Source organism: Abramis brama (genome assembly GCF_963993115.1).
Source record: "Abramis brama genome assembly, chromosome: 15".
NCBI lineage: Eukaryota > Metazoa > Chordata > Actinopteri > Cypriniformes > Leuciscidae > Abramis > Abramis brama.
Genome location: NC_139977.1, coordinates 6,216,313 through 6,322,163, shown reverse-complemented (window position 1 = coordinate 6,322,163; position 105,851 = coordinate 6,216,313). Strand labels below are relative to the sequence as shown.

Genomic DNA, 105,851 nt, shown 5'->3' with positions numbered 1-105,851 from the left:
GGTTCTTATTATTATCAATGTTGGGAAAAACTTATTATTTGTGGAAATTGTAAGGCATTTTTTTTTTTTAGGATTCTTTGATGAACAGAGTTCAAAATACATGAAAATTTGAAATAAAAATATTTTGTAACATTATAAATGTCTTTACTATCACTTTTAATGTGTTCATGCTGAATAAAATTATTATTATTATGTAGGCCTACTCATTTATTTTTAATCTTATATCCTTAATATTAAAAAGAAGGGTAGATAATTTAGGAATTTATGAACTGGATTGTTCATATTAATAAAAATATAGAGAATGTGTTTTTTTCACTTAGCTCAATTACTAAACACAATTATTACATAACTGAAGACTTTACACTGTTGTTGGATAGATTAAATTAAAATAGCATGCTTTTTAATACATCTGATGGTGTTGACATGAGTTAAACTATGGAGTGAATAAATGTACGTTTTTAGAAAAAAACATTTTCAGAAAAACCTGTTCCCTTAAATTTAGGATTATTTTGGTAACACTTTACAATAAGGCTCATTAGTTAACATTAGTTAATGTATTAACTAACATGAACTAAACATGAGCAATACATTTATTATTTGTTCATCTTTGTTAATTTAGTTGCTAAAAATACAGCCGTTCATTGTTTGTTAATGTTAATGGTTTGTTCATGTTCACTAATGTAGTTAACCAATGAACCTTATTGTAAAGTGTTACCATTATTTGAAATACATGCTCTATACTTGGAAAATACATGTAATTTAACCTGTCCTCAGAAAGAGGTCACAATGTAAAATTGCCAAACAATGTGTTTAAAATTGCAGAAAATTCACAAATTGAGAGGCATCTGTAATATATCCAAATATTTTATATTTTCCATAAAAAAAGAGCTGATTCAAAGAGAGCTGATAGAGACAGAAACAGAACCAAAAATACTATATATATTAGGCACCTAAATATACAGTGCATCTGGAAAGTATTCACAGCGCTTCACTTTTTCCACATTTTATGTTACAGCCTTATTCCAAAATTGATTAAATTCATTATTTTCCTCAAAATTCTACAAACAATACTTCATAATGACAACGTGAAAGAAGTTTGTTTGAAATCTTTGCAAATTTATTAAAAAATAAACAAAAAAAATATCACATGTACTTAAGTATTCACAGCCTTTGCTATGACACTCAAAATTGAGCTCAGGTGCATCCTGTTTCCACTGATCATCCCTGAGATGTTCATACAACTTGATTGGAGTCCACCTGTGGTAAATTCAGTTGATTGGACATGATTTGGAAAGGCACACACCTGTCTATATAAGGTCCCACAGTTAACAGTGCATGTCAGAATTGATCTTACACTTGTTTCACATTTACTTGCGGGTGTATGCTTATGGGATGTATTTAGAGAAATGACTATAGGAAGTGATCATTACCTTATAGTGGTGGAAGTTAATTCAAGTCTAGAAGAATGTAATACAGGAGGAGTGGACAAATGGTTTTTTAGAAAATTCTGATTGAGAGACTTTTAGGTATATTAGTGAGCAAGAAATGCAAAAATTTATATTGAAGAAGGTGTTGTTAATGTTAATAATGTAAGGAGAATCATTAAAAATACAAAGAAGGATTTTTGGAGGAAATTTTGTAACAGTGGGAAAGGGAAACAGAAATTGGTCAAATATGGGGAATGATAAAAAGAATGAATGGGACAAAAAGAGAATTTGGGTATCCAATATTAAGGGATGGAGAAACAACAGCTGTAAGAGATGAGGAGAAAGCAGAAATGTTGGTGAAAAATTTTGTTAAAATTCATAACACAAACAATATTAGTGAAGAGGGAAAATGAGGAAGGGAAAGTATGTTAGAGAAGTATAAAGAGCTAATACAGAATGAGGAATAATGACCAATTAAACATGCCATTTACGAAGAAAAATATTTTTCCAAATATCAGAGTGGTTTTAGGAGAGGGAGAAATACCATGGTGTGTCTAGCTGTGTGTCTAGAATACGAAATAAGAAAAGCACAAATAAATAGAGAGTGTCGTGGCAGTTTTCTTTGATATAGAGAAAGCATACGACATGATGTGGAGAGAAGCGCTGTTAATCAAATTAGGCAAGTTAGGTATTAAAGGTCAAATGCATAGATGGATCAAGGATTTTTTATTAGGGAGAGCAATAAAAGTTAGAATAGGAAACAGTTATTCAGAGAAAAGTTTATGATCGAAAATGGAACTCCACTCCACATATTTAATTGGCCATTAGTGTATTCCTCATTCTGTATTAGCTCTTTATACTTCTCTAACATACTTTCCCTTCCTCTTTTTCCACAAGCCCCTCCTTGAACTGTCACCTTACCGTGGTGGAGGGATTTGAGTACCTGAATGATCCTAGGAGCTATGTTGTCTGGGGCTATGCCCCTGGTAGGGTCTCCCAAGGCAAACAGGTCCTAGGTGACGGGTCAGACTAAGAGCGGTTCAGAAACCCCTTATGATGCCGATAAATTCAAGGACCGTGACATCGCCCGGCATGGAGCCAGGCTTGGGGTTGGGGCTTGTGTGCGAGCGTCTGGTGGCCGGGCCTCCCCCATGGGGTCTGGCCGGGCTCAGCCCGAAGGAGCGACGTGGGGCCGCCCTCCCGTGGACTCACTACCTACAGGAGGGGCCGTAAGGGGCAGGTGCGTAGTGGATCGGGCGGCAGTCGAAGGCGGGGGCCTCGACAACCCGATCCCTGGACACGAGAACTAGCTCTAGGGACGTGGAATGTCACCTCTCTGGCGGGGAAGGAGCCTGAGATTGTGCGTGAGGTTCAGAGGTTCCGACTAGAGATAGTCGGGATCACCTCCACGCACGGCTGTAATACACCATTTTTGCTCCTTGAGAGAGGATGGACTCTTTACCACTCTGGAGTTGCCCATGGTGAGAGGTGGCGGGCTGGTGTGGGTTTTCTTATAGCCCCCCAGCTCAGCTGCCATGTGTTGGAGTTCACCCCGGTGAAGGAGAGGGTCGCTTCCCTGCGCCTTCGGGTTGGGGATAGGTCTCTCACTGTCGTGTGTGCCTACGGGCCAAACGGCAGTGTAGGGTACCCGGCCTTCTTGGGGTCTCTGGGAGGGGTGCTGGAAAGTGCTCCGACTTTCCGGTTTGCAGCCGAGTGTGAAGCAGTTAGGATGAGAATCAGCGTCTCCAAATCCGAGACCATGGTTCTCAGTCGGAAAAGGGTGGCTTGCCCACTTCAGGTTGGTGGAGAGTTCCTGCCTCAAGTGGAGGAGTTCAAGTATATTGGGGTCTTGTTCACGAGTGAGGGAAGGATGGAACAGGAGATTGACAGACGGATCGGTGCAGCTTCTGCAGTAATGCAGTCGATGTACCATTCTGTCATGGTGAAGAAAGAGCTGAGCCGCAAGGCGAAGCTCTCGATTTACCGGTCAACGTTCCTACTCTCACCTATGGTCATGAGCTGTGGGTCATGACCGAAAGGACAAGATCCCGGATACAGGCGGCCGAAATGAGCTTTCTCCGCAGGGTGGCTGGGCGATCCCTTAGAGATAGGGTGAGAAGCTCGGTCACTCGAGAGGAGCTCAGAGTAAAGCCGCTGCTCCTCCACATCGAGAGGGGCCAGCTGAGGTGGCTCGGGCATCTTTTCCGGATGCCTCCTGGACACCTTCCCGGGAAGGTGTTCCGGGCATGTCCCACCGGGAGGAGGCCCCGGGGAAGAGCTAGGACACGCTGGAGGGACTATGTCTCCCGGCTGGCCTGGGAACGCCTCGGTGTCCCCCCGGAAGAGCTGGAGGAAGTGTCTAGGGAGAGCGAATTCTGGGCATCCCTGCCTAGACTGCTGCCCCCGCAACCTGGCTCCAGATAAGCGGAAGATGGATGGATGGAACTCCACAAGGAAGTATAGTGAGTCCTTTATTATTTTCTAAAATGATAAATGTATTTGAGGATTTGGAGAATGGGCTGGGGTTTTCACTTTTTGCTGATGATGGGGCAAATCTGGAAAAGGGGAAGGAACATTGATTTTATTGTTAAAAAATTACAGGAGGCTATTACAATAGTTTAAGAATGGTCATATTGATGGGGTTTTAAATTCTCAGTTGACAAGAAAAAAGATAATCTTTTTTTACAAGGAAAAAAATTGGAGGCAAGGTAAATCTAAAATTATATTATCAAGAACTGGAAAGAGTGAAACATTTTAAGTTTTTAGGGTTGTGGTTTGATGAAAGAAATGTAAGCTTAGCGTTAAGTTCTGCCAGGAAGACTCAATCAGCGCGTCATGTATTAACTCGCTTCTAACCAATCATGTGTTAACACTCTCAGTATAAAATAATGGTACTTACATTCATCTGAGTTCGCAGATACTGATGGCGCCAATTACCTCCATCCTCCCCAACCACCTCCAAGATGGTCCTTTCCCTCCATCCTCCCCACCACCACCAGGATGGTCCCTTCCTTTACCTCCAGGGGGTCGGCTGCGCCCGTCTTCATCTTCAGGCGGGATTTGCAGATTCCGTTACCCTCGCATTGCTTGCTAAGGACGGGGCCTACGCCAAAGACTAAAATTATGCTTGCTGAGCTATTAATAAATTTACACTTGTTATATCATTTTATCTCCCGAGTCTTTCTGGTAGAATTACATGGACGATACATATACCAAGAAAATATTGGACAAATGTAAGAAAGTGATAAATATAATGAGGTGTATGTAATGTTTAGTAGGAAGTGAATGGGGGGCAGATAGGATGGCATTAAAAGGCCATATATAGTGGGCTGATTAGATCTGTATTAGATTATGGTTGTGTGGTGTATGGATCAGCAGCAGATATGTCTCTTAGACAGTATACAGAATCAGGTATTGAAACTATGTACAGGAGCTATAAAAACTACACCAATTATAGCACTACAGGTAGAAATGGGGGAAATGTCATTAGAAATGTGAAGGATACAGTTATCACTGAATTATTGGGCTAATTTACAAGGCCATAGTCAAGAGCACCCAACACAAGACACTTTAAAGCCCTGTTGGGAAAAAGAGAGGAGGAAAACAAAAAGCTTCGGATGGACAGTAATACAGAAAGCAACAGAACTTAAAGTTAATCAGTTAAAAGTTAGTCCAACTATACCGCTACCAGTAATAAAACCTTGGTTACTTTCAGACGCCACAGTAGATTTTACATTGTTAGAAAAGAAAAACAAGGATAAGGAATGTAATTCATGTAATGTGCAGATATATATTAATGAGTACCACAGCTATGTTCAGATCAACACGGGCGCATCAAAGAGTATAGACAATAAGATAGGAGTTGCTTTTACTGTTCCAGAGTTTCAGTTATCAATAAGGAAAAGGATCAGTGATGAGTTATCCGTTTATACAGGGGAAATGATTGCACTATTATTAGCAACACAGTGGATAGAGGAGATAAGACCTTTGAAATCAGTTGTTTGTTCAGACTCAAGTTCATCATTCGCTAGCTTACAATAGAGTCATTCGGAAAGTAGACCAGACATTTTAATAGAAATACAGCAAACCGCCAATATAATCTCAAAGAAGAAGAAGAGTGCATGTCAGAGCACAAACCAAGATCGGGGGAGAAGGGCCTTAGTCAGGGAGGTGACCAAGAACCCGATGGTCAGTCTGACAAATCTCCAACTTTTCTCTGTGGAGAGAGAACCACCTTCCACATGGTTCCCACACCTCGGTTAACTCCAAATTCAAGTACCTTTCAAGGACTTTCCAGGTCCATTACCCTCAAATTCAAGGACTTAATGTGGGGACACGTTTGTTGTGTCCAATAACAAACATTGAGGTACCATTGTAATAGTTTTGTGCACTTGAACGTCATGGCAATGTACAACACAAAGTACCTCAAGCGGGAAGCACTTAACGTAACGCGTAAATGTGCGTAACTAATGCAAATCGAGCAAGCTAGAATGCATAGGCCACGAAGTGTTGGCGAAATAATACATAAGCGGACTGGAGGGAATATGGAATTTTGCACAAAATAAATTCAAGCACTTTCAAGGGCCTGTTTTATCTATGTATGTTTATTTTCAAAAACTTTCCAGGGCCTTGATTTCAAGGACCCGTGGGAACCCTGCTTCCAGAAGAACAACCATCTCTGCAGTAATCCACCAATCAGGCCTGTATGGTAGAGTGGCCAGACGGAAGCCACTCCTCAGTAAAAGGCACATGACAGCCCGCCTGGAGTTTGACAAAAGACACCTGAAGGACTCTCAGACTGTGAAAAATAAAATTCTCTGGTCTGATGAAACAAAGATTGACCTCTTTGGCCTGAATGGCAAGTGTCATGTCTGGAGGAAACCAGGCACCGCTCATCACCTGGCCAATACCATCCCTACAGTAAAGCATGGTGGTGGCAGCATCATTCAGAGGCAGGAAATGGGAGACTAGTCAGGATCGAGGGAAAGATGAATGCAGCAATGTACAGAGACATCCTTGATGAAAACCTGCTCCAGAGTGCTCTGGACCTCAGACTGGGACGACGGTTCATCTACCAACAGGACAACAACCCTAAGCACACAGCCAAGATAACAAAGGAGTGGCTACGGGACAACTCTGTGAATGTCCTTGAGTGACACTTTGAGCCCAGCCAGAGCCCAGATTTGAACCCGATTGGACATCTCTGGAGAGATCTGAAAATGGCTGTGCACCGACGCTCCCCATCCAACCTGATGAAGTTTGAGAGATTCTGCAAAGCAGAATTGGAGAAACTGCCAAAAAATAGGTGTGCCAAGCTTGTAGCATCACACTCAAAGCCTTGAGGCTGTAATTGGTGCCAAAGGTAAATTTACAAAGATTTCAAACATACTTTTCACGTTGTCATTATAGGGTATTGTTTGTAGAATTTTGAGGAAAATAATGAATTGAATCCATTTTGGAATAAGGCTGTAACATAACAAAATGTGGAAAAAGTGAAGCGCTGTGAATACTTTCCGGATGCACTGTATATTGATTATTACAAATTTTAATGTTAGGTGCAATTACTCGTGATTAATTACAGAAGCCTTAACTATTTTTTTTAAAACCAATCGACAGCCCTAATCCAAATATGTTTAATGCCACCATTACAGATAATGACGTGAGGTCACAAATAATTAGATCATGATTCAGAAATTAGAACAAGAAAAGATTTTTTTAATATTTCAGAAAAAAGGCAACTAAATGTACAAACTAATATTTGTAAAGTTGAATCACATTGTGCCTTTAATGAAACAGAACAAATTTGTGTGTAAATTTTACGCAAAACCATTCTTATATAAAATGTTAAGTTGAAACATTTTTACATAAATTCAATTTAACTCGAAAATTAATGCAAGTATGTTTTTGTGGACAATTTTGCTAGGTGCTTAGATTTGGCCAAGATTTGGTACATAGAGACTGAGTTTAGATCATGCTTATCAACGGTCTAATACATTAAACTTTGATTCTATATAGACTAACAGTCTTTCTTCTCTCATCTGATCTGAGGCATCAGTGCAGGTAGGAGTTGAGTGTGTTGATACTGCACTTTGTGATTTCTGAGCACTGGTCCTGGTTCTTCCTGATCCTGTAGAAATGCTCCACATAGTTGGATCGTCCCAGGAGCTCGACAAAATCCTCGTCGTGAGTGATAATAAGCAGCTGGAAGTTACGTTGGCGAGAACGACTCTTGATTATCCTGCAAAGAAACCAATGGCACATCTTTTAGTTAGTGAAAGTGTCAAATGGCAAATAGAAGTTCTTGTTTTGTCATTTTGCTCTTGCTGTAAATAAATTGTGTTTTCTGTTTAAAGACTGGCTGTATTTATGTAAAAAAAAAAAAAAAGACTCACTCCACCAGTGCATGTGCCAAGGACTCTATATTCTCTCTGTCTAAATTGGTGGTGGGCTCATCCAGCGCCAGAATCCCACAGTTCAGACAGAACGTCTCAGCCAGAGCCAATCGTATTATGAGGGAGGCGAGAACCTACAGACAAACATGCAGTAAACATTTAAATGGGAACCTTGGGTGATTCTAAGAGAGATTTTTTTCACTGGAGTGATTGAGATACACAAGATATACGGTAGCTGCTTTTTGACCTTTTGTCCAGCACTGCAACGTCCCCGCATGTCCAAAGCCGTGTCTCCTTTGACCATTACCACTCTATAGTTGTAAGTCCTTCTTTTCAGGCCGGCAGAGGCGTTCTCATCCACATCAGAGCGAATCTCTACGTACTCAATGTCTGTGGGAGATCAGGAGACATACTCATGGTAAAAGGTCACTATATACTGTATATATAAGTATCAGACAATCAAACAAGGATTTGACACCTTATCAAGCAGGACAAAAGATTCATGAAAACAAAGCCATAATTGCAGACAAACATTTGTGTGTAAAGGCAGACCTTGTCCCCTGTATGTGCTCCGCCATAAATCTCTGATGATTTTATTAATCTCCTCCATCTTCATGCTGTGAAACTTCATTATTGTTCTGTAATAAAAAATAGCTTCATGAATATTCATATATACTAAGGATGCACAATATATCTGTACCATATCTTCTTTTTTATTGGTATCCGCCGATATTGGTTATTTAATTGTGCATGCTAGCTTTGCTGCAGTATTCTGTTACAGGTGTTACTCAGTGTTACGCTAATATTAGTCTCTCTGTTTATCCCGAGGTTTACCACAGTCCCCCGGATCCAAGCCGTATCCGGATCTGATGAAGGACCTGCTCCTGGACACAACGATAACGCAGTCCTGAAGTCTCAACTAGTCTCTCCCCTGTGAAGGCCTCTTTCCCTTCCCTTTACCTCTGTACAGATAAAACGCTGTCGGGATGATTCCAGTTCACGTGGCTACGCGGAAGCAATACATTTTTTAAAAATAATTTTTCAAGGCTTGCACCTTGAAACCTATTTCATGGTTTGTGTTCTCGAGCAACCCGGCACTGTTTTGTGCAAATGGGTGTCCGGATCACATTAAGGGTTTTCTGTTAGAACGGTGTCGTGTTAGCGACCCCTAAGTTAATAACTAATGATCGTTGTGACGGAAGTGAATCAATCAAAACTAACTTTAGCTGAAACTTTATTGTAGAGCTGCTGTTAAGCCAAAACAATCTCTGATACTTTAATTTCCTATTATCACTGTAAAGCTGCTTTGAAACAATTTATATTGTTAAAAGCTATATAAATTAAGTTTACTTGACTTGGCTTGACTTGAGGATTTGGTGCGCAACAGATCCTAAGTGTCATTGACAAATATCTTGTAAAATGTGCTGCCGCTCCCTATACACAGAGTACGTGTGATTGTGAATTCGAAATGAAAAGCTACACACTCCATCGATCAGGGTTAGAAGAACTGTTCCCAAACATATAACTAGATATATGCTAGATAATGATCACTGCAATAATGATTAATGACCAAGTCATAGGCTTTTTATTTTCCTATTTAAATTCAAACACCAACTTTTTTTCAGGCCGGGCAGTAATGTAATGTAATGTAAACACACACAACTATAACAACTGTTCATTTTTGTGGGAAGCAAAGCCATTCTACAATATTCTCCTTTATTCCAAAGCATTAAGTGACATTTTACTGTGAAGTAGCTCACCAATACCAGCAGCTAAAAAGGCTCGCCACAAAACGAAACCTCTTCACTCATTGCTTCACTGTGGTAGAGATGCATTTATTATTATATTTTTCACCAGATTTTTGAAGACACCACTCTGGATTTTACAAAATGTGAGAAAATACAGTAATTTTGACCATTAGGTTTTTTCGGTAACACTTTACAATAAGGTTCCTTTATTAAACATTAGTAAATGTATTAACTAACATGAACTAACAATGAGCAATACATTTACTACTGTTTTTGTTAATCTTTGTTAATGTTAGTTAATGAAAATAAAGCTGTTCATTGTTTGTTCATGTTAGTTCACAGTGCATTACCTAATGTTAACAAGATTTTAATAAAAAGTATTAGTAAATGTTGAAATTAACATTAACAAAGATGAACAAATGCTGTATAAGTGCAGTTCATTATTAGTTAATGTTAACTAATGTAGTTAACTAATGAACCTTATTGTAAAGTGCTACCGTTTTTTCTCACCCATTTATTAGAATTGATATTAGGCGAAATCTTGCATCTCAACATATCAGATTACCACACTTCCTCTACTCTTCTGCACAGTCAGCAATGATGATATCATGGTGAGAAGAACAGGTCAGCTGGTTTGATGTGTGGCTCAATATTTCATTAGAAGAAAACTGCTTTACCAGCCTACACCCAATCAACGGCCTAGAAAGCAGAATACTATGGACAGCTGTCTGTGTAAAGTTTCCATTTGATCAGCTATAGAGAATATAAGTGACGTCACATGCATAAAACCCAATTCTCAGCCTTGGCAAGTCTTCTCAATCTACTGAAGTACTTGGCAGTTATAAAGACTTATAGCAGTTAGGTTTGGTTTTTCGTACCAGTGGTCGACCAACATGGGTTTTCCAATGACCACTGGTATGAAAGAATGGTTCTAGAATATTCAGTAGATATCTATAAGATATTTTGGATTGCTGGAATCCTCAAAATGTAAACCCCAGCTATATATTTCAGAAGGAAAGAATGTTTTCTGTGTGTTTGCCTCCTAATGCAAGGGTCAGTGCCACTAGGAGGCCTGCGGGGACCAGGCCCTTCATCAAATTAGTTTCCCTCACTCCTAAATCCTCATGTGATGTACAACATACTTATGCTGAAATACATTTTTTTTTATAGTATTTGAACTAATAAAATGAATTATGGAAAATAAATAAATAGAACCTTTTATTCTTTTCGGTGTGGCAATGTGCAATTTACCCTATACGTCACATCATGTAACATCACATGATTTATTTAATCGGCAGTTGGTCAGTTAGCTAGATTCTAACTCTTATAATGCAAAGCCTACTTTCATAGGCTTAGTATTTTAATTAAGTTGGCTTGAGAGAGCCAACTTAGTGATATTGTACTTAAACTTATTATTATTAAGTTGGCTTGAGAGAGCCAACATATTGAAATCCTATTTAAACTTATTATTAAGTTGGCTTGAGAAAGCCAACATATTGAAATCCTATTTAAACTTATTAAGTTGGCTTGAGAGAGCCAACATATTGAAATCCTATTTAAACTTATTATTAAGTTGGCTTGAGAAAGCCAACATATTGAAATCCTATTTAAACTTATTATTATTAAGTTGGCTTGAGAAAGCCAACATATTGAAATCCTATTTAAACTTATTAAGTTGGCTTGAGAAAGCCAACATATTGAAATCCTATTTAAACTTATTATTAAGTTGGCTTGAGAGAGCCAACATATTGAAATCCTATTTAAACTTATTATTAAGTTGGCTTGAGAGAGCCAACATATTGAAATCCTATTTAAACTTATTAAGTTGGCTTGAGAAAGCCAACATATTGAAATCCTATTTAAACTTATTATTATTAAGTTGGCTTGAGAGAGCCAACATATTGAAATCCTATTTAAACTTATTATTATTATTATTATTCTTCTGACCCTAAAAATTTCTGTATCAAACTCCTCCTAGAGCTTTAACTCTACATACTCCAAACTCGGCTCAGACACTCAAACTGATCTGACTCGAGTTGCTATATCTTTTCAGACTGATCGGACTTACGGTTTTCCTAAAAATGACGATCAAAACTCGAAAAAACTCATTCAAAAACTCCCATTGACTTACATTGGGAGTTCTAAAAAATTCAAACCGACGAAAATTCAAATCAAAATACCTTGAAGACTAAACCAAACTGCCGTTCTATATACTATATTAGCCAATGAGACTCATTTAAACTAATGAACTCTAAACTCAAAACGTGTGTGTGTGTGTGTGTGTGAGAGAGAGAGAGCGTGTGTGTCTATGTGTGAGTGTGTGTGTGTGTGTGTGTGTGTGTGTGTAAACTCAAATACTCGTACACACTCATTTAAACTTATAAACTCTTAACTCAAAAACTTGTACACTTATAAACTCTAAACTCATATAAACTCTGAGTGTGTGTGTGTGTGTGAGAGAGAGAGTGAGTGTGTGTCTGTGTGCGTGAGTGTGTGTGTGTGTGTGTGTGTTAATGAGCTTGTCTGTGTGAGTGTGTGTGTGAGAGAGATAGTGTGTGTGTGTGAGAGAGAGTGTTTGTGCGTGCGTGCTTGTGTGTGTGTGTATGTCGAAAATTTAAATCTAAACACCTTGAAGACTAAACCAAACTGCCGTTCTATATACTATATGAGCCATTGAGACTCATTTAAACTAATGAACTCTAAACTCATACACTTATAATTAGAATAAGTGTATGAGATTAACTAATTAACTTATAAACTCATGAATTCATAGACTTATAAACTATTAAACTCATAAATTAATAAACTCTGAACTCTTAAACTCATTTAAACTTATAAACTCTAAACTCATTTAAACTTATAAACTCAAAACTCAAAAACTCATACACTTATAAACTCTAAACTCATAAACTCTTGTGTGCGTGTGTGTGTGTGTGTCTGAGTGAGTGTGTGAGCGAGTTAGTGTGTGTGTGTGTGTGTGTGTGTGTTTATCTATCTATTAACTTATCTATCTATCTGTCATAAACTTCAAACTACTGTAAACTACTTTAAACTTCAAACCACTTTAAACTTCTTACGTTTAAAGCTCCCAGCTCCCAAGCAACTCCATAGCAACCAAACTTGAGTACCCTAGCAACCGTTTTGCAAGACCTATATCTCTGTATCAGAACATCGTATAGAGATTAGGTTTGGCTCTTTTGACTCATGCTAGCAAACAGCACTTCCAACATGCTACACATGCTAGCAGTGAATAGCTACATGCTAATAGCGATTAGTTAAGTGCTAAATCATGCCAAGATCATGCAAACAACTATATCAAAACTCCATAGTAACCATCTGTGACAACTACCAACCACCTAGCAACACCATAGTAACCACCCAGAACACCCTAGCAACCGCCTAGCAACCACCCAGAATACCTTAGCAACACCATAGCAACCACCCAGAACACCCTAGCAACCGCCTAACAACACCCTAGCAACCACCCAGAATACCTTAGCAACCGCCTAGCAACACCATAGCAACTACCCAGAACACCCTAGCAACCACCCATAATACCTTAGCAACACCATAGCAACCACCCAGAACACCCTAGCAACCGCCTAACAACACCCTAGCAACCACCCAGAATACCTTAGCAACCGCCTAGCAACACCATAGCAACTACCCAGAAAACCCTAGCAACCGCCTAGCAACACCCTAGCAACCGCCTAGCAACCACCCAGAACACCCTAGCAACCGCCTAGCAACACCATAACAACCACCCAGAACACCCTAGCAACCGCCTAGCAACACCATAGCAACCACCCAGAATACCCTAGCAACCACCCAGAATACCTTAGCAACCGCCTAGCAACACCATAGCAACCACCCAGAACACCCTAGCAACCGCCTAACAACACCCTAGCAACCGCCTAGCAACCAACCAGAACACCCTAGCAACCGCCTAGCAACCACCCAGAACACCCTAGCAACCACCCAAAATACCCTAGCAACCGCCTAGCAACCACCCAAAAGACCCTAGCAACCACCAGAAATATCCTAGCAACCGCCTAGCAACCACTCAGAATACCCTAGCAACCGCCTAGCAAAAAACTTTCTGGTCCAAACTTTCTCAAGCCAACTTAAAGTTTGTCTCGACGAACTTTCGCATCTAGTTATTATTATTATTCCGAGACTAAAATTTCTATATGAAACTCCTCCTAGAGCTTTAACTCTACATACTCCAAACTCGGCTCAGACACTCAAACTGATCTGACTCGCGTTGCTATATCTTTTCAGACTGATCGGACTTACGGTTTTCCTAAAAATGACGATCAAAACTCGGAAAAACTCCCATTGACTTACATTGGGGAGTTCTAAAAACATTTGAATCCAAACTGCCGTTTTCACACACACAGACTCCAAAGGGCCTGACAGCCCTGCGTCTCTCCCTCTCTCTCTCCCTCAGAGGATTTATATTATCAAGCAACCAATAAGTAATGGCCTAAAATCTTCATAGCCACACCATAGCAACCAGTTTCAGCACCCTAGCAACCACTAAGAGCTCCCTAGCAACCACCCTAAACCAAAAAAAATTTTTTTTTACATTTTTTTGTATTTTTTAACGCAATATTACACTCGTGGCCTTGCGATATTGCTCCATGCTTGTGCCTATTCGGCCATAGGCACGAGGCCGCAGGCCGAGTGCCGTACTGAAGGCACTCGTTATTAAAGATTTTAAGAACTCTATAAAAACTCCATAGTAACCATCTTTGACAACTACCAACCACCTAGTAACACCATAGCAACTACCAAAAATACCTTAGCAACCATCTTGAACACCCTAGCAACATCTAGAAATGCTCTAGTAACCACCAAATATACCCTAGCAACCACCCAGAACACCCTAGCAACTGCCTAGCAACCCCCCAGAACACCTAGCAACTGCCTAGCAACCACCCAGAACACCTAGCAAACAGCCAGAACACCCTAGCAACTGCCTAGCAACCACCCAGAACACCTAGCAACTGCCTAGCAACAACCCAGAACACCCTAGCAACCGCCTAGCAACACCATAGCAACCACCCAGAACACCCTAGCAACCGCCTAGCAACCACCCAGAATACCTTAGCAACCGCCTAGCAACACCATAGCAACCACCCAGAACACCCTAGCAACCGCCTAGCAACCACCCAGAATACCTTAGCAACCGCCTAGCAACACCATAGCAACCACTCAGAACACCCTAGCAACTGCCTAACAACCACCCAGAACACCCTAGCAACCACCCAAAATATCCTAGCAACCGCCTAGCAACCACCCAGAACACCCTACAACCACCCAGAACACCCTAGCAACCACCCAAAATACCCTAGCAACCGCCTAGCAACCACCCAAAAGACCCTAGCAACCACCGAAAATATCTTAGAAACCGCCTAGCAACTACCCAAAAGACCCTAGCAACCACCCAAAATGCCCTAGCAACCGCCTAGCAACCACCCAGAATACCCTATCAACCACCTAAAATACCCTAGCAACCACCTAAAATACCCTAGCAACCGCCTATCAACCACCCAAAAGACCCTAGCAACCACCCAAAATATCCTAGCAACCGCCTAGCAACCACCCAGAACACCCTAGTAACCACCCAGAACACCCTAGCAACCGCCTAGCAACCACCCAGAACACCCTAGCAACCACCCAAAATACCCTAGCAACCGCCTAGCAACCACCCAAAAGACCCTAGCAACCACCGAAAATATCTTAGAAACCGCCTAGCAACTACCCAAAAGACCCTAGCAACCACCTAAAATACCCTAGCAACCGCCTATAAACCACCCAAAAGACCCTAGCAACCACCCAAAATATCCTAGCAACCGCCTAGCAACCACCCAGAACACCCTAGTAACCACCCAGAACACCCTAGCAACCGCCTAGCAACCACCCAGAACACCCTAGCAACCACCCAAAACACCCTAGCAACCGCCTAGCAACCACCCAAAAGACCCTAGCAACCACCAGAAATATCCTAGCAACCGCCTAGCAAAAAACTTTCTGGTCCAAACTTTCTCAAGCCAACTTAAAGTTTGTCTCGACGAACTTTCGCATCTAGTTATTATTATTATTATTATTATTATTATTATTCCGAGACTAAAATTTCTATATGAAACTCCTCCTAGAGCTTTAACTCTACATACTCCAAACTCGGCTCAGACACTCAAACTGATCTGACTCGCGTTGCTATATCTTTTCAGACTGATCGGACTTACGGTTTTCCTAAAAATGACGATCAAAACTCGGAAAAACTCCCATTGACTTACATTGGGGAGTTCTAAAAACATTTGAATCCAAACTGCCGTTTTCACACACACAGACTCCAAAGGGCCTGACAGCCCTGCGTCTCTCCCTCTCTCTCTCCCTCAGAGGATTTATATTATCAAGCAACCAATAAGTAATGGCCTAAAATCTTCATAGCCACACCATAGCAACCAGTTTCAGCACCCTAGCAACCACTAAGAGCTCCCTAGCAACCACCCTAAACCAAAAAATTTTTTTTTTTACATTTTTTTGTATTTTTTAACGCAATATTACACTCGTGGCCTTGCGATATTGCTCCATGCTTGTGCCTATTCAGCCATAGGCACGAGGCCGCAGGCCGAGTGCCGTACTGAAGGCACTCGTTATTAAAGATTTTAAGAACTCTATAAAAACTCCATAGTAACCATCTTTGACAACTACCAACCACCTAGTAACACCATAGCAACTACCAAAAATACCTTAGCAACCATCTTGAACACCCTAGCAACATCTAGAAATGCTCTAGTAACCACCAAATATACCCTAGCAACCACCCAGAACACCCTAGCAACTGCCTAGCAACCCCCCAGAACACCTAGCAACTGCCTAGCAACCACCCAGAACACCTAGCAAACAGCCAGAACACCCTAGCAACTGCCTAGCAACCACCCAGAACACCTAGCAACTGCCTAGCAACAACCCAGAACACCCTAGCAACCGCCTAGCAACACCATAGCAACCACCCAGAACACCCTAGCAACCGCCTAGCAACCACCCAGAATACCTTAGCAACCGCCTAGCAACACCATAGCAACCACCCAGAACACCCTAGCAACCGCCTAGCAACCACCCAAAATACCCTAGCAACCGCCTAGCAACACCATAGCAACCACCCAGAACACCCTAGCAACCGCCTAGCAACCACCCAAAATACCCTAGCAACCGCCTAGCAACACCATAGCAACCACCCAGAACACCCTAGCAACCGCCTAGCAACTACCCAAAAGACCCTAGCAACCACCCAAAATGCCCTAGCAACCGCCTAGCAACCACCCAGAATACCCTATCAACCACCTAAAATACCCTAGCAACCACCTAAAATACCCTAGCAACCGCCTATCAACCACCCAAAAGACCCTAGCAACCACCCAAAATATCCTAGCAACCGCCTAGCAACCACCCAGAACACCCTAGTAACCACCCAGAACACCCTAGCAACCGCCTAGCAACCGCCCAGAACACCCTAGCAACCACCCAAAATACCCTAGCAACCGCCTAGCAACCACCCAAAATATCCTAGCAACCGCCTAGCAACCACCCAGAACACCCTAGTAACCACCCAGAACACCCTAGCAACCGCCTAGCAACCACCCAGAACACCTTAGCAACCACCCAAAATACCCTAGCAACCGCCTAGCAACCACCCAGAACACCCTAGCAACCGCCTAGCAACACCATAGCAACCACCCAGAACACCCTAGCAACCGCCTAGCAACCACCCAGAATACCCTATCAACCACCTAAAATACCCTAGCAACCATCTTGAACACCCTAGCAACATCTAGAAATGCTCTAGTAACCACCAAATATACCCTAGCAACCACCCAGAACACCCTAGCAACTGCCTAGCAACCCCCCAGAACACCTAGCAACTGCCTAGCAACCACCCAGAACACCTAGCAAACAGCCAGAACACCCTAGCAACTGCCTAGCAACCACCCAGAACACCTAGCAACTGCCTAGCAACAACCCAGAACACCCTAGCAACCGCCTAGCAACACCATAGCAACCACCCAGAACACCCTAGCAACCGCCTAGCAACCACCCAGAATACCTTAGCAACCGCCTAGCAACACCATAGCAACCACCCAGAACACCCTAGCAACCGCCTAACAACCACCCAAAATACCCTAGCAACCGCCTAGCAACACCATAGCAACCACCCAGAACACCCTAGCAACCGCCTAGCAACCACCCAGAATACCCTATCAACCACCTAAAATACCCTAGCAACCACCTAAAATACCCTAGCAACCGCCTATCAACCACCCAAAAGACCCTAGCAACCACCCAAAATATCCTAGCAACCGCCTAGCAACCACCGAGAACACCCTAGTAACCACCCAGAACACCCTACAACCGCCTAGCAACCACCCAGAACACCCTAGCAACCACCCAAAATACCCTAGCAACCGCCTAGCAACCACCCAAAAGACCCTAGCAACCACCGAAAATATCTTAGAAACCACCTAGCAACTACCCAAAAGACCCTAGCAACCACCCAAAATGCCCTAGCAACCGCCTAGCAACCACCCAGAATACCCTATCAACCACCTAAAATACCCTAGCAACCACCTAAAATACCCTAGCAACCGCCTATCAACCACCCAAAAGACCCTAGCAACCACCCAAAATATCCTAGCAACCGCCTAGCAACCACCCAGAACACCCTAGTAACCACCCAGAACACCCTAGCAACCGCCTAGCAACCACCCAGAACACCCTAGCAACCACCCAAAACACCCTAGCAACCGCCTAGCAACCACCCAAAAGACCCTAGCAACCACCAGAAATATCCTAGCAACCGCCTAGCAACCACTCAGAATACCCTAGCAACCGCCTAGCAAAAAACTTTCTGGTCCAAACTTTCTCAAGCCAACTTAAAGTTTGTCTCGACGAACTTTCGCATCTAGTTATTATTATTCTTCTGACCCTAAAAAAATCTATATCAAACTCCTCCTAGAGCTTTAACTCTACATACTCCAAACTCGGCTCAGACACTCAAACTGATCTGACTCGAGTTGCTATATCTTTTCAGACTGATCGGACTTACGGTTTTCCTAAAAATGACGATCAAAACTCGAAAAAACTCATTCAAAAACTCCCATTGACTTACATTGGGAGTTCTAAAAAATTCAAACCGACGAAAATTCAAATCAAAATACCTTGAAGACTAAACCAAACTGCCGTTCTATATACTATATTAGCCAATGAGACTCATTTAAACTAATAAACTATAAACTATAAACACTTATAAACTAATTAACTTATAAACTCATGAATTCATAAACTTATGAACTCTTAAACTCATAAATTAATAAACTCTGAACTCTTAATCTCATTTAAACTTATAAACTCTAAACTGATTTAAACTTATAAACTCAAAACTCAAGAACTCATACACTTATTAACTCATCAATTTATACACTTATAAACTCTAAACTCAGACACACACACTGAGTTTATGAGTGAGTGTGTGAGCGAGTTAGTGGGTGTGTGTGTGTGTGTGTGTGTGTCTGTGTGTTTGTGTGTTTGTTTGTGTGTGTGTGTGTGTGTGTGTCTAACTTATTTATCTATCTCTCAAACTTCAAACTACTGTAAACTACTGTAAACTTAAAACCACTATAAACTTCTTAAGTTTAAATCTTCCAGCTCCCAAGCAACTCCATAGCAACCAAACTCGAGTACCCTAGCAACCGTTTTGTAAGACCTATATCTCTGTATCAGAACATCGTATAGAGATGAGGTTTGGCTCTTTTGACTCGTGCTAGCAAACAGCACTTCCAACATGCTACATATGCTAGCAGTGAATAGCTACATGCTAATAGCGATTAGTTAAGTGTTAAATCATGCCAAGATCATGCTAAGAACTCTATAAAAACTCCATAGTAACCATCTGTGACAACTACCAACCACCTAGTAACACCATATCAACCGCCCTGAATACCATAGCAACCCCCCAGAACACCCTAGCAACCGCCTAGCAACCACCCAAAAGACCCTAGCAACCACCCAGAACACCGTAGCAACCACCCAAAATACCCTAGCAACCACCCAAAACACCCTAGCAACCGCCTAGCAACCACCCAAAAGACCCTAGCAACCGCCTAGCAACCACCCAAAAGACCCTAGCAACCACCCAAAATATCCTAGCAACCGCCTAGCAACCACCCAAAAGACCCTAGCAACCACCAGAAATATCCTAGCAACCGCCTAGCAACCACCCAGAATATCCTAGCAACCACCCAAAACAGCCTAGCAACAACCCAGAACACCCTAGCAACCGCCTAGCAACCACCCAAAAGACCCTAGCAACCGCCTAGCAACCACCCAGAACACCCTAGCAACCACCCAAAAGACCCTAGCAACCACCCAAAATACCCTAGCAACCGCCTAGCAACCACCCAAAAGACCCTAGCAACATCCAAAAGACCCTAGCAACCGCCTAGCAACCACCCAAAATATCCTAGCAACCACCCAAAACACCCTAGCAACCGCCTAGCAACCACCCAAAAGACCCTAGCAACCACCCAAAACAGCCTAGCAACCACCCAGAACACCCTAGCCACCACCTAGCAACCACCCAGAATACCTTAGCAACGCCTAGCAACACCATAGCAACCACCCATAACACCGTTGCAACTGCCTAGCAACCACCCAGAACACCCTAGCAACCACCCAAAATACCTTAGCAACCGCCTAGCAACACCATAGCAACCACCCATAACACCCTAGCAACCGCCTAGCAACCACCCAAAAGACTCTAGCAACCACCCAAAATATCCTAGCAACCACCCAAAACACCCTAGCAACCGCCTAGCAACCACCCAAAAGACCCTAGCAACCGCCTAGCAACCACCCAAAAGACCCTAGCAACCACCTAAAATATCCTAGCAACCACCCAGAACACCCTAGCAACCACCTAGCAACCGCCTAGCAACCACACAAAAGACCCTAGCAACCACCCAAAACACCCTAGCAACCACCCAAAACACCCTAGCAACCGCCTAGCAACCACCCAGAATACCTTAGCAACCGCCTAGCAACACCATAGCGACCACCCATAACATCATAACAACCGCCTAGCAAAAAACTTTCCGGTCCAAACTTTCTCAAGCCAACTTAAAGTTTGTCTCGACGAACTTTCGCATCTAGTTATTATTATTATTCCGAGACTAAAATTTCTATATGAAACTCCTCCTAGAGCTTTAACTCTACATACTCCAAACTCGGCTCAGACACTCAAACTGATCTGACTCGCGTTGCTATATCTTTTCAGACTGATCGGACTTACGGTTTTCCTAAAAATGACGATCAAAACTCGGAAAAACTCCCATTGACTTACATTGGGGAGTTCTAAAAACATTTGAATCCAAACTGCCGTTTTCACACACACAGACTCCAAAGGGCCTGACAGCCCTGCGTCTCTCCCTCTCTCTCTCCCTCAGAGGATTTATATTATCAAGCAACCAATAAGTAATGGCCTAAAATCTTCATAGCCACACCATAGCAACCACTAAGAGCTCCCTAGCAACCACCCTAAACCAAAACAATTTTTTTTTTACATTTTTTTGTATTTTTTAACGCAATATTACACTCGTGGCCTTGCGATATTGCTCCATGCTTGTGCCTATTCGGCCATAGGCACGAGGCCGCAGGCCGAGTGCCGTACTGAAGGCACTCGTTATTAAAGATTTTAAGAACTCTATAAAAACTCCATAGTAACCATCTTTGACAACTACCAACCACCTAGTAACACCATAGCAACTACCAAAAATACCTTAGCAACCATCTTGAACACCCTAGCAACATCTAGAAATGCTCTAGTAACCACCAAATATACCCTAGCAACCACCCAGAACACCCTAGCAACTGCCTAGCAACCCCCCAGAACACCTAGCAACTGCCTAGCAACCACCCAGAACACCTAGCAAACAGCCAGAACACCCTAGCAACTGCCTAGCAACCACCCAGAACACCTAGCAACTGCCTAGCAACAACCCAGAACACCCTAGCAACCGCCTAGCAACCACCCAGAATACCTTAGCAACCGCCTAGCAACACCATAGCAACCACCCAGAACACCCTAGCAACCGCCTAGCAACCACCCAAAATACCATAGCAACCGCCTAGCAACACCATAGCAACCACCCAGAACACCCTAGCAACCGCCTAGCAACCACCCAGAATACCTTAGCAACCGCCTAGCAACACCATAGCAACCACTGAGAACACCCTAGCAACTGCCTAACAACCACCCAGAACACCCTAGCAACCACCCAAAATATCCTAGCAACCGCCTAGCAACCACCCAGAACACCCTACAACCGCCTAGCAACCACCCAGAACACCCTAGCAACCACCCAAAATACCCTAGCAACCGCCTAGCAACCACCCAAAAGACCCTAGCAACCACCGAAAATATCTTAGAAACCGCCTAGCAACTACCCAAAAGACCCTAGCAACCACCCAAAATGCCCTAGCAACCGCCTAGCAACCACCCAGAATACCCTATCAACCACCTAAAATACCCTATCAACCACCTAAAATACCCTAGCAACCGCCTATCAACCACCCAAAAGACCCTAGCAACCACCCAAAATATCCTAGCAACCGCCTAGCAACCACCCAGAACACCCTAGTAACCACCCAGAACACCCTAGCAACCGCCTAGCAACCACACAAAATACCCTAGCAACCGCCTAGCAACCACCCAAAAGACCCTAGCAACCACCGAAAATATCTTAGAAACCGCCTAGCAACTACCCAAAAGACCCTAGCAACCACCCAAAATACCCTAGCAACCGCCTAGCAACCACCCAGAATACCCTAACAACCACCTAAAATACCCTAGCAACCACCTAAAATACCCTAGCAACCGCCTATAAACCATCCAAAAGACCCTAGCAACCACCCAAAATATCCTAGCAACCGCCTAGCAACCACCCAGAACACCCTAGTAACCACCCAGAACACCCTAGCAACCGCCTAGCAACCACCCAGAACACCCTAGCAACCACCCAAAACACCCTAGCAACCGCCTAGCAACCACCCAAAAGACCCTAGCAACCACCAGAAATATCCTAGCAACCGCCTAGCAACCACTCAGAATACCCTAGCAACCGCCTAGCAAAAAACTTTCTGGTCCAAACTTTCTCAAGCCAACTTAAAGTTTGTCTCGACGAACTTTCGCATCTAGTTATTATTATTATTCTTCTTACTAAAAATTTATCCCCTATCTCCTCCTAGAGCTTTAACTCTACATACTCCAAACTCGGCTCAGACCTTCAGACTATTCTGACTTGAGTTGCTATATCTTTTCAGACTGATCGGACTTACGGTTTTCCTAATATTGCCGATCAAAACTCGGAAAAACTCCCATTGACTTACATTGGGGAGTTCTAAAAAATTCAAATCTAGATTCAAACTGGCCAACCGACGAAAATTCAAATCAAAATACCTTGAAGACTAATTCAAACTGCCATTCTATATAATATATAAGCCATTGAGACTCAATTAAACTAATCAACTCATCTATCTATCTACTTCAAACTATTTTAAACTTTAAACTACTTTAAACTTCAAACTAAATTAAACTTCAAACTAATATAAACTTTAAACTTCTTTAAACTTCAAACTTAAGCTTTAACTCATTTAAACTTATAAACTGTAAACTCATTTAAACTTATAAACTCAAAACTCATTTAAACTTACAAACCAAATTCAAAAACGTGTACACTTATAAACTCATCCATTTATACACTTATAAACTCTAAACTCATAAACTCTGAGTGTGTGTGTGTGTGTGTGTGTGTGAACCCACATACACACACACTCTCTAAACTCATTTAAACTTAAACTCTAAACTCATTTAAACTTATAAACTCAAAACTCAAAAACTCGTAAACTAATTTAAACTTCAAACCACTTTAAACTTCGTACGTATAAAGCTCCCAGCTCCCAAGCAACTCCATAGCAACCAAACTTGAGTACCCTAGCAACCATTTTGCAAGACCTATATCTCTGTATCAGAACATTGTATAGAGATGAGGTTTGGCTCTTTTGACTCATGCTAGCAAACAGCACTTCCAACATGCTACACATGCTAGCAGTGAATAGCTACATGCTAATAGCGATTAGTTAAGTGCTAAATCATACCAAGATCATGCTAAGAACTATACAAACTCCATAGTAACCATCTGTGACAACTACCAACCACCAAGTAACACCATAGCAACCACCCAGAACACCCTAGCAACACCCTAGCAACCACCCAGAATACCCTAGCAACACCATAGCAACTACCAAAACACCCTAGCAACCACCTAGCAACATCATAGCAACCACCCAGAACACCCTAGCAACCACCTAGCAACACCATAGCAACCACCAAAACACCCTAGCAACCACCTAGCAACATCCTAGCAACCACCTGGAATACCCTAGCAACACCATAGCAACCACCCATAATACCCTAGCAACCGCCTAGCAACACCATAGCAACCACCAAAACACCCTAGTAACCGCCTAGCAACCACCCAGAATACCCTAGCAACCGCCTAGCAACACCCTAGCAACCACCCAGAACACCCTAGCAACCGCCTAGCAACACCATAGCAACCGCTAAAACACCCTAGCAACCGCCTAGCAACCACCCAGAACACCCTAGTAACCGCCTAGCAACCACCCAAAATACCTTAGCAACCGCCTAGCAACACCCTAGCAACCACCCAAAATACCCTAGCAACCGCTTAGCAACACCCTAGCAACCACCCAGAACACCCTAGCAACCACCTAGCAACCACCCAGAACACCCTAGCAACCAAACAGAATACCCTAGCAACAACCTAGCAACACCATAGCAACCACCCAGAACACCCTAGCAACCACCAAAAACACCCTAGCAACCGCCTAGCAACCACCCAGAACACCCTAGCAACTGCCTAGCAACCACCCAGAACACCTTAGCAACCCACTAGAAAACCCCCAACAACTTTTTAACTTTAAAATACTTTAAACTTTAAACTAATTTAAACATTAAACTTATTTAAACTTTAAACTAATTTAAACTTCAAACTAATTTAAACTTTAGACTAATTTAAACTTTAAACTAATTTTAACTTTAAACTATTTTAAACTTCTAACTAATTTAAACTTTAAACTAATTTAAACTTGAAACTACTTTAAACTCCAAACTACTTTTAACTTCTTCAAACTTTCTGGTCCAGCTTTCTCAAGCCAACTTAAAGTTTGTCTCGACGAACTTTTTAATCTAGTTATTATTATTATTATTCTTACTAAAAATTTATCCCCTATCTCCTCCTAGAGCTTTAACTCTACATACTCCAAACTCGGCTCAGACCTTCAGACTATTCTGACTTGAGTTGCTATATCTTTTCAGACTGATCGGACTTACGGTTTTCCTAATATTGCCGATCAAAACTCGGAAAAACTCCCATTGACTTACATTGGGGAGTTCTAAAAAATTCAAATCTAGATTCAAACTGGCCAACCGACGAAAATTCAAATCAAAATACCTTGAAGACTAATTCAAACTGCCATTCTATATAATATATAAGCCATTGAGACTCAATTAAACTAATCAACTCATCTATCTATCTACTTCAAACTATTTTAAACTTTAAACTACTTTAAACTTCAAACTAAATTAAACTTCAAACTAATATAAACTTTAAACTTCTTTAAACTTCAAACTTAAGCTTTAAAGGCAGGGTAGGTAGGAATGGTCTAAAAAACTTCTTTTTCAAATTTGTTTAAAATTTATGTACATATCAATACATAATTAAAATGTAAGTACTCTGAAAAAGAAAGTATAAAAATCGAGTGTCTGTAGACCTCTCAGGACTGTTTTAAAGACAGTTCATTATTTCCATTCACTCCCACCCCCTCCCTTCTGGGCTCCTTCCAAAGCCACGCCCCCAAAACACATGAACGCGCGACTCCAACCGCTGAGCTGAAGACGCATTATTTACCTGAGACAAGCAGAGAGGAAGGAGCACAGTGCATGTAGTGACATCATGTCAGAATCACATGTAATAAAAAAATCTAACGCTAATTGCTTATGAATATAAACAAATAAGATGTATTTTAGTACTCACTATCAAGCTAGCATATTGATATTGGTAAATTTAAAATATATATTTTTTGATTCGCTAACGAGCTAGTTATATAAGCTAAAAACAGGTTGCATTGATACACTTTTTTACATTACCATCAGTTATATTGTGATGAAGATGAATTTCGTGTAAGATTCATAACATATATGGTGTTCTGCATGTAGGGGTGGGAGATATTGACAAAAATGAATATCTCGATATTTTTTTCCAATATCTAGATATAGATATTCAGGCGATATTTTTGCCATCCTTCAAAGAAATGTGAGCAAACTGGCAAAGAAGGTCCAGTTGGTCTTTTGACTTGCTGCATTTGACCTATATTATTCTAGGCTATAGAAAAAACAATAAAGGAGCTAACTAAACAGAATCTGTGGCACCCCCTACTTTTTCCACTTACAAAAAAAAAAAAAAAAAAAAAAAAACTTAACTAGGCACTTCTTGCAACAGTGATTATTAAATCAAACAACAATATTGTTGATGATCAATTCAAAGTAAAAAAAAATTAACATTTTCAAAACGGTATAAATCCATTCATTTTTCCCCCAAAACGCTATAAATCCATCTTTTTTTTTTTTTTTCTAAATTTATGGTTTGTCTTTTTAAAAAAGTTTTTGTCTTTTATTTTTCGTGTTTGCATTTATGAGGAAAAAACAATATTACTTGACAGTTCTCCATTATGGACGCGAGCGCTCTGAAAGCTGCACTGAGACTTTCAAACTTTAACAGAGACCTCAAAACAGAAAGCACAAAGCCTTTCTTTAAAACGAATTTCGTTTTGTATTAATTGTATCTTAATTTTAATATATTTTTTTTTCATTAATTCATTAATATTTTCATTCCTGCATTAAATACATAAAGTAAATATAGGCTATCAATCACAACATAAGGTGCTTGAACTGGAGATTATATCATCGTGAACCGAACCGTAGCCTCGCCTCACAGGCCTAAAAAATGTGGAATATATTTACAGAAATCTGGTTCTAAACAAAACCATCCAAAACAAAATAAAACTATGTAGCCTAAATGTGCATTTCTCCGGTGCATGCGTTCACTAGCCTACTGCGAAGATCGCGAGTCAAATATCGTCAACTTCATCTTTGCAGCCGACACAGAAATTAATAAACAATTAAAATGTCTTATTGCAATATTTTACACATTCATAATCATTACTTTTGCTGGTTCTTTGAGGCAGCTTTTTAGGTTTATGGCGTTTTGGAAAAGAGCTCTTCACGTACAAACACCGTTTCACCAAGGCACAGCAGCCCTTCAGCACATAAGAACAAAAAGAGAAAAAGCACGGACTTACTAATTACGAAACTTTGATGTGGTTGAACAGCTGAAACAGTCACAAATTCCTCTGCAACTCAAACATTCGAAGGAAGAGAACAGCATTACAGTTTTCAGCGCGTCCTCCTTTGATTGCTGTGTTGTGACTGGAAAAGTGCATGCAGGAGCACATGCGCAAAATGTAGGTTTGTAAAATGTCCTTTTGTAAAATAAAAATAATTTTAGGGCGAAGCAGAGGAGGTCGTGCAAGAGGCCGTGGCGTGCAACTAGGGTCCGAGGAAGTAGAGGCTGAGGACGGGGTGGTCGCTGGAAAGCTACGCCGATATTGACACGCGTTTTATTTCTTTGTTTATCCAAAGACTTTTTGTTCATTACCTTTTCTTGTACTGTCTTCTTTTTTTTGCCTTGTTTGCCTTCACTAACTGCATGCCGGTAATGTGAATTTTGATTGCTCTTTCTCTGCCATTGTTTTGCTATTCCTAGGTTCAGTGCCTCTCGAATTCCTCAAATCAAACGTGCGCGCGTCCGCGCGCAAGTGGGCAGATCCCGTGGCAAAAGGGTTGTTGCCATGGTTGCGAGAGAGAGTGACAGTCGCCTAAGCCAATCCTTTGATTCGTCCCGAATCGAAATAATGAGCTGTGTTTAATACAGATTAAACGGTCTAGAGTCACTTGATTTTTATACTCTTTTTTTCAGAGTACTTACATTTTAATTATGTATTGATATATATAGAAAGTTTTAACAAATTTGGATCTTTTTTTTTTTTTATAGTCCTACCTACCCTGCCTTTAACTCATTTAAACTTATAAACTGTAAACTCATTTAAACTTATAAACTCAAAACTCATTTAAACTTACAAACCAAATTCAAAAACGTGTACACTTATAAACTCATCCATTTATACACTTATAAACTCTAAACTCATAAACTCTGAGTGTGTGTGTGTGTGTGTGTGTGAACCCACATACACACACACACTCTCTAAACTCATTTAAACTTAAACTCTAAACTCATTTAAACTTATAAACTCAAAACTCAAAAACTCGTAAACTAATTTAAACTTCAAACCACTTTAAACTTCGTACGTATAAAGCTCCCAGCTCCCAAGCAACTCCATAGCAACCAAACTTGAGTACCCTAGCAACCATTTTGCAAGACCTATATCTCTGTATCAGAACATTGTATAGAGATGAGGTTTGGCTCTTTTGACTCATGCTAGCAAACAGCACTTCCAACATGCTACACATGCTAGCAGTGAATAGCTACATGCTAATAGCGATTAGTTAAGTGCTAAATCATACCAAGATCATGCTAAGAACTATACAAACTCCATAGTAACCATCTGTGACAACTACCAACCACCAAGTAACACCATAGCAACCACCCAGAACACCCTAGCAACCACCCAGAATACCCTAGCAACACCATAGCAACTACCAAAACACCCTAGCAACCACCTAGCAACATCATAGCAACCACCCAGAACACCCTAGCAACCACCTAGCAACACCATAGCAACCACCAAAACACCCTAGCAACCACCTAGCAACATCCTAGCAACCACCTGGAATACCCTAGCAACACCATAGCAACCACCCATAATACCCTAGCAACCGCCTAGCAACACCATAGCAACCACCAAAACACCCTAGTAACCGCCTAGCAACCACCCAGAATACCCTAGCAACCGCCTAGCAACACCCTAGCAACCACCCAGAACACCCTAGCAACCGCCTAGCAACACCATAGCAACCGCTAAAACACCCTAGCAACCGCCTAGCAACCACCCAGAACACCCTAGTAACCGCCTAGCAACCACCCAAAATACCTTAGCAACCGCCTAGCAACACCCTAGCAACCACCCAAAATACCCTAGCAACCGCTTAGCAACACCCTAGCAACCACCCAGAACACCCTAGCAACCACCTAGCAACCACCCAGAACACCCTAGCAACCAAACAGAATACCCTAGCAACAACCTAGCAACACCATAGCAACCACCCAGAACACCCTAGCAACCACCAAAAACACCCTAGCAACCGCCTAGCAACCACCCAGAACACCCTAGCAACTGCCTAGCAACCACCCAGAACACCTTAGCAACCCACTAGAAAACCCCCAACAACTTTTTAACTTTAAAATACTTTAAACTTTAAACTAATTTAAACATTAAACTAATTTAAACTTTAAACTAATTTAAACTTCAAACTAATTTAAACTTTAGACTAATTTAAACTTTAAACTAATTTAAGCTTCAAACTAATTTAAACTTTAGACTAATTTAAACTTTAAACTAATTTAAGCTTCAAACTAATTTTAACTTTAAACTATTTTAAACTTCTAACTAATTTAAACTTTAAACTAATTTAAACTTGAAACTACTTTAAACTCCAAACTACTTTTAACTTCTTCAAACTTTCTGGTCCAGCTTTCTCAAGCCAACTTAAAGTTTGTCTCGACGAACTTTTTAATCTAGTTATTATTATTAGTGGTGCTTGCTGAAAGCAAGGCATCACTATTGTTATTGCTCATACTTATTCCACACAAAGTTTGGCGCGTAACTCGCCCCGCACCGTTTGTCACAGACCCATGAATGAGGTGTCAAATCGACCGGCTCATTGAGGAGAGGTGTGCTATGACTTTTCTAAGCGATCGGGTGTACGATGTTCGCACAGCGGACGAAAAAGCGGCCAAAAAAGTCCCATTGACTTTACATTGGGAGTTCTAAAAATATTTGAATCCCAACCGACGTTTTCACACACACACCACTCCAAAGGGCCTGACACCCCTGCATCTCTCCCTCTCTCTCTCCCTCAGAGGATTTATATTATCAAGCAGCCAATAAGTTATGGCCTAAAATCTTCATAGCCACACCCTAGCAACCAGTTTCAGCACCCTAGCAACCACTAAGAGCTCCCTAGCAACCACCCTAAACCAAAAAAAAACATTTTTTAATTTTTTTTATATTTTTTAAAGCAATTTTACTCTCGTGGCCTTGCGATATCGCTCCATGCTTGTGCCTATTCGTACAGAAGGCACTCGTTATTAAAGATTTTAAGAACTCTATAAAAACTCCATAGTAACCATATTTGACAACTACCAACCACCTAGTAACACCATAGCAACTAACAAAAACACCTTAGCAACCACCCTGAACACCCTAGCAACGTCTAGAAATGCTCTAGTAACCACAAAAAACTCTAGCAAGCACCCAGAACACCCTAGCAACTGCCTAGCAACCACCTAGAACACCTAGCAACTGCCTAGCAACCACCCAGAACACCTAGCAACCAACCAGAACACCCTAGCAACTGTCTAGCAATGCCCTAGTATCCACCCAGAATACCATAGCAACTGCCTAGCAACACCATAGCAACCACCCAGAACACCTTAGCAACCACCTAGCAACGCCCTAGCAACCACCAAGAATACCCTAGCAACTGCCTAGCAACCACCCAGAACACCTTAGCAACTGTCTAGCAACACCATAGCAACCACCCAGAACACCCTAGCAACCACCTGGCAACATCATCTTGCTAAAAACATGCTGGCAACATGCTAATCAAGCTAACATCATGCTAGCAACATGCTAATCAAGCTAGCATCATGTTAGCAACATGCTAATCATGCTAGCAAACATGCTAATCAAGCTAGCATCATGCTAATCATGCTAACATTATGCTACCAACATGCTAATAAAGATAACATCATGCTAACAACATGCTAATCAAGCTAGCATCATGCTAGCAACATGCTAATCATGCTAACATTATGCTAGCAACATGCTAATAAAGCTAGCATCATGCTAACAACATGCTAATCAAGCTAGCATAATGCTAGCATCATGCTAATCAAGCTAGCATCATGCTAGCAACATGCTAATCATGCTAACATTAGGCTAGCAACATGCTAATCAAGCTAGCATCATGCTAGCAACATGCTAATCATGCTAGCATTATGCTAGCAACATGCTAATCAAGCTAGCATCATGCTAGCAACATGCTAACCATGCTAGCAACATGCTAATCATGCTAGCAACATGCTAATCATGCTAGCAACATGCTAATCATGTTAGCATCTAGCTAAAAACATGCTAGCAACATGCTAATCATGCTAGCATCTTGTTAAAAGCATGCTAGCAACATGCTAATCATGCTAGCATCTTGTTAAAAGCATGCTAGCAACATGCTAATCATGCTAGCATCATCCAACCAACATGCTAATCCTGCTAGCATCATTCTAACAACATGTTAATCATAGTAAATCATGCTGGAATATGTTAAATCGTAATAAATCATCTTAGAAACATGGTAAATCGTGGTAAATAATGCTAAAACGTGGTATATCATGGTATCACAACATGTTAATTGTGTTAACATCTGCCCAGTGGCGAATTTTGCCACTGCAAGCACCACTTCACATTTTCTTCAGGAAATGTACATTCTAGTTAAGTTGGCTTGAGAGAGCCAACATATTGAAATCCTATTTAAACTTATTAAGTTGGCTTGAGAGAGCCAACATATTGAAATCCAATTTAAACTTATTATTCTTATTATTATTCTTCTGTTAAAAACTGTTGACTCAAACTCGTCCTAGAGCTTTAACTCTACATACTCCAAACTCGGCTCAGACACTCAAACTGATCTGAAGTTAGTTGCTATATCTTTTCAGACTGATCGGACTTACGGTTTTCCTAAAAATGACGATCAAAACTCGGAAAAACTCCCAACTCCCAATTCAAATCCAGATTCAAACTCACCAACCGACGAAAATTCAAATCTAAATACCTTGAAGACTAAACCAAACTGCCGTTCTATATACTATATTAGCCAATGAGACTCATTTAAACTAATAAACTCTAAACTATAAACACTTATAAACTAATTAACTTATAAACTCATGAATTCATAAACTTATGAACTCTTAAACTCATAAATTAATAAACTCTGAACTCTTAATCTCATTTAAACTTATAAACTCTAAACTGATTTAAACTTATAAACTCAAAACTCAAGAACTCATACACTTATAAACTCATCAATGTATACACTTATAAACTCTAAACTCAGACACACACACTGAGTTTATGAGTGAGTGTGTGAGCGAGTTAGTGTGTGTGTGTGTGTGTGTTTGTGTGTGTGTGTGTGTGTGTGTGTGTGTGTCTATCTAACTTATTTATCTATCTGTCAAACTTCAAACTACTGTAAACTTCAAACCACTATAAACTTCTTAAGTTTAAATCTTCCAGCTCCCAAGCAACTCCATAGCAACCAAACTTGAGTACCCTAGCAACCGTTTTGCAAGACCTATATCTCTGTATCAGAACATCGTATAGAGATGAGTTTTGGCTCTTTTGACTCATGCTAGCAAACAGCACTTCCAACATGCTACACATGCTAGCAATGAATAGCTAAATGCTAATAGCAATTAGTTAAGTGTTAAATCATGCCAAGATCATGCTAAGAACTCTATAAAAACTCCATAGTAACCATCTGTGACAACTACCAACCACCTAGTAACACCATATCAACCGCCCTGAATACCATAGCAACCACCCAGAACACCCTAGCAACCGCCTAGCAACCACCCAGAACACCCTAGCAACCACCCAAAATATCCTAGCAACCACCCAAAATATCCTAGCAACCACCCAAAACACCCTAGCAACCGCCTAGCAACCACCCAAAAGACCCTAGCAACCACCTAGCAACCACCCAAAATATCCTAGCAACCACCCAAAACACCCTAGCAACCGCTTAGCAACCACCCAAAAGACCCTAGCAACCACCCAAAATATCCTAGCAACCACCCAAAACACCCTAGCAACCGCCTAGCAACCACCCAAAAGACCCTAGCAACCACCCAGAACACCCTAGCAACCACCCAAAAGACCCTAGCAACCACCCAGAACACCCTAGCAACCAACCAAAACACCCTAGCAACCACCCAAAACACCCTAGCAACCGCCTAGCAACCACCCAAAATACCCTAGCAACCACCCAAAAGACCCTAGCAACCACCCAAAACACCCTAGCAACCGCCTAGCAACCACCCAAAAGACCCTAGCAACCACCCAAAATATCCTAGCAACCACCCAAAACACCCTAGCAACCACCCAAAACATCCTAGCAACCACCCAAAACACCCTAGCAACCGCCTAGCAACCACCCAAAACACCCTAGCAACCACCTAAAATATCCTAGCAACCGCCTAGCAACCACCCAAAAGACCCTAGCAACCACCCAAAATATCCTAGCAACTGCCTAGCAACCACCCAAAAGACCCTAGCAACCATCAGAAATATCCTAGCAACCGCCTAGCAACCACCCAGAATACCCTAGCAACCACCCAAAACAGCCTAGCAACCACCCAGAAAACCCTAGCAACCGCCTAGCAACCACCCAGAATACCCTAGCAACCACCTAGAACACCCTAGCAACCACCCAAAAGACCTTAGCAACCACCCAGGACACCCTAGCAAAAACCTAGCAACCACCCAGAACACCCTAGCAACCGCCCAAAATACCCTAGCAACACCATAGCAACCACCTATAACATCCTAGCAACCGCCTAGCAAAAAAACGTTCTGCTCCAAACTTTCTCAAGCCAACTTAAAGTTTGTCTCGACGAACTTTCGCATCTAGTTATTATTATTCTTCTGACCCTAAAAAAATCTATATCAAACTCCTCCTAGAGCTTTAACTCTACATACTCCAAACTCGGCTCAGACACTCAAACTGATCTGACTCGAGTTGCTATATCTTTTCAGACTGATTGGACTTACGGTTTTCCTAAAAATGACGATCAAAACTCGAAAAAACTCATTCAAAAACTCCCATTGACTTACATTGGGAGTTCTAAAAAATTCAAACCGACAAAAATTCAAATCAAAATACCTTGAAGACTAAACCAAACTGCCGTTCTATATACTATATTAGCCAATGAGACTCATTTAAACTAATGAACTCTAAACTCAAAACGTGTGTGTGTGTGAGAGAGAGAGAGAGAGAGCGTGGGTGTCTATGTGTGAGTGTGTGTGTGTGTGTGTGTGTGTGTAAACTCAAATACTCGTACACACTCATTTAAACTTATAAACTCTTAACTCAAAAACTTGTACACTTATAAACTCTAAACTCATATAAACTCTGAGTGTGTGTGAGAGAGAGAGTGTGTGTCTATGTGCGTGAGTGTGTGTGTGTGTGTGTGTGTGTTAATGAGCTTGTCTGTGTGTGTGTGAGTGAGTTAGTGAGTGTGTGTGTGAGAGAGATAGTGTGTGTGTGAGAGAGAGAGTGAGAGTCTGTGCGTGCGTGCTTGTGTGTGTGTATGTGTATGTCGAAAATTTAAATCTAAACACCTTGAAGACTAAACCAAACTGCCGTTCTATATACTATATGAGCCATTGAGACTCATTTAAACTAATAAACTCTAAACTCATACACTTATAATTAGAATAAGTGTATGAGATTAACTAATTAACTTATAAACTCATGAATTCATAGACTTATAAACTATTAAACTCATAAATTAATAAACTCTGAACTCTTAAACTCATTTAAACTTATAAACTCAAAACTCAAAAACTCATACAGTGTGTGTGTGTCTGAGTGAGTGTGTGAGCGAGTTAGTGTGTGTGTGTGTGTGTGTGTGTGTGCGTGTGTGTGTGTATGTGTGTGTGTGTGTTTATCTATCTATTAACTTATCTATCTACCTGCCATAAACTTCAAACTACTGTAAACTACTTTAAACTTCAAACCACTTTAAACTTCTTACGTTTAAAGCTCCCAGCTCCCAAGCAACTCCATAGCAACCAAACTTGAGTACCCTAGCAACCGTTTTGCAAGACCTATATCTCTGTATCAGAACATCGTATAGAGATTAGGTTTGGCTCTTTTGACTCATGCTAGCAAACAGCACTTCTAACATGCTATACATGCTAGCAGTGAATAGCTACATGCTAATAGCGATTAGTTAAGTGCTAAATCATACCAAGATCATGCAAACAACTATATCAAAACTCCATAGTAACCATCTGTGACAACTACCAACCACCTAGCAACACCATAGCAACCACCCAGAACACCCTAGCAACCGCCTAGCAACACCAGAACACCCTAGCAACTGCCTAGCAACCACCCAGAATACCCTAGCAACCGCCTAGCAACACCATAGCAACCACCCAGAACACCCTAGCAACCGCCTAGCAACACCATAGCAACCACCCAGAACACCCTAGCAACTGCCTAGCAACCACCCAGAATACCCTAGCAACCGCCTAGCAACACCATAGTAACCACCCAGAACACCCTAGCAACCGCCTAGCAACCACCCAGAATACCCTAGCAACTGCCTAGCAACCGCCTAGCTACCACCCAGAATACCTTAGCAACACCATAGCAACCACCCAGAACACCCTAGCAACCGCCTAACAACACCCTAGCAACCGCCTAGCAACCACCCAGAACACCCTAGCAACCGCCTAGCAACACCATAGCAACCACCCAGAACACCCTAGCAACCGCCTAGCAACCACCCAGAACATCCTAGCAACCGCCTAGCAACACCATAGCAACCACCCAGAATACCCTAGCAACCACCTAGCAACCGCCTAGCAACCACTCAGAATACCTTAACAACCGCCTAGCAACACCATAGCAACCACCCAGAACACCCTAGCAACCGCCTAGCAACCAACCAGAACACCCTAGCAACCGCCTAGCAACCACCCAGAACACCCTAGCAACCGCCTAGCAACACCAGAACACCCTAGCAACTGCCTAGCAACCACCCAGAATACCCTAGCAACCGCCTAGCAACACCATAGCAACCACCCAGAACACCCTAGCAACCGCCTAGCAACACCATAGCAACCACCCAGAACACCCTAGCAACTGCCTAGCAACCACCCAGAATACCCTAGCAACCGCCTAGCAACACCATAGTAACCACCCAGAACACCCTAGCAACCGCCTAGCAACCACCCAGAATACCCTAGCAACTGCCTAGCAACCGCCTAGCAACCACCCAGAATACCTTAACAACCGCCTAGCAACACCATAGCAACCACCCAGAACACCCTAGCAACCGCCTAGCAACCAACCAGAACACCCTAGCAACCACCTAGCAACACCATAGCAACCACCCAGAACACCCTAGCAATCGCCTAGCAACCACCCAGAATACCCTAGCAACCGCCTAGCAACCACCCAGAACACCCTAGCAACCACCCAAAACACCCTAGCAACCGCCTAGCAACCACCCAAAAGACCCTAGCAACCACCAGAAATATCCTAGCAACCGCCTAGCAACCACTCAGAATACCCTAGCAACCGCCTAGCAAAAAACTTTCTGGTCCAAACTTTCTCAAGCCAACTTAAAGTTTGTCTCGACGAACTTTCGCATCTAGTTATTATTATTCTTCTGACCCTAAAAAAATCTATATCAAACTCCTCCTAGAGCTTTAACTCTACATACTCCAAACTCGGCTCGGACACTCAGACTGATCTGACTCGGTATGCTATATCTTTTCAGACTGATCGGACTTACGGTTTTCCTAAAAATGACGATCAAAACTCGAAAAAACTCATTCAAAAACTCCATTGACTTACATTGGGGAGTTCTAAAAAATTCAAACCGACAAAAATTTAAATCTAAACACCTTGAAGACTAAACCAAACTGCCGTTCTATATACTATATGAGCCATTGAGACTAATTTAAACTAAAAAACTCTAAACTATAAACACTTATAAACTAATTAACTTATAAACTCATGAATTCATAAACTTATGAACTCAAACTCATAAAATTAATAAACTCTGAACTCTTAATCTCATTTAAACTTATAAACTCTAAACTGATTTAAACTTATAAACTCAAAACTCAAGAACTCATACACTTATAAACTCATCAATTTATACACTTATAAACTCTAAACTCAGACACACACACTTGAGTTTATGAGTGAGTGTGTGAGCGAGTTAGAGTGTGTGTGTGTGTGTGTGTGTGTGTGTCTATCTAACTTATTTATCTATCTGTCAAACTTCAAACTACTGTAAACTACTGTAAACTTCAAACCAATATAAACTTCTTAAGTTTAAATCTTCCAGCTCCCAAGCAACTCCATAGCAACCAAACTCAAGTACCCTAGCAACCGTTTTGTAAGACCTATATCTCTGTATCAGAACATCGTATAGAGATGAGGTTTGGCTCTTTTGACTCATGCTAGCAAACAGCACTTCCAACATACTACACATGCTAGCAGTGAATAGCTACATGCTAGTAGTGATTAGTTAAGTGTTAAATCATGCCAAGATCATGCTAAGAACTCTATAAAAACTCCATAGTAACCATCTGTGACAACTACCAGCCACCTAGTAACACCATATCAACCGCCCTGAATACCTTAGCAACCGCCTAGCAACCACCCAGAACAGCCTAGCAACCACCCATAACACCCTAGCAACCACCTAGCAACCACCCTAGCAACCACCCAAAAGACCCTAGCAACCGCCTAGCAACCACCCAAAAGACCCTAGCAACCACCCAAAATACCCTAGCAACCGCCTAGCAACCACCCAAAAGACCCTAGCAACCACCGAAATATCCTAGCAACTGCCTAGCAACCATCCAAAAGACCCTAGCAACTACCCAAAATATCCTAGCAACTGCCTAGCAACTACCCAAAAGACCCTAGCAACCACCCAGAACACCCTAGCAACCACCCAGAACACCCTAGCAACCACCCAAAAGACCCTAGCAACCACCCAAAACACCCTAGCAACGCCTAGCAACCACCCAAAAGACCCTAGCAACCACCGAGAACACCCTAGCAACCACCCAAAATACCCTAGCAACCACCCAAAAGACCCTAGCAACCACCCAAAACACCCTAGCAACCGCCTAGCAACCACCCAAAAGACCCTAGCAACCACCCAAAATATCCTAGCAACCACCCAAACCACCCTAGAAACCGCCTAGCAACCACCCAAAAGACCCTAGCAACCACCCAAAACATCCTAGCAACCACCTAGCAACCACCCAAAAGACCCTAGCAACCACCTAGCAACCACCCAAAAGACCCTAGCAACCACCTAAAATATCCTAGCAACCGCCTAGCAACCACCCAAAAGACCCTAGCAACCATCAGAAATATCCTAGCAACCGCCTAGCAACCACCCAGAATACCCTAGCAACCACCCAAAACAGCCTAGCAACCACCCAGAAAACCCTAGCAACCGCCTAGCAACCACCCAGAATACCCTAGCAACCACCCAAAATACCCTAGCAACCACCCAGAACACCCTAGCAACCGCCCAAAATACCATAGCAACACCATAGCAACCACCCATAACATCCTAGCAACTGCCTAGCAAAAAACGTTCTGCTCCAAACTTTTCTCAAGCCAACTTAAAGTTTGTCTCGACGAACTTTCGCATCTAGTTAAGTTGGCTTGAGAAAGCCAACATATTGAAATCCTATTTAAACTTATTATTATTATTCTTCTGACCCTAAAAAAATCTATATCAAACTCCTCCTAGAGCTTTAACTCTACATACTCCAAACTCGGCTCGGACACTCAGACTGATCTGACTCGGTATGCTATATCTTTTCAGACTGATCGGACTTACGGTTTTCCTAAAAATGACGATCAAAACTCGAAAAAACTCATTCAAAAACTCCATTGACTTACATTGGGGAGTTCTAAAAAATTCAAACCGACAAAAATTTAAATCTAAACACCTTGAAGACTAAACCAAACTGCCGTTCTATATACTATATGAGCCATTGAGACTAATTTAAACTAAAAAACTCTAAACTATAAACACTTATAAACTAATTAACTTATAAACTCATGAATTCATAAACTTATGAACTCAAACTCATAAAATTAATAAACTCTGAACTCTTAATCTCATTTAAACTTATAAACTCTAAACTGATTTAAACTTATAAACTCAAAACTCAAGAACTCATACACTTATAAACTCATCAATTTATACACTTATAAACTCTAAACTCAGACACACACACTGAGTTTATGAGTGAGTGTGTGAGCGAGTTAGAGTGTGTGTGTGTGTGTGTGTGTGTGTGTGTGTGTTTATCTAACTTATTTATCTATCTGTCAAACTTCAAACTACTGTAAACTACTGTAAACTTCAAACCACTATAAACTTCTTAAGTTTAAATCTTCCAGCTCCCAAGCAACTCCATAGCAACCAAACTCGAGTACCCTAGCAACCGTTTTGTAAGACCTATATCTCTGTATCAGAACATCGTATAGAGATGAGGTTTGGCTCTTTTGACTCATGCTAGCAAACAGCACTTCCAACATACTACACATGCTAGCAGTGAATAGCTACATGCTAGTAGTGATTAGTTAAGTGTTAAATAATGCCAAGATCATGCTAAGAACTCTATAAAAACTCCATAGTAACCATCTGTGACAACTACCAGCCACCTAGTAACACCATATCAACCGCCCTGAATACCTTAGCAACCGCCTAGCAACCACCCAGAACAGCCTAGCAACCACCCATAACACCCTAGCAACCACCTAGCAACCACCCTAGCAACCACCCAAAAGACCCTAGCAACCGCCTAGCAACCACCCAAAAGACCCTAGCAACCACCCAAAATACCCTAGCAACCGCCTAGCAACCACCCAAAAGACCCTAGCAACCACCGAAATATCCTAGCAACTGCCTAGCAACCATCCAAAAGACCCTAGCAACTACCCAAAATATCCTAGCAACTGCCTAGCAACTACCCAAAAGACCCTAGCAACCACCCAGAACACCCTAGCAACCACCCAGAACACCCTAGCAACCACCCAAAAGACCCTAGCAACCACCCAAAACACCCTAGCAACGCCTAGCAACCACCCAAAAGACCCTAGCAACCACCGAGAACACCCTAGCAACCACCCAAAATACCCTAGCAACCACCCAAAAGACCCTAGCAACCACCCAAAACACCTAGCAACCACCCAAAAGACCCTAGCAACCACCCAAAATATCCTAGCAACCACCCAAACCACCCTAGCAACCGCCTAGCAACCACCCAAAAGACCCTAGCAACCACCCAAAACATCCTAGCAACCACCTAGCAACCACCCAAAAGACCCTAGCAACCACCTAGCAACCACCCAAAAGACCCTAGCAACCACCTAAAATATCCTAGCAACCGCCTAGCAACCACCCAAAAGACCCTAGCAACCATCAGAAATATCCTAGCAACCGCCTAGCAACCACCCAGAATACCCTAGCAACCACCCAAAACAGCCTAGCAACCAACCAGAAAACCCTAGCAACCGCCTAGCAACCACCCAGAATACCCTAGCAACCACCCAAAATACCCTAGCAACCACCCAGAACACCCTAGAAACCGCCCAAAATACCATAGCAACACCATAGCAACCACCCATAACATCCTAGCAACTGCCTAGCAAAAAACGTTCTGCTCCAAACTTTTCTCAAGCCAACTTAAAGTTTGTCTCGACGAACTTTCGCATCTAGTTATTATTATTATTCCGAGACTAAAATTTCTATATGAAACTCCTCCTAGAGCTTTAACTCTACATACTCCAAACTCGGCTCAGACACTCAAACTGATCTGACTCGCGTTGCTATATCTTTTCAGACTGATCGGACTTACGGTTTTCCTAAAAAGGACGATCAAAACTCGGAAAAACTCCCATTGACTTACATTGGGGAGTTCTAAAAACATTTGAATCCAAACTGCCGTTTTCACACACACAGACTCCAAAGGGCCTGACACCCCTGCGTCTCTCCCTCTCTCTCTCCCTCAGAGGATTTATATTATCAAGCAACCAATAAGTAATGGCCTAAAATCTTCATAGCCACACCCTAGCAACCAGTTACAGCACCCTAGCAACCACTAAGAGCTCCCTAGCAACCACCCTAAACCCCAAAAAAACCTTTTTTTATTTATTTTTTATTTTTTAAAGCAATATTACATTCGTGGCCTTGCGATATTGCTCCATGCTTGTGCCTATTCGGCCGAGTAACGTATTGAAGGCACTCGTTATTAACTCCATATAAACCATCTTTGACAACTACCAACCACCTAGTAACACCATAGCAACTACCAAAAATACCTTAGCAACCATCTTGAACACCCTAGCAACCACCCAGAACACCCTAGCAACTGCCTAGCAACCCCCCAGAACACCTAGCAACTGCCTAGCAACCACCCAGAACACCTAGCAAACAGCCAGAACACCCTAGCAACTGCCTAGCAACCACCCAGAACACCTAGCAACTGCCTAGCAACAACCCAGAACACCCTAACAACTGCCTAGCAACACCATAGCAACCACCCAGAACACCCTAGCAACCGCCTAGCAAACACCCTGAACACCCTAGCAACCGCCTAGCAACCACCCAGAATACCTTAGCAACCGCCTAGCAACACCATAGCAACCACCCAGAACACCCTAGCAACCGCCTAGCAACCACCCAAAACACCCTAGCAACCGCCTAGCAACACCATAGCAACCACCCAGAATACCCTAGCAACCGCCTAGCAACCACCCAGAATACCTTAGCAACCACCTAGCAACACCATAGCAACCACTCAGAACACCCTAGCAACTGCCTAACAACCACCCAGAACACCCTAGCAACCACCCAAAATATCCTAGCAACCGCCTAGCAACCACCCAGAACACCCTAGCAACCACCCAGAACACCCTAGCAACCACCCAAAATACCCTAGCAACCGCCTAGCAACCACCCAAAAGACCCTAGCAACCACCGAAAATATCTTAGAAACCGCCTAGCAACTACCCAAAAGACCCTAGCAACCACCCAAAATACCCTAGCAACCGCCTAGCAACCTCCCAGAATACCCTATCAACCACCTAAAATATCCTAGCAACCACCTAAAATACCCTAGCAACCGCCTATCAACCACCCAAAAGACCCTAGCAACCACCCAAAATATCCTAGCAACCGCCTAGCAACCACCCAGAACACCCTAGTAACCACCCAGAACACCCTAGCAACCGCCTAGCAACCACCCAGAACACCCTAGCAACCACCCAAAATACCCTAGCAACCGCCTAGCAACCACCCAAAAGACCCTAGCAACCACCAGAAATATCCTAGCAACCGCCTAGCAACCACTCAGAATACCCTAGCAACCGCCTAGCAAAAAAACGTTCTGCTCCAAACTTTCTCAAGCCAACTTAAAGTTTGTCTCGACGAACTTTCGCATCTAGTTATTATTATTATTATTATTATTCCGAGACTAAAATTTCTATATGAAACTCCTCCTAGAGCTTTAACTCTACATACTCCAAACTCGGCTCAGACACTCAAACTGATCTGACTCGCGTTGCTATATCTTTTCAGACTGATCGGACTTACGGTTTTCCTAAAAATGACGATCAAAACTCGGAAAAACTCCCATTGACTTACATTGGGGAGTTCTAAAAATATTTGAATCCAAACTGCCGTTTTCACACACACAGACTCCAAAGGGCCTGACAGCCCTGCGTCTCTCCCTCTCTCTCTCCCTCAGAGGATTTATATTATCAAGCAACCAATAAGTAATGGCCTAAAATCTTCATAGCCACACCATAGCAACCAGTTTCAGCACCCTAGCAACCACTAAGAGCTCCCTAGCAACCACCCTAAACCAAAAAAAAATTGTTTTTACATTTTTTTGTATTTTTTAACGCAATATTACACTCGTGGCCTTGCGATATTGCTCCATGCTTGTGCCTATTCGGCCGAGTGCTATACTGAAGGCACTCGTTATTAACTCCATATAAACCATCTTTGACAACTACCAACCACCTAGTAACACCATAGCAACTACCAAAAATACCTTAGCAACCATCTTGAACACCCTAGCAACATCTAGAAATGCTCTAGTAACCACCAAATATACCCTAGCAACCACCCAGAACACCCTAGCAACTGCCTAGCAACCCCCCAGAACACCTAGCAACTGCCTAGCAACCACCCAGAACACCTAGCAAACAGCCAGAACACCCTAGCAACTGCCTAGCAACCACCCAGAACACCTAGCAACTGCCTAGCAACAACCCAGAACACCCTAACAACTGCCTAGCAACACCATAGCAACCACCCAGAACACCCTAGCAACCGCCTAGCAAACACCCCGAACACCCTAGCAACCGCCTAGCAACACCATAGCAACCACCCAGAACACCCTAGCAACCGCCTAGCAACCACCCAGAATACCTTAGCAACCGCCTAGCAACACCATAGCAACCACCCAGAACACCCTAGCAACCGCCTAGCAACCACCCAAAACACCCTAGCAACCGCCTAGCAACACCATAGCAACCACCCAGAACACCCTAGCAACCGCCTAGCAACCACCCAGAATACCTTAGCAACCGCCTAGCAACACCATAGCAACCACTCAGAACACCCTAGCAACTGCCTAACAACCACCCAGAACACCCTAGCAACCACCCAAAATATCCTAGCAACTGCCTAGCAACCACCCAGAACACCCTAGCAACCACCCAAAATATCCTAGCAACCGCCTAGCAACCACCCAGAACACCCTAGCAACCGCCTAGCAACCACCCAGAACACCCTAGCAACCACCCAAAATACCCTAGCAACCGCCTAGCAACCACCCAAAAGACCCTAGCAACCACCGAAAATATCTTAGAAACCGCCTAGCAACTACCCAAAAGACCCTAGCAACCACCCAAAATGCCCTAGCAACCGCCTAGCAACCACCCAGAATACCCTATCAACCACCTAAAATACCCTAGCAACCACCTAAAATACCCTAGCAACCGCCTATCAACCACCCAAAAGACCCTAGCAACCACCCAAAATATCCTAGCAACCGCCTAGCAACCACCCAGAACACCCTAGTAACCACCCAGAACACCCTAGCAACCGCCTAGCAACCACCCAGAACACCCTAGCAACCACCCAAAATACCCTAGCAACCGCCTAGCAACCACCCAAAAGACCCTAGCAACCACCAGAAATATCCTAGCAACCGCCTAGCAACCACTCAGAATACCCTAGCAACCGCCTAGCAAAAAACTTTATGGTCCAAACTTTCTCAAGCCAACTTAAAGTTTGTCTCGACGAACTTTCGCATCTAGTTATTATTATTCTTCTGACCCTAAAAAAATCTATATCAAACTCCTCCTAGAGCTTTAACTCTACATACTCCAAACTCGGCTCGGACACTCAGACTGATCTGACTCGGTATGCTATATCTTTTCAGACTGATCGGACTTACGGTTTTCCTAAAAATGACGATCAAAACTCGAAAAAACTCATTCAAAAACTCCATTGACTTACATTGGGGAGTTCTAAAAAATTCAAACCGACAAAAATTTAAATCTAAACACCTTGAAGACTAAACCAAACTGCCGTTCTATATACTATATGAGCCATTGAGACTAATTTAAACTAAAAAACTCTAAACTATAAACACTTATAAACTAATTAACTTATAAACTCATGAATTCATAAACTTATGAACTCAAACTCATAAAATTAATAAACTCTGAACTCTTAATCTCATTTAAACTTATAAACTCTAAACTGATTTAAACTTATAAACTCAAAACTCAAGAACTCATACACTTATAAACTCATCAATTTATACACTTATAAACTCTAAACTCAGACACACACACTGAGTTTATGAGTGAGTGTGTGAGCGAGTTAGAGTGTGTGTGTGTGTGTGTGTGTGTGTGTGTGTGTGTGTGTTTATCTAACTTATTTATCTATCTGTCAAACTTCAAACTACTGTAAACTACTGTAAACTTCAAACCACTATAAACTTCTTAAGTTTAAATCTTCCAGCTCCCAAGCAACTCCATAGCAACCAAACTTGAGTACCCTAGCAACCGTTTTGCAAGACCTATATCTCTGTATCAGAACATCGTATAGAGATGAGGTTTGGCTCTTTTGACTCATGCTAGCAAACAGCACTTCCAACATGCTACACATGCTAGCAGTGAATAGCTACATGCTAATATCAATTAGTTAAGTGCTAAATCATACCAAGATCATGCTAAGGACTCTATAAAAACTCCATAGTAACCATCTGTGACAACTACCAACCACCTAGCAACACCATAGCAACCACCCAGAACACCCTAGCAACTGCCTAGCAACCGCCCAGAATACCTTAGCAACCGCCTAGCAACATCATAGCAACCACCCAGAACACCCTAGCAACCGCCTAGCAACACCATAGCAACCACCCAGAATACCCTAGCAACCGCCTAGCAACACCATAGCAACCACCCAGAACACCCTAGCAACCGCCTAGCAACCACCCAGAACACCTTAGCAACAGCATAGCAACCACTCAGAACACCCTAGCAACCACCCAGAATACCTTAGCAACCGCCTAGCAACACCATAGCAACCACCCAGAACACCCTAGCAACCGCCTAGCAATACCATAGCAACCACCCAGAATAACCTAGCAACCACCTAGCAACCGCCTAGCAACCACCCAGAATACCTTAACAACCGCCTAGCAACACCATAGCAACCACCCAGAACACCCTAGCAACCAACCAGAACACCCTAGCAACCGCCTAGCAACACCATAGCAACCACCCAGAACACCCTAGCAACCGCCTAGCAACCACCCAGAACATCCTAGCAACCGCCTAGCAACACCATAGCAACCACCCAGAATACCCTAGCAACCACCTAGCAACCGCCTAGCAACCACCCAGAATACCTTAACAACCGCCTAGCAACACCATAGCAACCACCCAGAACACCCTAGCAACCGCCTAGCAACCAACCAGAACACCCTAGCAACCGCCTAGCAACACCATAGCAACCACCCAGAACACCCTAGCAATCGCCTAGCAACCACCCAGAATACCCTAGCAACCGCCTAGCAACCAACCAGAACACCATAGCAACCACCCAAAATACCCTAGCAACCGCCTAGCAACCACCCAAAAGACCCTAGCAACCACCAGAAATATCCTAGCAACCGCCTAGCAACCACTCAGAATACCCTAGCAACCGCCTAGCAAAAAACTTTCTGGTCCAAACTTTCTCAAGCCAACTTAAAGTTTGTCTCGACGAACTTTCGCATCTAGTTATTATTATTATTATTATTCTTCTGACCGTAAAAATTTACAACTCAAACTCCTCCTAGAGCTTTAACTCCACATACTCCAAATTCGGCTCAGACGCTCAAACTGATCTGACTCGGTGTGCTATATCTTTTCAGACTGATCGGACTTACGGTTTTCCTAAAAATGACGATCAAAACTCGAAAAAACTCATTCAAAAACTCCCATTGACTTACATTGGGGAGTTCTAAAAAATTCAAACTGACAAAATTTAAATCTAAACACCTTGAAGACTAAACCAAACTGCCGTTCTATATACTATATGAGCCATTGAGACTCATTTAAACTAATGCACTCTAAACTCATACACTTATAAACTAATTAACTTATAAACTCATGAATTCATAGACTTATGAACTCTTAAACTCATAAATTAATAAACTCTGAACTCTTAAACTCATTTAAACTTATAAACTCTAAACTCATTAAAACTTATAAACTCTAAACTCATTTAAAACTTATAAACTCTAAACTCAAAAACTCTTATACTTATAAACTCATCAATTTATACACTTATAAACTCTAAACTCATAAACTCATAAACTCTGAGTGTGTGTGTGTGTGTGTGTGTGTGTGTGTGAACACACACACACACACACACACACACACTCTAAACTCATTTAAACTTATAAACTCAAAAACTCGTAAACTACTTTAAACTTCAAACCACTTTAAACTTCTTAAGTTTAAAGCTCCCAGCTCCCAAGCTACTCCATAGCAACCAAACTTGAGTACCCTAGCAACCGTTTTGCAAGACCTATATCTCTGTATCAGAACATCGTATAGAGATGAGGTTTGGCTCTTTTGACTCATGCTAGCAAACAGCACTTCCAACATGCTACACATGCTAGCAGTGAATAGCTACATGCTAATAGCGATTAGTTAAGTGCTATATCATGCCAAGATCATGCTATGAACTCTATAAATACTCCATAGTAACCATCTGTGACAACTACCAACCACCTAGCAACACCATAGCAACCGCCCAGAACACCCTAGCAACTGCCTAGCAACCACCCAGAATACCTTAGCAACCGCCTAGCAACTCCATAGCAACCACCCAGAAAACCCTAGCAACCGCCTAGCAACCACTCAGAATACCCTATCAACGGCCTAGCAACACCATAGCAACCACCCAGAATACCCTAGCAACCGCCTAGCATCACCATAGCAACCACCCAGAACACCCTAGCAACCGCCTAGCAACAGCATAGCAACCACCCAGAATACCCTAGCAACCGCCTAGCAATACCATAGCAACCACCCAGAACACCCTAGCAACCAACCAGAATACCCTAGCAACCACCTAGCAACACCATAGCAACCACCCAGAACACCCTAGCAACCGCCTAGCAACACCATAGCAACCACCCAAAACACCCTAGCAACCGCCTAGCAACCACCCAGAATACCCTAGCAACCGCCTAGCAACAGCATAGCAACCACCCAGAATACCCTAGCAACCGCCTAGCAACAGCATAGCAACCACCCAGAACACCCTAGCAACCGCCTAGCAACACCATAGCAACCACCCAAACACCCTAGCAACCGCCTAGCAACCACTCAGAATACCCTAGTAACCGCCTAGCAACAGCATAGCAACCACCCAGAACACCCTAGCAACCACCTAGCAACCACCCAAAACACCCTAGCAACCGCCTAGCAACACCATAGCAACCACCCAAAATACCCTAGCAACCACTTAGCAACACCCTAGCAACCGCCTAGCAACCAACCAGAATACCCTAGCAACCACCTAGCAACAGCATAGCAACCACACAGAACACCCTAGAAACCGCCTAGTAACACCCTAGCAACCACCCAAAATACCTTAGCAACCACCTAACAACACCCTAGCAACCACCCAGAACACCCTAGCAACCGCCTAGCAACCAACCAGAATACCCTAGCAACCACCTAGCAACACCATAGCAACCACCCAGAACACCCTAGCAACTGCCTAGCAACACCCTAGCAACCACCCAAAATACCTTAGCAACCACCTAGCAAAACCATAGCAACCACCCAGAACACCTTAGCAACAGCATAGCAACCACTCAGAACACCCTAGCAACCACCCAGAATACCTTAGCAACCGCCTAGCAACACCATAGCAACCACCCAGAACACCCTAGCAACCGCCTAGCAATACCATAGCAACCACCCAGAATAACCTAGCAACCACCTAGCAACCGCCTAGCAACCACCCAGAATACCTTAACAACCGCCTAGCAACACCATAGCAACCACCCAGAACACCCTAGCAACCAACCAGAACACCCTAGCAACCGCCTAGCAACACCATAGCAACCACCCAGAACACCCTAGCAACCGCCTAGCAACCACCCAGAACATCCTAGCAACCGCCTAGCAACACCATAGCAACCACCCAGAATACCCTAGCAACCACCTAGCAACCGCCTAGCAACCACCCAGAATACCTTAACAACCGCCTAGCAACACCATAGCAACCACCCAGAACACCCTAGCAACCGCCTAGCAACCAACCAGAACACCCTAGCAACCGCCTAGCAACACCATAGCAACCACCCAGAACACCCTAGCAATCGCCTAGCAACCACCCAGAATACCCTAGCAACCGCCTAGCAACCAACCAGAACACCATAGCAACCACCCAAAATACCCTAGCAACCGCCTAGCAACCACCCAAAAGACCCTAGCAACCACCAGAAATATCCTAGCAACCGCCTAGCAACCACTCAGAATACCCTAGCAACCGCCTAGCAAAAAACTTTCTGGTCCAAACTTTCTCAAGCCAACTTAAAGTTTGTCTCGACGAACTTTCGCATCTAGTTATTATTATTATTCTTCTTACTAAAAATTTATCCCCTATCTCCTCCTAGAGCTTTAACTCTACATACTCCAAACTCGGCTCAGACCTTCAGACTATTCTGACTCGAGTTGCTTTATCTTTTCAGACTGATCGGACTTACGGTTTTCCTAAAAATGCCGATCAAAACTCGGAAAAACTCCCATTGACTTGCATTGGGGAGTTCTAAAAAATTCAAATCTAGATTCAAACTGACCAACCGACAAAAATTTAAATCTAAACACCTTGAAGACTTATTCAAACTGCCGTTCTATATACTATATAAGCCATTGAGACTCAATTAAACTAATAAACTCATCTATCTATCTACTTCAAACTATTTTAAACTTTAAACTACTTTAAACTTCAAACTAAATTAAACTTCAAACTAATATAAACTTTAAACTACTTTAAACTTCAAACTTAAGCTTTAACTCATTTAAACTTATAAACTGTAAACTCATTTAAACTTATAAACTGTAAACTAATTTAAACTTATAAACTCAAAACTCATTTAAACTTATAAACTAAACTCAAAAACTTGTACACTTATAAACTCTAAACTCATAAACTCTGAGTGTGTGTGTGTGTGTGTGTAAACACACACACACACACTCTAAACTCATTTAAACAAACTCTAAACTCATTTAAACTTATAAACGCAAAACTCAAAAACTCGTAAACTACTTTAAACTTCAAACCACTTTAAACTTCTTAAGTTTAAAGCTCCCAGCTCCCAAGCAACTCCATAGCAACCAAACTTGAGTACCCTAGCAACCGTTTTACAAGACCTATATCTCTGCATCAGAATATCGTATAGAGATGAGGTTTGGCTCTTTTGACTCATGCTAGCAAACAGCACTTCCAACATGCTACACATGCTAGCAGTGAATAGCTACATGCTAATAGCAATTAGTTAAGTGCTAAATCATGCCAAGATCATGCTAAGAACTCTATAAAAACTCCATAGTAACCATCTGTAACAACTACCAACCACCTAGTAACACCATAGCAACCGCCCAGAATACCTTAGTAACCGCCTAGCAACACCATAACAACCACCCAGAACACCCTAGCAACCACCCAGAATACCCTAGCAACTGCCTAGCAACACCATAGCAACAACCCAAAACACCCTAGCAACCCACTAGAAAACCCCCAACAACTTTTTAACTGTAAACTACATTAAACTTCAAACTGATTTAAACTTTAAACTAATTTAAACGTTAGACTAATTTAAACTTCAAACTAATTTAAACTTCAAACTAATTTAAACTTCAAACTAATTTAAACTTTAAAGTAATTTAAAATTTAAACTACTTTAAACTTGAAACTAATTTAAACTTTAAACTAATTTAAACTTTAGACTAATTTAAACTTTAAACTAATTTAAGCTTCAAACTAATTTAGACTTTAAACTATTTTAAACTTCTAACTAATTTGAACTTTAAATTAATTTAAACTTCAAACTACTTTAAACTCCAAACTGCTTTAAACTTCTTCAAACTTTCTGGTCCAGCTTTCTCAAGCCAACTTAAAGTTTGTCTCGACGAACTTTTTAATCTAGTTAACGTTACTTCAGGTTATTAATTAGTGACTCAATTTTATCCCAGTGGTGGACAGTAAATATTTTTACTTCGTTACTGTACTTAAATACATTTTTCAAGTATCTGTACTGTATCAGAGTATTTTTATTTTGGGAAACTTTTACTTTTACTTCACTACATTTCAAAGCATAATATTGTACTTTTTATTCCACTACATTTCATAAAAACATTTGCTCCAGTTGAATTGTGCTTGTATTGCGCATTGCACCACTGATCTATATAAGTGGTGCAACCATAAAGCTGCCTCTCAATCAGCTCGCGAGTACCACATGTACTTCTTTTTCGTGGCTTTTTGTGCTTAAATGGCCAAATACATACAAAATTGTCAAAATGCCCATCTTGCTATTCAGGTAAATACGGTCAGTCTTGGAACCCAAATAGGTGAGAGAAAACGCATGTTGTGTAACAGTATATTGGATCTGTGCATAAGCCCTTAAGTGTCAGCAGCCTAATAAACCTGCTGCTGTCATGTTAATCATGCATTTAATTTTTACAATGGAAACTATCCAGTGTTATTTTACATACAATTACTTACATTTTTGTAGTATTTCTTACCAGAATGCTACAGTTAGACCCACCTGAAAAACTTAAATCCATGTTTATTTCATTTGTCTTTTTATTCTATTGTACTTATTTGTGCTATCATTTGCAATTTGTTTATTTATTCTTATTTTATTACTGACTGTTTACTTGTCTTTTTTTGTAAATGCAGTTCAACAATTCAAATAAAGCCTCCCTGTGCTGTGTGTAAGCTATTACACAAAACTACCCCAATTATCAAAATATAGCTGCAAGCAGCAATTATCGGGGCCAAGCACAATCAGATGACAAGACATGCCAACATTGCTGAAAGTGTCAGACCAACTGCAGCAATGAGCAATTAAAGACATTAAAAAGAATTTTAGGCAAAATGCCTGAAAAATCATAGAAACAGTAAATAAAAATATGATTTAATGGATTACCACTTTCGACCAATAGGTGGCGCAGTTACAAAACTGATGAGATGTGGTCAGAGTAAATTGACAATGACAAATATAAAGTTTGGTGTCAATATATCAAGGCATTGCAGAGATAAAGCCTGAAAAGTGCTTTTAGCATCATGCCTCAACTTTGCTGCTGCGCTATACGAAAACGGTTTCGTCAATCGACACGAAATCCATAACTTTTAGTCGGCACGGTCTGGAGATGTTACGATTTGATTTTGGTGAAAATCGGACAAACGGTGTAGGAGGAGTTCTAAAAAGTATGTTTTGAATGAAAATCAAGATGGCGGACAGGAAGTTTGGCCAAATAAGGAAAACTTGGCATCTATGTTCTCGGCTTGACCCAAGGAATCTATTCATACCAGTGGCATTTCAAAAGCCAGATTTATTCAAAAGTTATTAGCATTTTTAGAAATTTTGTTATAACTTTTGACCAAAAGGTGGCGCTGTCTCGAAATATGTTGGGTACTTTCAGGGGATGGTGTTGATGGCACATTCTTTTTTTTAATTAAATTAGACCAATGCATTTGTTTAGTATAGAATTTTATTTCACAAAACTGTATTGAAGTCAATGGGAATTTCATGTTTTGTTTTATTATAGTGCCACCAAGAGGCTCAGTCCCACCATTTTTTGTATGTGTCCTCAGAGTGAGCCCATACATATGTGTGTCAATTTTGGTGAAAATATCTCAATTCACTTCGGAGTTATAGACATTTATATGGAAAAACATGACTGACACATGACTTTGATTGGATTTTACTACCCCTTACTATCAATATTTTCACATTTTGGCATTGACGTATAGCTATCGACCTATGTTTCCAAACTTCTGACAGTGGTTTCGTCTCGATCGGACTAGCGGTTTCGAAGATATAGCCAAATGTTTTTTAAGCGCTAAATCACAACGCTACACAAACCGTAAGGCAAAACCTAGCATATTTGGTATCGTTGGACTCGGCAACGATTCAGGAGTCCAATGATATGAGTCTCGTGAAAATAAGTCGACCACACCCAAAGTTATAAGCATTTGAAGAAAAAAATTCACCACTAGGTAGCGCTGTTTCGAAACTTCTCAGGCTCTTTCAGGACATTGTGCTGATGACCCATACCAAGTTTCGTAACAATCCATTCATGCGTTCTTAAAATACAGCATTTTAGCACAAAATTCTAAATGGCCGACAGTCAAAATGGCCGATATGGTAAAATTGGATATCAGTCGACTCGGCATGATGCCCTGAATCTAACAAGAGCAATTTTATGATTTTTGGACAAACTGTTCAGAAGTTATAAACAAAAATAGCCATTTTTCATATCTCCGGACCAGTAGGTGACGCTGCGCCGAAACGCAGCATGTTGCCTCAGGTCATGCTTGTGATGACATGTACCAAGTTTGGTCTGAATACGATAAAGCGTTGCGGAGATACAGCCTTACGACTGTTTTTGCAAGCGCTACGTAAAATTTGTTCGAGCGTTTATCAAAAATGGTTTGACGAATCAACTTGAATTCAATAACTTTTTGTCACCACTGCCTGAAGATGATCTGGTTCAATTTTCGTGCAAATCGGACAAACCGTCTAGGACGAGTTTGAAAAAGTAGCTTTTTAGGAAAATTCATTGAATTTTCAGAATTTAATTTGAAGAATTTTGTTGATTGGCCTTACGGTTCAAAATTTATTAGCAAAATATGAGTGAAACTTTGGACAGGTGGTGGCGCTAGAGGGAATGACTTAGAAACACCAAAATTGGTGTATTTAATGTTGGGACTGTCCTCTATCAGAATGTCAAACCAAAACAACTTTCCCGCAATCGGTTCTATGGGCTGCCATAGACTCCCAGTCGGAAGAAGGAAGAATAATAATAAGAACCGGAACAAACACAATAGGTGCCTCCGCACCTTCGGTGCTTGGCCCCTAATAATAAGAACGGGAACTGATACAATAGGTGCCTACGCACCTTCGGTGCTTGGCCCCTAATAATTATGAGAACAAATTATCTGTGGTGGTGGTATATGGCAGTTTTCCCTGTAGTATCAAAAATGGTATAGAATATTTTTCAAGGTATTGTATCGAATTCCAGGACCATGACACATTACTATATGGCATATTTTGTTATTGATTAATCAGCAATTATCAGTAGTATTATCAATCAGTAATCAGTCAGTAATTATCAATGTATTACAAGTTCAGGTAATAAAATAAAAAGTTTTCTTACTTGCAGATCAATACATATTAAAGGTGCTCTAAGCGATGTTGGGTGACATCACTTCTTGTTGACGTTGACGTGAAGTATTGTCAAACAAAATGGAGGCTAGCTCGACACTACCATCCCTCCTCATTCCATGATGGAATTTAAAACAAGGACTGTGACATCGCCCGGCACGGCGCAGCCGGGGCCCCAACCTGGAGCCAGGCCCAGGTTTTGGGATCGTATGTGAGCGCCTGGTGGCCAGACCTCCCCCCATGGGGCCCGGCCGGGCTCAGCCCGAAGGAGTGACGTGGGGCCGCCCTCCCGTGGGCTCACCACCTGCAGGAAGGACCGTAAGGGGCCAGTGCAAAGTGACTCGGGCGGCAGTCGAAGGTGGGGGCCTCGACAACCCGATCCCTGGACACGGAAACTAGCTCTAGGGACATGGAACGTCACCTTGCTGGCTGGGAAGGAGCCTGAGATTGTGCGTGAGGTTGAGAGGTACCGACTAGAGATAGTCGGGATCACCTCCATGCACAGCTTGGGCTCTGGAACCACACTCCTTGAGAAAGGACTCTTTACCACTCTGGAGTTGCCCATTGTGAGAGGCGGCGGGCTGGTGTGGGTTTGCTTATAGCCCCACAGCTCAGCCGCCATGTGTTGGAGTTCACCCCGGTGAAGGAGAGGGTCGCTTCCCTGTGCCTTCGGGTCGGGGATAGGTCTCTCACTGTCGTGTGTGCCTACGGGCCAAACAGCAGTGCAGAGTACCCGGCCCTCTTGGAGTCTCTGGGAGGGGTGCTGGAAAGTGCTCCGACTGGGGACTCCATTGTTCTACTGGGGGACTTCAACGCCCACGTGGGCAGCGACAGTGTCACCTGGAGGGGCGTGATTGGGAGGAACAGCCCCCCTGATCTGAGCCAGAGCGGTATTCTGTTATTGGACTTCTGTGCTAGTTACAGCTAGTCCATAACGAACACCATGTTCAAGCATAAGGGTTTACATCAGTGCACGTGGCACCAGGACACCCTAGGCCGGAGGCTTTGTGGTCGTTTCATCGTTTCATCCGACCTCCGGCCGTATGTCTTGGACACTCGGGTGAAGAGAGGGGTGGAGCTGTCAACTGATCACCACCTAGTGGTGAGTTGGATCCGATGGCGGGGGAGGAAGCTGGACAGACCCGGCAGACCCAAACGTACTGTGAGGGTCTGTTGGGAATGTTTGGCTGAGTCCCCTGTTAGAGAGATTTTCAATTTCCACCTCCGGTGGAGCTTCGACCGGATCCCAAGGGAGTCTGGAGATACTGAGTCCGAGTGGACCATGTTCTCCACCTCCATTGTCGACGTGGCCGCTCAGAGCTGTGGCCGTAAGGTCTCCGGTGCCTGTCGAGGCAGCAATCCCCGAACCCGGTGGTGGACACCGGAAGTAAGGGATGCCGTCAAGCTGAAGGAGCAGTCCTATCGGGCAGCTGATGGGTACCGGCAGGCCAAGCGGACTGCAGCCTGGCTGGTTGTGGAGGCAAAAAATCGGGCCTGGGAGGAGTTCAGTGAGGCCATGGAGAAGGACTACCGGTTGGCCTCGAAGAGATTCTGGCAAACCATCCGGCTGGGATGAGAATTAGCACCTTCAAATCCGAGGCCATGGTTCTCAGTCGGAAAAGGGTGGCTTGTCCACTTCAGGTTGGTGGAGAGTTCCGGCCTCAAGTGGAGGAGTTCAAGTATCTTGGGGTCTTGTTCACAAGTGAGGGAAGGATGGAACGGGAGATTGACAGACAGATGGTGCAGCTTCTACAGTAATGCGGTCGATGTACCGGTCTGTCGTGGTGAAGAAAGAGCTCTCTATTTACCGATCAATCTACATTCCTACTCTCACCTATGGTCATGAGCTATGGGTCATGACCGAAAGGACAAGATTCAGGATACAGGCGGCCAAAATGAGCTTTCTCCACAGGGTGGCTGGGCGATCCCTTAGAGATAGGGTGAGGAGCTCAGTCACTCGAGAGGAGCTCAGAGTAAAGCCGCTGCTCCTCCACATCGAGAGGGACCAGCTGAGGTGGCTCGGGCATCTGTTCCGGATGCCTCCTGGATGCCTTCCCAGGAAGGTGTTCCGGGCGCGTCCCACCAGGAGAAGACCCCGGGGAAGACCTAGGACACGTTGGAGGGATTATGTCTTCCGCCTCGGTGTCCCCCCCGGAAGAGCTGGAGGAAGTGTCTGGGGAGAGGGAAGTCTGGGCATCTCTGCTTTGACTGCTGCCCCCGCGACCCAGCCCCGGATAAGCAGAAGATGATGATGACTTTACAATAAGGTTTCATTAGTTAACAACACTAACTAATGAACTGCACTTCTACAGCATTTGTTAATCTTTGTTAATGTTAATTTCAACATTTACGAATACTATTAAAATCCAAAGTTGTATTTGTTAACATTAGTTGATGCACTGTAAGGTAACATTAATAAACAACGCACAGCTGTATTTTATATTTACAAATATTGTAACAAATGTATTGCTCATGGTTAGTTCATGTTAGTTAATAGATTAACTAATGTTAACAAATTAAACCTTATTGTAAAGTGTTACAAATTTATCTTCTTTGTTAGTGTGCATAAAACATCAAAAGTAGTCGACAAACAAAATGGGGATAAAATCTCTTATTTTATGCAATATTAACTGAAATATCCAAATTCACTGAAGTTATTTTATTTTATTCAATGATAAGCCATATCCGGTGTTTGCTAGAAGCAATGTGACAAACCCTGAAACTTTGAAATAATCTGTTGTGGTTTTAAGAGAGTTGCACAATTTGGCCAAACAACTGCTATTTCTGGTGCAAACTGAATACAGTCTAAAATAGAGATTATGCAATAAATGCTGTTGATTTATTAATTTATTCACAATGGAGCAGTAATGAGTGACTAATAGACCACTATAGTTACTGTGTCTCAAGTACTGATTATTCAATATTTGGAGTGAAATGACTATACTGACAACTGTGATCTTTTATAAAGTAAAGAAAAGTCATTGACAATTTAAACTCGATATCTTAAAGAATAAGAATAAGAAACTGAAGATTAACGGCTGGATAACGCCTCTGCACTGTAGATAGGCTGATGACGGCAGAACGATTCAGACAACCACAGGCCTGCTGATGTAACTTCTGTGAAGACACAGGATGATACCGATCTAAACCAACGATAATGATTTGTGACTTCCTCTGTATATTCCTCAACAGAAACCAGCAACATCATTTTGACCACCATTTTTAATAATAATGCTCAATGCTTTATCATTATTGCTAAAATTGTAAATTTGTGTAGAACAGAGACCAATGAAAATGAGCTCAAATTTGGACGAGGCAAATTAATGTAAATTGTACACAGATCTCGTAAACTATAACTGAGTGGTCAGTGCTTGTGCATCGAACCACTTAGCCAGGATCTTCATGCAGGAGAGAATCAACATTAAAATATTATCTGAACAGTATAGTTCCACAAGGACCTGAGTTTAGTGTTAGTACTAGTCCCACAATTGTGTGGAAAAATAAAAATTTGATTTCTCAAAAAATTTGATTTTTGATTTCAATTTTTGAAAAATTTGATTTCTCATGTCATCAGCCCTTTAAAGTACAATAACAATCAAAGGCATTTCCTGCAAATAAAATTATGCTTTCTTTATTACTTTTCTGCATTTTTACCTATGTTGTAGCTTACTCTAACTTTACTGGGTATTGCAGTGATTATTGTTTGCTCTTGTATGAAAAATTGCTTTCTATGTTTCTCTTACGTAAAATGCTTTGTATAATCTCATCTGCTGAACGATTTCTTAGTATTTTCTGAATGATTTCTTAGTATTTTCTGAATAAATAAACAAAAATGTGTATAGTGTGTAATATAGTGTTTTGGACCAAATTTTCTATACATTACAACATTATTTTACTTATATTATCAAGACCTAAACATGGCAAGATCACCATAGCAATGGTTGTAACATGGTAAGCATTTTAGCATCTTTCTGTGGAGTTCCTGTGATATTAAGCCCACCAGTTAGTGATGATTCAACTGCACCATTAGTGCTAAAAGTTGAGTCAGACTTCCTTCAGTCTAGGTCATCGCACACATGGCCTGTTGCTGATTGTTGCTTCTTGTTCTCTGCCAAACCACATCAAAACCAAACCTACACACTCTGACAAACCGCTACTTGAAATTACCCTTCAGAAAACCCCCGATAGCAAAACCTACTTACTGGTCTAGAGCTTTATAGTAGATGTCCAGGTCCTTATTGGCCAACTCTGTTGTTCTCATGACAATCATTTTGTCTCTGTAGAGATCCTCAGCCCGGCTATAATGATCCTCATTGAGCTCTTTACGAAAACGGAGGATCTCATCCTCGTAGCCTTTCTGCCGACCGACAGCCACACTGCGGTTCTTTTTCAGGTCATCCAACTTTCGCTCCACTTCTCGCCGCTCACTTGACAACAGAAGATACACTCTTTAAGATACACACTAATTTGAACTCTCACCCTTTGTGAACATTTAAAGCGGCGCTATGCAGTTTTGGCATATCACACGATACTTCCTGACGCTGAGGTCAGGCCTGCCGGCCCAAAGTTGCAAGGGTGGTTTTTCCGCTCACAGGTGCTAGGTGGGTGCGAGAAGACCACCATTCAACCCGAAAAAAGTCATAACCATTCCAATGACTCCAAAGCTGTTCAGTTAAGGTAAATTAAGCTAAAAAAACGGCATAGTTCCCCTTTAAACAAACTAGGTTTCATTAAAGTAGCAAGGAGTAAAATCTATGAGTTGGTGAGAGAGATTAATTTAGAGTTATGGTAACCAAAGAACATACTCAGCATATAAAGTCTTCTGAGCTTCAGGAAGTGTTAAACATCATCAGGACTTCCTAACTGGCACTTGGTAGCTGTATATAAGAGGTATAAGTGATCTCATACTTGCGCAACTGCACGACTTGCATGTTTCCCATCTCCTTAAGCAAAGCCTCACGTTTTCTAGACACCCTTTTCAGCTCCTCCACACGCTTCCGTAAGGTCAAGTTATCTTGTAGCCAGCGTTCTTGAACCTGTTAAAAATCACAAAATCATATATCATTAAAAACGGAAATTAATAGCTATATTGTATAATTAAATTATGCTGTAATGCTAAATGCCTATAATTAATGGCTAAAATTTAGAAAAAATCTATTTCATAGAGACATCAATAGCAGTTTAGGTATCGGTGATATTGGCCTTCTTTCATTAAACAAATATTTAAAATATAGGCTACTGTCTTTATGTTGTTTCTACATTAATTTGAAGAATAAATATGAAATTATTACAAATAAAAAATATTAAAAAAAAAATAATGTTAGGTACAATTACTCCAGTAAATAAACGCACTTATATATACAGTACTGTACAAAAGTCTTAGGCACTTTAGTATTTTCACCCCCCAAAAATGTATTTAAGCCAGTTATTTATATCTTTTGCTGTAGTGTGTCAGTAGGAAATATCCGTTGTTGTGTTGAGCTATTTAAATTACCTTTGTTTGATTTGTTCATTGCAAACAGCTGAAAGTCTGTAAATTTTGCCAATAAACCTGATTTGCAATGGGGGTTGAATAATTTAGATTACAACTGTATATCTAGGCTTATGCAACAAAAGCAAAAACGCTTTGCTTGACCTTTTGAGTGTCAATATCTTGTCGGATGTCGCCCATGTCTTTATTGGTCTTCTCTCGCTGTTTTTCAGCCTCGTGTAGTTGTTTATCCACCTCTTGTAGCTCAGTTTCTTTTTGCTAAATAAGAAAAAGTAAAAAAAGAAAATAAATGAGAAAACTTTCTTGCATTTATTAGGAAATGAGAGCTAAGAGATGCACATTATTTTGTCGTACCTCTTTGTAGCTGTCTTTGCCCTCTTCAATGTACTTGGTGATCTCTCTTTCAAGGAGGGTCAAGTTTTTAACTTTTTCCTTGAGTGAATTTATCTAAAAGAAAGTATAAAGCTTTAGTCAACTCTGATCATAAGCAATAACTTTGTCTTGCATTAAAGTAAAAATCCACAACCTTTCATGTAATACATTGTGGTGAATAATTTCACAGTAAACATAAATTATAAGTCACATGAAACCTAAAACACAAATGCAAAAACAAATTAACCAACACCTTTTCTTGCCCTTCTTCCCGTTTCTGCATCCTGCGCTTTGCAATGTCCTGTTTCTCCAGCTGGAGCTTCTCCAGAGTTGCAGCTAGAGGAGACATCTGCTCCTTTGCATCCTAATAAACACAAATCATGACATACCAGTAAAAATATGATTACATCATCGTTCAAAAGTCTGGGGTCTGTAAGATTTTATGTTTTTGAAAGAATTATCTTATGCTCACCACAGCTGCATTTATTTGATCAAAATACAGTAAAAAAAACTGTTGTGAAATATTTCAATTTCAAATAACTGTTTTCTATTCTAATATATATTTAAAATGTAAGTTACTCCTGTGATGGCAAAGCTGAATTTTCAGCAGCCATTATACTATTATACTAAAATGTATATTACTGTCATTTTTTTATCAGTTTGATGCAATCTTACTGAATAAATACATAAGTAATCTATAGATGTTCCCTTTTATGGGTTCATTTAACGCTGAGTCAGGAGCTGAAGCTATGGGAACAGTAAACCACAGCACTACACTATGAGGTAACTGCTGGTTTATCAGTCTGTGATTGCATAAACACAAAACACTGACAAACATGAATAAATAACACCCCGCTCAAGCAAAAAGCAAAAAACCAAAACACAGCAAAACTGGGAACCTGGGGTCAGGTTAATAAGATTATAAAATCTGATAAAAGTTTCCAGAGGTGAAGATAACCCACACGCCTCGTAAGCTTTACAAATAGCATTTCTCACCCAATGCAACATCAGCTGCTCAGACCTTTAACTCTCTGGGGTCGATAAACGCACCGGTGCAATTCTGTAACTGGACAGAGCCAATAACAACACTGTCTTAAGTTTCAGACTCTTCTCTAAAGCTGATTCCATTGGCTCAAATGGAGAAAAAGATAAATCCAATGAGGGAACATGTCAGAGCAGAAATGTCTTGGCTGCCTCACACCTTGATAAAGCAGAAAACCAGAGGGTCAATCCACAGGCAGTGAATCGGATCCAACTGTCAATCTCTGCACCACGATGCAATAAGACAACACTTGAAGGCACATATGTGCCTCGTAGAGGGTATCCTACCCTTTCTGAAGGTTTAGTCTCAACTCAAGGCCCCGCAAATCAGAACCAAATTTAAATGATCAAAGTAGTTTAGAACCTGCATGTTTCATACATTTCATGAATATAAGGAGAGCCAGGGCCAATTGAGAAAAAACAAAACTGGTAAAATCCAACCTGAGGAAATTCCTGTGCCTCTGTACAATTTGAATACAAAAATACTCATCCTACAGATAGATCGTAACAAACCAATCTTTGGTTTGAATCTGAGGAACAAGTGTACCTTCAACCACCTACATCTCAGACACAGTTTCAGAGATAGTGGTGAACTCTGAGAAGCATCTGAGTTTGTGATTGATATACCCTGATGGAGATCCTAGAATAAAGGCCTGCAGGGCAGATATGCTTTAGGTGGCCTAGAATTGCTCATGTATCTTGAGCCAGAGGCTGTGTTGTCTCCTCCAAGCTTATCCACAGTGGGAGAAACAACATCCAATAACTCACTGCAGGATAAAGATGAACACACTTCTTGGCTGCTAGAAGGACTCAGAATCCGAAGCGGCTGTGGAAAAAAAATCATAATGATTCTCCAAACCGAAATATATTGCACCACGAGCTAACAGATCTGCACACAAATTATCATGTGCAAACTCATCCGGAGAGGCTTTCAGCATGCAATTTAGAGAGCGATAGGGAAAGCATGACATAGAAATTCATTGGCTCACTCTCCATAGCCTCCACTCTCCCCAAACTCAACAATCGGATCCCTAAGCTTTAGGTCATGCAGCACTTTAGCAATAGCAGAACCAGTTTGAGGGGGATGTCCAATCATTGTTTCCTCGGAAAAAAACAAACAAAAAAACTAAGCACTTTCATTTTAAAATTCTTGCAGTGCTGACAAGTCATTAAAGGCGGCTTGAGCATGATGATAGCCCAGAGAGAGTCCTCGCTCGTAATAAAAAAGGACACAGAGCCACATACTTACGAAATGCCATTGTGTTCACCCAGAGGATAATAATCTACATGATGAAGGCCACCAAACACGACGAATCCATTCAAATCAGAAGAAACCCACTACATGGCTCAGATTTCTGAAGAACAGAAATCTGATGATGAGCGATGCCATGATAACATCCTGGTGACACATGCCTTAGTGACCGGTGCAAGCACAATCAGCCAATGAATTGGTGTGATTGTACAGGTTTCAGACGATCGTCATACCTGGAGGGTGTTTCAATAATGTCAGCTAATGACGCTGCATCGAGTGAACCTATGAAAGGGAACTTTTCTCATTATGAATCAAAGGCACATTAAAGTGGAGAGGCGCTCCTCACTCGAATGTCTCGTTGGAGCGTCTGGATTTCAGTGGAAAACTCCACACACTGCTCCTCCAACTGTTGACGCTTCTGCATGTTGCTGGAGATCAGGAGCTTTTCTCCACGAATCTCGTTTACGCTGCTTTTCAAGGCCTGGATCTGCTCCTGCTGGTCCTGGATCAGTTTCCTTTTCAACTCGATCTTACTGCAGGCTAAACACGAGGAGCATCACATGGAGACACAGTGATAAACAGGGTCATATACAGTAGGTGTTAGAACTTATTTTACCAGTATTTGGGTATTTGACATAAAATACTTTGTTGACATTTGTTGTGGTGTGAAATGCTACATTTAAAATTAATTTCAATAGCATTTTGCTAATACTTATTTTATATTAATAATGCATGCAGTTTCTTTTATATTACATTATTATATTACATTAATGCATTCAGACTTTCAAAATAAATTGAGGACATTTGATTATTTATCATGACATCAACAGCAAATAACTACTTTAAAACTTAAAACATTAAGGCATAGATTAAGCCAGGATTAGGCCTTAGATAAATTAGGACATTTAAGTAGCTTTTATTAACATGCCTTAGAAAAAAACATTACTGGTGTGAATCTTGAGAAAAAACAATGGTACTGATATATTTTAAGATATGTCGGTGCAAGTTGCTTTCAGTTAAAACAGCTCAAACATGAATTTTAGACTGGGACTAGGCTTAAGCCTTATTAAAACAGGGCATTTTGGTGGGTTGCACCAATAATGATTAAATTAAGCAAAGTTTAAAGCTAATAAAGGATTTGCTGATCTGTAAGTTTAAAGATTATCCCTAACTGAGATTTAAATCAGAGTTTAAAGTAATGGAGCAACAAGATTAAAGTGAATCCATCTTAAATGTAAAATAAAACTAGGATCAAAATGATAGTTTAAATGAAAGCATGCTTATTTTTCCTAAGAAGTGAAAGTGATTAAAAGTATAGAAAAAAGACCTTTTACTATTAGTATCTATCTATCTATCTATCTATCTATCTATCTATCTATCTATCTATCTATCTATCTATCTATCTGGGTTGGTTGTTCTGTCTATCTGTTGATACAGTACCCAGGATATACAATTTCCCTTATAAATTTACATAAATATAAAATAAGAATATCAAAGAACAAATGACAAATGTTTAAATTAATGTACATAACCATTCAAAAGATTGGGGTCAGTAAGATAAAAAAAAAAGAAAAAGAAATGACTACTTTAATTCAGCAAAAGCCTATTTAAACAGATTAAAATTGACAGTAAATATATTTATTATGTTACAAAAGATTGCGGTTTGAAATGCTGTTCTTTTGAACTTTCTATCCATAAAGACTCCTGAAAAACGTATTATGGTTTCCACAAAAATATTAAGCAGCACAACTGTTTTAACCAAATTAGCATATCAGAATGATTTCTGAAGGATCATGTGACACTGAAGACTGGAGTAATGATGCTGAAAATTCAGCCTTGCCATTACTGGAATAAATTACACTACTATTTTTGTATGTATTAAAACAGAAAACATTATAAATTGTAATAATTTTCCACATGTTTTTACTGTATTTTTGATCAAATAGATGCAGCCTTGGTGAGCAGAAGAGACTTCTTTCAAAAACTCTTACAGACCCCAAACTTTTGAACAAGAATGTACATTCACATGAGATTCACAAAAAGTGTTTTATATTCTACATAAAGAGCTGAACGTACTGGTGTCCAGGCGGTGTTGGGTCTCTTGTTTCTCCTGGCTGACCTGCGTCATGGTTCGGCTGAGGTCAACTCCCTGAAGCTTGGCTGCATGCTGAGCGATCTTTCTCTCCACATCCTTCAGGTCAAGCTACATATGACAGGAAACATTCTGATTACCCACACTTCAATAAAAATACTGCTTGTTAAGTTGTGCCACATCCATTACTGTTGCGTCCAAGTTTATACTCCATTTCAAGTAAGAATAATATATCGAAAGCCATTTATGAGAACTATTCATTTATAGCACACCTTTAAGCTTTAAGCTTTTTTTTTTTTAAAACAAGGAGAACACTAGTGTCTCTGGACTCTGTCCCGGACACCAAAATTGTAATGATTCATAAAAAATTTGTCAATGTCTGGCCAACTAAGATTTCTATGGAAATAAAGGTTAAGATCGTGATTTTTTCAGGAGTAGTACAGCACACCATGAGTATATATTAGCACAGTTTGTTTGCTTTTGGGATCCAAAGGAGCATTTGGACCTTGAAACTGTAATGTATGAAATCAGACTTAAAGGTGCAGTTATGCAGGATTTTCTAAAAAAAAATAAGTATAGACTAATACAAAAATAATGCCTCTCAATCACGGTTTATGGTCCACTAGAAGTGTGCAGCAGTGTTTGTGTCTACAGATACATTCTACTGCCTATATTTTCATATTTTCTTCCTGAATTCCTGTGTAATGTGCCAATAATGATCCGTGGCACAGGTGAGGACGGGACTTTATCATGCGAATCTGAAGCTTGGCTAAGTTGTCCGGTCCGTTGCTATTGCCTTGTTGACAGCTATCTGTAATCCCTCAGAATCCTAGGCATTATAATTATGTTTTTAAGATGACACGTAATTATTGTTTATTAGTGACTAGACTGATGATGACTAAACTCGCTCGCAAATTACAAGCAGTCATCTAACTATTAACGTTTTATTTTCTGTGTTTGGGCTGGCTGGAGATGAGCTTAGACCTGAAAGCGATCCATGAGGGAGACGTCCTGCAGACAGGCCTTGGCGGTGTCCTCCTCAGACATCAGTGTGCACAGCAGCGTCTCCTGCTCCTCAGTATCTCCTTTCAACTTCTCAATGTCTCGATTCACACGCTGGAGTTTATTTCTGAGCTCTGGCAGCTCTTTCTCCTGGAGCTCCACTATGGACTGCCTGTCAAGACAAAAAATATTCATCAATATCAATATAAGGGGATAAAATAAGTGGATGGATGGATGAACAATGGGGAATGAAGGGGTAAACAGGAGGGAGGATGGATGATGGAAGGATGGGGGAATGAAGGGATAAACAGGTAGATGATGGATGGATAGATGGATGAAGGAATGAAGGGATAAACAGGTGGATGATGGATGGAGGAATGAAGGGATAAACAGGTGGATGATGGATGGATAGATGGATGGAGGAATGAAGGGATAAACAGGTGGATGATGGATGGATGATGGATGGAGGAATGAAGGGATAAACAGGTGGATGATGGATGGGATAGAAGGATGGAGGAATGAAGGGATAAACAGGTGGATGATGGATAGATAGATGAAGGGATAAACAGGTGGATGATGGATAGATAGACAGATGAAGGGATAAACAGCTGGATGAATGGATGGATGGGGGAATGAAGGGATAAATTGGTGGATGATGGATTGATAGATGAAAGGATGGGGAATGAAGGGGTAAACAGGTGGATGGATGGATGCATAGATGGAAGGATGGGGAATGAAGGGGTAAATAGGCAGACAGATGGATGGGGAATGAAGGGATAAACAGGAGGAAGGATGGATGGATGGGAGAATGAAGGGGTAAACAGGGAGAATGAAGGGGTAAACAGGAGGAATGAAGGGGTAAACAGGTGGATGATGGATGGATAGATGGAATGATGGGAAATGAAGGGGTAAACAGGTGGATGGATGGATAGATGGAAGGATAGAGAATGAAGGGGTAAATAGGTGGATGGATGGATGAATGGATAGATGGAAGGATGGAGAATGAAGGGGTAAACAGGTGGACAGATGGATGGGGAATGAAGGGGTAAACAGGTGGATAGATGGAAGGATAGGGAATGAAGGGGTCAACAGGTGGACATATGGATGGGGAATGAAGGGATAAATAAGTGGATGGATGGATATATGGATGGATAGATGGAAGGATGGGGAAAGAAGGGGTAAATAGGTGGACAGATGGATGGGGAATGAAGAGGTAAACAGGAGGAAGGATGGATGGATGGGGAATGAAGGCATAAACGGGAAAAAGACTGGATGGAAGGATGGAGGAGTGAAGGGGTAAACAGGTAGATGATGGATAGATGGAAGGATGGGGAAAGAAGGGGTAAACAGGAGGATGGATGATGGAAGGATGGGGAATGAAGCGGTAAACAGGTGGATGGTTAGATGGATAGATGGAAGGATGGGGAATGAAGGGGTAAACAGGTGGATGGATAGATGGAAGGATGGAGGAATGAAGGGGTAAACAGTTGGATGGATAGATGGAAGGATGGGGAATGAAGGGGTAAACAGGAGGAAGGATGGATGGAAGGATGGAGGAATGAAGGGGTCAACAGGAGGAAGGATGGAGGAATGAAGGGGTAAACAGGTGGATGATGGTTGGAAGGATGGGGGAATGAAGGGGTAAACAGGAGGATGATGGATGATGGAAGGATAGGTAATGAAGGGGTTAACAGGAGGACGGATGGATGGAAGGGTGGGAAATGAAAAGGAATGAAGGGGTAAACAGGAGGATGGATGGAGGAATCAAGGGGTAAACAGGAGGAAGGATGGATGGAATGATGGAGGAATGAAGGTGTAAACAGGAGGAAGGATGGAGGAATGAAGGGGTAAACAGGTGGATGATGGTTGGAAGGATGGAAAGATGGGGGAATGAAGGGGAAAACAGGAGGATGGATGGATGGATGGGGAATGAAGGGGTAAACAGGTGGATGGATGGATGGAAGGATGGGGAATGAAGGGGTAAACAGGTGGATGGTTAGATGGATAGATGGAAGGATGGGGAATGAAGGGGTAAACAGGTGGAAGGATGGAGGAATGAAGCAGTAAACAGGAGGAAGGATGGATGAAAGGATGGAGGAATGAAGGGGCAAACAGGTGGATGATGGTTGGTAGGATGGGGAATGAAGGGATAAACAGATGGATGGAAGCATGGGGAATGAAGGGGTAAACAGGAGGATGGATGGATGATGGATGATGGAAGGATGGGGAATGAAGGGGTAAACAGGTGGATGGATGGATGGATGGATGGATGGATGGATGGATGGATGGATGGATGGATGGATGGATGGATGGATGGATGGGGAATGAAGGAGTAAACAGGTAGATGGATGGATGGATGGATGGATGGATGGAAGGATGGGGAATGAAGGGGTAAACAGGAGGATGATGGATGATGGAAGGATAGGTAATGAAGGGGTTAACAGGAGGACGGATGGATGGAAGGGTGGGAAATGAAAAGTTATGAAGGGGTAAACAGGAGGATGGACGGAGGAATCAAGGGGTAAACAGGAGGAAGGATGGATGGAATGATGGAGGAATGAAGGTGTAAACAGGAGGAAGGATGGAGGAATGAAGGGGTAAACAGGTGGATGATGGTTGGAAGGATGGAAAGATGGGGGAATGAAGGGGAAAACAGGAGGATGGATGGATGGATGGATGGGGAATGAAGGGGTAAACAGGTGGATGGATGGATGGATGGATGGATGGGGAATGAAGGGGTAAACAGGTGGATGGTTAGATGGATAGATGGAAGGATGGGGAATGAAGGGGTAAACAGGTGGAAGGATGGAGGAATGAAGCAGTAAACAGGAGGAAGGATGGATGAAAGGATGGAGGAATGAAGGGGTAAACAGGAGGAAGGATGGATGGAAGGATGGAGGAATGAAGGGGTAAACAGGTGGATGATGGTTGGTAGGATGGGGAATGAAGGGATAAACAGATGGATGGATGATGGAAGCATGGGGAATGAAGGGGTAAACAGGAGGATGGATGGATGATGGAAGGATGGGGAATGAAGGGGTAAACAGGTGGATGGATGGATAGATGGAAGGAATGGAAATGAAGGGGTAAACAGGAGGATGGACGGATGGAAGGATGGGGAATGAAGGGGTAAACAGGAGGATGGATGGATGGGGAATGAAGGGATAAACAGATGGATGGATGGATGGATGGATGGGGAATGAAGGGGTAAACAGGAGGATGGATGGATGGAAGGATGGGAATGAAGGGGTAAACAGGAGGATGGATGGATGGATGGGGAATGAAGGGGTAAACAGGAGGATGGATGGATGGATGGATGGAAGGATGGGGAATGAAGGGATAAACAGGTGAATGATGGATGGATGCATGAATAGCTGAAGTAAAAGATGGATGTATAAACATAAAGGATGGATAGTTAAAGTGATAAACAGATTGAGGAATAGACAGATAGATAAATAAATAAAGTGATGACTGAATGTCCAGAAAAGTGTTATTGCCTGATGGGCTTCAGTGCCATCATTTCATCACGCCTGCGCTCTTTCCTCTTCAGGTCCTGCTCGGTGTTCTTCAGTTTGTCTGGGACGAGCCGCAGCTTGGACTGCATGTCATTAATGACGTCCTGGAGCTCGGCCTCTGAGGGGAACACACGCTGACACACGGGACAGCAGGGCTCACCCTCCTCCGTCAGCTGACTGATGAACTGACTGTACACGGCGGTGGCGCCCGCCAGCATGGCTGCCAAGAAGATAATGAGAATCAGTGTTGGGGGGAACTCATTACAAGCAACTTGAGTTACGTAAATAGATTACTTTGTCAAGCCACTGGTAAAGTAACGTATTACTTTTAAAATTTCTAACAAAATATCTGAGTTACTTCTCTACGAGTTACGTTGTGACGCCGAATGGGGTTTTGCTTAGAAAGCCTCCTATCTTGGATAAATAAAACGAGCCAATGGGAAAGAAATGCCATGGGTCTGCGGAATTTGCATTGCGTAACTCCGCCTTACCTCGTGGGTATATAAGGAAGTGCGAACCTGCAAGCGCTGCCCTTGGAGGAGGCAGACCCAGCCTTGGCACTGCTCTGTCCAGTACGCGCCCTCCGTGCCTACGTAGACAGAACGCAGTGTTTCAGGACCCCAGACCAGCTCTTTGTCTGTTATGGTGGGAAGGGAAAGGCTCTCTCCAAGCAAAGGTTGTCTCACTGGATAGTGGACGCCATTGCTTTGTCATACCAGCAGCAAGGTCGACCGTGCCCCCTTGGGGTGAAGGCCCACTCCTCTTGGCCTCCTTCCCCACTGTGGCCTCCTCTTGGGCTCTAGCGTATGGCGCCTTGCTAACAGACATCTACAGAGCTGCAGACTGGGCGACACCTAACACATTTGCCAGGTTCTATAACCTCCGAGTGGAGCCAGTGTCCTCTCACGTACTCGCTTCAACCAGCCGGTACTAGGACCCGCTCAGGTGTCTTCGCTTGCTCGCCATTCCACTCCACGGACTGGATATGTACGATTGTTCTCCTCAGGTGCGCCTCCCCGAGAGGCCCTGACTTCCTCCAGCACTGTTGACGTCAACCCCAGAGTTAGGCCACCGGCAGCTTTCGCGATTGGCTAGGTGCCGTCATGTGCATGGTTCCCCCTCTGGGCGACCCCCATGTGAATTTCCACTGTAAGCCTCTCTGAGCATGCGTCTTTCCCTTGGCAAGCCACCTTGCCACCCCTGGGGTTGAAATATTCCACCTGCGGCTGGACACCCCAGTGGATTCTCCATATGTGTATTCTGTTAGTCCCCCCCTTTCGGGCTGGCACTGATTGCATATTTCATATTTGCATATTTGAGATATGCTTCCCAGTGTACCTTGGTATTCCTGTGTTAAGTAGGAGTCCTTTGTCCGTGCTAGTCTCACGACAGGGATCTCAGACTTGCACAGGGCACTGGAAGACAGCCGAGGTGGCGTGATTAGACTGGGAACCCCATTCGTTGTCACAACGTAACTCGTAGTGACCACGAAAGGGAACGTCTTGGTTACGTATGTAACCCTCGTTCCCTGAGTAGGGAACGGAGATGTTACGTCTCCCTGCCAGCTCCCTGCCAGAGTTCAGTCTCGGCTCCTCAGCGAAGAAACATATCTGCATGTTGCCAGCGTACTTCCTTATATACCCACGAGGTAAGGCGGAGTTGCGCAATGCAAATTACGCAGACCCATGGCATTTCTTTGCCATTGGCTTATTTTATTTCTCGAAGATGAGAGGCTTTCTAAGCGAAACCCCGTTCGTCGCCACAACAAAACGTCTCGGTTACGTATGCAACCCTCGTTCCCTGAGTAGGGAACGGAGACGTTACTTCGTCTTTATTGACTGTAAATTTATTGACTGACAGCTCTCTTGACTACTCTCAATAAACTACTTCAGTTTATTGACTGACAGCTCTCTTGTCCCCATGTTGAGAGAATCATGAGTAAGTGCAGAGGCGTTGTGTGTGTTTTTGTGTGCTGTGTGAACATAATGCTTATTGTAGTTCTAGACTAAAAGTGAGCGTGCATTTACTCATCTCACTTGCACAAAAAAAGATTCAATATTTCTCACAATTCAAAAATCAGAATACTATGCAAACCTTCAATAACTAAATATGTTAAATAAAACATACATTTTTATGCATTTGATCTCACTTTATTGACCAATGTACTTGCTTCTGACCTTTGATGATTCAGTTAAACCATAAGTAAAAATGACTATAGATTTTTTTTGTTTTTATTGGTTAACCCTCTGAGGTCGGAAAAACGCGCCACCGCGTTTTGCTGGATTTTCTTCACATAGTAGCACAATAAACTTAAATTACTCCGTCATTTATGGTTATAAAGAAAAAAGAAATATGAAAAAAGAATCTGTGATATTTCTACTTTTGTATGTGTCCACTTACGATCAGATCAAAACATTGTGCTTTTGTAAAATAAAGAAAATAAACAAGCTGTGCTTTCTACCTCTCCGTCGCGGTGAACTTTTTTTTCTTGAGCACGTCTATAAACTGAAACAAAACTCAGCGAATACTTGTCACACATTTATGAGCCATATATCTTTATAAACATTTAAGTGTGTACTTTTAAATGATCGGATTCAAACTGAAAACAAATATTCTCTGTTTAAGTAATATGTATAAAACCAACAAGATGTCCAGCTTCTCAAACCCTTGCTCATTATTTTTAATTCGACCACGCCCACACGCGCAAAAGAGATTGACATGCAAATCGTCCACATGGAAAAGTCTCTGCTTTTCGTCGAGTTTGAAAGACACGCCGTGAGCTTACATTGGGTTTACCTCAGAAGAAGAACGCGATTTGAAGACAAGAAAGATGTAAGGTAAGAAATTCTTATTAGTTTATGTTATTGTTGCATAAACTTCACATTGCAGTTGAAATGTTGCTAGATATAAGGTGAATATTATAATATTTAGACCCGTGTTTACTATACTGTGTTTGTGGATATCTGCTCAAACGTAGATATGTGTAATATGGTAACCATAATGTTTAATATTTTGGATTCGCAGTTTCTGCGTTTGAATGTATCATATTTTGGAGCGCGCTCTGTTTAAATGTATCATATTTTGGAGTGCGCTCTGTGTTTGAATGTATCATATTTTGGAGCGCGCTGTGGGTTTGAAAAGCAAAACGCACCAAACAAAGGCTTCTAATCTCATTTCATATCATCATAACGAATGGAAACATTTGAAGTAACATATGGTAATCAATCAATATATTTTTCTCTAATGTAGTTGTTACTGAAATCTTTTGGAAGATTTATAGGCTGCTATAGGCTATTGTTATTATTATTTTATGCAGCATCATTATACATTGTTGGAAACATTTGTGTGTGTATTCTGTGAATTTTAAAAAGCAATTTTAACCAGAAAAATCTCAAATCTATTCCCAAAATCGTGCAGCCCTATAGTTTCTTTTTTTTTTTTATAGGTTTTTTTTTTTTTTTTTTTTTTTTACAGGGACCAGATGCTCCACTGAGGAGTCCTGCTGACTTCAACATTCACATGAGTCTCTGTACATGAACATGGTAAAGTGAAAATCAAACACCTTGGAAATGAAAGGTATGTACAATGTTTTTAGGAATGGCACAAAGGTTTCTGTCTTTGGATCATTGTTTTCAATAATGTGCTTTTTTGTCATTTGTTGTGTATCTTTGGATTATGTTGTGTATCTTTGGATTATGTTGTGTTGTAAATAAATCCAAACAATCTAAAAGCCATTCTTTTTTAATTCTCCTCATTCTTTGTGCAAGGTTGCTCAGAATGATAGGGCCTGATAGCTCCTAATAGGGCCATTAGGGGAGGGTCTTTGTCTTTCTCAGGTGTGAAAGCCATACATATTAATGATGTGATCACGCCTCTTCGCATAAAGCTTTCTTACAGAAAACACATCTTACAAATTTTAAATCAATATATTGTCTTATTTGAATGAGCAGTCAGGATGATTTTCACATAGTTTTGGAGCAAATATTCTAGGCTACGTGATACAATTTTCAAAAGTCTTGTGAAGAAATAATCAGTATGGGTTTCATGGCCTTATTTCAGTGAATTTTTTTTTTTTTTTGTATTTTCACAAACCACGCATAAATGTCACTATCTCAAAACTACAAACTTTTACATACATGCTGCTGATATATTATTGTAGCAGAGTTTGTGCTAAATACAGTGTAATCAGACTTTAGCCATGAAAATGTCACAAGTAACAGAAATAAGCACAAATGTCAGAGCATGTCAGAACACCTCCAGGGCCAGAAAACAGCTCAGACCCCAGAGCGTTAAAGTAAGTGTTGCATCCTATTCTTCCGTTATCCAGAAATGGCAGCAGAGCTGATAAGTTAGTTTGAGCTGCGCCCTCTACTGTACAGCCGTGAATTTCCTTCAGCCTGAGGCTTATTATTTCACATTTGGTGTGAAAGGGTCTTTACATTTGCCCAAAAATATAACTTTTTTGTTATAAAAAAAAAAACAAGCCTAGCCCAGTTGCAAAAAAAGTAACGCAAAATTAACGTAACTCGTTACTTTTCAAAAAAGTAACTAAGTAGCGCAATTAGTTACTTTTTAAGGGAGTAACGCAATATTGTAATGCATTACTTTTCAAAGTAACTTTCCCCAACACTTCCGATAATCACATTCAAAACACGGAAGACTGAGAAAACCAGGGATGTTCTGAATTCGCACACATACTGGGTTGTGTAACTGCTGTGGACTACATAAACTCAGCTGTGTGGGTCCCAGCTTTATACTTCATATCAACAGTCATTGCTATACTTGGCATAAAGAAAGTCTATATCCTGTTTACCAATAAACAGTAATTTACCGTCAAGCAGGCCAACACAGAATCTGCATCTGAAAAGCTTCAAAGACTTCAGCAGAATTCAAAGGCCATCATACACAAAACGCATCCCTCGACCCTAACGGGTTCATGTATGATTTGTCCATTATATTAGCATTTTCTACCAAATGTATATGATTTTTTGCATTATTCTGAAGATTTGCCTACAAAATGAGCACAGAATGTAGATTTAGTGTGGATCTGAAATGTTTTGTGAGAGCATACCTCTCTGTTTAGAGGACTTCTCCAGCTCATCCTCCAGTTTGCTCAGGTCCGACTGGAAGTCCTGACTGCCGCACACGTTGAAAAGTCTCTCTTCATAGTTGACCAGCTGCTCTTCCTTATGTTTGATTTCTGCCATGAAGTGAGTCTTCTTCTGTTCTCCAGATGCAAGCTCCTTACTAGGAAAAATAAAAATGAAAAGTCTTGTCTAGTGATGCTAGTTAATTTATCTGAAGGCTGCAAAGGATGTATTAACATTTATTGGGAATTATTTCTGCACTGTTAAAGTTGGAGAATAATTACATTTTATTGTGCAAATACAGCATTTGGAAAATCGTACATTCTCCGATATTATTTTACACATAAACATGTATTTTATTGACATGTGTGAACTTACAAACAGTTTATGTACACTACTACAAGTGCAAGTCATATCTGCCATATTTGCTAGACAGACCTATTTTAGACATGTCTGTGTAAGCTAAACGTCACCATTTGAAAACTACACTGCATCATCATTTATGGCATTCTCTAGCTTATTGTAATAAACGTTTGCAGAAAAACAAATCAAAGTGCGACAGACTTCATTTTGCTGAGCCGTTCTCTGGTGGAGTTGATCTCTCTGGTTTTGGAGTGGATCCAGTCTGCCAGCTCGCTCTTGCTTGGGAAGTGTCCCAGAAGAGACACCAGCTCTTCATTGTGTCTCGACTTGATCTTCCTCACTTGCTCCTCTTTCTCCATCTGGAATCCGAAGCAGAGATGAACTATTTATTTTCTAGTTGGATAAAGCTGTCACTTTGCAAGCCTCTGACTGGCATAAGCACTGATCATAAAACTGCTATATATGAGTATAGATCACACTATCCAGACATTAATGTGCTGTATATTCTGTATACTGCCATAACTGCCTAGAAAGAATGTCTTTTGTTATAAGTGACGTCCAGTTAATATCTCACAGTTTGCTCTGATTCAGCACATTTTGATAAATGTAATAATGGGAATAATTTGGTTAATCCGTAACTGTAAACTGTGAAATTGTAAACACTCTTGCTTTTTAAAAGTAGTATGAACACATAATTTCTGAAGGAAAAATTTTATAGATTGCACATGACCTAAATAAATAATTATCTATTAAATCTATAATCTCTTAAATGAAAGAAATTAATCTGAAAAATTAGCATAACAGGAAATGGATGACTAATGTTTGTAATGAATTATGTGTTTGACTGACCATTCATTTTCATTTCTTGCTTTAGGCAGCATGGAATGTTATAAACTATTTTGATGCCCCATCAAACATTTTAAAATAAACCTAGCATTAGTTTTCATTTTAATAGGCATCAGTTAAACTTTTTTTGTTGAAACTGAAATTTAACACAATTTACCTATTGTTAAAAATAGTTATTTTTTTGTGATGTATAAATGACAAACTGAAGTGTTTATAAAACACTGGAGGATATTAGGTGGTCAGGAAATTGCAGAAAGACTGTGCTGACATCTAGTGTTACAGTTATATACTGCAAACATTGTGCTGGCAAACTCATACACATCTAGAACTTAACACATTTTGTAGGATATATTATGGTATCTCGAGATTATTAGCTGAATCCTGGATGTTTCTGTGTTGTTCAGATGTGCAGTTTAGTATCATCAAGTTATGTTTACCACAGGCTTTTATTTTACTCGTAAATTGAAAAACCTCATAACAAAACCCCATAGGAAATCATTTTGAAGGAACCAAGAGCGAATTAACCCTCCTGGTTCTGTTGTCATCTCTGCACCCTTTATTGTTTGCTGCATTTGTTTCAGAATTAAGCATAAAGGTGTTATCATAATGGACGAATGAAGCATTTATAAAGCGCTTTTCTAATGTACTACTGTACAATACTGTACATACGGTCTCTCCTCAACCACAACTGGAGAGAGTCAGGACTTCGGTTTAACGTCTCATCTGAAGGACGTGCTTTTATTGACAGTATAGTGTCCCCATCACTATAATGGGGCGTTAGGACCCACACAGACCACAGGGTGAGCAGCGCCCCCTACTGGCCTCAACCTAGTTCTCCCAGGAGTCTCCCATCCAGGTACTGACAGACTCAACCCTGCTCAGCTTCAGTGGGGAACCAGTCTTGGGCTACAGGTGATATGGCTGCGGGCGAGAATGATGTGTGTGTTCACCTTGTTCTTCTTGAGCATGTCCATCTCTGCATGTGCCCTGGTGTGTGTGTTGAGCAGTTCCATCTCCTGGTCCAGTCTGCGCTGGGCCTGATCCAGTTCAGTTTTCTCCTTCTGTAGATCGATTACTTCTGCCTTCAGACTGTCCACAGTACAGGCCTGCGTGGCATTATCAAGCTCTCGCTCCTATAAACACACATACATTAAGAAAAACACATACAAAAGCAATGCAGGGTGTCAATGATGGTAGTTCTGTTTCTGTTTTCTTTCTACAATTTATTTTTCAGATTTTGGGCCAGATTTACTAAACAGGGCAAATTAGCGTGAGACTGTAATCCCATAGAAAGCGCAGATGGGAGTGGCAGACATGTCAAGCACAAAATGGACAAGACATGTTTTTTGTGGCCGTTAAATAATGTTGCAAATACCAGTAAATTGACAACCGCAAATCCTAGTAGATTACGTTGTATAATTTATTTAAATACACTTCTCTATACACTATACTAGTGCACGCGTTAAAGAAAACTAAGTATACTTTGGGCTTAATGCTCAAAGCAAGTTTAGTGGTGTAGTGCAGATCTAACCGCTTTCTGAAGCTCAGTGTCCAGCTCTTGCAGTCTGCTAGAGGAGCCCTCCAGTTTTTGGAGATCACACTTGATGTTCTTCAGTTCCTGTTGTTTCTTGGCCTGTATGTCTCTCTTCAGCTCAACGGTTCTCTCTAGACCGGTCTTCTTATCACGGAGATCATCGATGCTTTGCTGCTTCTGTGCCTCTTTCTCCTGCATATCTTGCTGAAAACAAGAAATTATTATAAAAAAATGGCAACTTGTTACAATACTAATATTGAACTTTGGAAAATATATGTTATATAATATATATATATATATATATATATATATATATATATATATATATATATATATATATATATACACATACATACAGTGAGGAAAATAAGTATTTGAACACCCTGCTATTTTGCAAGTTCTCCCACTTGGAAATCATGGAGGGGTCTGAAATTGTCATCGTAGGCGCATGTCCACTGTGAGAGACATAATCTAAATAAAAAAAATCCAGAAATCACAATATATGATTTTTTAACTATTTATTTGTATGATACAGCTGCAAATAAGTATTTGAACACCTGTCTATCAGCTAGAATTCTGACCCTCAAAGACCTGTTAGTCTGCCTTTAAAATGTCCACCTCCACTCCATTTATTATCCTAAATTAGATGCACCTGTTTGAGGTCGTTAGCTGCATAAAGACACCTGTCCACCCCATACAATCAGTAAGAATCCAACTACTAACATGGCCAAGACCAAAGAGCTGTCCAAAGACACTAAATTGTACACCTCCACAAGGCTGGAAAGGGCTACGGGGAAATTGCCAAGCAGCTTGGTGAAAAAAGGTCCACTGTTGGAGCAATCATTAGAAAATGGAAGAAGCTAAACATGACTGTCAATCTCCCTCGGACTGGGGCTCCATGCAAGATCTCACCTCGTGGGGTCTCAATGATCCTAAGAAAGGTGAGAAATCAGCCCAGAACTACACGGGAGGAGCTGGTCAATGGCCTGAAAAGAGCTGGGACCACCGTTCCCAAGGTTACTGTTGGTAATACACTAAGACGTCATGGTTTGAAATCATGCATGGCACGGAAGGTTCCCCTGCTTAAACCAGCACATGTCAAGGCCCGTCTTAAGTTTGCCAATGACCATTTGGATGATCCAGAGGAGTCATGGGAGAAAGTCATGTGGTCAGATGAGACCAAAATAGAACTTTTTGGTCATAATTCCACTAAACGTGTTTGGAGGAAGAAGAATGATGAGTACCATCCCAAGAACACCATGCACTGTGAAGCATGGGGGTGGTAGCATCATGCTTTGGGGGTGTTTTTCTGCACATGGGACAGGGCGACTGCACTGTATTAAGGAGAGGATGCCGGGGCCATGTATTGCGAGATTTTGGGGAACAACCTCCTTCCCTCAGTTAGAGCATTGAAGATGGGTCGAGGCTGGGTCTTCCAACATGACAATGACCCGAAGCACACAGCCAGGATAACCAAGGAGTGGCTCTGTAAGAAGCATATCAAGGTTCTGGCGTGGCCTAGCCAGTCTCCAGACCTAAACCCAATAGAGAATCTTTGGAGGGAGCTCAAACTCCGTGTTTTTCAGCGACATCCCAGAAACCTGACTGATCTAGAGAAGATCTGTGTGGAGGAGTGGGCCAAAATCCCTCCTGCAGTGTGTGCAAACCTGGTGAAAAACTACAGGAAATGTTTGACCTCTGTAATTGCAAACAAAGGCTACTGTACCAGATATTAACATTGATTTTCTCAGGTGTTCAAATACTTATTTGCAGCTGTATCATACAAATAAATAGTTAAAAAATCATACATTGTGATTTCTGGATTATTATTTTTTTGATTATGTCTATGCACCTACGATGACAATTTCAGACCCCTCCATGATTTCTAAGTGGGAGAACTTGCAAAATAGCAGGGTGTTCAAAAACTTATTTTCCTCACTGTATATATATATAAAAGTTATAAAAGTTTCAGGATATTTATAAATATCTGAATTAATTTGATTGTAGAATTTTCTGTTAAGCATTAAATAATACAAAAATAATATAATTAAAGGGTTACTGTTACCCAAACATTACATATGTCTCTATATTGGACCCCTTCATAAAGAGTATAAAAACTGGCAATGCAAAATATATATAACAAAAGAGCGTGAACTGGGTGGTAAATGACATCCTGCAGTTCAATTATCTACCATAGTTTGGTTGAGGGCTTCAGTGTCCTGGTCCAGTCTCTCTTTGACTTGTCTGTGGAAGCTCTGGAGTTGTCTTTCGTTAAGAGGTGTCCGATCATAGCCCTCCAACTCCAGGGAAGACGCTAAACTCTTCACCTGGGTGTCCCTCCTTTTAATGTTCTGTGTGTGTCTATCTGCCTCCAACTGCAGACGGCCTTCAAATGAACAGAAACAATGACGATGAACAGTTCTGAGAAAGAATAAACTTTTTTCCTGCTAAAAATGCATTTTGAGCAAAATCACTCGATGTGAAAGTATTAGTTTTTAGTGCATGTCTATAAGTATAGTGTACTTTAGGACTGCAATAACTAATCTATAAAATCTAAATTTCTTAAGTGAAGTAACTTTGCAGTAGTAGCAATTTCAATTTAAAAAGAGGATAAATGATGAAGGCCACAAAGTGGGATAAAAGCAAAAATATATGTGTTTAACGCCAAGTTGCCAAAAGCTCGAGACGAGAGCACTTTATATAAGAACTTCTAAAAAGGTCATGATCATGTTTGTGTGTGGCCTGCAGGTTGCCACACCAAGTGCTTGTGTTATTTAATGGGGCTAATATATACTTTTTTCCCACTTAATCATAGAAGTCATGAACAGATCAAAATAGCTGCTTGTTGAAACTCTAGTGAATCTACCCAATACCACCTTCCTGTGACTTACAAAAGCAAGTAGCAAATCAGGCTGCGATGTAAACTAAAAAAAGGACGTCACTATTCTTCTATTGACTCTTTTAAATACTACAATCAACGAAACAACCATTTGATCATATACAGAGAACACATTTCCACCACACAACAATAAATGAATAGCAAAGGAGCAAACGACTACCTTGCTCAACTAGCAAGTCAGATTTGATGCGGTTCATCCTCTGGCACTCTCGGCCGGCCCGTTCAAACTCGCGCTGGCACTCCGTAAGTTTCCTTTCCTTCTCTTTGACAGTCTGCTGGTGGTTCTGATACATGTCCTGCAGCTGATCATCTGAGCCCTGAAACACCTAAAAACACAGCACAACACAGAGTCAAGGCGCCCCAAGGAATGAACACACGGTGTGCTGCAAGGCTCTGTCTTAGGCCCTTCGTTTTTCTTTCCGTACATGCTCTCTTTAGGTGATATGTTTTGAAAACATGGTATTACGTTTCATTGTAATGCTGACAACTCTACATTTCTACAGACTCCAGACATTTTTAATATTGATGGTTTTCTCTCTGTTTTATTACAATTTAAGAAGAAACCTTTGGGGAGAGAAAGAGGGGAGGAATAAATCGAGACATGACTCAGGTTGAACTCAAAACTGTCACTTGGGGACATTTAATTTAATATTCAATAATATTATTGATCTGCCTGCATTGACACCATTATATGAGAACTGAAGTGAGCTGGATGATGGCATCACTGTTTTCTCCAGAGTTGCTATATATATATATATATATATATATGAATAACTTTTTACACCAAAAATGAAACATCACTGAGCTTACTGGACTGTGACGCTGTTTTCTTCTGGAAACAAACTTTGCTGCATTATTTTCCTGTTATCTCTGTAAAGCTGCTTTGAAACAATCTGTATTGTAAAAAGCGCTATATAAATAAAGGTGACTTGACTTTACTTGACAACCAGTGGACCAAAGCATCAACACTAATGTTACTTCAATGGGAGCACTGTTGAGAACTAACACATAAAAAGTTTATTTGGATCCCCAGTAGTCCAGAAGAACCCTCAGGTAAATTAAGAAAATTGAATGGCTTTTAGTAAGAAAACGTAGTGGATGGACCTCTTTTATTTTTAAACAATATTAAACAAATGACAAAGATAAGCAAGCAAACGCAAACGCAACCCCTCATTCCAACATCAGATGAACAGCAGCAGTTAATATACCAAAACCCTAAATTACTGAACATCCTGTACATGTTTTCTATGCAAAACACTTCCTCTGCTTTCACATGATCATTATCTGGCATTTATGACTAATACTGAGAAGCAGTGAAAGCTTCATAACTGATGACTGATGTTTAAAAAAACAAAACCTTGGGTTACCTGCTCCATCTTTTCCTCTAGTTCCCGGTTATCATCCTCCATCTGTTGCTTCCTGCTGTCCAGAGCTTTGATGTCATTATCCAACTTCATTATTTTGCTGAGGCTGCTGTCTATGTCATTCAGTCGGTTCTGAAAATATGGGGAAAGTGTGTTTAGTGAATATACATCACATGACTGCATGAGTGTATGGGCTAAAATTCAACTCATGTGCAGTCACAAGCACACATTTGGACTATTTTACAGTGGGACTCATCTATCTTTCGTTTTTAACTCAACTGATCATAATGTGAAGCTTCTGTTTTTGCACTGATGTCAGAGTTATCAATAATTTAGGATCAATTTTATCTTTTAGTTTGGTATCAAAATAATAAGTAAATAACAAGTATCAAATAAAAAGAAAAAAAGTATTAATCTTGATGACCTTTTTATTAATAAAGAATTTAAATGACTGGATTATTTAAAAATACACATTATTACATGTTTATGTAAATACATACATGTAAAACATATATTTTTGGGATGAATTTGCTGCCAAAGACAACAACGATATGAATAAAATCATATATCAGGATATAAGTAATTTTATTACATGATAACGATAAAAGCTTTACATTTTAGGTTATGATATCAAAAATGTTGAAACCATAGAAATGTCATAATTCTTGTCACCAATGTCAATATCACAAAAAACTAATACTAGCCTTAAAAAAAAAAAAAAAAAAACTCAAGCTCACTGAAGACATGTAAACAGTCAGCGATAAAATAAGAATAAGAAACCAATTTCCAAGCAATATGACCAAACAAAAAAAAAGAAAAAGCTACAGCAGAACAAATAAATAAGAAATGCTACATAAACTGTATAATCAAATGTATAAAAAAAACACTATAGTCTTCAATGGGTTTCTTCTTATTAAATGTACAAAAGTGATTTAGTCAGTGAGAGATTTTCTCTCTTTTGTAGTTTGATTATCATGAAAGACAGACAGCAGGAATATAAGGCACTTTAAGACCGAATACCCTGACCCAATATATTGTTACACATGAGTTTTCTTTCTCAGCTGTTTACTTTCACTTAAGACATAAATTAATGTTTTTAAGACAGGCATTTTGACACTACTTTGTGTATTTAACCATTCAAGGCTAATGCTTGAAAACGCATGCAAATGATACGTTTTCGTGACCATGTCGCACAGCAACGTGACGTGAGCGTGTAACTGCGATAGAGACGCTAGTCCAAAATTTGTACCGGTTAATCATGTTTACCGGCCCACCCATACACCTGCCTCTATTAAATACAATTTTAAATATTCATTATCCAAAACAATCAACTGCCACAGATCTCAAAAATGGAAAACCTCTATTCTAAAATCCCACAGAAAATAAAAAGAAAACCGGATCAGCCAACAAATTGCCGTCACAAATTCTTGGTGTCTCACCTCCAGTGGGTCAATCTGATTCTCGATGCGTTGGACATTCTCTTTGGAGGAAGAAAGCTGAGCCTCTTTAGTGGACAGCAGCTCTCTAATCTCTAGGGCTTTATCTTTGTTCTGTTTTAGGTACTTGAGCTCCATCCTGCAGGAATTAACAGTCTGGGCCTGCTTCTGCCTCAACGTCTTCAGGGTGTCCAATACCTTAATGTACCTTTAAGCAAAAGGCTGTGGTTATTTTCAGCCATTCATTTGCAATGCCAACTTAATATGAGTAAATGACGCCACAGGACAAGCCAATGTGCAAAAACAGTCTGTTTAAATAGACAATCATTTATCGCCATCTACTGGTGTAGGCCTACAGAATTAGACCCATAGAGTCAAAGCTTCTCTGGCATGATTGTTGAGAATTTACAGTAAATACAAAACATATATTGTGTAGATAATACACAGCAGTCATTTATAGGGTAAAAAGATGCATTAAACAAAAGGGGAAATAAATAATTATATACAAATATCAAAGTTTTAAAAAAGACTTTGGAAGGGGATGATGTTGTTTTCTTGTAGGCCGATATCATTTAATGTTATATATATACACATATACAGTTGTGGTCAGAATTAAACATACCCCTGGTAAATATGATCAAAAATTACTGTAAAAAATAAATCTGCATCGGTTGCAATCTGCATTGGCAAAAATCTAACCTTTCATTGAAGTAAAAGAATTGAAAGTGGGGGGGGAAATCACATTATGAAATAAATGTTTTTCTCCAAAACACGTTGGCCACAATTATTGGCACCCCTAGAATTTTTTATGAGTAAAATATTTCTGAAGTATATTCCCATTAATATTTACCTTTTTTAGCACACCAGGAACTAAGAACATGAAATTGTCCAGCTATGACTTCTTGTTTCACAGGAGTTTATATATGAGGAAACACAAAGGCCAAATTCCCTTAATCATCCATCACGAGTAAAACCAAAGAATATAGTTCTGATGTGCAGCAAAAGATTGTTGAGCTTCACAAAATAGAAAGTGGCTGTAAGAGAATAGCTAAAGAATTGAAAATCCCCATTTTGACCATCAGGGCAATAATTAAGAAGTTATAATCAACTAAAGATGTTACGAATCTGCCAGGAAGAGGACGTGCGTCTATATTGTCTTAATGGACAGTGAGGATGAAAGTTTAAGTGGCCAAAGACTCTTCAATAATCACAGATGGAGAATTGCAGAGATTACTTGAGTCTTGGGGTCAGAAAGCCTATTTAAAAAAAAATCAAACAACCCCTCCATCACCACATGTTGTTTGGGAGGTTTTCAAGAAAAATGCTCCTCGCTCCTCCAAAAACAAACTCCAGCATATTCAGTGGTCAGACACGACTGGATCTTCAAACAACACAGGGTTCTGTGGTCAGATGAAACTAAAAAAAGAGCTTTTTGGCAGCAAACACGCTAGATGGGTTTGGTACACACAAGGATAAAAAGTACCCCATGTGTACAATTTAATATACCATTGGATCTTATATGTTGTGGGCCTATTTTTCTGCTGGAGGTCCTGGACTTCTTATTCAGATACATGGCATTGTGGATTCTATCAAATATCATCAGATAAAAAACTAAAACCTGACGCCTTCTGCTAGAAATCTTATAAAGGGCCATGGTTGGATCTTCCATCAGGACAACGGTCCAAAACAAACATCAAAATCAACACAAAAATGTGTTAGGGAGCACAAAATGAAGCTTCTGTCATGACCGTCCCAGTTCCCTGACCTGATGAGTGGAGTGATCTCTTGTCAGTTATTCTCCAAACTCATCAAGCATTATAGGAGAAGACTCAGAGCAGTTATCTTGGCAAAAGGAGATTGCAAAAAGGTATTTAATAACAGGGGTGCCAATAATTGTGGCCAACGCGTTTTGGAGAAAAACATTTATTTCATAATGTGATTTCCCCCCCACTTTCAATTATTTTACTTCAATGAAAGGTTAGATTTTTGCCAATTTTTTGAATGAAAGATCAAAAGCCATTTTTGATCATATTTACTAGGGGTATGATTCATTAAAAATGCTGTCATGGGGATGAGATATCTATGAGGCAAGAATAGAGATAAAAGATATCTTTTGAAATAAAATAATGGCTTGATGAACTCATAAACTGAATGAAAACATCCTTCACACTCCAAAAGCATTATTGCTACAAAAATGACTAGACAAAAATTAAAGGCATTCAGTGCTGTTGCCTATTAAGCAATTGTGAAGGGGACCGTCTAATTCTAAGGTTCAGAGAGAGGATGTCAAATGAAAAACTAAAACATGATGCAAATTTTACCAAAAGAGTCATATGTGGACCTCAGGAAAAGAAGAACAATAATAAAAAGTACAATATGACCCTTTCAATGAATGAAGCTTCAGTGACAAAGCCATTGTCCAGATAAAAATACCTTGTGGCTGAGAAAATCTCATCAAACTTCTGCTTGAGGGCTTTCCCTTCACTGAGAGGCCAGTTGGACTCCTCTTGGTGGCAGAAGATGACATGGCTGATGACAGCTTTGGAGACGCCCAGGGATGAGATCATCTCACGGTCTAGTTCAGCACATTTAGAGCTCAGGCTCACTTTCTCTCCGTGCCTGACATCAAGAGAGGTCAAGATGTATTAACATCCAACAAGCAAATGAGTGCTTCAAACAGGGACCATAATGTACACTTTTCAAGAGCCAAGTGGAAGCAAGAAATGGCAAACCTCATGAATTCCAGCACAAGACATTTAAAACAACAGTCTACAACCTCCTCACATAAATCAATAAATAAAAGAGATTCTAAAGTTCTACAAAGGAAACTGTTGTTTCATAAAAATATGCACAAGAGAAAAAAAAACACCAAAAAGTAAATGTTATGGATAGCAAAATGTCACAAATATAATTAATTTATATTAAAAATGTATATTAATTTAAATCACATATAAATAAATAGACAAACCATTAAAAGTTTTTCACATTAAACTGATCAAAAAGTGACAGTAAAAACATTTATAATGATACAAAACATTTATATTCTAACTGATGCTGTTTTTATTATTTTCTATTCACCTAATAATCCTGAACAAAAATGCATCAGTTTCCACAAAAATATAATAATAAGAAGAAATGTTTCTTGAGTAGCAAATCAGCATATTAAACAGATTTTTGAAGGATCATGTGAGACTGAAGACTGGAGTAAATTCAGCTTTAAATCACAGGAATAAATTACATTTTAAATATATTATCAGGGCTCTAAACGTACATTTGAGCGCAGTAGCATCAGATCCACCAAGTTCTAGCACCAAAAATAATTAATAATAATATTCATCATTATTAGTTGTACATGTTATTTGTTTTTGTTTTTTAAAATGCACCTTTGAAAGTAATTTGAGTTGAACTAACATGCAAAAATAACTATATGGTTTATATGATATCTGTTATAATAGCCTAAACACATTTAGTATAAATACAAAAGCAAAAAATGCATATATCTTAAAAACAAAACAAGAAATACTGTTATTATATTCCATTACTTCTTTAATATATTTACTGTAATAAAGAAGTACATGTCTACATTAATAATATAACAGAATTCAATATAAATATATATTTTACAGTTTACAGGAAAAAAGGTCACAGTCTAGAGTATAGAAAATAGAAAATAATATTTTACAGTATTATTATTTTTACTGTAGTTTTGCCTTGGTGCGCATAAGAGATTAGTAAGAGACAACTTAATATTGAACAATATTCTTGATCTGCCGTCACTGACGCTATTATATGAGAACTGAACTAGGCTGGACGATGACATCACTGTTTTATCTAGAGCTGCTGTATATATAAATTAACAAAATTAATAACTAATGATTTGTATACCGGAAATGAACCAACTCTGAACTTACTTAAACTTGACAATGAAACTATTTTCTTCTAGATCTGCTGTACAGCAGAAACAAACTTTGTTGCATTATTTTCAACAATCTGTATTGTAAAAAGTGTTATATAAATAAAGGTGACTTGACTTGAAAAAACAAAACTTACTTGATTCTGGTAATGACACCCTCAAGGGTTTTGAACTCAGTTTTCTTGCCCTTCTGTGTGCTTTGCATAGACCTCTGGACAGCCACAGCATCGCCATTCACATCTCTAAACTGGAGTCTGATCTGTGCCCGTACATCCGTTTCATGAGCATCCTACAACAGAACAACACTATCTATAACACTCTTGCATGGACAATACAACCTGTTTTTGCAAAAGTTGAATAACACAAGCAAAAATACCTGTAAATCAGAACATTTCTATTACAGCTTAGATTTGTTTACTTGAATTACTCCTGTCAAGGACCTACTTTGGGATCGTGGACAAATGTGTTTCCTTTACTTCCTGGTGGAAAGTCTCCTGAAGTGATGTATTTGAGACACTCAATGATGGTCTGGAAATTCATAAAAAGAAATAGTTCATATCCACCTTTTTTCTTGCGCCCCATGACGCAAAGTGTGAATTTTGGGAGTAACTTCTGTTAAACTGAAAAACAATCAGCTAAAAGTTCACTCTATGAACGCAATAAAAAGCATTTTCAAAAACTGGGTACAATGAGATGACGTTATTCTACTCACCCTTCAACCATCAAACATCGAAAGGACAGTTAAAAGTGTAAAAGCTTTAACAAATTACTACAACAGACCATAATAATAACCCCCGATTATTTCCACAGAAATATTACGGATGTGTTACATATCGCTGTAGAAAAATATGTCTGTATTATTTAATGCGTTACCTTAATCAAAAATGTTCATTAACTGGAACATTGAGTGATAAAAATCCAAAGCGATGTAAGTCATTGCGACAGACAATGAATATTATCTTTACCTGCCTTAGAAATACTTCAGTAAACACTGCTAATAGGGATTAGAAGTAAAAAGAGGAGATGATTACATTTTAAAGCATCCGTGTGAAAACAAACCTGGAAAAAGACGTGAGGATTTGGGGAGAAAAAAACATGGGGTGGATTCCAGTGAATTATTCATGGGATATATCATAAATATATTTGCAAGAGCAGACCACAAATGTGCAGTATATGTTGTCCTTTTTGAATACTGTCACAGCTGAATACAAAGGTAAAGATAAATAATTCAGAAGGCCTTTCTTAACCCCCTGAAGCCGTATGGAGTACTTTTATGATGGATGGATGCATTTTTTCGGCCTTCAAAAACAAGGTAACATTACCATTATAAAGCTTGGAAGGGCCAGGACATTTTTACATAACTACGATTGTGTTTGGCTGAATGAAAAAAATCATATACACCTGGGGTGGCTTGAGTGAATCTCTTCTAAACACTCTTCTCATTACCAGCATTTCAATTATACACACACACTGACTGACAGCAATATACAAACCGTTTTTCCAGCTCCGTTAGGTCCCACAAGCACCGTGAGAGGGCTGAAGAAGGAGATCACTTGTTTGTCTTTATCCTCAACTCCAAAACTCCTCACTCCCAGAATACTCATCTTTTCAATCTTTGACATTTTGGACCAGTGCTTTGACTTGTAGCCTTGAAATGATACAAAAGTCTAATTAATTATCAGTGCACACAATTAAAAAATCGCATTTTAATAACCAGAACTTGAAAGTGATGTTGTCAATTTATTCCTATATTAAGGAAAGCCTGTGAAGTTGATTAGATTGTACAAATAATTACTTGAAACACAGTCGTACTAACGTTACATTGCAGCTGGGCTGGCAAAAATTCAATTAATAATTTAACACGGCTCTAAAATAGCATTGCATTTTATTAAAATAACTCACTCAGAATAAATAACGCAGTAAACTCCACGTAAACTGTACTAGTTTGTTTTGACTGCAGGCAGTCAGTCTCAGTCAGTCGCGTGTTTCCCGCGTCGGCGCAGTGACGTACTTCCGCAAAACTCAGCGTCACGAGAATCATCTAGAAACTACATATCCCACAATGCAATTTTATTATAATAAAAAAAAATCTTAACAGCGATTCTTTTCATTTAATAACGAATAGATAAAATACAAACAATTGTGATTTGTATATATAATTAAATAATATTGAGGGAAAAAAAATAAATTATATTCTCTTATTTTCCCAGAAGTCCCATGACCATATTACAATTCCATGCACTGTTTTGATTTTTTATGTAAATTCCAACAGCTGAATTAAAACCGTGAACTTTGTAGTATTTCTCATATTATAGCCTACATTAAAACAGGATTTGCTGAAGTAGTGCTATTTTGAACACAGCCATTGTAAGATTATTATTTTTGCTTTCAGAACTAAAATGGTTTTCTAGCAGCACATTCTCAAAACTTATCAAATGCTCTTGTCACGAGATGCAACTTTTCTTAAGAAACTGTTGGTTAGTTTAACAGTATCAACATGAACATTACCAAAGTTTGGTTTGTAGATGTGGACGAAGAAGAGCTTTCAGCTTTAAGGATGTGCGAAATGGTCGAATCGTGTTCGCGTATTCAATAATTTCAAAGGCTCACGGACCTGCAAACCTCCACCCACAATCGCTCAAATCTTCCCTCTCATGCTGTTTCTTGTCTGTAAGTACTCCAAAGTAGGATCATATCATTCACATTGATTTACTGACCGTGTGAAACAGGTGAAAAGTACATATTCTGATGTGTGGAGTCACATTTGATATTACGTTGGCTTTCCAAAACGACAAAATTCTGTAATAGCTCATTATTCTCAATTGCATTTTATACAAACATATAATTTAAAAGCAATGTGAATTGTTCTACATATTTTGTTTATATTCACATTAATTCGGCAGGCACATTTTCCCATTTAAAGTTTATTGTCGTTGTCATCACCACATCCGTCCACTTGGTGGCGGTGGTGTTTCGTTTCTTTTCTTCAGGCATTTAATAAAATTAAAAATTAAAAATAATAATAAAAGAGGCTCAAATGAGATTCCAGCTGAAGAGAGTGAGTAGAGTCACGAGGGTGAGGATATAATAAAAACAAGAATCTACAGTTTGGAAGAATTAAGATTATTTAAATGAAAAATTAAGATTATTTAAAAAAAGTAACCTTGTGAAATATCATTATAATTTAGAATAACTGTTTTCTATTTTAAAATGTAGCTTATTCCTGTGTTGTCAAAGCTAAATTTTCAGCATCATTACTCCAGTCTTCAGTGTCACATGATCAAGTCAAGTCACCTTCATTCATAGCACTTTTAACAAAACAGATAGTTTCAAAGCAGCTTTCCTTCAGATACTTCAGAAATCATTCTAATATGAACTTCCGTTTGAAGCCGTTTCAAGATGTTCAATTGCAAGTACTTTGAAGTTTAAAGTAGTTTCAATTTTGAAGGTTTTGAAGGCAATACAGTCTCTCAGGAAAAAATAGATGTTTGGATTAGTGCTGCTAGCATGTTTCTAGAATGAATTAGCATGCTAATTCACTAATTGACACAGACATATATATATATATTCCCAGGTCCCAAAAACTGTTCCAACTGTGCTGTTTGTCTTTATAGCATTGCAGCACATGGCTCAGGGGGATGACACGATACGTGAGGCACTTTACCACCTCAGAGACCTCATGGATTATGCACATCTCTTCACATTTGTAAGTAACATGCTCAGTGAACATAAACATGACAATCTTACTTAGCCTCAATCAGCCTCCTAGCTTTCTAGGCCGTGAACCAGTAGCCTATATCGTGTACATTAATTCGGACACTGTGAGGACAGTATGACAACGCCCTCTCTATGCAACATCACTACTGGTGTTTATGAACAACAGCAGCACTGAGATCTTTATTATATTATGTTTTAATGTTATTTAAAGTATATTATGATACATACTTTTCTTGTTATGTATACGCGAAACATTTCAGCCGTAAATAAATGATAAATGTTATGTTCATTACCTGTCTAGCGATGTAGGTTTATGCTGAAATATGATTTAATAATGGTTTGTATTTTTAAAACATCTACCGTGTGTCATTATGTGTAGTGAGTTGGCTCACATGATTTATGTTTCGTGCTTCCGAACTTCCATCAGGAATAGTTAACCCAAAAATATTTTGTGATGTTGTTCCAAACCTGTATGAGTTTCTTTTTTCTGTTGAACACAAAAGATATTTTGAAGAATGTTAGTAACCAGGCAGTTGATGGTAGCCATTGACTTTTATAGTATTTTTTTCTTCTATGGAAGTCAGTGGGGTTCATCAACTGTTACTAACATTCTTCAAAATATCTTCTTTTGTGTTCAACAAAAGAAAGAAACTCCTAGGCTACAGGTCTGGTTTTCACAGTGCATTGTGGGACTTATATGACGCGAACGCTTCAGTGCACTGGAAAGATTGAGACAGCTCTTAAAATGGCCGACTCCCTGATCAGTGCCCTGACTACTGAACTAGGAAACTGATTGAGACGCACCCTTAAAAAAGATTGTCAATTGTCACTTAAAATTTCTGCATTTATACTATAAATAAACCGTTTTTTTAAAGACCAACACTATAATTTTCTGCATCTTTTAAAGGACATGAACACAGTCTACATGCCGAATGTGCATATTGAAAGCGGAGAGGTGAGTTTCGAGTAGCTTAACAGGCCTGTAGAGGAAATATGACATTTGAAGATATCATATACTGTATATTTTCTTTCAGATGTGCAGCTGTAAAGAGTTCATTGCTCAAGAGCTTCTGAAGACATTAGTTTCAGCAGAAATCACTGATCAAGACGGCGCTGTCGAATCTCGCACTGCTCTTCGACTCTTACTGCACAACATCAGATTTCTCCTTCAGAATTCGGTAAGCGAGATGTCTCTCTGTCTCTCTCTCTCTCTCTCTCTCTCTCTCTCTCTCTCTCTGTCTGTCTCTGTCTCTCACATATATGTGACTTGAAAGTTGGCCCAATGATGTATTCAGGTATGTGTATTTTTCTTTCCTTTATGTTGTTTTGCAAGATCGGAGAACACTGTCTAAAAGACAAAGTCATGGTTCGCAAGATTCATTTGAGGACTAATCAAGAGCTGACGTTCATCCGTCGGTGTTTCACATTTTTCCAGGACTGGATGTCCAAATGCATAACCAGCAGTGACTTTTGATTCATTCGCTTTGACTTCTGTTTAGATCATTGCATTAAATAGCTGTTTAATTGTCCATTTTATACAGTAAATGGCTTAGCAGGACAACCTCAAAGTTGAAATCTAATATTGATAAGTGCTTTCGACCACAGTTTACTACGTGATTTCTTTAATAATGCTGCAATAAATAATAATGTGTGACCATAACTTGGGAAGCTTTCTCTTTGATGTGCTTTTGGTGCACTATATTTATTTACACTCTTAAAAAGAAAGGTTTCGAAAAGGCAGGTTTTGCTGCGACGCCATAAAAAAAACAAAAAACATTTTAGCAATAACTTTCAGTGATCAGGTCTTAAAAGAATCCTTTTCCCCCTTTTTGTTTAGTGTAAAGAATGTTTTAATATGCCGAAGAACCTTTTTACACTATAAAGAATCTTTTGTGCGATGGATGTTTAAGGTTCTTAATGGAACCGTCGATGCCAATAAAAAACCTTTATTTTTAAGAGTGTCCTTCAAACCTCCATGGGCTGCCACTTCATTTTAACAGCTGTGGGGGAACAAATAGTTGAAATGAGTCAGTGAAATGAGGTTGGATGTGATTCGATTATGAAGTAATGAGTAAGTTACAAGATTATATCTTAAAAGCAGCAGAAATTAACATGGATTAGTTTCTATTTCCTGTCTGGCTCTTGTTTGCTCTATAAAACAAGCTTGTGAAAACAAAAATCCTCTTTGGCCATCTTGTTTTTGTGAGACATTGTCGGTCATGATATTATCTAACACAAATTTTGTATTGGAAATAATACAGTTTGTCATGATCATGTAATATAGTTATCCATGAAAACAGCCCCTAAAGCTGTACTTGAAAGCATATACAGTGCTGGATAGATTACATACAAACTAAGTTACCGATTCCAAATTACATGACAAAATTTGTAGTTAGTAACGTAATCCATTACAATAAACATTTAAGGTAATCTAATCCGATTACTTTTATATTATTTTTGACCTAACTTGTTTATCACATTGATTTTGAATAGGATTGATTTGGCGTAGTATCTGACGGGCTGAGCTCTGGGGACGGGGACGTCTGCTGGGTGGTGATAGTTAGCCCTGATCCAACACAAAGATTTCAGCGTTGGCAGAACTGCAGATTCAGTCATGGCCAGTCCGGGTCAAAGCAGCAAACCGTGCTGCAAAGTCCATAGTTGGTCCGGTCTTCTGTCATGCACGGTTGCAGAGAACACACAATAAAGAAGAAGATCAGATTAAGAAAGTCTTTAATTATCCACATGAGCAAACTCAAATCAAGGCAGACAAAGAAACACAACGCAAAAAAATGGATAGGAACAAACTGAAGGTCCATGAAAATGAAACTAAGACAAAAATAACTGAATATATGTTACAAGTATGCAATGTTATAAAACTTATAAAGGTATACAGTACCTGAAGCCCACACATACAAAGTTCCTTATCAGGATCCTGAAACAAAAGCGCAGGCAGGTGAAGTGCGGTACGTGGGCAGGAAGTTATTTCGAGGTGGGTCGGGAATCAAATCAGCTGGATCTGTTGGGACTCGGATGGTTTCTAGCAGACACTACACATGCTCTGTTACACAAAAGAGAGACAGCGAGAGAGGAGGCAGCTCACTAACACTGATTTAACAAGCTTCAGCCAAGACAGATACCATATTTCACTGCTCTGACTTTGGAGACATTGGCTGTGTGTGAAAAAAAAAAAAAAAAAACTGTCTATATGGAGAAAAGAAGGCATTAGGGCATGCGATTTAAAGCCAGATGATTGGGAGATTAAAAGCAGTGTCTGGTAGACTGGTTGAAAGAACTTACAGTGTGATTATTCTACAGGGAAATAAGCATTATTAATTTGAAAAAAATAATAATAATTATCTCAATGGTTCGCTTGTCATTAGATGTGATTTTGGGGTGCCTGAAACTGGTTTGAAACCAGATTTCTGGTTGGGATGTTTTTAATGTTTTTGAAAGAAGCCTCAGATGCTCATCAAGACGGCATTTTTTGAACAAACAAGTAAATGTAAAAACAGTAATACTGTGAAATATTATTACAATTTAAGATAACTTTTTTCTCCCTATAATTATATTTTAAAATGTAGTTCATTCCTATGATGCAAAGCTAAATTTTCAACATCATTACTCCAGTCTTCAGTGTCACATGATCCTTCAGAAATCATCTGGTGTAGTCTCACGTGGCCAAACCTTCAGACTGACAGCAGAAGGTCTGGACTCTATCACAGCTTTAGTTGGCCAAGGACCGCCCAAGAAAATTACAGTTAGTTTTGTTCCGCGTCATGTTAGGGGTGTGAAAGTCAATGCCCCCACAATAACAGACCGGCGTACATTTAATAAATTACTCATTCATGAATGTTGTGCACATTTACTGGAACAATGGAGCCACGAAAATCCAGCGTTTAGTTGATCCTGGTAAGTGCTCATTGTCACAGTTGTAAACACGACAGCGTTTTTCTTCCACAAGGGGGTTTGGTGTCACAGCATTTGTTTCCAGGCGGGCCATTAAAGAACGCAACACACACGTCTCCCGGACGTCCTGTATTATTGAACCAATCAGATGACGACTTTGAAAATCCTAAAGTGTTTCCGGTTGAGTGTGCCATAATCATCAGACGTTCAGCCAACGGGCGTGACGTCTGAGGCTGAGACAAGATCTGGTGCTCAAGAAACATTGCTTATTATTATCAATGTTGACAACAGTTTTTCTGCTATTTTTGTTATACTTTTCCAGAATTCTTTATGAATAGAAAGTTCAAAAGAACAGCATTTGAAATAGATTTTTTTGTAACATTATGAATGTCTTTGTCACATTTGTCATACAGGTTACAAAGATTTGAGTCTGGCCCATTGTTGTTTGACCGTTTTCACTGTTGCCTTTCTCTCTATAAATAAAATATAGCAAATCAGGCAAAAAAATCTGATTTTTGGGGATCTCATGTAAAACCTTGAAAGTGGATCCAGAAGATAAGTGTGTTTATTTCTCCCAAGAATTCTGAAGGAGACATCATGGCAACTTTAGGAATGAAAATCCCACCTTACAGTTAAAAAACTAATGGACTATTTTACTCTAGCTCTACTATTTAGTTTCATGATTTGACTCATTAAACACTATTTATAATGGTCACAAGATTTTATTCTTGTTTTGAAATACGTTATTAAACTTGACCAACAGTTTTGTAGAGTTTGAACTTTACTCTTTCAATCAGTACTTCCAAGGCTGGAAATAGTTGCCTAGGGGCTTTATGATATGAAAATGGCCACCAAGCAGACTGGCCTGCCTTAAAGGGACTTTAACATTGCAGTAGTTTCATTCCACTACTCCATTTTGCATAAAGCAGAATATCATATATCTCACATGGGTGGCCATGAGCGTTCTGCGTGAGGTGCTACATACTAGCTAGGGATCAAAGACCAGAACTTCAGTGAGTTCAGGAGATGAGAGGAGATGTCAGTGACCCGGGTGAGACTTCTGCCAGTCCCCCCAAGTTATTATTTTTCATCTGACTAGAATCTCAGATAAATTGATGGTACTTAAAAAAAACTCCTTCAAGGCTTTGACTGAATGACCAAAGACTGCTAGTTATATAAAGCTGAGGTTTTATGATCAAAGAGACTTGTTTATTTGGCCTTTTATCACTTCCTTTTTTCACCACTAAAGTATTTGAGAAGTTGTTTCAAAATAGATCAAACATTTGAAGACTCATAAGATGAGCGTATTAAACTTAATCACTTAACTCATCCCGCACCGTTTGTGTTATACAGACAGAAATTACGCGGGTTGTTGCGGCCCAATTTTGAACAATAAATGGTCAAAACACTAAAAAAGATTTACATTGAAGGAGCATCCTGGGCTCTTTGACTTGGGTTGTGCATTTTCTTTAGGACAAGTTTATATTCTAATAATGTATTTCGAATCAAGAATAAAATCTCGTGACCATTATAAATAGTATAAATAGTGTTCTACCAGTTAGCAACCACCTAACAACTTCCTGGCAACCGTATCCAACCCAGGCTCATTGGAAAAGACTGAATAGTATTTCCTTGTGAAACGCCTCCAATAATCTTTGTTCTATGTTCAATAACTATGATGTGGCTCTGAAAGCTTGAAGTTTGAAGGTGTTAAAACATTAAAACAATGGTGATTGCATTTTTTAATGATGATGATTGAAAGATGGTGTTTTTAATTTAGTAGTCGAGCATTTCCTTTAGGACAAGTAGAAACTGCTGAGGTAGCTGCCCATGCATAGATATTGCAGTGCATATCTTTTAAATAATCCAGATACCTTAATATCTCCAATATGAAATATCATCTACTATATACTATCTCAGCATGTAGACCTACATAAAACGTACATTTACCTTTGTACTTTTAATAAAAAAAAATATAGATTACTAGGAATTTTCTTTGAATTAATATTTGATAAATATAATATTAAAGATTACTTCAAAGAGGCAGGCCACATGTTCATGCTGACCCAAAGATAATTGAAAATTGAAAGTTCTTTATGTAAGACCAAGCTGCAGCTAGAAAGGTGACTGTTTCACTTGTTATCAGAATGATTGCCATCTATTTTCTCCTCATTCAGGTTACAGATATATTGGAAAGCAAGACCAACACAATTCTACAGCCAGAGAAACTGTCAAAAAATCATTCGCAAATTATTTGTAATCAGCCAGAAGGAAAGGGCGAATGAAAAAGGTCAGTAGTGAAAGTAGAAATCTCATTACAGTTATATTGCTTATATGACCCCATATTCAATGTGCACTCTACGCTTGAATTCCTGCCAAATGCTCTTTGCCGTCACATGATATTTGTTGTCACATGATCCAGGGCTATTTTTAACCATGTTCAAATGCAAAGAGAACATAGAGCAACCTCTATTTTGCAGGCACAGCCTAAGGGTACGGATAGAGATATTACATTTCCTATTGACAATCAGTTGATTTACTCCATTATCATGATGATTTATGTAAATCATCAAAGTGTTTGCTTTCAATTTTCATCATTCCCAATTTCCCCTGAAATGTTACATCTTCTCAAGGAAAAAAAACAGCCAATTATCATCTGAAAATGCTCGGTGAAGCGAGAGATTAAACACAATGCTTAATCTCTGAACAAGATTAATTTGGTTGGTGGCTGAGCAGTGGTGAAAAAAAAAAAAAATCTATATTTTTCCAAATAAAATATGTCTGGACCGCGTTGGACCAATTGACCGGCTGTTAAAAGTGTGAACGGGTGTAAATTGGATTGCCGGAAATGTCAGTCAAAACATCAAAGTTGAAACGGCTGATGATTAAAGCCAAGGTCACTTGTTTGCCAGAAAGCCTCAAGTCAAACGGCGGCCCGGTTGCTGTTTGAAATGCGGGCCCTTTCGCCTATCCAATTTAGCACACATTTAAATGGTAGAAAGTAGTTTGATTAATTTGATCTCCCACCTCGTATGTCTTTGGCCTGCTAATAGACCTGTCTGTATCGCTTTGCTTTTCTAATGACACATCATTCTCAGAAAAAGTAGCTGCCTTTGAAAAAGGCTTTTCTTTGTGGGCTGCCAGAAAAGTTGTAGCTTGTCACTCCCTTTCTCTCATCACTGATAATCACTACTGACAACTACATGCCAGTGTGCAGAATATCACCAGGCATCAGTTTAATTACGGCACCAAGGTCATAATGGAGTCCAATTATTACCATCCTGATGACAAATTAAATGAACTTAGTGTCATTAGGGACACTCATTACTTCGACAAATGTCTGCTTTTGCCTCCTCTTGGTTCCCAGACTGATTAGAGAGCAAGTCCTGTCTTACTAGACAGGGAAAGTCATTTGAAGTTGCTCTTCAGTGCAAATACCATATCTAATCTTCTTTTTTTTTTGGCTTTAGTGATAGTCTAAAGCCAAAAGCCAATATGAATATCATCACTGTCTATCATATTGACTTGAGGTCACTAAAGCTAGAAAATAAAATTGATAATTATAACCGGAAAATGTGAGTGGTGCTTGTCTGTGTAGTGGGTGGTTTCTAGTGTGATGCTTGACATTGACAATGCATGAGGTTATTTAGGGCTCCTCTCTATGATATAAATGTATTTCTACATGGTTGTATGCTACTTGATTCACATATTAATAAGCAGCTTGGTTATTATGTGTGGTTGCTAGGTGGATGTTAGGGTGTTCTGCGCAGTTTCGAGGTTGGTTACTGGACTTAGTGAAAAGAGCTATGGAATTTGTTGGCCTTTTTATTGTATACCAATTTTTTGGGGTAAAATTTTGTTCAGTCTCTCACTAGTTTCTGTATAACGTTAGTGTGTGTGTGTGTGTATATATACACATGATCCAGGGCATGATCCATAATACACACACAGTATATACACTCTTGCTGGCCACTTTATAAGGTACACCTTGCTAGTACTGGGTTTGACCCCCCCTTGCTTTCAGAACTGCCTTAATTCTTTGTGGCAGAGATTCAACAAGGTGCTGGAAACATTCCTCAGAGATTTTGGACCATATTGACATGATCGTATCACACAGTTGCTGCAGATTTGTCGGTTGCACATCCATGATGCGAATCTCCTGTTCCTTCACATCTCAAATGTGCTCTATTGGATTGAGATCTGGTGAGTGAGACTTGAGTATAGTGAACTCATTGTCATGTTCAAGAAACCAGTTTGAGATGATTTGAGCTTTGTGACATGCCACGTTATTGTCACGAGATGCACACAAACAAGTAAGATCCAAGTGCAGTTTATTAAGGGTCATCCGTAATCTTAATCCAGGCAGGCAAAAGGTCAAAGTCCATACAAAGCAGTCCAAAACGAGAAACAAACAAGAAACCAACGTAAACAGAACTCCAAAGTGCAGGGTGACATAATACAAGGACTCCATGAAAATGACTGAACAGACAGGGTATAAATACACAGATACTAACAAGGTGAGTGGGAACAGCTGAGTGCAATGATCAATGATAAGACAGACAAGGATGATGGGAAATGCTGTTCATGAGTGGATGTAACAGTGTGGGGAAAAGACCTCTAGTGGACACCCAGGGAACACCAACCAGACACTGTGACAGTTATCCTGCTGGAAGTAGCTTTCAGAAAATGATACACTGTGGTCATAAAGGGATGGACATGATCAGCAACAATACTCAGGTCGGCTGTGGTGTTTAAACAATGCTCAATTGTTACTAAGGGGCCCAAAGTGTGCCAAGAAAATATCCTCCACACCATTACACCACCAGCAGCCTGAACCGCTCATACAAGGCAGGATGGATCCATGCGTTTATGTTGTTTATGCCAAATTTCTGCAGAAATTAAGACTCATCAGGCCAAGCAACGTTTTTCCAATTTTCTATTGTCCAATTTCATTGAGCCTGTGAATTGTAGCCTCATTTTTCTGTTCTTAGCTGACAGGAGTGGCACCGGTGTGTCTTCTGCTGTTGTAGCCCTTCTGCTTCAAGGTAGGATGTGTTGTGTGTTCAGGGATGCTCTTCTGCAGACCTCGGTTGTAACGAGCAGTTATTTGAGTTACTGTTGCCTTTCATTCCGATACTGTTGTCTGGTCATTCTCCTCTGACCTCTGACATCAACAAGGCATTTCGCACATAGAACTGCTGCACACTGGATATTTTTTTTAAATGGTAAAAAAATATAAATCTCAAAGGAGAAATGTAGTTTTCTTGAATTTTAATTTCATCAAAGAATCCTGAAAAATTTTCCCCAAAAAAATCATTCAAATTTAAAGCAGTGAAAACGTCTAGGTTACGTATGTAACCCCAGCTCCCAGACAAGGGAAACGAGACGCTGCGTCATGGAGTTGACACAATGGGGATGGCATCAGCATGACCGGGGTCTGAAGCACTAATAAACCAATGGCAGACTGCAGTCCATGATGTCACAACTGGAGCGCCCATCAGTATAAAAGTGCGGCCGAAATACACGTCATCAACACTTTTGCCTGAAGGAGATGTGCAGACAAGCCCTAGGCATGGCAACAAGGCATGCATCATGGAGGTGGCACTATGGAGAACCAATACCCACTACGCAATGCTAAGGGAATGCCTGCCTAGGGAATCTAAGCTGTGAATATCCACAAATATAATGGGCATATCATAAATTGACTCCACTGATTACGAATCAGAGTGCATCAACCCCAAGGGCACATCCAAAATGACTTGTATATAGTGCCACCACTCCCTAAGCCAATATCCTCCAATAGTAGGAGAAGATACCCAAGCTTCTATGCTTTATAGTAAGGGAAGTCCCAGCCTTTAAAACATTACTCCCTCACTTGCGGGACAGCCGTCAGTCTTATAAGGCTCCAAGAGCAGAGCTCTTAGAAAATATGGCTGAGCTCAGCACCTCGACAAAGCCCTTAAGGAGTAGCCTACCAAAGGGGCAATATAAACTATAACCTTCGATATTACCACTACTTCCAGGGGGGAGAATGCAACCCTCATCTTCTTCAGAAGGGAAGCAAATATGAGAACGCCATAATATTATTGCCAAAGACTCTCACCATCAAAGCTCAACCCCTAGGGAAACCGCAGGGGAGCTTCAGTTCTACTTAAATGCCTAGAGCAATTAAGAAAGAGTGCTCTAGCAGGTACTTCTCCAGGATCCATAAAAGACTCCATTCACTCGTCTAAGTTATAGAGCAGGGAACGGCAACTGGCGGCCCGCGGGCCAAAACTGGCCCGCCAGCAATATTTTCTGGCCCGCCGGATTATTTTGGAAGTCCTAAATGCTGCACAAAACTCTTCCAATACTTGAGAAAAGCCGTAGTCGTGCGGCGATTTCACCGCCGTGTGCAACGCACATATAGGGAATCATGCGGCGCGGGATTACATTTTAAAGTATAACTGTGCGTTCACACCGGACGCGAATAGCACGTCAAATTCGCGCCTGCCGCGTCTAGTTATACGCTTGACCACTTTGTGTCCATTCGCGCGTCAAAAGATGGTAGCGGTCACAACTCTGGTGTACTTTGGACGGAGCGGGCGGTCTGACTGACAATAGCCCATCCATACACCTTTGGACAGCGCATCCACACTTAATTCTGACCACCTGTAGGCTACACCTAGCTCTGAGGAGCAACAAGATTCTTTTTTTTGCAAGGATGTTTGAAATAGTTCGGCAGAAAATAGCCTACTTCATTTGTCAGTAGGGCAATATGATTTTCGTTTATGTTGCTTAGAAATTTGAGTGATAGGCTTTGTCCTATTTAATTTATGTTATTTATATTTCCAAATTTTTTTCTGTGGCATTTTTTTCTCTGCTGACAGTAGGCCTACAATGTTAAAATAGCCTAATATTTATATTGACAGACCTCCTTAAACCTTAGGTGTGCATGTGTGCCCCCCGAATAAATAATAATAATAATAATAATAATAATAAAAAAAGGAATAAAGTTCAAAAGTCGGACTGTAAGCGAATGAGGCATGATTCTCACCTTTATTAAAATGGCTGTAATCTGTTCTGTTACCACAATAGTACTTGATCTGTTTAAAATGATTTCCTTGATATATGCCTAAGGTGTTAAATTCAAAATAAAAATTTAAATCTGTCTAATCCAGTAATTCATTTTTTCTATTTTTGATCTGAGCACAATCAGAACATCAGAAAACCCGTCGTTATTCGTTTTTTTCATTTTAGTTCAGGAAATAAATAATGGAAAAACAAGTCGTTTTTCATCTTTTTATTTTTGGTTTTAATTTAAAAAAAAAATGATTGAACGAATGATCCACGGACGGTGACGGACCCATCATATTCTGCGATTATAGGCCTATATAATGGCGCGTTTCCACCGAGCGGTACGGTACGGTACGGTACGGGTCGGTACCCTTTTATTTGCGTTTCCACTGCCAAAAGTTGAGAATGGTACCAAAAAGCCGAACCGTACCGTACCACTTTTTGGGTACCCTTCCGTTGGGGTACCTAGCACAGTGGTACGGTACTAAAAGGTGGAGCTAGACTCACTGCAGGACGTTGATTGGTTGACAGAGAATCGTCACTTGCGCGTGCTACGAGGGGAATGACAACATAAGAAGCGCCATTTTTTTATATACAGTTTAATATAATATACTGTTACTGTGTCACGAAATGTAATTTTAAGAGTTTTTCAGGCGAGAATGTAGTTGTTTAAAGCTCTAATCTGTGGTTTATTTATAAAGATGATTTGTTTTTCCCCGGTTGTGAGATCCATGCGATCAGCGGGCGCTCGGCGCTCATGTTTCCCGGCTGGATGAGCCTTTCCTCGGCTAAGTTAGTTCTTCTGACGTTCGCCGATGACTCCGACGGTAGTGGTTAAACATGAGATATAATTCGTCTTGTGCAGACCTAACGGGCGATCTTTGGTCTCGTGAATATATAATTCGTTCCCTGTCAATCGTTTTGACTGAGGGCTAAGTTTAGTTTCATATTATAGGCTATTTGTATTTAACTTTACTGTTGTAATGTTAGACTAGCGCAGCATTTGGACATTTGACTGAATTGTTTGCTTTATTTCTTATTGTATAGCTTCTTGTACCTTTTACTTAAACTTTTATATTGGCTATTATTGATAAAACTGAAATTTTACAAAAAGAAATATGGTTTCTTGTCATTTTCTTATTACAAGATTATCACTGATGTTTATTGCAACATTTGTACAAATGCATATATTGCCTGTAATGTGTAATTTTTTTTATTATTTAAACGAAAAGAGGTAACGTTAGGGTTGTGTTTTAAATCGTTTTGTTATAAATAGAATAACGTATAACGTGCAGTGAATAATCAATATGCGTTGCGCATGAACCACATTTGTGTCCCTATAATGTTTAATTTATTTAAATGAAAACGAAAAGAGGCAGAGTAGTGTTTTATAACATATTTCGTTTTATTGTTGCTTAAATTTGTACATACAGAGTAACAGAGATAACCGGAGTAGCAGAGCGAGCTGAGTGACGCTTTTAAGAACGCGCTGTACCATGTGCATGTAGGAGTGAGTCGCACATGGCAAGTACAAACTTTGCGTACTTAATATTGAGAAAAGCCTAATGTCGGCGCTTGTCTTCTTGTGACAAACATGTCGAGGAGCAAGAACAAGATCTGCTGTATGTCATCCATTGTAGTTTACTATGTTCTTCTTCGCGCGAAAATTACGTCGATCGAAACACCACGCCTATCAAGTAAGGGTACTGTTGGCAGTGGAAACGCTAGCCAGATCATGGTTAACAGACCCGAACCGTACCGTACTGTACCGTACCGTACTGTACTGCTCAGTGGAAACGAGCCATAAGAGTATTTAATTTGTATCCATAGGCCTACTCTGTGTAGCTGGCCCGCCATCTACTGGCTAAAAAAAATATTGGCCCGCGGCCAAAGTTACTTGCCGACCCCTGTTATAGAGTGTAAAATAACAAGGAGGAATACCACCAGGCAACCATCCACAGGGGAGCGTACAAGAGCATGCAACCTCTTGACAGCACTGCGTAGTGAAATTCATGATGTGCAGGGCCCCACAGGCCTGTCTTGCCTCCGCATATATCCTATAATGAGCCGCAAAGTGGTAAGCAGAGGCGGAGGACTTATTTGACAACATCCACCTCTACTCTACCCATCTGCGACCCTGCAATCGAAGCTGCCGTGTTACTTCAGCAGACACGTGGCCTAAACCCTTTTTAAAAGAAAAAATCAAGTGAGTAGGGAGCTCCCTCGTCACGACTCAAAACAGTTGCAGCTCCCTTAAAGGGATAGTTAAATCAAAAGTGAAAATTCTGTCATTGTTAACTCACCCTCATGTCGTTCCAAACCCGCAAGTCGTTCGTTCATCTTCAGAACACAAATTAACTTCTTTTTGATGAAAACTGAGAGCTTTCTGTCCCTCCATTGACAGCTAGACAACTACCATTTTGACACCTCAAAAAGTTCATAAAGAGATCGTAAAACTAATCCATATGAATTGAACGGTTTAGTCCAAATTTACAATCGCATTTTATGGTGAACATGGGAGAGAATCAAACAATAACAGAGCTTCTTACCGTAAATGCATCCTAATGAGCACATCCAGCTCCCTTGGGAGTTAAACACGCTCCAGTGTTATCTTACACACACATACAAACAAGCGGTTGCTGAAGACAAAAAAGCTGATGACGTGTATTACAGGCACTCTTTTATCCTCACGGGCGCTCCACGTGTGACGTCATGGACTGCCATCTGCCAATGATTTATTGGTGCATGTTTACTCGTGACCAGGCAACTCCATCAACTCCAGCCCATAGTATCAACTCCATGACGCAGCATCAAAGTTCTGCTTCGAAAAGGAGCCGTTTTCAACACTGATAACGATAAGAACCATTATTAATAATTGAGCACCAAATCAGCATTTTAGAATGATTTCTGAAGGATCATCCCAGACAGCAGCATAGCGTTGGCCTAGATCCGGCCCACATCTGGTACACGTGGATTCCACACGGCCCAAATGTGGGGCGGATCTGTCTTTCTTTCTTCTTTAGAAAGACACTCATTGCTGATGTTTTACTTGATTTGACCATCATTTTCAAATAGCCAGGAGAGGCAAAATGTAGAATGACTTCTTGTGACTTCATTTTATGTGTGTGAATAGTCAATCAACACACCTGTCCACTCCATTTACTCCATTTAGGATGCAGACTATTTCTGACACTGTGCTCTTGAAATCCATCCAGGATCGAGGATCGAAATGATGTCAAAAATATAATCAATAGAAGTTCTCAACAAGACCTTCTCAAGGTTAACTGAAGCATCACTTTCCAGGTATTGAGGTGACACTGAGCAGCCCTCTTGATGTTGATGTTTTTTTTAGATAACATACATAATAGTTTGCACATCACAACTATATTATTTGACTTGGGCATCATATTCAGACAAAAAAGGAATAGAAATGGAGTGACTTCTAGTTTAATTTAACATGTGTGAATAGGAACGTTTTCACTCACATACCAGTCTCATCTATTTCCTGCCATACTGTATGTGGCAACCTGATAAAAATAAATGAAAATAAATGCTGTTATTTTTAAATTTCTATTCATTAAATAATCCCGAAAACAATAAATCATGGTTTCAACAAAAATATTAAGCAGCACGTTTTCAACATTTGATAATAAGCAAAGTCTCTTGAGCAGCAAATAAGCATATTCGATTTTTTTCTAAAGGATCATGTGACACTGAAGACTGGAGTAATGATGCTGAAAATTCAGCTTTGCCCTCACAGAATAAATTACATTTTAAAATATATTAAAATAGAACTGCTATAACTAAAAATGCAACAAAGAAACATCATTTGCCAGATAATGAGACTTATTAACCCACTATTCTTTAGAAAGACACTCATTGCTGATGTTTTACCTGATTTGACCATCATTTTCAAATAGCCAGGAGAGGCAAAATGTAGAATGACTTCTTGTGACTTCATTTTGTGTGTGAATAGTCAATCAACACACCTGTCCGATCCATTTACTGGTGTATGAGGCACACTGAACACACAGGATGCAGACTATTCCTGACACTGTGCTCTTGAAATCCATCCAGGATCCAGGAACGAAATGATGTCAAAAATATAATCAATAGAAGTTCTCAACAAGACCTTCTCAAGGTTAACTGAAGCATCACTTTCCAGGCATTGAGGTGACACTGAGCAGACCTCTTGAGAAACCTATCTTTTTTAGATAACATGCATAATAGTTTGCACATCACAACTATATTATTTGACTTGGGCATCATAGACAACAAAGGAATAGAAATGGAGTGACTTCTAGTTTAATTTAAAGGGATGGTTCGGAGTAAAATCAACCTAGGGTCCTTTGCTCCATGACCTTGAGCCAAACAACTTCCGTGATTTGGGAAAAGCATGTAAAATGCCCAGTTCCAGGAATGCACTAATATTTTGTTGGTAATACCAGTTTTCAACAATTATTAGTTAACACTAAGTTGTCAACACTTCGGAAAAAAGAATAAGTCGTTGTTACACTACATCCTTATGCATCGCTTTCTGCCAGGACTTTTACGTGCTTTTCCCAAATCACGGAAGTGTCCTCGACGTCCGGGTTAGCAGTAGCATGAGCCGTCAGGCAAGTGTTACTTAAATTTTTGTTTTAGATTCCGTCACTCACAGTTGAAGAGTACCTATGATAAAAATTACAGACTTCTACATGCTTTGTAAGTGGGAAAACCTGCAAAATCGGCAGTGTATCAAATACTTGTTCTCCCCACTGTACATATTCTTCACATGCACTTTCATAATTATACATTGTTGCGTATAAAATATAAATATATTGATGTACCAAATTTAAAAAATCAAGTTCTGTATTTGTGTTGCAACCCACTGGTAGTTGGCAAGCAACCTAACTTGCAGCAGATTAATATGGAAATATTATGTTTTATTAAGTACAAAAAAAAATGTTTAAATATGTTACTGGATAGATTGGAAAGTTTATCTTGCCAACAAATACATTTTTCATAAATAAACAGCTGAACTCTGTTTATACTCAGGGGGTGCACACATTTTTTTCCGTCTGGTTCTCAAGGGAGCACTTGGAGATGCTGCTTGGTACTCACACTTTGAGCGGTTTACTTATCATACAAGCT

At 40.5% G+C, this 105,851-nt stretch overlaps 2 protein-coding genes across 2 annotated transcripts; one reads left to right on the top strand and one right to left on the bottom strand.

Annotated features, from left to right (window-relative positions):
- Positions 1-7,121: 7,121 nt before the first annotated feature.
- On the bottom strand, positions 7,122-88,054 carry LOC311097900 (DNA repair protein RAD50-like). Its single transcript, XM_084137874.1, has 26 exons — positions 87,939-88,054; positions 87,530-87,684; positions 86,481-86,564; positions 86,174-86,325; positions 84,557-84,742; positions 82,127-82,331; positions 80,691-80,819; positions 79,484-79,649; positions 78,617-78,810; positions 76,422-76,628; positions 75,841-76,023; positions 74,246-74,403; positions 73,666-73,841; positions 68,577-68,814; positions 65,062-65,251; positions 64,062-64,188; positions 62,332-62,525; positions 59,946-60,056; positions 59,675-59,767; positions 59,465-59,578; positions 58,738-58,865; positions 58,032-58,256; positions 8,372-8,457; positions 8,067-8,209; positions 7,820-7,953; positions 7,122-7,665 (listed from the first exon to the last, which is right to left on the bottom strand). Exons 2-26 carry the CDS (start codon positions 87,656-87,658, stop codon positions 7,479-7,481), a joined length of 3,939 nt encoding a protein of 1,312 aa, XP_083994000.1. The 5' UTR covers positions 87,659-87,684; positions 87,939-88,054; the 3' UTR covers positions 7,122-7,478.
- Positions 88,055-88,571: 517 nt separating this feature from the next.
- On the top strand, positions 88,572-91,411 carry LOC311097913 (uncharacterized protein). Its single transcript, XM_084137913.1, has 5 exons — positions 88,572-88,706; positions 89,651-89,742; positions 90,661-90,708; positions 90,788-90,931; positions 91,087-91,411. Exons 1-5 carry the CDS (start codon positions 88,691-88,693, stop codon positions 91,225-91,227), a joined length of 441 nt encoding a protein of 146 aa, XP_083994039.1. The 5' UTR covers positions 88,572-88,690; the 3' UTR covers positions 91,228-91,411.
- Positions 91,412-105,851: the final 14,440 nt, after the last annotated feature.

Excerpts from the sequence above, each read along its gene's own strand:
- LOC311097900 (XM_084137874.1), bottom strand. The coding sequence starts at position 87,658 with ATGTCAAAGATTGAAAAGATGAGTATTCTGGGAGTGAGGAGTTTTGGA. Across the intron at positions 84,743-86,173 it reads GGTGTCATTACCAGAATCAA|GCACGGAGAGAAAGTGAGCC; the intron begins GTAAGTTTTGTT and ends TCTTGATGTCAG. Across the intron at positions 82,332-84,556 it reads GAGATTTTCTCAGCCACAAG|GTACATTAAGGTATTGGACA; the intron begins GTATTTTTATCT and ends TTTTGCTTAAAG.
- LOC311097913 (XM_084137913.1), top strand. Across the intron at positions 89,743-90,660 it reads ATGCACATCTCTTCACATTT|GACATGAACACAGTCTACAT; the intron begins GTAAGTAACATG and ends CATCTTTTAAAG. Across the intron at positions 90,709-90,787 it reads TGCATATTGAAAGCGGAGAG|ATGTGCAGCTGTAAAGAGTT; the intron begins GTGAGTTTCGAG and ends ATTTTCTTTCAG.